Raw genomic sequence first — 102,980 nt, 5'->3', positions numbered from 1 at the left:
CACCCCACACAAAGGGTGAAGAAGCCCTGGACCATATGGTCTCTGAGGTCCCTTCTAGCTTGGGTTCTAAGATTCAATAATCTGTAATCCGATGATGAAGCTGAGAAAAGGATTCATCAATCAGCAGAGCACCTCTCATGGGCCCATCCATGTGGGCGGAGAAGGGGAAGACTCAGGACTGCTGTGGAGGCACTAATAGCCCCTTAGCCTTAAGAGCGTGGACTACATCATCATCTTGGCTCTAGCCCAGCTGCAACGGCACCACTCACACACAGGAAGCAATTAGCAAAGAGAACAAGGCAGGGAAGGATTAAGGACTATGCTGTGGGTTGTGCCCTAGTAAGAGCACTAGGAGCTCAGGGAAGGAAGAAATCACTGTGGGAAGTCACAGCCATCAAATCCCGGAGGCTTCCTGGAAGAGGTGGGTCTGGGGTTGGACCTTGAAGGATGGGTAGGATGATGTCAAGTGGAGATGAAGGAGAGAGAACACACCAGTGGTATGGAACAGCATGGGTACAGAAGATGGCAAGTGCCTGACTTGTTGTCTAGGAGACAGCACCTGGCTGGAAAGAAAAGGGCATCAAATTTTCGATGGCCTTGAATGCCAGACGATGATTTGTGTTTATCCCCTGGGTAATGAAGGTTGGGGTGGGGTTTTTTGGGGGGTGGAGTTCCATGTAGGGGAGTACGATGGTCAGAGCCTTCTGTAGAAATATAATATGTGACAGAATTGAGAAGGAGCTCATAAAGCACTCTTCCTGCTCGAAGCTATAACAAGGGTGGCACAACAGATCTGTGACCTAGGGCAGTAGAAACATACAAAGAGCAACTTAGAAAACCACATGTTAAGATTATCTATGCTCTACTGTATTTTTCATTTTACTAAATACTTCCCAATTATATTTTAGTCTTGCTCAGGTCAGTATTGTGGGCTTCTGTGTGGCCCCTGGACCATGTTTGACACCTGTGATCTAGGACACCAAAATTAGGAGGGGAGCTATCAGGTGGCTCTATTTCCTCCTAAAAAAGCCATGATCCAGGTGCCCTTCTCCTCCATCCTGTCCCATACCGTTCCCTCCCTTTGTAGCAGCTTACCTGGCTTGGCTTCTTGAGATACCTCTCCCAGGTAAGGATACAACTCATACACCCTCCCCCTCAGTCTCCTACACCCAGCCCCGAGTGCTGTGAATTGGCAGATCAGGGTTGGGTGGAGGCTTTGTGTGTGTCACTGGGGGTCTGAGGCTTCCTCAGCTACCTCATGGGCACTGATATCTGGGAGGAGACCTCTGTGGGAGGCAGAGGGGACAAGGTTCAGGTTTCCAGACTTTTAGTTGCCTGGAGTCAGATCTAGCTTTTCTGCCTCTCTCCTGGCTTCTTTCATTAAGCCCTTTACCCTTCTTCTGGATACATTCTCCCTATTCAACAAAAGTGGTCCACCTCAATCGGGCTGGCCTTCACCCACTCAAAGCAGCCCCTAGTCATTCGGTGTAGTGTCTCTGGGACTTAGCATTTTCACCTATAAAATGAGGAGGTTGGGCTAGCTCTATAATCCCCGTAGGGTTTTTGTTGTTGTTGTTGTTCTGAGACTCTCCCTTATGAATTCTCTCCCAGAGATCACCCCCCCACCAATGTGTCTGTACTATCACTTACCATGGGCATGAGAATTTGTAGTTACAGCTCTGGTCCTACCCACCTCTTCCCATTAATTGGGCTTCCCTACAGTGATGAGCATCATTCTCCTAGCCTTGCCCCTTGCATGGATTCCCCATTCCCATTCCCACCCTACCACCTCCCAAGCTGTAGAATTCACAACTTGGCCATGTAGGCCACAGGAAGCCTCTCTGTTAGGTGCTTGTTGAGGGTGGTGACCTCAAGTAATGGCCCTCACAGGGTAGAGACAAGGAAGAGCAGACAGATGGTAAGAGAAAAGGGACTAGGGTCAGCTTGGAAGAGCCAAAGATGAGGGTAGGGGGAGACCAAATCTCTACTGAAACTTCCTCAGACCTGCTGGCCACTGGCTGTTATTGGGCTACAGAAAGATAGGGCCCACTTTTCCCTGGAGTTGGCCTAGCTAAGGTAAGAGCAAAGGTAAGGAAAGTGAGAGCAACTCTGTGAGCCCAGACATTGGCAGAGTCTGGACTAGGACAGACAGTCTATGCTCTGTCGTGAAAGTCACCTCTGCAGGGCAGCAAGTTGTTGCAGTGGATAGAGCACCAGCCCTGGAGTCAGGAGGATCTGAGTTCAAATCCAGCCTCAGACACTTAACACTTACTAGCTGTGTGACCCTGGGCAAGTCACTTTTCCCCCATTGCCCTGCAAAAAAAAAAAAAGAAGAAGAAGAAAGAAAAAAGAAAGAAAGTCACTTTTGCCCAGGATACAAGTTGCCCATGGAAGCTGGATGATCTGGGAGTAGAAAGACCCACACCAGACTCAAAAACCTGAGTTTACCTCTGAATTTTAACAGTTAATAACTATGTGAACATTCTAAGGAGGGAAATAATGCTTGCCTTATCAACCTCAACAGCAAGGCACCTCTTGTGTCCCAGAGAAACCTCTGAAGTCAGAAGTTTCAGATGAGTGGCCAAGCCACATTGATGAAGGGAACTTCCTCACTGCGAGTCCCCTAAACTAGTGAAATCATAGATTAAACTCCCCTCACCCACAAGAAAAAATATAACTCACAGAGCATTGTGAGAAAGGTGCTTTGTGAACTTTAAAATATAATATAAATGTGAGTTATTATGAAGGATAGTGCAAAGGTGAATGAACGTGCTAGATTAGGAGAATGACCTTGGGCTGGCCTTCACAAGGTCAGAAACATGAGAGAGCTGACTCATAATGCAGGAGAGAAAACCATTGGGTGGAACTGTGAACTGATCCAACAATTCTAGAAATTGAGGGGGAAAGACCCAAACTGGGAAGTCTTCAGACCAGGCTCCGAGTTCCAGCTATGTCATGAACTCACTGCTTGACTTTGGACAATTCCCCTTGCCTTTCTGGACCTCACCTTCCCTGTCTATAAAATGGGGGGTTGGATCAGATGATCTTAGAGTCTATTAAAGGATTTCTGGTGATGTCTGCGATTCCTTAGGATGTGACTACACTCAGTGCACAGAATGCAGTCACCAAATCCCATGGAAAAGGAAACAAATTTTAGACAGGCAGATGATGAAGATCTACAAGACAATGTTGACAGAAGAAGGGAGCTGGGGATCGGAAGAAGCTCAGAGAGGAGCAGTAACAGGGTTAGTTGGAAGCTGAGAATCTTCATGTCAACCTCCTCACCAAATGTGGGGCCATGAAGATGTCTGTTGGATTCTTCCTTCCTGATTCCCCAGGTACTCTCTGGACCCCAGAAAACTGGAGATTTACATAATAGATCCCTACTAACTGTAACTTCCATGAGGACAGGGACTGGGTATTGGCCAAACACAATCTCCCTTAGTCCCCAGGATAGGGCACTTCACCCAGTAGGTGTACTTAGTATTTTTTTTTGTTTTTTGTTTTTCTAGTGAGGCAATTGGGGTTAAGTGACTTTCCCAGGGTCACACAGCTAGTAAGTGTCAAGTGTCTGAGGCAGGATTTGAACTCAGGTCCTCCTGAATCCAGGGAGGGTGCTCTATCCACTGTGCCACCTAGCTGCTCCTAGTAAGTATTTTTTAATGGATGAATGATTGAATGAATGAATGAATATTGATCTAGATGTTGTTCCAGTAGGATGGAGCCTGCCCCAAGCCAACACTGGCCAAGTTTTGATCTTCTTTAGAGAGTAAATCCTAGCTCACTAATAGCCATGTCTCTAACACCAGGGCAAACAGAAATTCCTCTTATTGTGGGCAGTCTCCTAAGAGCTTCTGAAATCTTTATGGAGTTTGGATTCATAAAATCCTCTAGTTTTAAAAACTTCCCAGTTATTGTATTTCAAGAAGGACATGGATAGAGTTCATCCAGAGGACAGCAGATGAGGGGACTGGGGGAATATGCCATAAAGGAGTCAGCTGAAGCAACCTGGGATGCTTCAACAAGACAAGGTTGTCACCCAGAATGATCAGACTTGGGAACACTGTACACCAACCCCACCAGATTACAAATCTTTTGAGGGAATTTCTTTTCATCTTTGAATTTCTCTCAATGCCTAGCATAATGCCTCACACAGAGAGGCACTTAATAAACGTTTGCTCAATTTATTAATTTTGGATGAGAGAATGAAGACCAATGATGAGCAAGTACAAAGGATGCAAATTTCAGCTCAACATAGGGCAGAACTCATGATCTAACTATTAATTAACTTAATAATTTCATACATTTATCCCTAAAAATATTAACTAATTACCCACTGTGTATAGTAGAGCTCTGGGTTAGGCACTGGAAGAAATAAATAGTTTTGATAAGGCATGGGCCTGGACCTCATGGGATCAGACCCAAATATTCCAATTCACTAATATAATGGTGCATCTGTATTCTGAGGACACTCCCTTCATCGAGGAAGTTTACAGGTCATCCCTGTAAACTTTACAGGTCCAACCTGAGTAACTTTTTTTTTCTGGTGGGACAATGAGGGTTAAGTGACTTGCCCAGGGTCACACAGCTAGTAAGTGTCAAGTGTCTGAGGCTGGATTTGAACTCAGGTCTTCCTGAATCCAGAGCCAGTGCTTTATCCATTGTGCCACCTAGCTGCCCCTCGAGTGAATCTTGACTATATCTTCTGATAAATTCATACCTGGGTGTGTGAGGAACAAATGTCCTAGGATCTTCCTCTACTTCTCTTGACATTTTGAGGATACCAATGGAACACATCAGCTGTCTGTTGACCCATCCTTTACTTTTCTTTCTTTCTTTCTTTCTTTCTTTCTTTCTTTCTTTCTTTCTTTCTTTCTTTCTTTCTTTCTTTCTTTCTTCCTTCCTTCCTTCCTTTCTTTCTTTTTCTTTCTTTCTTCCTTCCTTCCTTCCTTCCTTCCTTCCTTTCTTTCTTTCTTTAGAATTTTTCCCCACCTTACATGTAAAAACAAATTATAACATCAATTTTTAAAAATTTGCATTCCAAAGTCTCTTCCTTCCTCCCTATCCCCCCTTAAGAACTCAAACAGTTCAATATAAGTTATACACATGCAGTCATGCAAAACATAATAGACAAAAAACCTTTAGAAAAAGGAACTAACAACAACAACAAAATATACTTCCATCTGTATTCAGAAACCATCAGTTCTTTCTCTGTAAATGGATTGCATTTTTCATAAGTCCTTCAGAGTTGTCTTGGATCACTGCATTGCTGAAAATAACTAAGTAATTCACAGCAGATTATCTTACAATATTGCTATTATTTTTATACAGTACATTTCACTTTGCATCAGCTCCTGTAAGTCTTTCCAGGTTTTTCTGATAGCATCCTGCTCATCTTTTTTTTTAATAGTAAACTACATTTATATAGTACTTTAAAGGGAAACTTCCTTAGAGAACACCCGTGAGGTTGATTATTGCAACAACAATAATAGCTAACATTTACATAGTACCTTATACCTAACAAAGAATCTTCTTCACAGTAGCCCAGAAAAGTAAATACCACCACCACCACCATCATCATCTTACATTGTTCTTGCCACTGCTTCAAATTTTTTCCCAATTACTATTACTGTGTTTCCCTCCACTCTATTTGCTCCCCGTGATATTTACTCTATTTTCTATCTTCTTTTACCCTTTCTCTCCTCAAAAGTGTTTTTCTTCTGATTGCCCCTTCCCCCAATCTGCCCTCCCTTCACCCCCCCCTTTTCCCTTTCCCCTCCCACTTCCCCTCAGGGCAAGATATATTATTATACCCATTTGAGTGTGTATGCTATTCCCTCTGAGCCAATTCTGATGAGAGTAAGGCTCATTTACTCCCCTGTCCGCCCCCATCTTCCCCTCCACTCCACAAGCTTTTTCTTGCTTCTTTTATGTGAGATACTTTACTCCATTCCATCTCTCCCTTTCCCTTTCTCCCAATGCAATCCTCTTACCCCTTAATTTTTTTCGGGACAATGAGGATTAAGTGACTTGCCCAGGGTCACACAGCTAGTAAGTGTCAAGTGTCTGAGGTCGGATTTGAACTGAGGTCCTCCTGAATCCAGGGCTGGTGCTTTATCCACTGTGCCACCTAGATGCCCCAACCCTTAATTTTATTTTAAAGATGTCATCATGGGGCAGCTAGATGACACTGGACAAAGCACTCTCCTCAGACCCAGGAGGACCTGAGCCCAAATCCAGTCCCAGACACAAGATACTCACCAGCTGCTCAACCCCGGCCATGCCACCCCACCCTGATTGCCCCACAACAAATGAAAACAAAAACAACAAAAAAAGATAAACAAGAAATAAATGCTTTAAAGATATCATCCCTTCATAATCAATTCCCATTTGTGCCCTCTGTCTAAATTTATTTCTATCATCTGCCCTAATACTGAAAAAGTTCTTATGAGTTAGAAGTATCATCTTCCCATATAGGAATGTAAACAGTTTAACCTTTTAACATCTCTCTTAATTTCTTTTTCCTGTTTACCTCTTTATGCTTCTCTAGGGTCTTGTATTTGAAAGTCAAATTTTCTATTCAGTTCAGGTCTTTTCATCACAAATAGCTGAAAGTCCTCTTTTTCACTGAAGTCCCATTTTTGCCCTGAAAGATTACACTCAGTTTTGCTGGATAGGTGATTTTTGGTTGTAATCCCAGTTCCTTTGCCCCCTGGAATATCATGTTACATGCCCTCCTATCCTTTAATGTAGAAGCTGCCAGATCTTGTGTTATTCTGACTGTGACTCCAGAATTTAATTCTCCAGAATTGTTTCTTTCTGGCTGATTCCAATATTTTCTCCCTGACCTGGGAGCTCTGAAATTTGGTTATAATATTCTGGGAGTTTTCATTTTGGGATCTCTTTCAGGAGGTGATTGGGGGATTCTTTCAATTTCTATTTTACCTTTTGTTTCTAGAATATCAGGGCAATTTTCCCTTACACTCTCTTAGAAGATGATGTCTAAGCTCTTTTTTTAACATGGTTTTCAGGAAGTCTAATAATTTTCAAGTTCTCTCTCCTGGATATATTTTCCAGGTCAGCTGTTTTTCCAAGGAGATATTTTACATTGTCCTCTTTTTTTTTTATTCATTTGGATTTGCTTTATTGTGCCTTGATTTTTCATAAAGTCACTAGCTTCCATTTGTTCAATCCTAATTCTTTTTTTTTTTTAAGTGAGGCAATTGGGGTTAAGCGACTTGTCCAGGGTCACACAGCTAGTAAGTGTTTAAGTGTCTGAGGTTGGATTTGAACTCAGATATTCCTGACTCCAGGGCCGGTGCTCTATGTACTGCACCACCTAGCTGCCCCTCAATCCTAATTCTTAAGCAATTATTTTCTTCAGAGTTTTTCCATTTGGCTTTTCACACTGTTGACCTTTGTTTCATGACTTTTCTGCATCACTCTCATTTCCTCTTTCCATTTTTTCCTCCATCTCTCTTGCTTTTCCCTCTGCCTCTCTTACTTTATCTTCAAAGTCCTTTTTGAGCACTTCTATGACCTGAAACCAATTCATATTTTTCTTGGAAACTTTTAATGCAGGAGTTTTGACTTTGTTATCTACTTCTGACGGTGTATTTTGATCTTCCTTGTCACCAAAGAAACATTCTATGGTCTGCATCTTTTTCTGTCTGTTCATTTTGCTAGTCTATAGCTTGATTTTTAACTCCTTCTTAAAGTGGAGCACTGCTTCCAGGACATACTGTCTCAAGCTTCAGGGTGTCCAAGGTGGTACAATTTAAGGAGAGGCAGGTTCTGCCCTCTCCTGGCCTGTGCTCTGGTCTATAAATAAACCCAGGCCTACATGATCTTTAACCCAGAAATAAAAATCTGTTTCACTGTGGTTGCAAGCTTTGGGCAAGCCTGTGCCCCTCCCACACCCAGGCCCACCACTCAAGACTGCTTCTTGATTCCCAGCATGGGCAAAACAATCGAATTCCACCTCAGCACCAGCAGAGACCCCTGTAATCTCCCCAGGCCAGCCGTTAAGCCCTCCCACCAGACCATGAGCTTAGTTCCAGAAGAAGCCACTGCTGCAGCCAATTCAGAGACTCTGTGGGACTCTTTCTCTGATGTGGCCAGCCTAGGGCTGGATCTGCACACGTGGCAGGGGGGCTGTGCTTCACTCCTACCCTGGTACAACAGACCTTTCCTGCTGACATTCTAAGCTGTCTTTGACTGGGAAATTATCTCTTGTTGTCCTTTTGTGGGTTCTGCTGCTCTAGGAATTGTCTTATGGCATTATTTTGAGGTCTTTATCATGATAGTGTGGGGAGCTCTGAGAAGTTACTGCCTTTCCTTCACCATCTTAGCTCTGTCCCCCCATCCTTTACTTTTGCAACAATGCCAGCCCATCTTCTTTTTTGCCTTAAATTTTCTGTGATGATACCATCCACATCATTTCTTCAGAATTTCATGTTTGTAATGAATTGTAAGGGCAGCTAGTTGGCACAGTGGATAGAACACTTGGTCTGGAGTTAAGATGAGTCTTTCTGAGTTCAAATCTGGCCTTAGACACTTACTAGCTGTGTGACCCTGGGCAAGTCACTTCACCCTGTTTGCCTCAGTTCCCTCATCTATAAACTGAGCTGGAGAAGGAAATGGCAAACCACTCCAGTATCTTTGCCACAAAGCCCCCCAAATAGGGTCATGAAGAGTTGAACACAACTGAAAATTACTGAACAACGAATGAGTTGTAGCCATGCACTTCTCCATTACTGTTTTGTTGTTCTTCAACTGAGGTTCCTCAGAAACTGGTATGCACCATACCTCACATCTACACAACACCACCAGATGATTATTGGTATTAAAAAATAAAGATAAAACATAGTAATAGTTAATGGGGCTTGGGGAAGCTAGGTGGTGCAATGGATAGAGCACCGGCCCTGGAATCAGGAGTACCTGAGTTCCAATCCGGCCTCAGACACCTAACACTTACTAGCTGTGTGACCCTGGGCAAGTCACTTAACCCCAATTGCCTCACTAAAATATATATATATATATATATATATATATATTGTTAATGGGGGGAGTGTACATCAATCCACTGTTGATGGACCATTGTCCAACCATTCTAGAAATAAATTTGAAATTACACCAAGAAAGTCACTAAAATGTCCATACCCTTTGACCCAGAGCTCTTGCTGCTAGGCACATGCCCCAAGGTAGTCAAGAAAAAGAAGGGCCCCATAGACATTAAAATCTTTATAGCAGTACTTTTTGTAGTAGCAAAAACCCTAAAAACAAATGGATGCCCTCTCAATCAGGGAATGGTTAAAAGAATTGTGGTACATTAAAGTAATGTAATGTTTCCCTAACAAAAAAATGCATTGGATGAATACAGAGCAAACTTATATGAACTGATACACAGTAAAGTAAGTCAAACCAGGAAAACAGGATGCATGACTGACTACATAAATGTAAATGGAAAGAACAACAGCAAACCCAAATGAAATAAATTAATAAAAATTAAACAAGAGGTTCAGAGGGTAGTTATGAGAGGAATAGAATTAGCAATTGTCTTACAGAATTGTAGATAAGCAGAACTAGAAGTGACCTTTGAATATCAAATGTCAGAGGTAGAAGGCACCTTAGAATATAAAACAGAGAGTGTCAGAGCTAGGAATAATAGCTAACCTTTCTATAGAACTCTAAGGTTTGCAAAGAGCTTTACAAATATCATTTGATCCTCATAATCACCCTGGGAAGTAGGTGCTATTATTATTCCCATTTTAAAGATGAGGGAACTGAGGCAGACAGAGGCTAAGTGATTTGCCCAAGGATACCCAACAAGTGTTCAAAGGAGTATTCAATTTAAGGTCTTGACTCCCAAAACTGAGTTCAAATCCCACTTCTGATGCTTGTTAGCTGTGTGACCCTGGGCAAGCCACTAACATCTCTGAGCTTCTGTTTCCCCCTCCATAAAATGGGGTTAATACCACTTGCAGCACATACTTCATAGAGATGCTGTGAGGCTCCAGTGAAATAATTCACATGAAGTGCTTTGCAAATCTCAAAGTTCCATATAATAATCATAATCCCTCACATTTATGTAGTAGTAGTAGTAGTAGTAGTAGTAGTAGTACTACTACTACTACTACTACTACTACTACTACTACTACTACTACTACTAGGACAGTGACCTCAGAGGTAGCATCTTTTTGATGAAAATTTCTCTCACCACCCCAATTAAGCTTAATCTCCTCAAATTTCTCAATGCACACTCCCTGGACCAATTACTTATATTTATCATACTCTCCTTTGTATCATAGTTATTCTCACACTTGTCCTCCCAATTAGATTATAAGCTCCTTGAGAGCAAGTTCTGAGCTATATCTAGTCTTTCATCTACAGAGTTGAGCACAGGGCCTTGCAAATAGTAAGCACTTAATTCATTTCTGCTGGAAGAAGGAAGAAAGGGAAGAAGGAAGGAAGGAAGGAAGGAAGGAAGGAAGGAAGGAAGGAAGGAAGGAAGGAAGGAAGGAAGGAAGGAAGGAAGGAAGGAAGGAAGGAAGGAAGGAAGGAAGGAAGGAAGGAAGGAAGGAAGGAAGGAAGGAAGGAAGGGAAGGGAGGGAGGGAGGAAGGAAGGAAGGAAGGAAGGAAGGAAGGAAGGAAGGAAGGAAGGAAGGAAGGAAGGAAGGAAGGAAGGAAGGAAGGAAGGAAGGAAGGAAGGAAGGAAGGAAGGAAGGAATCGAGCAAGGAAGGGAGGGAGGAATGAAGGAAGGAAAGATTCAGCCTTTTTCCTGAACACTTAAGATGTCACTTAACTGAGTGGGAGAACGGTACTTCTTCATGTAGGACTGCCACGTGCCTTCAAAACCTTGTGTCACTGCTCCTTATGGAAGAATGGGCTATTCCCTCCCAAACCCCCATGCCCCCAACCCATTCCCAAAGCTATAAACAGGGTCTGACCTTTGAGATTTTCTCCAACCTCAAAGCTAACCTTGGGGACCATCTCTGAAAGCCCGGATTAGAACTGCTTTCTGGAATGGAAGGAGGGAGTTAGAGGGGAAAGAACTGGCTTTCTAATTAGATTGGAGAGTGGAATGGGGAGGAGGAAGGGGGAGGTAGAGAGCCAACAGGAGAAGCAAGTGGCCTCTGTGAATGAACATCTGTAGGGAATTAAGAATTAGGCCTGGTTTCATATGGGACCTATTAGGAGGGAGGGCTGGGTCCTTCTAGCCACAGCTGCCCCCTGGGAGTTTCACTTGGTCTGGGCCTCCTAGACAAGTGATTCAGCATGAGGTGAGGGGGTATCGAGGGGAAGAGTTATTCCAGTGAATAAGTTTAAGGACTAATGTATACATTGCCATTTGTCATCTCTTGCTGCTGCACCACATTTCAGGAGGGATCTCTGGGTTCTCTGGCCTTCCTGGCAGCCCCGAGGCTCTCCCCATCAGTATTTCAGAGCCTGCTGTTGACAGGGGGCTATATTTTACCCATCTCCTGTTTAATTTAGTAAGCCCAGGTATGATGATGAGAATTAATTAGAGGAGGGGTGGAAGTGCAGTGAGTAATACACTTTTGATATTCACTTTCAAGGTACATTTATATCTATTGATCTATAAATACTTGCGGTAGATTTATGCAAATGTGATATACTGGCAAGGTAAGGCATTACAGACAATTTGCAAGGGTGTTATGGTGTAAATCTCCATTTAAGGCATCCGGCAGCAGTGGCATGAGTGAGTTAGAGCTCAGTGCTCGAACCTCTGGGCAGAAAAGAAAAAGCAGTAGCTATGACAGAAGGAGCAGAAGGCAGGAGACCTGGGATCCCAGCATCTCAGGACCACTGCACTGCCCCTGATCGGCGGTCACATTCAGCCTCCTCTTGAAGCTTTCCAGTGACGGAGAGCTCACTACCTTCTCTGAGGTAGCCTGTGACACTTTAGGATGGCTTTGACTATTAGGAAACGTTTACTTATATCGAGCCAGAATCTGCCTCACGACAACTTTCACCTATTTCTCCTAGTTTTATCCTCTGGGACCAAGCAAAATGTTTCTAATCTCATCTTCCTCCTCCTGCTCCTCCTCCTGCTCCTCCTCCTGCTCTTCCTCCTGCTCTTCCTCCTCCTGTTCTCTCTGCCTCCACCCCACCTCCATCCTCTTAAAGGGCTGTACGTTGCTGTAGGTCTGGGAGCCAAAAGACTTGGCCTCTGCTGCTCGTTCTCTCCCTGACCTTGGGTGAATCACCTCTTTTGTCTAAGCCCCAATTTCACCATCTGCAGCTTCAGGGATGTCATCCTAGAGCTGTAAGTTACAAACAAAATGTAGTTAAAAGGGATTTTAATGATCATTGAGCACATGAGCACATACACTACTCTCATTTTTATAGATAAGGAAACTTGGGGGGGGGGTGATAAGAATTGTCCAGGATCATTTATGTGAGCACCTAGTGAGCCAGTAACTTGATAGACTTGGATTGGAGATGGATGCCTTGAACACCCAAATACTTTTATTTAAAATACTTGGAGATGTTAAAGTGAGATGGACTTGAGTTATCCAGAAAATTAATTCTATATGTGTGTAGACATAGGATAAAACCTTCTGCAGGGAGCAGAGCCAAGACAGCAGAATATCAAGAAGCCATGCAACAAAGAGCTCCTCCAAACTCCTCCAAACAGATCTAGAAAATGCATCAGACTGAAGCCCGATAGAATGGAAGGGACTCCAAATGATCCAGTCCAACACCTTCGTTTTCGAGACTGAGAAGCTGATGTCATTTGTCCTAGATCTACACATCTTCTCCTCCCCTTTCTCCTCTTTCTCCTTCTCCTCCTCTTCTTCCTCATCATCTAAGAGACTCGACTTGCTAACACTGAAGAGGCTCATTATGACTAGTCTTGGCCAACTTTACAGATAAGGAAACTGAGGCAGGTGGAGGTGAAGTGACTTGCCCTGGCTGCCCCTTTCTCCAACATGGATCATAGTGCCTCCCTCCTTACCTCAGTAGATACATCCTTAGTAGTCAGAGCAATGTTGGAATCTCCCAAATTGGAAATGTGGGGGAAAGAACCAGCTCTTGGTTGAAAAGGGAGGAAAAGGTGAACAGAAAATCACATGGAAAGGGACCATAGGATCAAGGATTTAGAGCAGGAAGGGGGCTTGGGGGTTGCTTAATCCAACTCACTCATTTTACAATCGAAGAAACCAAAGTCCAAAGAGGTGAAATAGCTTTCTCAAGGCCACAAAGTAAATAAATGGTAAAGCTAGTATTCCAACCCAGGTCCCCTGATTCTAAGTATAATGCCCTTTCCATGGTGCCCATGGCTCCAGAGGTGCCTCCTAATTCCACCCACCTTGGACCTCAGCTCTGAACCTCTTGTTTTGCTGTGTTTATTTATTTGATGTGACTTCACCACCTCAAGGATCTCTGATATTATCTGATTTACTCCTGAAGAGGGTGACCCTTCAAAGATGGTTCTTTATTAATTTCTGTGGCCAAAAATAAATCTATTTCCCAGTGGCCAAGACTAATGATGGATGATGAGCCTCTCCAACATTAATAAGGCTGGTCTTCCAAATGAGGATGTGGATGAAGATGATAATGGTGATGGTGGTAACTCATGTTTCTATAGCACTTTAATATTTGCAAATGGCTTTCCTGGAGACAAGCCCATGAGGGTAGACAGTCCAAGCATCATTCTTCCAATTTTACAGATGAGTAAAGTGAGACTCTAAGAATTAAAGTGTCATGCCCATGATAACACAGACAATGAGCCCACAGTTCCTCACCTGTCCTGTACTCAAAGCTACTCCAGCTTGGTAGGACCTGCCATAGCTTGCACTCCTTTAGCAGAAGCTTTGAGAATTCAGGGCCACCTCCATGTCATCCTGAGACCCTGAGAGAAATCATCATTGATGGTTTATGGAGAAAAACAAAAGAGAACAAGCATTTATTAAACACCTACTATGTGTCAGACACTGTGCAAAGCACCTTACAAATATTGTTTCATTTGATCTTAGGTGCTTATCCTACTCTAATTTGTATCTTCTTTATTGCTAGAGAATAGCCTGCCTTTCTATGAATTATACATTCTCCAAGTATTTCATACTTTAGTCTGCTATGTGGCACAATGGATAGATTATTAGGTCAAGAAAACCTGAGCTCATCTTCTTCCACCAACACTTATTAGTTGTGTGACCTTGGGTAAGTCATTTAAACTCTTTCCGTTTCTGTTTTATCTGTTTTGTGAGGATCAAATGAGATAATAAATGGAAAACATTTTTCAAGCCTTAAAGCACTATATAAATGCCAGCTATTTTCATTATACCTATTATCTCATTTTATTCTCACATCAGCCCTGTGAGATAGGAAGTGTTATTGACATTTGATAAATGAAAAAGCTTTTTGGATAAAATCTTACACTACCCAATATAAACTCCAGAGAACACTGATGGGGGCTCATTTACCATATAATTCTTATTCAAGAATCTTCAATGCTTCCCTTTTGCCTCTACAAACCCCTTAGTTTGACATTTAAAGCCCTTCCCAACTTGACTTCAGTCAACCTTTCCAAACTCATTTTGCATTACTCTACCAAAGTCCTTGACACTGGCAAACAGTTCTACATCAAAATCTGACAGGATTTTATCAGTAGAAATGTTATAAAAGAGCAAGCATTGCCATCTGCTCTGCTGCTGCACCCTAAGGACCATAGCAACTTTCCATGTGACTTCCCCCTGAAACCTTCTACATGTCTTGTCTCCCCCATTAGAATGTGAGTGCCTTAAGAGTAAAGATTGTTTTACTTTTCTATTTGTATCCTACCACTAAGCTTGGTGTTTTGTGCATAGTAGGTGCTTAATATATTCTTTATTCATTCATTCAATAATTGATTTTGTTATTGATTTCGGCCAAATTGGCCTATTTGCCTGTACTTTAAACCACACATTTCATCTCCTGTCATCTTACCTTGCCTTTGCATAAGATGGTCCTATGCCTAGAATATGTTTGATCTTAAACTCTGTCTCTTAAAACCTTTAGTTTCCTGTTAATGTTTATTTAGATACTTAGATGTTTATTTAAGCTAGGAGATTATAGGGGCTGATACAAAGGTTTGTGAAACCTCACGAAAATGGAGGTTCCTGAGATTTATTTAATAAATATTATTTAATAAGCTAGTATAGGGGCTCAGAGCTAATTTAAAGTTGATTTGATTTTAATCACTTGTGAGGAAATGCCAGAACATACCCTTTGGTTACGTTAGAACTAAGGAAGAGAAAAAAATATATATCAAAGAATCAAGTAACAGGCTGATAGGTGTGAGTTTAGTTTGGTTGTTGGCCAGTGGGTGTTGTTATTTGTCTTTTGTTCTCGAAGAGGATCATAACATCTGGAGGTGATGGTCATGACTTGCGGCGAATTGGATTTAAGTGAGGGAGGGCTGAGTGCATGTACTAAACTGTTACATAAGTATATGTGGGTTGATAGCCCCTAACCCTTATTATATAAAAAATAAAAGCTCCGGGGATTTTTAGAGAAAAAAGCATCTTTAGCTTCCTTCAAGACTCGGTTCTGCTGTTACCTCCTACAGACAACTTTTCCTGATCCCTCAGGATGTTGTTACTCTTCTTTCCCTCCTCAAATTATCTTGTGCTCATTTAGTTGTATGTATGCGCTGTTCCCATAAGAGAATATGTTTCTTCAGGTCAAAGACTATTTTTCATTTTGTCTTTGTTTAGATTTATGATCTAATATCCAATTTTATTCTCACATTTCCCAATTACCTTGCACATTGTGTTGCACATAGTAGGTATTTGAGAAATGTTTGTTGAATTGAATCGAGCTGAATTATCTTGGTATGTCCCTTTTAAAATCTCTGGGAACTGACAATGAATGAATGAATGAATGTTCCTGAAAAGGCCTGCCTTGCTATGTCCCCAAGCCTCACACCCTGGATCAGCTTCCTAAACAGATGAAGCGAAAGGAGGGGCCAGGTGAACATTTTGCCTTTGACTGCTGGCAATGTCCAGGTCTTCCTCCCAATGCCTTTCTCTCTAACTATCATCCAGACATGCACCAAGGGGCAGCCAACATGATCCCTGGAAAGAGCCCTCCAGTTAAGGCCAATTGCAACACCTAAAATTGATTTCTTTTCTTTTCCTATGTGGAGATTCAAGCCCTCTATTGTACCTCCCACCTGTGGCCTATTGGCAAAGCTGGGGGGACTGACACTGCTTTAGTCTCATTATAGCAGCTGTTGGGGACAGGTTCCTTTCCTCTAGTTATCACCCCCAGGGAAAGGGAATACCTTGGTAACAGCAGTGCTTCTGGGAAGCAGCTGAGCCTGTCGGGCAATTCTTTTATCTCTGGTATTTTCTCTGGTAATGGGACTGCCCCTGCCTCTGCTCTGCCACACCCACAACCCCAAACAGATCCAGTTAGTGAAACTCCCAGAGTCCTCTCTCCCAAAGGAACACAGAGATAGGATAATAATGGTGATGATGGCTGACATTTTTAGAGGTCTTTGAGGTTTGCAAAGTGCTTTACATATAAGGATATACTCTATTGGTGTCTGACCAAGCCCCAGGGAGAAAAGAAACTCATAGAGGAGGGTAGAACATAGGCTTCCCTGATATATCCATGAGCCAAATGAGCATACCGAGTCTGAGACGGCTTCCAGCTCCAGTTCTCACATAAGCTGCTATGCCCCCATCCTCTCAGTCTCAGCAGATTTACAGTGGATCGGACCACAATCAGTCATCTTCTATACTTGGACTTCATGTTGGAATGGAATTTCCCAAAAGTTTCCCTCACCTTTGCATCGTAATCTTCCATGGCATTTCATACCTATACTTAGTGGGTAGACTCTGGATCCTTGAAGGTATCTAATCAAATCCCATTTTACAGTTCTTACAATCTCACAAGTACCTTTCATAGATACAAATAATATACAATTTTCAATAAGACAAAAAAAATGGTCATTTCATCCCCTGCAACCTCAGAGAGTCACAGAGCTCAGGGACACCAGTGGGAAGGTCTTCAGAGTTGATCCCAATGAAGGGCAACAAGGTGAGCCAAGGTATTTTGAGAGAGTGGGATAAGGCTGAGATCCTTTGTCTGGGAGCATTTCTGGAATTGGGGAAGAAAGGAAATGATAGACTGTGTTGCCTGAGCCCTTACCATGTGAATCCTTAAACAGGAACTTTACCATTCTCATGTGTAGGGTTGGAGAAGATTTTCCCAATATCCTGTTAGGATAAGGAGTGCCCTCAAGGGATTACTTTAAATTGCACAAATGAGCCCTTCACCTGAATGTCATGTGAAATGGGGGGGGGGGGGAGCAATCTCCTGAGAAGCGTTTGTCCCAATCATATAAGAAAGATAAGATAAGAGGAGGGGCTCAGGTTTCAGAGTAAAGGGTGCCCCTTCAGGCTAAACAAGTCACCTGCCCTTTCTGTTGGAGAAAGACCAGGACAATCACAGTCTGAGAAAAGGCCTAGGAGTATATAGAAGAGAAAGTCCAACCAGAGACAGACAAAAAGATATTCCCCCATTTCCTTCCCTACTAATCTAGGGAGCCATATGATGATATCTGTGAGGCTCCTTAGATGAGAAAGAGAAAGATGAAGAAAGGAAGGAGGAGAGAGAGAGAGAGAGAGAGAGAGAGAGAGAGAGAGAGAGGAGAGACAGAGACACAGAAAGACAGAGAGACAGAGAAGAGAAGAAGGAGGGGGAGGAGAAGTATTAGGAATAGGAAAGTTTGGGGGTACAGTGAGAAGGAAGAAGACAAGGATGTGAGAAAGAAATGAGGGAGAGAATAGGTGAGAGGACAAAGAGAAGAGAGAAAGGGACAGAGATAGGGAGGGGAAAGCCAATGACAGGCATATTCTGGGCAAGACACTTCCCCTGAGTATCCTCATTTATAAAATAGGAAATCATGGTAGAATATAATCTACTTGGGAGTAAGGATTGTTACATTCTTTGCATTTGTGCCCCCAGTGTCTATTGGGGTATCCAGCACATAGTAGGTACTTAATAAATGTTTGTTGCTTGATTGAGTGATTCATCATCCCTGCATCAACTCCTCCACAACTTTGTTGGGAGGAAAGTGTTTTGCAAACAGAAATCTGAGTTATTAGTGGTGTTTGTTTTTCAAAGGATACTGCTTGGGACAGCTAGGTAATGCAGTAGATAGAGCACTGGCTCTGGAGTCAGGAGGACCTGAGTTCAAATCCAGTCTCAGACACTTGACACTTACTATCTGTGTGACCCTGGGCAAGTCACTTAACCCCAATTGCCTCACGGAAAAAAAAGAAAGTCTTCAGACTTGGAGGTTCTAGCAGATGTGTAACTCACATACAAGCCCTACTAGGCAGCCTTACTGGACCTCAGAGTCCAGGCATTAGATTTTATTTTAGCCAAATAAAGTTTACTCAAACCCTCACTCTGAGCCCATTGATTCTTCCTTTGCACATGATTCTAACAAGCTGGGTTATCTGGGATTTTAGCTCACAGGAGATTAGAAGAGTTGAGAGACAGGATCACCAATAGCAAAGAGATATGAAAACTAACAACAGCCTAACAGCACCTGGGAGAAAACAGAAAGACTACAAAAAGCATACACAAGAACATGAAAAGTATGGCATCTTGGAGTCATTTATTGAATAAGAAGGTGGCTCTATACACCTCAGTAATGCTCCAACCCATCACTGTATCACAACCCAGTATAAAAAGCTTTTCTATTTGTATTTCCAGTACCCAGAACAGTGCCTGGGACTTAATGGGTGCTTTTATCAAGCACTTACTATGTGCCAGGCACTACTGGGAATACAATAAAGCAGGAAGAAAGAGAGGCCTTGCCATCAGGAAGCTTATATTCAAAGGAAAAGACAACACATAAAAGTGAGCTGATGGGAAGGTGGGGTGGGAGAGAGAACAAAGGTGTCCAGTTCAGTCTTGAGAAGAATGAGACCCTGCTGGCCTGGGTACCCTCCTTAAGTAGAGCTTCTGGGAGGAAACTGGAAGGTACTTCCAATGTATGAATTCCAGGCCTGGAAGGAGGCTTCAGGATGAAGAGCTGGTGACATATTAGAGAAAGTCCAGAGCGCAACCTAGAGAAGAATGAAACATGACTAGCCCAGACACCTTAATAAATGCTTGGTGATTGACTGGTTGATTTATTGACAGGCATAGATGAACAAATGTTCATAAAAGTTGGCCCTGGACTATCAAGAGGTTAAACTGTGGTCAGTCTGCCCTGTTGACAGAGGAAGTCTGATACTATCCACAAAGAATGCTTTTAATAATAATTTGGTGCTTGAGGAGGATGTAGGGGAGAAGAGATAATCTTCAGTTATCAGGAAAACTCATTTCACCTAGTGTTCTGAATAGTGGAAATTTCCTCAAAATTTCAATCATTTTTAGATTATTTAGGTCAAGTGTGTATAAGAATCTAGAGATAGATGAAGGATATGGAAAAGCTTGCTAGCAGATAGAGCTGTCCCAACATAAAATGAGCTGCTTAAATCCATGTTAGAGGTTGGATGACTTCTTTAGGGAGATGTTGCAGAGTGGGCCTCCTGTTCAATTCTGGATAAGACCAGAAGGCTTATGGGTTCCCTTCTGGCCCAGATTCTGCAATCTTATTGGCTTTAGAGAATATCTTTCCAACTCCATCCTCCAGAGGAGGAAACAGGCCCAGAGTTGGAAGAAGCAATACCAGAGCTGCATTTCAAACCCAGATTTCATGATTTCACTGCACTTGTTTCTAGTGATCTTTCCCACACACTATCTTGCCCCTCCCCAGGTAAGTTCTATGAGCCAGACACTGAGTCTTTGTTTTTAGAATGGTTCATTCTTTGCTGCTTTCTAGGTTCTGTGCCTGTCAAGGACTTTTTGAAGATTGATTTAAATGCAACAAATTCTTCCAACATACCTTCCATTTCTCCTCCCATTTCCCCTCATCTACCTTACAGAAGTATCATTTCGTGATGTCACAGTGGAAAGAGTATTGAATGTAATGTGAGTTCAAATCCTGGGTCTATAAGACAATTCCTACCTCAATACCTTGGACAGGTCACAACCTTTTGGGGTCTGTCTCATTTGATCTAGATGACATCTAAAGGCTGTAGATCTATGATCTTCTAAACAAATGTTCAACCCCATAAACCTTCCCCAGAAGACAAGTAATTTGTCTTATTATCTCTATATTCACTCTCCTGCCTCCTACCAGGCCAAATTCATAGTCATCTTGCTCTTAGAAGAGCACTTGTCACTGGTATGAACAAGTAAAGTAGCTTTGCTTTGTCGAATCAGGCTCGAGCTCCAAGATGTTTGACTTAGGGGAGGGCAGAGTGATGGGGGGAGGGGGAAATGGCCTGGTCTGATAATCTGGTACAACCAATTAGGCACTGGGTAGTTCCAGGAAAAAGAAGAAACAAAATGTCTGCCCTCCAAAAGTTTATGATCTTGGAAGTCTAATGAACAAGAAATTCCACTGGAGATCTGGGTTCTTGCTCCAGCCCTCCCACTAAACTTCCTGTGTGACTCCCAAGCTTCAGGTTTCCTCCTCTAAATGGGGGGGGGGGCATATTAAACCAGGGTTTCTTAACCCTTTTGTGGCACGGACCCTTATGGCAGTCTGGGGAAGCCTATAGACCCCTCTCAGAATAATAGTCTTTAAAATAATTGAAGGAATCACCAAATCTCAGTTCAATATTCATGAAGATAAAGATGTCATTTTCCCCCATCTTAGTTCATGGACCCCCTGAAATCTAACCTTAGTCACCAGGTCAAGAACCTCTGGGTTAAATGATCTCTAAAGTCTCCTTCAGCTATAACATTCTCTAAGGGAGGATAGAGTTGCCAAACAGCCTCAGCTGCTGAGACACCTTAGCACCTGAACACAACATAAATCCAGCAAATAAGTAACCCCAAGTTGTCACCAATGACAACTTCTGTTTGGACTCTTCACGTTTTCCCCTATATTCATTTTCTCCTGTTCCTTGTCATGCAGTAGAAAACATTTCTTTTCTTTCTTTCATATTTGTAAGAGGGGGGTTGGGGACAGAGAAGGGGTAACTGGTGGGCCCCTCTCCCCCTCCCAATTAAATAAAGCCTTATGAACAGAGCTAATATTAGTTTCCTGATTTATAAAAGCCAAATGGATTAATGGATCAGCTCATTCATTGCCTGGGGGAACAAAAAGAAAATCTTCAATACCTCCGTGCACATTGAGAACAGGAACAATGGGGGTCTTTAGAAAGCAGAAACCTAATTTGGGGGAATCAATTACTCCCTCAGTCTCTGTGTCTCTGCCTCTCCGTCTCTGGCTTCTCAAGCTCGCCTCCCTCTGCTTCTAGCTCTCCCTCTGGCTGCGATTCAGGCCGTTTTAAAGAAGATTTTCTGGGAACCAACATTTAGAAAAGTCCTTCAGCTCATCCTAGTTCGTCCCACAGACTCCAAGGCAGTATTTGTATATGGTGTTGATAGGAGAGGAGGGATTGGAGGGAGTGTAGTGGATAGGTACCCTTGGATTTGGGAGCGGGGGTTGGTGCAGGGGGTTGGGTTGTTAATGGAGATATGGACTATATATTATGTTATGGGGAGAAAGGGGGGAAAGGGAGACTTGTTTCCCCTTCTCAGTCATTTGATCAGGACATTGAAAACAAGAAGCTTGTGTGTATTTGGGGGGTATGGGGTGAGGGTGGGGAGTGGGTTACAAGGCTAAACTAGTGGGACAGGCTAAAGGGAAGGGTTCTTGCTCATTCAGAGTCCAAACCAGTGAAGAGCAGCCCCAAAGGCGCAGTCCCCCCATATCTCAGGAGGTCTCGAGAGCCCCTCTGACTGGAGAGGCCCGGCTCCCTCCTTGCCCTATCTAATGAATTGTTCCAAGTAGTTCCCCGCCCCCTGGTCGCTTCCCCACGACGGCTGGGCGCTGCCCTCTGCTCTGGCCCGCCACTGGGTTATTGGGGAGGGGGGTGCCGAGAGAGTGGCAGTGGCTTATTTCCTCAGAAGCACGTGTGTGTGTCAGGCGCTCCTCTCCTCCCCGCCCGCGCAGGCGGCTCTGCGCGCACGAACACACACACACACACACACACACACACACAATCACTCTCTCTCTCACACACACACACACTCTCACACACTCCGGCTCCGCTTTTGTGTTTTGTCAGAATTAATGAGAAAAGTTCCCTTGCCCTAGGGGTAATTAGTGTCCTTGGAGTTAAATAAGCTAATACTTAGGCACCTCTGGCACAGGCAATTATGTTTGTGTATTGAATAATTGATTCAAAGAGGGGGGGAAGGGCCGCTAATCAGATCTGAGCATAATGAATTGATTTAATTAACAGGGGAATCTGAGGGTCCCTGGGAAATGCGGGCGTTTATTCAGCAGCCGGAGAGGGCAGAGGCACATAAATTGCGAACGGGGCGGCGGCGGCGGCGGCTCCAGCTCGGGCTCCGGCTCCTCCTCGCTCTCTCGATCGCTCGCTGTCCCTGGCTGCAGGCTCGCCCACCCGCCCGCCCGCCCGCCCGCCGCGGAGCAACTGCTCCTGCCCCGGGGCGAGCCAGGCTCCGGGCTCCGGCTCCGGGTTCCGAGCAGGCTCGCGCTCCCCTCGGTTCCCTACGCGGCTCCCCGGCGCCCCGGCGCCCAGGCGCACGGCCCGCCCAGAGCTCTCGCCAGGCTGCCCTTTCACAAATTCATTATTAATCTAACCCCCTGCGCGCCTGCCTCCCGCTGCACAGCAGGGGCCCGGGCTGGGGAGCCGGAGCCCGAGCCGAGGCAGGGGCCGGGATCCACATCGGGAGAAGCAGCGCCGGCCGGGTGCAGCCCGAGCCGGGCAGAGGGCGCGCTCGGAGCGGGCCGGCCCAGGGCCGGTGGCCGCCGCCTCCCCAGCCCCGTGCCCCAGTCCCCGTCCACGCTGAGGCGCCCGAGCGGCTGGGAAGCGGCGGCGTCTTGCCCACGCTCTCCCGGGCGGGCGGACGGCGGCAGCGGCCGCTGGTGAAGAGCCGCGGCGGCGGCGGCGACGGCAGCAGCGGCGCGGGCGCAGCGCCCAGGCAGCCAGGACAATGGTGCTGGATAAGGAGGACGGTAGGTGCCCCCGCTCGGCGGCCCGGCCCGTGCGCCCGGGGCCTGGGAGGAGGAGGGGGCCCGGGGCCCGGAGAGGGGGAGGGGGCAGGTTGCGCGCGCCACCTTCCAACTCCGTGCCCTGCAGCCCCGAAAGGTAGAAAGTGGATTTGTTGTGGCTTGTAATGGGGCCGGGATGGGGGCCGGGGGCGGGGGGGGGGGGTCGCAGTACGTATGAACGCCGGGCGGGCCTCCGGGACCGCGCTTAGCCACCGACCCGCAGCGGTGGAAAGGCCAGACTTTTTGAAGCTAGGACCGCCCCCCCCCCCAACTCTGTCCTGGAGCCTGAGGGGGAGGGGAAGGGAGGGGAGGTGTGGTGTGGTGTGGTGTGCGGCGGGGCGGGACACGCTGGCTTCTCCCCTGGGATCCCGCCCCCTGACCGCTTTGCCCAAATTGACAAAGGGCAGGGAGCGGAGATTTACTTTTTAGAGTAGGGGGAGGCCAGAGTTGACCCCAACACCCCTGCTCCTGATTCGGGGACTCCTGAGCTAGACTCTAGAGGTCCCTTTTGAGGAAGCCCGTGGGGGAGGGGAGGGTCAGAGCAGTGATCCTGAGCGGACCGGGACCTGTCACCAGGCTCTGTCCGGGAGAGATCCCGGTGGCCGCCCCCTTAAAGAGGCCTGTCCTGCTGCCGAGGGAGTTCTGGGGCTGGGGGAGATACTTCCCTTCCCCACTTCTCCCTCTGCCCTCCTCCCCACTACCGCCTTCCAGGACGCGGTGTGACTGCTCACCCACAGCTTAGGCAGTCCCAAGCGGCTCCTCTCGTATCTCTCTCACTCCCTGCCTCTCCACACCCCTTTCCCAAATATAGGGCCTTCAAGTGACCTTTCCACGTAGGCAAGCAGGATCCTTCCTAGAAAAGAGGCACAGAACTCCAGGTGACACTTTCTAAAAGGCCCTTTGGGCATCGAGAGGATGAGAAGGAGCCCCGAGAAGAGGGAGGGAGAAGTCCTCAGACTCGATTCTTGTCTCTGGCCCATAGTGGTGCAGTGAGGTTCCTGCTTCCTCATCCTCCAGCCCATTAAATTGCCTTTGTTTTCCCAGACTTCCCTTGGCTAGAGCTCTTAACACGGGTGGATACTCTTCCCTCTTCTATCCCTGCAGACGCCGCCCCCCCTCCCGGAATAAGTAGAGTCTAGGGTCCAGGGACCTCTACTAGGCACGCCAGCCTTAGGTGGTGAACTTCTAAAAGAAAAGTACCCAAATACCCGCCTACCCCTCCCCAGCTGGGCCAAGCTTCCTAGTATTAAGTAGCACGGCTAATCTCATAGAGGGATGCATGGCCCGGATGCATGCACGGTCCAAGAACTCGGTGGAAATGGGGAGGTCACTGGGCCAGAAAACAGAAGGGGGCCCCTCTGCCTTTTCACTCCTCTCAGTCCTGGGGAGTCTTTAGTGCATCCTTCACTGGGACTTTTTTGGTGACCAGAGCTACAAAATGTTCAGGGGGAGGGAAGATGGGGAATGTTCAGGAATGCTTAGAGACCCGGGTAGTAGATAGTTGAGTTGGAAGGCAATCACTTGAACCCCAGAGTCCCGGGTCCACGTGGGTACCTTCCAGGAAAGACTGCAGAACATTGGGCTTTTAGGACTTTGCCCCCCTGGCTAGGGCCTGCTGGCCCTACCAACATAGGACTTCCTCTTTTGGTTATAAGCAAGAAGATGGACTGTTTTTCTTACTTCCCGTTAGCAGGGATGCAGGCAGGCACAGTTAAGTGGTACAAAAATTAAGAACTATTCCATTCTATGTTCCTGTTCAGGTCTGCTGACCTGTGTCTGGAAGACTAGGTGTGGGTCAACATTGGGAGGGGAATAGGCAAATAGCCAGAGGAAAGCTGCTTAGTGGCTCTCTGGGTAATGCAGATGTGGTCATCAAATACCCAGCCTTGCAACTGGTGTGATGGAAAGGAGGCAATCCCTGGCACCTCCTTCTCCTCCCCAACACTTAGCCCAGTAGTCTTCCTCAGCCTCTAGTAGCGAAATCACCTGAAGGAAGTGGAGCAGTGCGCAGTTCCCATGGTGCTTCCTTGGGGTCATCTCCCCCTTACAATGGGTCAGCCAGTTTTGAGGGGGGTTTTTTCGGGGTTTTTTTTTTCAGGATCACACAGCTAGTTAAGTGTCAAGTGTCTAAGGCTGGACTTGAACTCAGGTCCTCCTGAATCCAAGAACGGTGCTTTATCCACTGTGCCACCTAGTTGCCCCCAGCCAGTTTTTTTTTAAAAGCCTTGTTTTCATGTCCTAGTCTCCTTTCCACACAGGGCTCAGAAAACCTGAGAATACAGTGTGCTTTGACTATGAGCTAGCTTTTAAAATCCAGGTCCATGGGAGGCCTCTGACTCTGGGTACTCTCTGTGGAATTCTTAGCCCTCCTGGCCGTGAGCCCCTAGAGTTTAGTCTAGGCCCAATGTTCCCAGACTCGGGGATGAGGGGTGAGGACTGTGAGGGGGTGCTGGCCTCGGGCCATACCAACTTCCATGACAACATTTGAACATTTGATGATAGGATCTTAAAGCTAGGACAGAGGAAGGGGCATTCAAAGAAACTGAGGCCCAGAGAAAAATGACTTGCCCAAGGTTATGAGGCAGCAAGAATTTCAACCTAAGTTGTCTTATTCTATTTCCTATGTCCTTTCCATTATACCTTACTGTCTATTTGTTTCTGGGTCATAGACTCCTGACATCTAAGTTATTCTACTCCTGCCTCTGCCTCGGTACAGAAATTTCTCCCACAGCATCTCTGACAGGTGTTCATTGAGCCAATGCTTGAACACCTCCATTGACAGGGAGCTCACTACCTTATAAGGCATACTGGCCCATTCCCTTTCTTGCTTTCTTTAGGCCCTAGGAACTAGTCCACCTACATCCTACTGCTACCACCAAATATGGGGGCAGTCTCCTGTTGGTGTGTATCCCCTTTTGAGTACATACCTACCCAAAAGTCAGTTCTCCTATAAGACAGCAACCAAAGCATTTCACCACATGTGAGTACTGGCTTACTATCATTGAGGGGGTCACCTCAGGATGAGGTGCCTTTCCTGACCCAACCCGATATAGCTTTTCTGCCTTAATAGAGATTCTGAGACTGATGAGACCCCTACATGGTAGGCTGCAGAGCCACCCAAGGAATCTTCAGGACATGTGACTTTTTTCTTGGGAAATCACATCAGGCTATATTGGCAATGAAGGACCATTTTGTGTGTCTTTGGGGACACTCAAGGGCACTCCCTCTGTTGAAACCTAATGTTGATAACCAAAACACAATTCCAGATCACCAACACCAAAGCCCCCTCCTCCTTCCCCCCCCCACCCCGACCCCCGATACATTCACTGAGGAAAGAAAGAATGGGAGCTTGTATTCCCAGCCACAGGTCTCCACAGGACCTGAGAAGGAAGAGATTATTGGCTTTAAAGCCAGATGAGGTTATCTAGCTTAATCCTCTCCTCTTACAAGGAGGAAACTGAGGCCCATAGGAGTCACACAAAAAGTAAATGGTAGAATCAAGGTTTTAACCTAGGTCATAAAATAGAAGATTCATTGTTCTTTCCACAGCATCAGTTCGTATCTGTCCCACCCGGCAGACCTTCCAAATGAAGGAGGTTGTCAGTCCAGGTCCAGGCCCTGTGTCCTGCAGCCCCAGGGGCTGAGCTGAGCTGGGCTGGGCTGATTTGGGCTGGGAACTGATGCTGCCAGCATCTACCCCTCTCCTCCCCTCCTTTCCCCAAATCCCAGAAAGTGGAATTTCAGCTCACACGGCTCCTACCCTGGCAGCATTTAGATGTTTTGTCCAGTTCCCCCGGATTAATTATTGGAATTCTAACCGTTCGACTGCTAATTAGGTGCCTTGGAGATTAAGGGGGAATATGATGTTGAAAATGAACTTCTTAGGGTGTCGAGTGTATGTGGGAAGTCGTGAAATAAAAGAAAATAAGGAAGGCGAACAAATGAACGAGAAAACAAAAAATCCCAGCCCAATTCTGTGGTAAGAGGAAAATTCCTTCTTCACATCGTATGCACAAGGAGAATGATCTTACTGGAATGAGATGTTTTGGAGTGAATGTCTAAAGATGGGAAGAGTGTGGAACTTGAGGCTGAACATCTGAAAGAAATAACATTTCACTCCTGATTGATCACTCAGAGTATCAAAAACTCTGGCCTCGGAAATGATGGCTGATTGTTGATATAAGCCAGGACTGTGCTTTGGGGTGGTGGGAGGGGGCTCAATACGGAATATTTTTGTGCTAAGATATACCTGAATATGAAACGCCAGCCTCTGGGTGATTGTAATACCATGGGTTTTGTTTGTTTTCAGGAGAGACATATAAGTACTCAATGGAAAGTTTTCTTAATATGTGGCTTTAATGTGTGAGAATCAAATACTTTTTGAGGGCAGCCCTCTGTCTTTGGGTACATCAGGCACCTTGTTCATTTCTTCAAACTGTCACGAAGGAAAAGGAAAGAGAGTCTTGGATGAAAGCTATTCTGTGCAAAATGAGCTACTTAGCTTCAAATATATCGGAGGACTCTTTGGATTAAGCATTCAAAACGGAGGGGAAGAGGGGAAAGCTTCTGAGCTGTGGATAAGGAAGCTAATTAAAAGCAGGTTGTAGGGATGTATTGCCTGAGCTTCCTACCCTTGCTTTTGAGAAGTCTCACTTCCCTGCTTGGTCAAAGGAGGGCAGGGCCCCTGAAATGGGATCAGGTGTGGCCTTGGGGGAAGCAGCATGGTCTAGTGAAAAGTCTACTGATCTTGGAGTCCCAATATCTGAGTTCGAATACTGTCATCAACACTAGTTACGTGACCCTGGGCAGCTCTTCACAGAGTCTCAGATTCCTTTTCTGTCATATTGGGGATAATCACCATTACATTGCCTACATCACAGGTTTATCATGAGGAAAGGACTCTGTTAGCTATTATTATTTTGTTTGTTTCGGTGGGGCTATGGGGGTTAAGTGACTTGCCCAGGGTCACACAGCTAGTAAGTGTCAAGTGTCTGAGGCCAGATTTGAACTCAGGTCCTCCTGAATCCAGGGCTAGTGCTTTATCCACTGAGCCACCTAGCTGCCCCCTGTTAGCTATTATTATTAAAAGGGATACATACAGCTCACAGTTTCATTTGTCACTAAAAAGCATCTCTTTAATTAATTTGAATGGTGTTTGGTGGCTTACAAAGTGTTTTCACATACTGTATGTGATCATTCATATGGTCCTCACAGCAACCTTATGGTGAAGGCAGTTTGGATATTATCCTTGTTTTGCAGATGAAGAAGTGAGGGCCAGTGGAATCAAAGTATTCAAGGTTTCCTTACTCCTATACCTGGAGGTATCTTTCCAGTCATTAAGCCAAACTACTTCTTCCAAAATGTCTAATAGCCATCTCTCTGTCAGTATATGCTCCCCTAAAATGCCAAAGCAGTCATGGTGTGTTGGGGCCTGTTGTGCTCTAATCCGTCACTCAGAGCTGGATTGAACCCAATTTGGGGGCAAAGATGTGTTCTCCCCAAATGTAAGAAGGTAGAGGAGATTTAAAACTACTCAACTCCACATAGCCTAAGAAACCACTTGAGAAATCAAACTAAGATTCTAATCCAAGCCCTAGCACCATAGAATGGACCAGGAAGTCTGGGACTTGCCAGGACAGAAAGGTGACCTTCAGACACCTGGGTAATGGCTGTCCAGCAACTAAGCTTCTTTCGGTCTTGGAGGTAGGAAGAGGAGAAAAGGAGAGTTACATGCACTGCTCCAATCTCCGATTCTGACCTTCTAGGTTAAAATTCAGACACCAGATCCCAAGACTTGGCCCTGGTCCAGAAGTTAGGAGACCTAGGTTTGAATCTCATTTCACACAACCTGACTTTGTGACCTTGGCCAAGTCATTCCCCTCTCTAGGTGGATTCCCTTCCCCTTTGACATGAGAGTTGGACATTCCTAACGGAATGCTTGGAGCTCTTTGACTAGAGAGGTTACAGGCTCTTGAGTCTGGAAAAGATGACTCCCTGGCGATACACATGCACCCACAGAGTGGAGTGGGGCAGGAAGTGTCTGGAGGCTGTGCCCCACTTATAGCTGAGGGTCACAGTGTACCTCTGCTCCTGAAACATCTGCAAGAATGATCTCTGGGGGAGAGAAAGGGGAGAGAGAGAGAGAGAGAGAGAGAGAGACCGAGACCAAGACCTGTAGGTGGTGCTGGAGAACCAGGCAGCCTCCACTCCCCATTAAACTCTTGGGGAGGGGGGGCAGTGTGGGAGGACGGGGGCTGTCTCTGGGAAATGTGCGCATTTATTCAGTAGCAAGAGTGCAGACCTCATAAATTGAAAGAGAAAGGCAGCGGTAGCCAGCCTCCGATATTCCCCCCCATCTCTTTGAATATAATTTTAGATTTAGATTCAGATTAAATCTAAGGGGAAAGCACTTTATAAGACAGAGCTGTGTAGTTGCGAGAGCCAGGGTTATGAGCTATCAAATGCAGTTACATTAAGACAGATTATACTGGCCAAATTGAGCCATTTAGAAGGTGAGAATCAAAGAAAAACTCTGATCCTCTCTCCCTCCTTCTCTCTCTCTCTCTCTCTCAATTGCAGCCCCTAGTCTCTTGCAATTCTGAGGCACAAAAAAGTAGGTGAGACTGCTTTTGTATCTGCAAAGTGCTTCACTTCTGAATGTAATTCTAGCTGAGTGCAATCTAGGTTAAGAGCTGGACAAGCGGGTAATTAGAGCTCACTGTGTGCCAAAGGGCTGTCCGCTGTGCTCTAGCTCATCCCCGTTCCTGGAGCCGAGACCTCTCCTCCTCCCCGGAGCGGAGGCTGCAGCGGCTGGAGACGCAACGCCTGCCCTCGGACACTTCTTCCGGCCGGAGATGATGGTGTTGGACAAGGAGGACGGTAGGTAGGCTGAGGAGGCCACCCTACCCCCCTCCCCCGGCCCGGGCTCCCTCTTCTCGTGCCTCCCCTATCCCAGCCCGGCAGACTAACTGCCCCTGCCTCAGCTCGGCGGCTCTCCTGGCGTGACCGGACAGGGGCCAGCAGGCAAGCGAGTGTACCTCGGTGCCAAGGGCCGACCCGCCGTGCTCGCCCTTCTCCCTGGCATTAATGAAAAGTAATCTAGCCCAGAAGGCGTCACTCCACGCTCTGTTTGTTGAAGGATGTACAGTAGGAACCATTTCTGCCCGTTTGAATCATCCAGGCTGAGAGCCCAGTGACTCATATTGGTCCCGGCTTTCGAGGGCTTCTTTATATAGTTAGGGTGGGCGAGAGGGTGTGGTGTGTGGTGTGTGGTGTGTGGTGTGGTGTGTGTGCATGTGGTGTGGTGTGGTGTGTGTGCATGTATGTGGATTGGGTGTGCATTCCTCTTTTGGAGTCAAAGTGCAGGCACTGAGGACCCCTTCGCTGCCCGATTGTCATGATCATCATTTTTCCTAATCAGTATTTTGTCTTCTCGGCTTCCCTACCCACCACAGCCATAAAGCCAGCAGCCTTAACCTAATCTTCTCCCTAAGCAGTGGGAGCAAATTGTCAGCTTCCCAGGGCTTTTTTGGGGGGGGGACAGGGAGAAGGGACGAGGAGTGAGCAAAAGGTGCACAGAGGGGAGCAGCAGCCCTGAAGTGTCATGGGACTGACCCAAGGCTACTCCCAGGCTTACCTCTGAACTTTAGCAGCAGCAGCAAGGGCAGGCACATAGAGGCACAGGATGCCATCCCAGAACAGGGTTAGGATGCAAGCTTTCCAAACCCAACAAGTATGGAAGAAAACTGCCCTGGGAAGGGTCTAAGAGGTGGATTCTCCCCAGGATGCCCCATTTGCCAGCCTCTGATTGTTAGACTGCTTGGGCATTTGTTCCTGGGCTTTGCCGTGCCTATTTCTCTTCGCTCTCTAGGAAGGACAAGTGAAGTTGAGACTGAGAGTTTTATAAAGACATATAATCATTGCTATGGTCCCCAAGAGGGTCTTGACCAGCTGAACTGCAAATCCCTCCTTCCCTGACCTTGGCCAAATGGGAATCCTCCAGAGGGTTGGTAGACTTTGGAGCAAAGAGCTGGCCGGGCTTATTCAACAGAATAGAAGCTTGGCGGGCCAGAGGCAAAAATGAAATAGGATCATTGGAGATGTGTTCCATAGAGCCCTCTCCACGGGGTGAAGAAATTGCTCGTGTCTGACTTCATAGGGAAGCAGCTGTCAGAGACATGTATCCCAGCATCTCCCTGACTAGGTGTGTTTGTGGGAGAGAGAACTGTAGGTGCAACAAGAGGGAGGTGGGTGGAGAAAATAGGAGCAATGTCCTGAGGAGTCAGAGCTGGGACTCGAAGTCAAGTCCCACCAAGACCCCTGAGTACCCAGGGGTGCTAGGTGCAGTGGGACAAACACGAGCGTTGAGCTGACAGTTCAACCCTTGGCAAAACAACCAGCTGGGTATTTCCCCCCAGAGGCCTTCCCAGTTAACAAAAACTGATTAATAAGGCCCTGGGGTGGAGCTGAGACAGGATGCCTGCCCGAAGCAGTGACTGCTTACCTTCTATGGCTGGAAACCCTTCTTCTTACCCCCTCTCCACCTGCTAGCAGACAAGAGAACTCAACTAGGCATCCTTTGTGGGCCCAGTCACAAAACAAGGCTATTTTCATAGAGAGCCCTAAATGTAGAGTCAGAAGACCTGGACATAGGTTCTGCTATTTAATACTCGTGTGACCTTGGACAAGTTCTTTGCTGTTTCTAAGCCTTTGTTACTTCATCTGTAAAATACAAGGCTGGACTAGGTTGAGTTCCAAGACTCCTGCCAGCTCTAAATCCTGTAGATTGGGAAGACTGAGCCACCTCAGTCATAACCAACCCTATGGCCAAGGTAGTCAGGCGCAGGATAGCCACATCCCTGTATGTTTGAACACCTACATTAGCAGCGTGAGTGATTCCTTTGATGTCATTTTATAGATGAGGAAACTGAGGCTGATGGAAGTTAAATGACTTGTTCATGGTCACACAGCTAGTAAGTATCTGAGACATCATTTGAACTCAGGTCTTCTTGATTCCACATCTAACATTCTATGCACTGTACCACCTCAAAAATCAGGGTATCCAGGTGGACTTCCCCTGACAAAGTCATAGGTTTCTTCTCACCTTTAGGTGAGGTCCCGAGCCTTTGGTTGGGCTTGATGGGGTTCTTAGGCTACGTGGCCCTGGGCTTGCCAGCTGAGCTTACCCTCTCTAGGCCACCCAAGCTGATGAGTTCTATGACTTTCTAGAAATTGTGCTGGCTTCCACACTGAGCTTGAGCTCTGCCTTTCTTGTCCAAACCCACAGCCACACTCATGATCATCACAGGAGCAGTTATAACTCAGCAAGTATGCTTCATCTCCTGCCTTGAGTATCAACCAAAGGCCATTCTGTGAGCCTAGGACCCTGGGTGGTACTCCAAGATTTGTGTTCTTTGAGGCCACTGGTGACAGTCACAATGAGTGAACATGGAATTTAAGGGACTGGCCCCGTGGCACATAGCAAGCCAGGGATGGAATTGGGAACTGGGCTATCTCCTGGCTGGAAGGAAAATGGGTTTGTTTCTTCATTTCCGTATGGTGTCCTGATATCCCTCTCCTTGCATGCTCTTATCAGTCCAATTTAAAATAGGATAATAGATCCATGATTCCATTGGCATAAGGAGCCATACCTACCAATGCAGAGCCACACTGTCTCTAGAAATTGAAGTCTTAGAGAAGTGCCTAGAACAGTGGTGTCATTCAAATAGAAATGGATCCCTGTGAGGCCACGTATTGACTTAAACTACCACAAATTAACATCACTTATGGTATATTGCATTTTTATTTATTTTATTAAAAATTTCCCAATTACATTTTCATCTAGTTCAGGCTGAGAGCAGCAGAAATTTGACACCTCTAACGTAGAGCACGGAAAATGTAAATGACTCACCCAAGGTCACACAGCCAGCATGCCTGAGAGAGGCAAGACTCGGAACCTAGGTCTCTATTCACTACTGAACATTATCTCTCAGTTTTAAAGTGATTGTTATATTTCTTATAAGATGGGGCTGGGGTGTGAGATCACCACAGCAGACACAGAACCCTCAAAAGGTGTGTGTGTGTGCACCTGCATGTGCAAAAGACACCAGATGTATGGGGCAGGTGAGAGAATTCATAGAAGGAAATGTTCAATACATTTGTGTTTGGTTGTCTATAGAATAGCTCTTTCATGCAATTTGTGCCATTCACTAATCCCACTGTCTGAACCTCAAGTTCGTATTGAAGAGCTGGTCGGATTCTGTCTGATGCTAAGTCTGTAAGCAGCAGAGAGATGCAACTCAATCTGATGGCTCTATCCAGCCAGCCCTGTCCTAGTAGCAAAGAGCAGAGAGTTGAGGCAGCTGCCAAGGTGCTAGAAAGATGTATCATAGGGGTCATTGAGTACAACCTTCCCTTTGAACAGGTAGGGAAACTAAAGCTAAGTGAAATGGTTTGCCCAAGGTGAAACAGGTAATAAATAGCAGGTTTGGTATTCGAACCCAGGACCTCTGGCTCCAAATGCAACACTCTTTCCACTGACCTATGATGTCAGGAGAATGGGAGGGCTGCTAGCCCTAAACTTATTAACGAAGGATTATATAGCAAAGTCAGCAGGGGTAAGTGCCAGAGGTGGAAATAACAAGACAACCAGGTTATTACCTTCTGCAGCAGTGAAATGACCAGATAAGATATTGCCCCTAATTCAAGGGTTCTTGAAATGCCCAAAGCCCAGGGCCCCTGGCTCTGACCCTGATGAAAGAACCGCTCTGAATGAAGCAAAAAAGAAGATTAGGCTGGCAGGAAGACCCTATGCCATTCCACCTAGTTTTGCTCAAGGCTGTTTATCCTAGAGTCTCCCTGATCCCATCCCTACCCCCTCCTGAAGGGTATAGGCAGCAAATACTGAAATCTGGGTTTGGATATAGGAGGAATTGATGGTCCTGCTCAGTAGCTCCTTCCGAGAAACACAAGCCCTCACATTCCTTCAAGTGCCCATGTGCTGGTTTTTCTTGAGGTTCAGGGCAGGTTAGGGTTAAACCTGGAGCCAAGAATCCCCCAGTGTCAATTCAAGGTTATTCCTCTTCTGTCCATCCTCTTCCTTTGGAAAGGAAGACCCCTATCTCACAGCCCCCATTTTCCCCTTACTGCTGTGAACAGGCAACAGGTAGTCAACAAAGTTTTATTAAGCACTTAACCATGTGACAGGCACTGTGCTAAGCACTGGGATACAAAAAAAAGAAAAAAACATTCCCTGCCCTCTAGAAGCTTACATTCTGATGGGGGAAGAAAACATAAAAGGGAGCTGAATGAGGAGGGGGAGACAGAAGGATCCTTCCACTGGGGCATGGTGGCAAAGTCCAGGAGAACCAGAAGCACAGCCAAGGGAGGAATGAAGCATGGTTTGTCTGGGCCCATCCCCAATTGGAGGCCCCCAGAAGGAATTCACCACTGGAAAAGGGGGCTGAGGTCGAATTTTACAGCTGAGCTATGATTGTGAAGTCTAGGAGGGTCAGGAGCACAGCCACAAATCAAATGAACAGATCTCCCAACCACAATATGGGTTTCCAACCTTGTCTATATCACATCCATCATGGCAGGCCTTTAACTTATCCTAGTGATCTCATTAGAACCCTCTGAGGGAGAAGGTTCCAAACTAGGAACCCTTCTCTTGATTTCACAGGGAGAGGTCTGTTGAGACAGAAGAGATAACTTTCTTTTTAAAAGAATCTTTTAAAATTTTTTTCTTTTAAAATCTACTTTCACCTTACTAAAATCTTCTTCCATTGCCTGATCATGACAAGGTAATCCCAGGTTCCTGAAGCCTTCTTCATAGTTCATAGTTCTAGAACTAGAAGCATCCTGTCCCCCAGTCTTCATCTGGATCAACACCCTCACTTCCCAGATGAAGGGACTTGCCCACCGTCCCACAGGCTAGTGACAGACACAGAATTTGAACCCAGTTCTTGTGACTCCACAGTCCAGCTTTCTTTTTTTCTCTCTTTTTTTTAATTTTTTTTTTATTGAGGCAATTGGGGTTAAGTGACTTGCCCAGGGTCACACAGCCAGTAAGTGTTAAGTGTCTGAGGCCAGATTTGAACTCAGGTACTCCTGACTCCACGGCCGGTGCTCTATCCACTGCACCACCTAGCTGCCCCTTTTTTTCTCTTTTAAATGAATTTTTTATATAAAGCAAATCTATCTTCTCTCCTTTCCATTCTATCCCCCATTTAAAAAAGAGAGAACAAGTTTGAATAATATTTATAGTCAAGCAAAACAAATTCCAGCATTATCTATATCCCCCCAAAAAACTATGTCTACATTTAAATCCTGAGTTTATCAACTCTCTGTCAGGAAATGGAAAACATATTCCATTGTATGTCCTTGGGAATTTGTGGTCAGACAGCACATCCATCAGAGTTTCTTTTCTGTCTTTCAGACTTGTTTGTCTTTACAGAGTTATTAAATAAATCACTCTCCTAGTTCTGCTCCCTTCACTTGCATCATCAGTTCATACAAGTTTTCCCAGATTTCTCTGAAACCCTCCCTTCCTTTTTTATTTCTTATAACACAATAGTATTCCATCACATTCCTATTCCATAATGTGCTCAGTCATTTTCCAATGCTTTGCCACCACTTTGTAATAATAATAGCAGCTAATATTTATAGTAGCACTTCCTATGTGCCAGACATTGTGCTAAGTGCTTTACAATGATCTCATTTAAACCTTCCAACAGTGTTGAAAAGTAGGTGCTATTATCATCCCCATTTTATAAAGGAGGAAACTGAGGCAAACAGAGGTTAAATGATTTGCCCAAGGCCACACAACTAGTAAGTGTCTGAGGCTGAATTTGAACTCTGAGCTCAGTGCTCAATCAGCTACACCACCTAGATGCCTTCGCTCCAGCATTCTTTCTGCCATACCACTGTGACTCCTCTGATGTCATTACCCATGACTTCTGGCAGACCCTGTGAAGCTGGAAAAGCTTCATCAGAGAGTGTTCACCCCTGGCAGGCCAGCCTGGCTCAGGGTGGCAGGACTTCTCACAAAGAACTCAGCCACCAGGGGATGCACCTCTTACTCATAAACCTTGACAAATCTTACAAGGTTGCAATGATCTGCATTGATGGAGAGTTTATCTACACAGAGAAAACAGCCAATCCTTAACCTTGACCTCACCCAGGTGGTCAGGTTTTGCCAATGTCTTTGGCCTCTGCTCTAGCCCTAGTTATAAAGAACAGGGTTATTCCTGACCTTTGGGACTAAAGATGTGGCTGGGCCCCTCATATCTCTCTCCTCACTGCCTCTTGCTCCAAAGTCGTTCTAGTCTTCCTTCGTAAAGAGAAAGTGGGCACAGTCAGCCCTCCCAGATCTCCCATCTTTCCAAGTGATGACTTGGGGGAAGGACAACAGTGATAGATACTCTCTGCCTCCCCCTTCCCTCATTGTGCTATAGAACCTGTTTTGTTTTGATGCTGCAAAGGAATTAGGAAAGCTGTGGAGTAGCACACAAGTGTGTGGCTTTAAACCCTCCCTTTCTCCCCCCTCCCCAAAGCTTGAAAGTCTCCCCACCCCCCACCCCCAATCTGAGTAACAGGCTCTTGGAAGAAGCTTTTGCTCCAGTTTGCTCTGGAGTGGGTCTGGAAGAGACTCGGGACTGCGAAAGACCAAAGCAGTGGCGGTGGTGCTTGGCTTTCATGTTTCACTTCTGAGAGATAATAAAATATCAATCGGGTTTTGCCGTAGCAACGGTTTTTAAGAGACTTTCTGAAGTATTGAATTGTCAGATTTTTTTTTTTGCTTTTAAAGCACAGTGCATTATTAATAAAGTAATCCATTAGGTCGAACGGTGAGGGTCACCACAGAGATGGGCAGTGAGTTCAGCTTCTCAAATGGTTAAACCCAGGGTTTCCAGATTAATTGCTTTTATTTGGGAAGTGGTTCTTGGTCTTCTAGGTCTAGGTTTACAGGAAGCCGGAGCACAGAGCTGGCCATTGCAAGGCTGAGTTCAGTGCAGCCAATGCCATGCAGGTGAGACCCCACCTCAGCTCTAATGTAAAAACCTTAGGTGGGGAGGTTAGAGGTCAGAGTCCCAGCTCTGCCCCCCCCCCCGCCAGCAAACTGTGTGACCTTCAGCAAGTCTCCTCATCCCAAGATGCATCAGCCAGCCAGATGAGGAAAGGAGATGTGGGCAGGCAGCAGCAGCTCTAGGTAGTTTGGGGATGACTGGTGAGGGAGGAAGGAAAAGGGATCAAAAGAATGTTGGGTTCTCAGGGGGCCTGGAGTTCTGCAAGGGAAGTCTCGACACGGGCAGCTAGGCTATGTGCTTCCCCCTACCCTCAACCAAGTTGTGTCTCTTCATGTCCTAAAAAGTGAGGGCAAAAGCATGACCCCCTATGAAAAAATCAAGAGGATAGTAATATAGTACAGTATTGGGGGATCCCCACTGGATTTGGAATCTGAGGGCCTAGCTTCGAATCAAAGCCCATCTAACTACCATGTGGGTAACTCGGGGCAGGCCCCTTCCCCTCCCACAATCTTGGTTTTCTCATTTGTAAATGAATTCATCAATAGATGTTTCCCACTGGGGATGCTTTGTTTCTGCCTTTCAAACAATAAACTTAACAAAGGGAGCAGCCCCCATTTTCACAGCATTTGAAGGTTGACAAAGTGCCTTTCTCCCAACAACCCTGTGAGGTAGGTGGTGGAAGTGCTGCTATCCTCATTTTTTAAGATAAAGAAATGGAGGCCTAAAGGATGGGAAATGATGTGCCCAAGGTCACACAGCTAATAAGGGAGAGAATCGGGCTTTGGGCCTAGCTCTCCCACCCCTGAACCCAGTGTTGCCATCTCTGGGCTAGCCCCTGCGTTCTGACTGCTCTCTAAATCCTTACCAGTAACAGCATGGGCTGGTCAGCCTTCTTTCATTATGGACTAGAGGTATAAAAATCTATTCCAGGGCATTTTTAATTTTAAAAAAAAGTGCTTAATGAAAATGAAACTGGGAAAAAATAAAATTGAATGTGGCTAAGCTAGGATTTTTTCAATTAAATTTCATTTTTTTCAATTAACAAAAATCTATTTTCTCTTCCTCCCACTTTCTGTCCCGCCCTACCCGCAATTGGGAAAAAACAAAACCTTGTAACAAATATTAAGCTAAAAATCGTTAATGCCATCAGCTCTAGCCCTATCGGTTGTTTTAAGTTGAGTTTGGGACCCTTTGGCCACGCGTGCCATTCTGGCCTGGTCCTGTGGCATCCCGGGGTAGGCCTGAGGTATTGTAAGTACTCCTTGATCAGGAAATGTAGAGATGGGTTAGAGGCAAAAGAGAGAGAGGCTGACCTTATCAAGGGCTGGGCAGCATAGCCTGTGACCTCTGGGACTAGACTTCAATAAGAAAAAAGCATTTAAAAAGCAACCAGACAGAGCCTTGCAATAGCTCACCACTGAAGGAGACATAATACTTAAGATATGGTCCCTGTCCTCAGGGGACTTAGAATCTTGTAGGGAGAGCAGATACATACAAAGATCACTATAATATGCCCTACTGTGTGATTAATGGATTAGAGAGATAGAAAAGAATGTTTGGTGAGGTCATGGGGTCAGATAATAAGGTTGCAGGTAACTAAGTAGTTTGGGAAAGACTTCACAGAAGGGGTCGAATTAGGGGGCAGCTAGGTGTCACAGTGTATAAAGCACTGGCCTTGGATTCAGGAGGACCTGAGTTCAAATCCAGCCTTAGACATTTGACATTAGCTGTGTGGCCCTGGGCAAGTCACTTAACCCTCATTGCCCTAATAAATAAATAAATAAAGGGGTCGCATTGAAGTTTGGCTTAAAAGAGTGACTAGGAATTCAAAAGTTAAAACTAAAGAGAGGGTATTCCAGGCCCAGCAAAGGCCCAGCAGTGGGAGGTGGAAAGGGAGTGCATCCCAGGCCCAGATGGGGAAGCAGCCTATGCTAAGACACAGAGATGACAGCCGGAAAGCAAATGGGCTGATAGAGCTAGGATGCAGAGTGCAGGACCAGGAATAATTATGTGAAATGTAGGCCAGAGACAGGCCACTGGGCAGGCTTTTCTGTCCCAACCTGAAGAGTTTGCTTTATCTTAGAGACAGGAGGGAGCTACTGAAGCTCCCACTGTTTGGAAGATAGATGGAGGATTGTCACCATGTCATGGGCTCTGTCTTGGGCCCAAGTCAGTAAAATCCCTGGTATTTGTGCCTCCTGGACCAGACTGACCCCATGTATGGTGTCAGCCCCACGGCCTTATCCCTGAGTGGGCAGGGGATGAGATCGAGAGCGAGCGTGCTCGCGCACGCACGCGCGCGCGCACACACACACACACACACATGTACGAACGCACACGAACGTGCACACAGCACTTGGCTCCTTATCTCCAACGCCCCAGATGTGTAAAACATCTGGTGTGCTAACTCTCCAGATAGATAATGGATCAGCTCAGAATCTGATGGGTGAGAGTCCTCTTTGGCGAAGGCTCCAGCTGCTCTTGAGATGCAGAATCTCTTGAGGTTCTAAGACCCTGGGGGCAACAGATGACAACCTTGGGTGATCACATTCCCAGGGGCCAGAGTAAATGCCTGATTTTTGGTGGATGGAGAAGCCTTTTTTACTTCAGGGCCTCAAGCACCAACTGACTCCCCGAGGAGTGCTCTGACCAAGGGACAGTCAGGGAATGAGTGTGACCAGAACCCCACCCCCCCAAACCCTCACCACCAGCAGACAGATCCCCATGTTCCATATGGGCACTACCCCTCCTACCCCCAGCCTCATAGCTCAGTGGACATGAGGTCCTGTTTGGAGCATTGCCCATCCCCAACCTTTAGATAAGAGGCCGAGTCCTGTGGTGACTGGAGGAGGGACTTGGCCAGGCGGCCCTGGAGGACTAGCTGCATTTAATGTTCCAAACGCCAGGCACCTGGACCCCCGCAGAGCTGTCAGATTGCTGGGTTATAATAAATACCCAGCAGTAATTACATACCTTTCCCTTCCTCCTTCCCCGTCTCCCCACCCCCCAGCCCTCGCCCACGGAGATCCAGCGATGCACGAACTCACTCTGAGGTCAGCCTGATGCGTATTCGGGCCTCCAGCCCACCAAGCCCTGGTGCCAGATGGGAATTGGCTTTGGGGAAGGAGAGGGCCCCTGCTTTTTTCCTTTGTGATCTCCCAGTCATTTGCCTACGCATGGCAATAAAGGGTAAAACGCAAGTAACATAAATTGGTCTGTCTTCCTGAATCCATGTCTCGCTAATGTACCCAGATTAACTCAACTGTAAATTGTCTCCTTTGGATGCTGGTGTCTTGCTAAAAGTTTCCTCTATGATTCATGATTTGGATTGCTTTTAACAGCTATTGGCTAAGCAATATGGTAAGGGTACAAGGTGATGCAATTGGCATTAGTGGGAGGGTGCACAGGAGCATATAATGCAGTCAATACTACATTAACTACTGCTGCCCAATTACAGAAACGGGGAGAGTGGCTTTTAGGAGCATTAGGACTCCGTGGAAGCGCTGAGATCACCTGCTGCTGCATCCCTAAAAGCTTCACCCTTTGTGTGCTGGACTGGGGCCACACTCCCCCAGTAAGTGGGCCTGGCTTAGAGGGGAAAAAAGCCTCCCTTCCCTCCCCCTCCTTGCTCCCCCCACCCTTCTAGAGCCAATCACCCCGAAGATGCTTTTAACACAAGGAAATGGAAATCTTCCTATACTGGGAGCTGGCCTCTCTTCTCCTAGTCTTCTGGAGCAGGGCAGGCTCTGGGTTAAGACACTCCACCACTTTTGGGTGGCCAGGGAGCCCCTTTAGAGTGATGATGTCTCGGGTGTCTTATCTGTGGCCCCTGCAGAATAGAATTCTATTCTGGTCCTTTCCCCTTTATCTAATCAGCATATGATTGTTTAGGAGAGGAAGCCGATCAGCTCTGAGAGGTACCCAGAGGACAGGATATTTGAGAGGCTGGCCCCTCCACAGCCAGGGCGTGCTCCAATTCTACACCTGCGGGACCCACTGCCATTGCTGGAGCCCATAAAAGCCAAAAGCGATCCTTGGGGTGTGGAGAGATGCTTGTACTCCCACGGGCCAAGGGAGGACCTTTCTCTGAACAAAGTGTGTCTTGGTGGGCTCTGTCTGATTAAACAGACTGGATCTGTCCTGGTCTGACCCCAACCTACCTTTCAAGCTTTATGTCACACTCACTCCTTCCCTCCATGTCATCTGCACTCCTGCCAGACAGGATTATTCCCCATTCCCTATCTGTGTCTTGCTTGCCCCCTCCTCTTTCCAGGCCTTTGCTCATGGCAACTTGAATGAACTTCCCTCCCCTTGCCTCTCCCACCAATCTCTCCCTGTTCAAATCTTTTTCCCATTCCAGGAAACCATCCTGAAACTTGACCCTTTCTCCTAGGCCCCTCTCCTAGCAAAAGTGTCCTCTACCTCCTCACATTTCTTTTTTTTAACTCAAATGTTCCCTTTTATTATAAATCTAACAAACAGTGAAACATGAACATTTGACAGGAAAAAAGATTCTATGTGAGACTGTACACTTCTATTATGGATTTAAGTGTATATTAAATGTGATAAGATAGTAACAAAGCTGCCCCATTGTAGGCACTTCATAGCCTCAGCCTTACTCTCCCTGGCATCGCAGCTATTTATGGGCTTGTTATATCTATACCCTCCCCATCGAGATCGTAGATCTAATAATAGCAAGCATCTATATAGGGCTTCAAGGTCTACAAAGTGCTTTACATAGGTTATCTCAACTGGTTCTCCTAACAACTTTAGGAAGTACGTGCTATTATCATCCCCATTTTACAAATGAGGAAGTGAGGTGATGTGATTTGCCCAGTGTCACCCAGCTAGGAAGTGTCGGAGGCAGGATTTGAATTCAGGTCTTCACAGCACACGAATCAGTAATGCATCACCTGACTGCCTCAAGACCTGGAAGGGACCTCAGAGACCGTCAGTCCACCATCCTTATTTTGCAGATGCATAAACTGGGAGCCAGCCGAAAGTTACAGGGGTAGCAAGCAACAGGGTCAAATTCGAACTCATGTCCCCTGACTCCAGAGCCAGTGTTCTTAGTACTGTACCATGCATTAGACTATGAGCTCTTTGAGAACATATGTGTTGAGCACAAGGCCTTCAAAAGGTTCATGTTTAATGTGCACTTACTTTAACTAGCCAAACAAAGCCTTTTCAGAGGTAAGGGGCTCTTCACCTGGAGCTCTCCTTGGTGCTGGGACCAGCCCTGGGTTAGGCTGCCTGGCCTGGCTGAGCCGGCTTCTCTCCACTGACTCTGGTACATACAGATTTTGTGTAGGAACACTTCCAGCCTGCCTAACCCAGGATCTGGCTGAGTCCTGTGCTGCTACGGTGGCCTATGTACTCTCCTAGAGACAATCAGGCTAGCCCGGGAGATAGCGAGTCCTTCATCCATTTAGATGTTCAAGTAAAGACTGAATGCCCAGCTGTCGGGGATTATTGAAATAGATGCCTGCTAAGGTCTCTTCCACCTCTGTGATTCTGGGAAGTCTTCCCACTCCTGCCATGGTTTAGAAGGCCGCAGAGCAGAAGCTGCACTGATTTTTCCTTGACCATTTTGACCAGTGTGTTTCCCTTGCCTGGAAAGCTTTCTCCCTAACCCCCCTAGTCCCCATCACTTCTCCAGATCCTACCCACATTCAAGAGACAACTCAAACACCTCTTCTTCCAGGGAGCCTTCCCCACCAGCTCTGAGCTATGCTGCCCACCCTCACTCTGGAATCCTACTTCTTACCCTTAGACCCAGCCCCCGCTGCTTAGTGCAGGAGATCCCAACATTGTTCAGACTCCATACTCCTTGGTTTGTGGTAAACAAGCATTCCAGTACTCCCTATTCGGTATGAAAAGCAGAAAAATCCAGAATTAACTATGCACATATACCCAAGAAATACAACAAACTAAGACAAGGTCCGAGATTCCTGATTCACAGAGATAAGTTGTTGTAAGTGGAATTAACTTCTCTTGGAATGGTTCAGTGTGATAATATAGTCATTTGACAAATAACTCTCATGCCTTATTGGTAAGCTTCTTATACCACCTAGAGGTAGAAATACCCCAGGTGACAAAGCCCTGGTCTAGTGTTTAATTGTTCCCTGCCAGCTTATTAAGACCAGAATATAAAATGGCAGAGCTGAGTGATATATTAGAACAGAGCATAGACCATCAGAGCTGTGAGGAAGAGTGGAATACACAATATTAGAGTTTAGGAGGGGCCTCAGAGATCATCTAGAACAGAAGTTTTAAATATTGTCGGTGTCATGGACTCCTCTGGCAGCCTATGTTGTCCCTTTCAGAATAATGTTTCTAAATGGATAGAGTTACAAAGGAAATCAATCCTATTAAAATGCATTTATCAAAATATCTGTTAAACAAGTTCATGGAACCCCTGATCTGGTCCAACCTTTGCAATCTGAGGCTGAGGTCAAGGAGGGGAAGGGATGTTTCCAAGGTCACTTAGAATGTTTGTAACAGAGACACAACTAGAACCCAAGTCTTCTGATTCAGTCCAAGCATCATATCAGACCACCATGCTGCCATCTTAAAAAAAAAAAACTCAAAAAAAGAAAAGAAAGGGGCAGCTAGATGGCGCAGTGGATAGAGCACCGGCCCTGGACTCAGGAGGACCTGAGTTCAAATCCGTCCTCAGACACTTAACACTTACTAGCTGTGTGACCCTGGGCAAGTCACTTAACCCCAATTGCCTCACTAAAAAAAGAAAAGAAAAGAAAAAGAAAAAAACATTTCAGGTAGCTAGAGCTATTTGACAAGGAAATGTATCGATCTTATCTATCAGCTAGAATGAAAACTGTAGTGAGGGGCCTTGCCTGCCCACTGGACCAATGAGAGAATTGGGTGCAGAAGAGAATACGCTGGCCAGGTTGGTTAAGCCTGATGGCATTGAATGCCAGAATGCAGGGGAAGAAAGAAATAAAAGTCTGCCCCAGGGGCAGAAGGTGGACATATCAGAGCTGGGGAGCTAGGCAGTCTCAAAAGTTGGGGCCATGGCAGGGGATAGAGCCCACCCCCTCCCTATAGTCCATGAATTCAGCTTCATCTACTCAATTGCCTCCCTCCTCCCATCCCTATCTTGGAGGCCACCAAGATGCCATTGACAGCCTGCTCAGGGGTAACTACTTGATGAGAAGGATTATATGACCCCAGTACTCTAGTGGAACTCCAGTTCCTGGGAAGCCCTGGGGGATTCTTAGAGAGCTGGGAGCCTATCTCCCTCTTTTCTCAAAGGTTGGTTGTCAGCAGGATAGTAGCTTCCCCAGCTGGACTCAGGTAAAGCCACATCAGACCTCATACTGCACCGTTATTTGCAACTTTTTCTCCTCTTCCCCAAACTCCCAGAATCACCAAATGTCAGAGCTCGAGAGGACCTTAGGGATAACAATAATCATAATAATAATAACTGCCGTTTATGTAGCACTTTACAGTTACTAAGCACTTCACATACATTTATCTCATTTGACAATGTATGAGGCCCTAGACTGTGAATTAGAAGGGAACAGAAGCCATAAAGCCCAACTCTTTCATTTTACAGAGAAGGAAACTGAGGCTCAGAGGTACTAAGTGCATTGCCCAAGGTCACCCAGACATTCATCACCAGAATGGAAAGCAGAATCCAAGTCCCCTGATTCCCACACACACACACACCCTTACCCCATTCCTCTGGCACAGCGCCCCCCTCACAAGAAATAAATCCTAATTTAGAGAAAGTGAAACGGCTGCATTACCAAGACTGACTCAAAACACATGAAAATATGTAGATGGTTCTGTGTAATCAATTCACTGGTTAGCCTTTCCTGGTTTAAATGCACACCCTTTAAGTGGGCTGCTTCGGGAAATTTGTACATTCATAGAATAGCTGATTGAAAAGCAATATTTCAGATAAATACACGCCAGCGATCTATCAGTGGCTGTAATAAAACCTAGGCTTCAGGCTGTGATTTTATTTTGAAATAATAAGAATTGGTTTATTCTTTTTACTTGAGTTACCATGGTAATTCTGTCGTGGAGCAGTGTTATATTGATTTAGAAAGTGGACAGTAATATTTCTTTTGTGTTATTCTGTTTCTCGAGGTTGATTTCTAATTTCCACTTGGAGATTACTTTTATAAATTTCTTAAGTCCTTCTACTTTTTTTTTTCCTCGCGTGGTGTAATTTTCCTCCCTCACACTGCCATTTTCTGAGCTTATTGGTTTGCTCTTATTTTAAATTAAACTTGCTGGTTTCAAATATTGAAATGACATCTTTGTCTGTGTCTGTACCTCGGTTTAGCAAAATATTACAGTCTGATGTCTTATGCTTAATAATTTAAGGGAGACGCTGTGTCTGTCATCATGGGTGCTGGTAACTTATGACTGAACCAACATGGGGCTTAAATTCCTGACATTTTAATATTGTGTGGCTGGAGCTTCCTCCCCCACCCTGCTCTGCTCCTTACAGGAGAAAAATCTACTTGGTCACTCAGAATATGAGTTTTAATAATTAAACTTGCACGGTGGGCACTGGCTTCTCTTAGAGAAGAAGAGGGGGTGGTGAGTTCATGTGTCTAGGAGACCCCTGGAGGGGCCTGATGTTGGCACCTCCCTCACTCTTTTGAATGTAGGTGTGTCCCCCCCCCCCATCGATATCTGGTTTTTTTTTTCAATCCTTCCCCTTCCTCTTCTTCCATTCCACATTCCTCCCCACTTATATCTTCAGAAACTTTCTAGAAGGGCTCTCAGAAGGCATCTAGCCTGATTTGTACCTCAGCAGGAATCCCTTTCTACAATATCAATATCCTTGACAAAGGGCCATCCAGACTCTGCTTAAAGACCTCCACTGACAAAGAACTCACTATCACACAAGGTAGCTCATCCCACTTTTGAGTAACTTGAATAGTAGGGAGTTTTTTCTTTTCTTTTCTTTTCTCGGGTCAATGAGGGTTAAGTGACTTGCCTAGGGTCACACAGCTAGTAAGTGTCAAGTGTCTGAGACTAGATTTGAACTCAGGTTCTCCTGAATCCAGGGCCAGTGCGTTATCCACTGTGCCACCTAGCTGCCCTGGAGTTTTTTCTTATATCAAGTTGAAATTTACCTCCTGTCTCCTCAACTTTGCATGGGCCGTCCCCCATATTTGGAATGATCTCCCTTCTCCCTTCTACTTCTTGGAATCCCTGGCTTCCTTCAAGGCTCAAGCTTAAGAAGCTGGGGGCCCGTGGGGCAGCTAGGTGGCACAGTGGATAGAGCACCGGCCCTGGATTCAGGAGGACCTGAGTTCAAATCCGGCCTCAGGCACTTGACACTTACTAGCTGTGTGACCCTGGGCAAGTCACTTAACCCCAACTGCCTCACCAAAAAACAAAAAAAGAAGCAGGGGGCCCTTCCTGATCCCCACTATCCCCCACCCCAGGTGTCAGTTCCTCCTCCTTCCCAAAATCACTTTGTGTCTGCTTGGTATGTGCCTAGTATATACCTATATGTAGATGTTGTACCGTTTCAGTCTTCATATCCTCCATGCCTAGTATAGTGCTTGGCACATAGTAGGGGCTTAGTGGATTTTTGTTGGTTGATTTATTTCCCCTGATTGATCCTAGTCTTGTTTTCCAGAATCAAGTCTAATCCTTTTTTCCACAAAATAGTCCTTCAGATACTGGAGGATAGCTGTCATTTGCCATGCCCTCCTACACACACACATGCACACTTGCATGCCAAGCTAAATATCTCTAGTTGATTTATTGTTGTTTTTTTTGGGGGGGGGTTGTTGTTGTTTTTTGTTTTGTTTTGTTTTTTGCAGGGCAATGAGGGTTAAGTGACTTGCCCGGGGTTACACAGCCAGCAAGTGTCAAGTGTCTGAGGCCAGATTTGAACTCGGGTCCTCCTGAATCCAGGGCCGGTGCTCTATCCACTGTGCCACCTAGCTGCCCCTAGTTGATTTATTTAAAGACAAAACTACTGGTAATTGAGAGCTACTGACATGGGATATATGTGATGGAATGGATTTAAGAGGTCTGGATTTTAGACCCAGCTTCACGACTTGCCGTGTTGGTCTTGGGCGAGTGAACCAACGTTCCAGGCCTCAGTTTCCTCATTTGTGAAATCAGAGATTTGGACTGATTGATCACAAAGGTCCTTTCCTTCACTGACATTATCGCTCACAATTTGAAAGTAGATGGTCTTCATCCTGATTTCATAACTAACTTGTTGCATGACGCTGGACAGGTCACTTCAAGTCTCTGAAACTCATTCCCCTTGTACGTAGGTTGGGACAGTTAAGCTTTCTTACATCCTAGGAATGCTATGAGGTTCAAACAAGAAAATAGACACTGAACTGTGCTCACGTGATTATGAATGAGTGACTTCACATTTCTGAGCCTTAGTTTTCTTCTCCATAAAATGGACTTGCTCTGCTTGCCTCAACTGGATTTTTATAAGGAAAATTCTTACTCATCTTTGAAGGCCCATTGCAATGTGAGTTGTTAATGTAAGATGCCTTGAAGATCATCAAGAATCATAGAAATAGGGAGCAGCTAGGTGGTGCAGTGGATAAAGCACCAGCCCTGGATTCAGGAAGACCTGAGTTCAAATTCAGCCTCAGATACTTGACACTTACTAGCTGTGTGACCCTGGGCAAGTCACTTAATCCTCATTGCCCCACCAGAAAAAAAAATCATAGAAATATCAGTGAAGATTATCTCATGCCACATATAAAAGGGAAGCAGTTGTTAAGTAGTAACAATGACGGCTAACAATTGTATGGCTTTTTACACACCTTCCTTCCCGGTGGGTACTCCCCTATTTTACAGATGTGGAATGGAGACTCAGAGATTTAGCCACTCAGGACTGCAGGATCCTAGTGCTTGAGCTAAAAGAGACCACCAAAGCCATCTAGTCCAACTCCTTCGTATGGGAAAACTGAGAGCCATAGAGGTGAAGTGACTTGCCCAGGGTCACATGGCTAGTAAGTGGCAAAACTGAGAATCGAAGCCGAATCTTTTCCCATCAAATCTAGCACTTCCTTCCACAGAAGCACTGGTTAGGCATGGATAACTTTCCCTTCTGATGGAAAACAGATAAAGAGGGCTGTGTGTGTGCTTCCCCTGGGGCAAGAATTCTGCCCTTGAAGGCCAGGAGAATCAGTGCTGTCTGGGAGCCATCCTCCATTTAAACGAATATCTATTGCAGGGCCTTACTCAGTAAGGACCTAATTAATGTTATGTTGAACTGAGAAGAAACTAGTTTGTCTCCTCCTGAAGCAAGAATCCCCCAAATGTGTCCCAGCCCCTAGTGGAAGACCTCCACTGACAGGAACCTCACTCCCTTTCAAAAGAGCCCCTCGTTCCCTTATTGGCCAACTATGCTATTTAAGACATTTTCCCTTATACTTTGCTATAATGTGCCCCTCTCTGCTGCTTTCCCCCATTGCTTTCAGTTCTGTTTTCTGGGGCCAAGTCCTACTTACACATGACGACCCTTCAGAAAGGTATTATGTGTGGTCCCTCACCCACTTCCCGAGTTTCCTCTAGGTCAAATTCCCTGAGTCCCTTCATCCCATGACACTCTAGTCCTCCTATCACCTTGATTGCCCATCCTTGGACCCTCTCCAGCTCATCTATGTCCTTCCTCAATGGGATGCCCAGAACTGAACACAATAATCCAGTCGTGGTCCCAGCCCCCACTGCCCCCACCTCCGATGATCTCATCCAGACAGAGGACCGAAAGACTCTCCATTAAAAAAAAAAAACTAATTGTAATTATACTGCTCTTTCAACACTACAGGGCAGCAAACATTTAAATGTTTATTAAGTACCAAGACTGCTTTAAAAAAAATTTTTCGCTCCTCTACAGATCTCCTTTTATCTTCATAAGAGTCTTGTAATAGAGGCCCAGCAATAGGGTTCTTATTATCCCCTTCTTGCAGGCCCAGAGAGGGGAGGTGACTTCTATCAAGGTTGCAAAGCAAATTCGCAGTAGAATCAGAGTGGAGCTGAGGGGGTCTTCCGACTCCCCACTCCAACAGGCTTTCCATTAGACCAGACGTGCTGATTTATAAGCAGGGAAGCTGGTCTGTTGTTTTTTGTTTTTTGTTTTTTTCCTTAAAAGGAGGGAAACGCATTGTGAATAGTGGGCTTTCCGGGAGAATCCCGTCCCTTTTTGCTGGAAAAAGGTCAATAGGTTAACAGAGCTTTGTGAAAAGAATTCGATTAAAAGCTCATTCAAATGTAACCCAATTGTCCAGGCATTGATTGGCTGCCCTTCTGGCTAGAATGGGGGCTCTCGGGCCTCGGTCTGGAGGGCATTTGGCTCAGAGACAGCGCAGGACAGCGGAAGGAGCCCTGGTCTACACACAGGAGACAGTCTTTACCCTGACCGCTCTGCCATGAACTCGTCAGAACCAGGGGTAAGTTAGTCCCCTCTCCTCTCTGGGACTCAGCGTTGGGTTGAGATCACGAAATGAACAAGAAATAAAAGGAACCTCAGAGACTTTTAATCCAGCCCCCAACTTACAGATGGGGAAACTGAGGCTCAGGGAGTTTAAGTGACCCGCCCAGAGTCATAAAGGTAATCATCAGAAGCAGCAGTTGAACCAAGGCACTTTGCCACGGTCGGTTGGCTTTCCTGGTATCAATCCTAATGCTCGGGTAGTTAAGGAACAAGCCAGTGAGTTGGAACCCAGCAGAGTGCAGTTGGCTCTTTATTTGTATGTTCCAGAATGTGATTTGAAGCCCATGCCCCCTCTCAATCTGGGCCCCTCTAAGAGACTGCCTTTCTGTGGGCTGAGAAGGGTAAGACCTAGAACTGATTTTTGTGTGTGTGTCTGAGAGGCAATTGGGGTTAAGTGACTTGCCCAGGGTCACATAGCTAGTAAGTGTTGAGTGTCTGAGGCCGGATTTGAACTCAGGTCCTCCTGAATCCAGGGCCGGTGCTCTATCCACTGCACCACCTAGCTGCCCCTAGAACTGATTTTTAACAGTCCCTGACAGGGTGTGGAGAAGGGCCAAACTCTGCAGGGACGCTTAGCCTTTGCCCTTGAGGCCCTCCTTTGCCCAGAAGTGCCTTGAGCTCCTGTGGGTTTTGAGCTATCAAGGAGTGAATGGATATGAATGCTTCCTCTCCTCTTGATTCCTCTCACTTCCAGAGAATCTGAGAAACTGAATATTCGATCCCTTTGAGAAAGTGGAAAGATCTCAGGGCTGGGGAGTTGGGAAGCTTGCTTTTGCTACCAACTCGATCGCTTGGCAACCTCAACCACGGTCCCCTCCCTGGGCCTCAGTTTCCTCTCCCGTACAATGAGCGCTGCCGGGCTGGCCACCACCTAAGGCTCTTTCAGCTCAGATTTTGTAAGCTCCCCATGCTTGTGTGCCCTCCCCCTTCTGTGTGGTCCACAGATCCCGCCCACCTCCAGGCATTTTATTGTTACTGTTTAAAGAGTCAGGATAGAAGAAGGGGGGGGGGGGGGAAGGAGGAAGCAGCGTCTTAGAGCAGATGGTGTCAGCCAGGAGAATACGTAAGAAATGGATTCGACTCCCTCTGCCAGAGCGTTGCGTCCGTGGCACTGAATTGCTCAAGGGGACAACTTCTTCTTGTGTCGTCTGCAGAAGGGGTCAGGGCCCGGAGAGATCTATCTGTGGCCATAGGACAGCAGGACCATCAGCTAATAAGACTGGTAACCCAGCATTGGCAGCATGGTGGGTCCAGGGCCCAAAACAAACCAGGCCTTGGGGACTAATGGAAATGAGGTTTTACATCTCCAATAAATCAAGCTTGGACTCAGTATGGGGGAGTGTTTGAGAGGTGTCTGCGCCTGGTGTGTGGGTCGGGGGAGCAAAAGGGTGAAAACTTAAAGGCTCCCTATTACTTACTGATTGAAGGGTCCGACCCGACAGAGGCCTCTCCCCTCTCATTTGGGAATCATAGACTGTTAGAACTGCTAAGAGCCTTGGTGGTCATCTGGTCCCAGCTTCATTTTACATATGAGAAAACTGAGGCCCACATAGGTGAGGTCACTGGTGTGCTGTGACTAGACGTGAGGGTAACGGTCAGGACTCTATCCATTCCTCTCTTGCTTTCCTACTCTCCAACTTTGCTCAGATGATCACCTACTCTTGGAATGTCCTCTCTTCCCAGCCATACAAGTCTTATCTATCCCTTAAGGCTCAGCTCACCTCCTCCATGGGGCAGCTGGTGGTGTAATGGGTAGTGAGAGCACCGGCCCTGAAATTGGGAGGATCCTAGTTCATATCTCACCTCAGATACTTACTAGCTGTGTGACCCTGGGAAAGTCACCTAACATCCAGGGCCATCTCCAGTCATCCTGATATATATCTTGCCACTGGACCCAGATGGCTCTGGAGGAGAGAGTGAGGTTAGTGTCCTTGCACAGCCCTCCCTCTCTTAAATCCAATTCTGTACAAGTCATGACACCACCCCAATCTCATGGTCCTCTTCGGGAATGAAGGACAAACAACACTTTCTTCCATGAAGCCTTCCCTGACTCACCCAGGCAGAAATGGTCTCTTCTCTCTTCCAGCATTTCATGCCTCTGCTGGTTGATTGATCTTATCCATGGTCTTCTCCCACTCTCTGCTGTCAGGGACAGTTTCACATCTCTGGGTCCCACATGAGGTGTATCTTGCTGCAGCCTAGAATGTCTGCAGCCTCACAGTTTGGAGAGCCATCGAGGACTTGTGCTTCTGTTTTGTGTCACCCGTTAGTACAGAACCTCGTGAGCGCAGAAATGTTCGCTTTTGTCTTTGGATCCCCTGTGCCGGTGCCTCGGAGCCCAGTGACTGGCACAGAGTAGACCCTTAGTAAATGCCTGTCGATCAATGCTCCCATGTCCCACATGGGGCCTATTTTGCTTCAGAATGGAATTTGGGCAACCACATAGTTTGGGAAGAGCATGTGGGAGCCAATGTTCTCTACATGGTAGACCCATTGAGCCAATGGTCCCTTAGAATTTATATTTAGCTCACTTTCAACCAAAGACCCCCCCCTAAAGGTGGCTGGAATTCTCAGGAGCTCTTGGGAGGCAATAAAAGAATGAGTACCTTATTTGAAGTTAGTAGGACCAGGCTCAAGATAACAGGGCTGCCACTCGCTGTTAAATTGCTTTGCTTCCCTGGGCCTCAGTTTCTTTTTCTGGACAATGGGGGTAATAATCTTTGCCCCCTCCCTCCTTCCCAGGGCTGTTATGTGGAGAGACAGAAGACCCGAATTTGAGTCTTAATCCAAACGCTTACTAGACGTGTGGCCATAAGCGAATTGTTTCACATTCCTCACCTCAGTTTACTCAATACAGTGCATATATTGGGTAAGCGCCCATCTGGGGTATACAAGGTACACTAAGCAGCCTGGTGTAGTAGATACAGAGGCAATCTCTGGGTTAGTTTAAAGTACCCTCCCTCTTATATGTAATGACTGAGTGACCTTGGACCACTCACTTAACCTCGCTGATGATCAATTTTCTCATCTGTAAAATGAGGAGTGCTGGACTAGGCAGCCTTTAAGGTCCCTTCTAGCTCTACACCCCTGATTGCAAGGAGATGCAGGGCAGATGGCAGATCTGTATTGGTTGTGACACTTTCCCTGATGGATCTTCCCTGCACCAATGGACTCAAAGGGATGAACCAGCAAACAAAATTTTAAAAGCTTTGGGATGAGTCGTGGAGATACAGAGACATAAACAAAACAGCCCCTACTCTTGGAGACCTTATGCTAGCTGTGGGAATGCAACATGTACTGATGGTGCAAATGCAAGATAATTTGAGCAGACTAAAAAGCTAAGAGGATCAAGGAAGACTTCCTGTAGGAGGTAGCAGCTGAGCTGAGTAGTGAAGAGAGAGATGGGGGGGAGGGGAGTTCATTCCAGGCGTGGGAGATAGCCATGGTGGTCAAGTTCAAAGAACACTTAGTCACCCAGTTTGGCTGAAATATTGGGGACCTAAAGAGAAGTAATATAAAATTTGTCTGGAGAGGTTGAGGGTAAATGTATCTATCCTAGGAGCACTAGGCAGCCACATAGGCTGCTGCTGCTTCTTCTTCTTCTTCTTCTTCTTCTTCTTCTTCTTCTTCTTCTTCTTCTTCTTCTTCTTCTTCTTCTTCTTCTTCTTCTTCTTCTTCTTCTTCTTCTTCTTCTTCGCAAGGAGGGTTAAGTGACTGGCCCAGGGTCACACAACTAGTAAATGTCAAGTGTCTGAGGCCAGATTTGGATTCAGGTCCTCCTGAATCCAGGGCTGATGCTCTATCCACTGCACCACCTAGCTGCCCCCCACATATGCTTCTTGAGGAAGAGAGTGACAGCATCAAACCCACATTTTAGGAAGAATATTCTGCTGACTATATGATAGAGGGATTGAAAAGGGGAGAGACCAGAAGCCAAGTAACCATTTGGAAGCTATGACCATACTCCAGGTTAAAGGTGATGGGGGCCTGCCTGAAATGAATTGGTGCCTGATAGTGGAGAGAAGGGGATGGATGGGAAAGACATGGTGAAAGAAGAATTGACAAGACTTGGCAACTGATTGGATATGGGAGGAAAGCTAAGGCCAATGATCAGAGATTTAGAGCTGAAAGGAACACAGGATCACAGATCTTGATCTGGAGGGAACCTCAGAGGCCATCTCTTCCAACCCCCTCACTTGACAGTTGAGGAAATTGAGGCTCAGGGGAATGAAATGACTCCCCCAAGGTCTCACAGGTAATAGGCAAGATTTGAACCCAAGTCTTGAGATTCCAAAGCTAGTGTTATTTCCATTCTACCATTCTGCTTCTGGGGCTGTAAATCTGTGCTGTGGAAAGACAGTAGGACCTCAACAGAAATCCGAAAGTTGGGGGGATGTAGTTGTAAGGGAAGCTTTCGAGCTATTGAGGGGCCATAGTGCTACTCCCTGAAGTTGTGAGGTGCCCCCCCCACCCCAATGTGCTTTATAAAGTGGAAGGCAAGTGTTGGACGGCCGTGGAGGGCACCAGGCTCTGGGAGAACAGCCTGGATTGGGTGTGGGGAGGCAGGGTGGGTTCCGGTGCCTCTGGCAATGCAAACAGCTGGAGATATTAACTGCTGGCAGCTTCCACTGGAGAAGCCAAGACAACCCCTTAAGAGCAGTGGGTTTCTGATGCCTTCCCATCCCCGGGGCGCCGGCCAGCAGCCCTCAGACTCCTAGGCTCTGTCTCCCTGGACCCCACACGCTGCTGCTTTTCGGAAGCCACAGGGCCCTCCCTGGCCGGGAGATGGTCACTCCCACCCGCCTGATGGTCTAACTGCCCATTCTCTTCCCCTCCCCCAGCTCCCTGGGATGATGGAGTCATACATCATTAGAACTGGACACAGGCTCGCCCAACCTCCCCTTAAGCCAGGGCTCCCACACAGCTATGGGCTCCTGAGGGCGTTAGAGGTTACCAAGCCACGTGAGGCAAGGAGTGCAGTGGTCAGAGCACTCCCATTTCAAGAAGGGAAACTGAGGCTCAGGTGGGCGCCATCTGGTTCAAGCTCCTCATTTTTTAGATGAGAAAGAGGAAGCTGATTAACTTGTTGAAGTTCCCTCAGTAAATGGTAGAGTTGGATTTGAACTCAGGTCCTTTGATTCCAAATCCAACCTTCCTTGAATAATATTTGTAAAGTCTTTAGGACAGTACCGGTACATAGTAAGTGCTATATAAATGCTATCATCACCACCACCATCATCAGCTGTTGCTGCTTCCCTAAGGCTTAAATGGATTAATGTTTTGCAGACTTTAAAGTGCTAAATAAATATCTATTACTATCCCTATTATCACCATCTCCACATTGCCCCCCTTCTATTGCTTTCCATTCAATTTTAAAAATCAAATATGCATTTATTAGATACTTACTATATACAAAAGCACTGTGCTTGGACCTGGGGATACAAAGACAGAAACATCCCAACACATTCAAAGAGTCAGCCTCATGTAGAGGAAATAGCCCAGGAATTGAAGTTGGCTCAGTGGATAGAGCACTGGACCTGGAGTCAGGAAGACCTGAGTTCAAATCCAGCCTCAGACACTTACTAGCTGTGTGACCATGGGCAAGACACATAACCCTATTTGCCTCAGTTTCCTCATCTGAAAATTAGCTGGAGAAGGAAACAAAGCCACTCTAGTACAGTATCTTTGCCAAGAAAACTCCAGATGGGGTCACGAAAAGTTGGACACATCTGAAAATGACTAAACAACAAAAGAAATTAGGAGTTGAAGTCTTGGCCGTGGCATTTATTTGCTGTGTGATATTGGTTATTTTACTCCCCTGGGCCTCCATTCCCTCATCTCTCCAAAGGAGGGGAGTGATGATAACATTTGCACTGCTACTTTCACAAAGGATGTTGAGAGAATCAAATGAGGTGGTATGTGTGGAGTCCTTTATTAAAGACCGTGTAGCTCCAGAGATCAAGCTTTGATAAAAGAGCTGCTTCTAGGAATATGGCATTTTTTGTGGTGATGGGATGAGTTTTACCCTTCTCTTCAGTCTAGAGCCAAGATACTCATGAGAGGATAAGATTTAATAGAGGATTCTCAGGCTTCCCCTGACTTAGGCTCTTAGGGAGATCCTGCTGAGTCAATGCAATGAAGCAAGAATTTTCCTTGGTGCCTGCCTCCATGTGCCTGATCTGGGGTAGATGCTGATGGAGAGACACCACAAGAAGAGAAGATGGGGCACCCAGCCTTGAGGAACTCAGAGTCTCACTGATGAGTTGGGCTGCTTCCTCCTCCTCCCCACCCCTTGGAGAAGAAGGAAGAAGGAGGAAGAGGACAGATGTTTCCAGATGTTCACATCAATGGCATTTGACAAGATAAGAGCTTTGGGTCCTCTTCCCAGAAGACACCCAGGGTTACCTGGAGCCTGGGTTACTCTGACACCAAGAGCCCAGTGCACTGGGCAACAGGCCCTCTGAGCAGCTGAGCAAAGAACTAGGGTACCACTGAAAAAGAGGTCACCTCATCCCTGCCCCAGAGCCTCCCTATGGGGGACATCCTACAACAAATGCCCTCTGCAGCAAGTCAACACAGGGCCCCATGAGATTTCTGTGCTTTCTACCCACAGCTTACTACAACCCCCAAAGAGCATTAGAATTAGAGCAGAGGATCTGGGTTCAAATCCAGTTTCCAACCTAGGGCAAGTACCTTCCACAAGGGGGCAGCATAGTCTTCTGGAGTCAGACGATCTTTATGCAAATCACACTAGCCGTGGGGCAGCTAGGTGTCAGAGTGGATAGAGCACCGGCCCTGAATTCAGGAGGACCTGAGTTCAAATCCGGCCTCAGACACTTGACACCCCAATTGCCTCACCCAAAACAAAACAAAATAAAACAAAACAAATCACACTAGTCACTACCTCAGTGACAAGTCACTTTATTTCTCTGGGCCGCAATTTCCTTCTCTGTAAAATGAAAGGATTAGACTTTTTAATTTCTGTGATCAGGAAGTCAGGTTTGTGTCCCAAGGTCTCCTTGGCCCTCCTTAGAGCAAGGCTAATTAATTGCCTAGTTTTCTCCTAAGAAGGGAGAGGAAACATGGCTGCAGCATAGGAGGGAGTCAAAGAAACATCCCTGCCTCAGACGTTTATCTGTGTTATCTTGGGACCTCTCTCTTGTTTTTTCATATGTTAAATGAGAGGAGTTGGACTCTGCCCTCTAAGAACCTTTCTCATTCCAGATTTGTAATCCTCTGAAGGGTCTCCCTGAGTTACAGGGATCTCCTAGAGAGCTCAAAGCCACCCAAAGAGGGGGCTTATGCCCTCCCCCTAACCCCAGACACACGCCAAGGGGAGAGTCTGACCTGAGCAGGGACCTCATCTCTTAGCATCGCTATTTCCCATCTTCCCATTGGAGAAAACCCTTTCTGAGTGGGCCAAAGGAATGTATACCTTCAGTCTTGGCTCTCCCCACACCACCCCCAGTCTCCAAACACCGATCATCAGACAGCAAGGCGGCCCAGCTTGGCAAAAAGCTTGCGGTCTTTAGATCTCTGGCCGGCTCTCTGACCAGATATAGAAACAACCCTTCCCCATCAGCCCCCCGCACCCCACCCCCACTCCCGGCCCCAAGCACCCAGTGCTTCGGCCTCCAGCTATTTCCAATCCTGCATCTGGTTCAGCCTAATGGGTGTTTGCATGAACGCTTTAGTTAGCCAGTAGTAATAAAACACTTTAAATTTATTGTGACATTTGGATTTAATTAAAAAGTACACACTTAGGGAAGTAAAACATAATGGGAAGAGAGGCAAGGGGTGGCTGTTCTCCTTTTTTCTTCCCCAAACTAATTAGAGTTGTATTTTAAATTGTTTATGTGCCGCTAATCATGGTAATAAATCATTTATACTGGAAAAGACACACTCGAATGTGCCCGTGTAACTGTTCCCGCTTTCTAGTTTCTATCATGGACAAATTGATCTGGAAGTGAATTTATTAACCACGAGGGAAGAAATCATTAGTGCTTTCTCCAAATATTCCCCAGGTGTGTTTTCATTGTGGCGGCTTCCTGTCTTAACTAAAAGTAGCTTCACGCAGCCTCACTGGTAATTATGATACAAATTGACTTTCCATCACTTCAAAGAGGAGGCTGCCTTCTCACCCTGCTCACATGGCTCTCCTCCTACCCCAGCTGGCGGATCCAGGGTATCACTGCCCTGATTGTTCGGCCCCGGAAGCTCCGGGAGGCCCAAGGAGAGGGTTCTCTCGGTGAAAATGCAGCCGCGTCCCTGCTCACAACCAGCTAATCACCTCGAGGATGACCGGTCCCCACTTCTCCGGGCCTTCCCAGCTGGCAATGCATTTTCCCACAATAGCTCTGCCAGGAAAAAAAAAAAAAAGAATACCGGTGTTACTGTTGCCATTTTACAGAAGAGGAAACTGAGGCACAAAGAGAGGAAGTAGCTTGCTCTGCAATCACACAGCCAGTGAATGGTGGAGGAAAAACTGAAACCTGGAGCTTCGAACTCTGGGGTTCTTTCTGGGGCACACTTTCTCACCACCTTCTGGATGAAAATTTATGAATTCTGTCATCCAATGTACAGGAAGAAGGAACCGTGCCAGACCCTGGGATCAGTCCAAAGCAAGGGCTTCTGGGAAGCCTTCATTTCTTTCGTTGTCTTTGAGCAGGAGTAGAACTATCCAGGCTGACTGGCCAGCTGTGCTTTCCCTGGCCAGGGGCAAGGAGGAAAGGAAAATATGGACTGAGGGATACTCAACTTCTTTTGTTTACTGCCTATATGGGGGAGTATAACAGACTGGGCTGGATGGATGTGTGTATGTATTATATATATATATATATATATATACACACACACACACACATAATATATAGTTATGTAAGACTTCCTCTTATTCTCTAACTCCTCCTCTCTCAACCCTCCCCCAGACCAGTGCCAGGACCACCACAAGGGGAGTGATCCCTCCCAAGAGCTCAGCCACAGGGAGCACTTACTAGCCATATGGCTGGGGATAAATCAATCCCCTACTTTGAACCTCGAATTCTTCCTCTACAAAATGAGGTGGCAGTGTGTGTGTGTGTGTGTGTGTGTGTGTGTGTGTGTGTGTAGATGTTACTAGAGAATTTCTATGGTCGTTTCCATCTCTAAAATCTGTGATTTTATGAAATCTTTGGTTTTTTCTATGATCAAACTCATTTCCTACTCTGGAGAACAAGCCATGCCCCTTCTGACCCTCCCTGTGTAGCCTGTAGAAAAATATGGAAGAGTCCGGATGACTTCTAAAGGCCCTTCTAGCCTGAAATCTGTGATCTATACAATAAGCCACTATGAGAGGAAGTGTGTTATGGTAAATCGAGGGCCCACCTAAGAGTTTGGATTGGCTGAAGACAGAAAAATGCAGTAAAAGTATGTAGAGTTAACCTTGCTTTTAGCAAAGTGTTTGAAAGTCAGGAGGAAGACCTGAGGTCAAATCCAGCCTCAGACGCTGACTAGCTGTGTGACCCTGGGCAAATCACTTCACCTCTGTTTGCCTCAGTTTCCTCATCTGTAAAATTAGGATAATAATAGCTCCTACCTCCCAAGGTGGTTGTGAGGATCACAAAAAAGTGCTCAGTAGATTTCCTGGTACATAGTAAGCACCATATAAATGTTAGCTATTCTTTCTATTACAATTATTTTTAAAGTCTTCCTACTCTTCTTGTGGGGAAAAAAATGGAGAAATGTGAGCTAGATGATAGTCCAATTTGATAGATTTGGAGCAGTTCGAATAGCGATACCCAAAGAAGAGTCTTCAGTGGACTGCCACGAGGATCTATTCTTGGTCTTATGCTGTTTAACATTTTGATTAGGGTCAGATAAAGATAAAGGGCTTAGATTAGGGTTCGATTATTTTAGTGTTAGATGAATGTTTTAGATAAAGACATAGATGGTATCCTTGCCAGATTCATCTATGACATAAAGCTGGGAAGCTGACACATTGGATGACAAAGTCAGGATTCATAAAGATCACTTGACAGGCTAAAGCATTGGGCCAGACCTAATCCTGCAAATTTCAATAAATCAATTTCACCAAGTGCCTGATGGAGGAAGACAAGTTAGGAAGCAGTTTGGGTTTGGGTTTTGGCTTTCTGAAAAAGATCTAGGGGTTATCATGGTCTTGAAGCTCAGTATGAATCAACAATGGGATCCGGCAGGCGGAACAACTCGTGATCTTGAAGGTAGTGGTGTCGAGTCTTGAATGGATGTAGTTGGGTAACGACTGCCCAGATATGTAGTGGAGGCCATTTTTTCTGGTAGAAGTGAATAAACTTTGGACAGCCACTGAAGTCCCTTCCAAGTCTGAAATGACGTGCTAATAATTCTAGAGTACCATGTGGGAATTCTAAAGAGTGACTTCCCATGACCTATGACCTATCATGCCCATTTGAGAGGCTTGTGACTATCAAATGTAACTAGAAGAGTCACCAAGGTGCCCAACACTGAGCAGTCTAGCTAGATCATCAAAACACCTTTTACATCTGCTCATTTATAGGGAGAAGGCTGCCCCTGGGCCCCTATGCTGGGTATTGACTCCCCAAGCCAAGGGACCATCAGCACTTTGGGCTTGCTCAGGCCAGATCCTGGCTGGGAGCAGCAGTGAAGGGAATCTCGCAAAGGGGTTGTGTAAGAACTTGATGCTTCCAGCTAATTTCCCCCGATTCTGCAGATGGCATCCTCCCAATCACCCAGGGGTCAGGTGTGACTCTTCTCTCTCCCTCACCAGCCCCCAAACAAGTTGCCAAATCATATTGATTCTTCCTTTACATCTCCTCACACATCCAGACGGCCCCCATTCCTGCCTACTCCCCAAACCTCCAACATAGTTTAGGGTATCTTCCTTGGAGGATGACAACTACTACCACCAAGGGCTGACATTAAGGTTGGCAGAGTGATTGACATACATGATCTCCTTTGGTGCTCACATTCTCTCTGAGAGGTGGGTGCAGTGATTATCCTCCATGAAGATAAACAGCTTACCTGGGATCACACAGGTTGGTGTCTGAGGTGGGATTCAAACCCACATCTTCTTGACTCTGGGTCTAGAACTATGCCTGACTTCGATGTGCCATGGTGACTCTACAATTGTTAGAGAGACTATTCTGGTAGGCCCCCAGGTGGTCACTGCCTCCAGCTGCTTCCTTCTCTAGCCCGTCCTCCATATACCAAAGGTATCTCCTTATTACAAAAGTTGAATCAGGTCACTCCTCTACTCAAAAACATTCAATTACTCCCATTTGCCTATAGGAAAAAAGAAACTCTGATGTGGAATGCAAGCCCTCTCTGATCTGGTTCTACCCTACCTATCTCTGTTTATTTTGTTCTTCCTCCTTTTGTGCATTCTCCGACATTCTGGCCAAACTATACCACTTACTGTTCTTTGATCATTTCCCATCATCTCTTCCCCCCTTAAATTTGCGGGTCATCCTTCATCTTCTTCAAGAGCCTTCCTTTCCTTCAAGACCTGCCTCCTCTATGAAGAAGTCTCCTTGATTCCCTTCTCTGTCTCCTCAATATTTCAGAGCCCTTTTTCAGGATCTCCTTTTTACCCAGGCCCCCACTGACCTCATATTATACTTATCCATGTACATGTTGACCTGATTAAGAAATTGTGAGCTCCTGGAGGGCAGGGTCTGTATTTTTTTTTCACCTTTGAATGTTGTATGGTCTCATTGGCCATATCCTAAGGTGTCTAATTCTTTCTATACCCTGAGTCCGTCACCTCTCTATCTGGAGATAGAGGTATCATGTTTCATCTGCAATTGTGGCTTTGTCATTATATAAACGAGAGTTCCAGAAGTCTTTCAGAATTGCTTTTCTCTATAATGTTTTTTTTTATTGTATACATTGTTTCCCGGCTTCTGCAGAGTTGACACTGAATCTGTTCATAGCTATATAATCCCAGGGGTTTTTTTAAGCCATGCCCTACTCAGAGGTGTCAGATTCACTGCCTGTGGGGCACATGAAGCAAAAGTGTAGCCTGAATTCGATTAAAATTTAATTGGGAAATCTTAAACAAAATAAATAAAAATACAATGTAACATAGATAATGCTCATTTGTGGTTTTCTGAGTCAATAGAAGGCCTGCAGAAATTCCTTTTTTTAGTTTGACATCATTTTTTTATAGTATTGGATTGTATTCATTATTCATCTTTTGTTTAGTCCTTCCCCAACAAGTGGGTACTCCCTGAGTTGAAGGTCAGCTTTATTTAATCAGTAATATCTTCAAGGGATATGTGTCTTTCCATTAAGATCCTCCTCCTGAACCTTACAGGTCATTTAACCCAAATCCCTTATTTTACAGTGGAGAAACTGAGGCCCAGAGAAGAAGAAAAGACTTACCCAAGGTCACACAGGCAGTAAGGGGCACAGCCAGATTCAAGCCCAGTGCTCTGGCTCTAAAGGCAGCACTTCCTACCTCTCCCTGGCTGCCTCTAGTTCCCTTATGGACCTACATTCTTAAGATTCTCTAGGTATCCAATAAGTCTCCTCTATTTGTGGACATTCCTATTCTAGACACTGTGAGGGTTACAGCCAGAACTCGAACCCAAGTCTTCTGTCTCAAAGCTTTGTTTCTTTGTTTCTCACCATTCACTGCAGGCATCTCTCAGTTCACACACCTTGGGTTGGCCTAACATTCGTCAGTCAAGTGGTTCTTCTACTAGCTGCTCTAGAGGTCCAGTCCAATCCCCTTCCAGAGGCCAGTTTGAGACTTCGAGCCAGTCAGGGATGGCCCGTGGGTGGGCAGGAGGGGCTGAGGAAAGGATCTAGGCCTGGGACTCAGGAGACCCGCACCCAACGTCTGCTCACCATAGAACGCTCCAGTACTGAGCAGCTGGGTGAGCCCTTTCTAGATGTCCGTTTCCTTCCTCGGTAGGTGGGGGCGGCGGCGGGAGGAGAGGAGCCCGACCGCTGTCCAAGCGTCCCCGCAGTCGGCTTCGGCCCCTACGCTCTTCCCCTCCTGTGAAGAGGGCGGCCGCGGGCGGGGAAGCAGCCGCGGGCCCCTCGGGCTTTCCCCAGAGTGGAGGCTCTGCCTGTGTTTGGGAGAGAGCGTTTAGAAGTTGGAATTCAAAATTGATTTTCAAGGACTCAAATCTAAAATCCCCCTGACGCCGGCCGCCAGCGCGTCTCTGACTCCTGCTAGACTCGTTTTCCGGCTCACTGCTTTGGCACACAGTTCCCTGATGCTGTGAAATTGAGCCTCGTCTGGAGAGGCGAACTTTTTTTTTAAAGAGCTTGCAGGACACTTAAGAACCTGATTTCATTAGACCAGCCACGGGAGTCCTTCTGGGTGTCCCAGGAGCTGGCAGTGAGATGCCCTGGGAGAGAGCTTGCAGATGCTCCTCCGCTGCTCCACAGATTCGGGGATGGCAGAGGCTGGGAGGGCACTTAGAATATGGAGCAGAGAATGTCCCGGCGCCGAGGGACCTCAGAACATAGACTGTCACCGCTGGGAGGGACCTAGAACGTAGAACAGAGAATGTGAAAGCTGGCAGGGACATTAGAACACATAATGTCAGTGCTGGGGGGGGGGAACCTTAGAACAGAGTATCACAGCTGGGAGGAACCTTAAAACACAGACTGTCACAAATAGGAGGGACCTTAGAACAGAGAATGTCAGAGCTGGGAGGGAGTTGGGAATATAGAATACAAATATGGAAACTAGGAAGGGCTTTAGAATACAGAACACAACATATCAGAATCAGTAGGCACCTTAGAACACAATGTTCCAGCTGGAAAGTATAATTAGTACATAAACCATGGAGCAGATAGGTGAGAGAGTTCTCAGAATAAGAACATATATGTTACAGCAGGGAGGGTCCTTCAGACAATGAATGTCAGAGCTTGGAAATTTACCCAAGGGGGTAGTTAGCTGAGCTCTAAAAGCCCTTTCCACATTTTGCAAAATGAAGAAATTGAGGCCCAGGTTAAGTGACTTTCCCAAGGCCCAAGAGTGTTTGAGGGGTTTTTTTTTTTTGCATCTCTCCTGGTTTTCAGATGGTTCCCAAATCCATGAGACTACTATATAAGTAAATTGGATGAATTTGGCCTTTCTCTCCCTGCTTTGACTTCTTCCCAGACCGGCCCTGCCCTCCCCATCCTGAAGGCTCTGCACCTGGTGCCTCTGGGGTCAGGTATCCAAGACTGGCCCTTTTAATTCTATTCCCAAATGGGAATGTGATAACCCTGGAAACATGGTGGCCAGTTCTATAGGTAAGAAAGATTACTCAGCAGCAATCTGAGGGATAAATTAGAAGAGAATGGAAATAGGCAGCCCTGTCAGGAGAACCTTGTCTAGTGAAGGGAAGGGGAAAGAAGGCCTCTTCCGGGGTGATGACAGGAACAATGGAGGATGGGATGGGCGCCAAAGAGGTTCTCAGCACTGATGACCTCACTGGGCTCATGTGCCACTGCTGCAGCAGAGAGCTCTTTGTGAAGAATGGGAAAAGTAGGGCACAAGTAAACCTCTGAGAGCTGCATGGCAATACACAGCAGTGTGAGGTCTGAGGGACCTCATTCCTCCTTTGGTCATTGGATACATGAGCCACAACTGCCCATCCCCTAAAATTCCTTAGGAGAGGTATCCTGGAGCATAGAGGATCTGCCCCCTCCAGGTTTCTTCTTCTGTCTGTGTTATTGGGTTGATCAAGTATGCTTCTGATCTTATCATGGTAGAAGCTAGGTTCTGGTCACCTAGGTCCCAGGCTTGGGTTAGATCAGCTGGACTGACTGTAGCATCTATGACCACTTTCCCATCCTTCATAGACATGTCCTGCAAGGGGAGCACTGGGATATAACATACAGGGGAGGGGACGGTAGCCACCCAAGCCTTGGAATTAACTTGTCCTGGAAGAAGAATATTGATGTTTAGATGGCACTTTGATACACATACCTTAGCCCTCTGGAGGTGTATTATGTGGAAACTGAGATTTAGAGAGGAACAGTTATCTGCTTAAAAGTCACACAAAGAGTGATGTGGAAGAGCTGGAAAATGAACTCAGGTCTCTGAATCCAAATTTGGTGCCTTTTTGCTTACATCACAGCTACTTTGTTCTAATCAGAATATTAAATTTAGAAAGTACCTTCAAGGTTTTCTAGCCCAACTGCCCACACTAATGTAAGAATATTCCCTACAGTATCCTTGGTTACCAGGCTTCCACTTGGATACTTCTAGTGATGGGGAGCTCACTACTTCCCAAGGAGGTTTATTCTAGTTCCATTTATTTATTTAAATCTAGTTTAATTTCAGTTGATCTAGTTTTAGATGGTTCTAATCTCCTTTTTTGGGTATCATAATAGTCTCTCTCTAGATTGCGGGAAGGAAGAAAGATTATCTGGCTGAACATTGGCATCCTGGAGGTGAGCCCCAAGTTGCTTATTATAAACCCAGCACCATCACTACTGGCTAAGGGACCAAGTCCTCAGAAGGTTCTCTTTTTACAGATGAGAAAACTGAGGCAGACAGAGAGAGGTTCAGTGACTTACCTTAGGGCCTGCTATTCAATCGTTTCAGTTGTGTCCAACTCTTCATGACCCATTTGGGGTTTCCTTGTCAAAGATGCTGGAGTGGTTTTCAATATTTCCTTCTCCAGCTCATTTTACAGATGAGGAAACTGAGACAGGGTTAAGTGGCTTGCCAAGGTCACACACAGCTAGTAAGTGCCTGAGGCTAGATTTGAACTCATGAAGAAGAGTCTTCCTGATTCCAAACCCAATGCTCTATCCACTGAGCCACTTAGCTACCCCTGCCTAGGATCACAAAGCTAGAAAGTGTCTGAGGCCGAATTTGAACTCAGTCTTCTTGACTCCAGGTCTATCACTCCATCCCCTGGGCCTCCTACCTTCCTCTGCAAAGCCCCAGGATTCAGAGTGATTCTGAATCATGGATTCCAGAAAAAGGCTGGAAAGGCTCTCCAAATGACTTCCTTCACCTTCCTTGGGTCTAATCTGCAGCCTGGGATTCAGGTTAGGCATTAGGAAGGACTTCCTGAAAGTGAGAATTAGGTAAACCTATAGGCAGACCACTGAGAAAATGGTGGAAAGATGACCTTGATTTTGACTTGCCTGGATAGAAGAGGGTGAACAAAAGGATACAGCCCCGGAACTCATCAGGAAGACCTGAGTTCAAATCTGACCCCAGACACTTCCTAACTATGTGATCCTGGGCTCATCACTGAACACCTTCCTCTCATTGATCAATAACAGCAATGTTTGTTTGTTTGAAGAGCATCACTCAGGCATTTTTTTAAACCAGTAAACTTCGGAAATAGAAAATAGCATGTACTATTTGTCAAAAATCATGCTTTTGGAGGAGAATCTCATCAGGGAGGGAACGATTTGTGTATCTAGGGAGGTGTCTGTTGTTTCCAAAAGAAAATGCATAAATAATTAGAGAAAGAAAAAAAGAAAATGAAGAGGCTTACTAACCTATCTTAAACACCTCTTCAGTCTCTAAATGCTCTGATTTATCACCCAGAAAAATGATCATTCAATTGAGTACCCAGTTCTCCCCAAAAGTTCACAAAAATACACTCCTTTCTTTGGCATATGCTGGGCATTGGAGCAGGGATTCATTTCACTGCCCATGGGGTGTGTGTGTGTGTGTGTGTGTGTGTGTGTGTGTCTGTCTGTCTGTCTGTCTGTCTGTCTGTCTGTCTGTCTGTCTGTCTGTGTGTCTCTCTCTGTGTGTGAGTGGGTGTGTGGGTGTGCTTTTTCCTGGGCAGGTGGTAATTACTGGGTAAAGGTTGCAAATGTTTCCTGAAGGAGCAAAGCTGTTCTCTGAAGTCAGTTAAAAGGTTTGCAGGGCAGGTTTGATTTTGAGATAACCCTAAAGTGAATCCCAAATGGACCTGGGAGAAGGCTCACTATCTCTGTAATGGAGGGAGCCAGCAGGGCTGACAGCCCAGCTGGCCTGGGGAGAATCCTGCGTCTAGACAGGTCTGTGGCTTGGTGACCCCACCCCCACCCTGGGCCTGAGAAGATGGGGGAGTCTGAGGGAACAGAGGAACTGGGAATGACTTCCCTTCTGTCCTTCCAAGCATGGCCCTGCTTTCTCTCCCCCCTGCTCAGATCTAGGCTAGTACCCAGCTAAGAACAGAGATGATGTGGTATATGGGATAGAGTACTTCACCTAGAACCACGCGACCCTAAATGAGTGTCTTAGCCTTCCTCAGCCTCAGTTTCCTCATCTGTAAAATGGGAATGATAATAATAGCACCTCCCTCAGAAGTCTGTTGTGAGAATCAAAGGAAGGAATTAACATCTTTGGAGTGCTTTGCAACCTTTCAACTAGTCAATCAATCAACAAGCATTTATCACGGGCCTGTTGTACTGCATGCCTGGTAATGTGCTAGAGGCTGCTTAAATCCTTCTCAATGTGAGACTTTCTTTATTACTGGGAAGGCCACACGGTGTATAAGAAAGGGGGAGGGGCTTAGAGTCAGGCTTCCCAAAGCTCAGCTGAACCACTCACTCACTGAAAAAAGGAAGGAAAGAAAAAGCATTGATTAAGTCATTACTATGTGTCAAGCATTATGCTGTATATAAATTTGGGCAGCTCACTTCCCAAGAGTCTCCACCTCTTCCATCAGGGGGTTGGACTAGAGAAGGGCTTCTTAAACTTTGTCCACCCTCAACCCCTTTTTGCCCCAGAAATTTCTACATGGCCTTGGGTATATAGGTATATACAATAGGTATACAAATCAAACATTTACAGCCAAATGTTTGTAACCCCACATTCAGTGGAGTGTCAACCCACAGTTTAAGAAGCTTTGGATTAGATGATTCTCCCCCACATGGGTTCCTTCCAGCCCTAACAATCTCTGAGTCCTAGATCCATCACTTACTCTTCGATGACTTTGATAAAGTCACTTTCCCTCTCTAAGACTCAATTTCCCTATCTGTAAAGTGATGACATAAGACCAGATGCCTTTAGGGTCCCTTCTAGTTCTAACAACTACTATTTATCCTTCCATAACCTTGGGCAGATCATTTCCCATTTCTGAGACTCAGTTTCCCCATCTCTAGATTGAGAGATTAGATTAGATGACATCAAACTTTAACTATTACCACTATGACCTTGGGCATCTCTCTAACTCTCTTCCTTTCTCCCTTCCCTCCCCTCCCTTCCTTCTTCCCTCCTTCCCTCCCTCCTTCTTTCTCTCTCCCTCTCTCTCTCTTCCTCTCTGTCTCTCTATCTCTATCTCTGTCTCTGTCTCTCTGTCTCTCTCTTGTCTGTCTGTCTGTCTCTGCCTATCTGTCTCTGTCTCTCTGTGTCTGTCTCTGTTTCTCTGTGTCTGTCTCTGTCTGTCTCTGTGTCTCTGTGTCTCTGTGTCTCTGTGTCTCTGTCTCTGTGTCTCTCTCTCTCTGTGTGTCTCTCTCTCTGTCTCTCTCTCTGTCTCTCTCTGTCTCTCTCTGTCTCTGTCTCTCTCTCTCTCTCTCTCTCTCTCTCTCTCTCTCTCTCTCTCTCTCTCTCTCTCAGCCTCAGGCTCCCAACCTGTAAAATGAGGCTATGATTCCAGACCCTGCTCCTCTGTCACAGGGGTGCTCTGAGGTGCAAAGGAAAGAAAGAAGATAAAGTGTTTTATTGAGCACAAAGTGTGGTTATAAATAGAGACCGTCGGAGCCAAGAGGGACATCAGAGCTGAGGTAGCTGCTGGTCCAGCCCCCTCATTTAAAAGGCAAGGAAAAGGAGGGCCAGAGAAGGCAGCGACCTATCCAGAGTCACCCAGAAAGCTAGCAGTGGAGGGCATCATGAGGGCCCAGGTCTCCCGATACTCAGCCTGGGTTTCTTGCTACCTTCAGAATCCCTGAGACCTGTCACAGAATCCCAGGGTTGGAAGGGACCTCAGAGGGTGGCTTGCCCAAGCCTTTTCTGAGCCAGAATCCCCTCTAAACCCAGACTTCCTGGCCCTAACCGTAACTCCTCCTCCACCACTCTGTCCTTCTCACTTAGTCCTGCTCCTGAGGGCTAAGGGCGCCTCCCATGCGCAGACTGTCAGATACTGAACAACAGCCACCCCCTCCAGCTGATTCAGCCAGCCCCACGATGGCCCCTGCACCCTCCAGTCTTTGGGGTAGCCAGATAGTCTTTCTTAAATGTGGGGCCCAGAATAAACACAGCACTCCAGATGGAGTCTGAAGAAAGGGGGTCCCCACCTCCTCGTCCTATTGCTGTAACCTCTCATTACGTAGCCTGAAGAACACTGACATTTTTTTTCACTGTCAGATCCCTCTGTTGACTCCCCTCGAGTGTATGGTCCACTAAGTCTCCTGGATCCTTTTTTTCCCCAGAAAAATGCCCATCTTGCCACATCTCCTCCATTTTGCCTGTAGAAAGTGAAATTTCTTCTTCTACTTCTCCTCCTCCTCCTCCTCTTCCTCCTTCTTCTTCTCCTTCTCTTTCTCCTCCTCCTCCTCCTCCTCCTCCTCCTCCTTCTCTTCCTCCTTCTTCTTCTCCTTCTCTTTCTCCTTCTCCTCCTTCTCCTTCTCCTTGTCCTTGTCCTTGTCCTTCTCCTTGTCCTTCTCCTTGTCCTTCTCTTTCTCCTTCTCCTCCTTGTCCTTGTCCTTGTCCTTCTCCTTCTTCTCCTCCTTCTTCTTCTTCTTCCTCTTCTTTTCACAGGGCAATGAGGATTAAGTGACCTGCCCAGGGTCACACAGCTAGTTAAGTGTCAAGTGTCTGGATCTGGATTTGAACTCAGGTCCTCCTAAATTCAGGGCCGATGCTTTATCCACTGCGCCACCTAGCTGCCCCTGAAAGTGAAATTTCTGGACCCAACTGCAAGACTCTAGATTGCACTTCATTACATTTGACCCAATATTAAGGTCTTCTTGGATCCTGATTCCACTGCCTGATACCAATCAGCAAAGATTTATTGAGCACCTACAAAGTACATCTTACTGTGCTAAGTATTAGGGGGTACAAATTAAGGCAAATGATGGTCCCTGCCCTCAGGGACCTCACAGACTAATGGGGGAGACAACATAAAAACACCCCGTGTTACGATTCCCTTCTAGTCATCTCAAAGTGTATGAATATGACTTTATCGAAACCATTAATGTGAATATTCAATGGAACAGATCCCTAGGATGCTCCACTGGAGACTTCCTTCCAAGGGCAATCCCATACCTCTCCTATCATCAAGTCCTTATCTCTCCATCTTGCCCTGAACCAATAGCACAAGGGATTTTGTCAAGGGCGTTCCCAAAAGCTAAGTAAAATTATATCTACATTCTCTCACCTACCAATTTAAGTTAATTCTTCAGTGATCTATATTTGTCAGTGTGGAGTCAGTGAGGAAAAGGGTCACTGCCATTGTGGTATTTTCATCTGAACGGCCTGAAGCACCCAGATACAGAAACACAATGCCTTTATCACCATGGGGATAGGGAAGCATCTGATATGGACAAGCATTCATCCAGGGTCTACTCTGCCCCAGCACCTCAGGGCTCTGACCTCAGGCTGGTCTCCAAGACCTTTGCAGGAGCCCCCTTGGTGAGGGGACACTGTAGAGGGCACTGGATTTTGAGTCAAAAGACCTAAATTCAAATCCTAGCACTGATCTTCAGTAAACGTACCACCTTGATCAAGTCACTTCGAGTTGCCACCATTTTTTCTATTGCTTCATCCTGTAATTCATAAACTCAAAGGTTTATTGCTGGAATAGACATAAAGCCCAAGCCTTCCATTTGACAGATGAGGAAACTGGACACACCCAAGGTCACACAGGTAATAAGTAGCAGAGGCAAGACTGAAACCAAATTCACTGGATCCAAATCTGGCATGCTTTTCCTCTGAACCTTGTAAAATGAGGAAGAAATTTCTGCTGCCATAGAACCCTCAGCTAGGTTGTGGAGGCAAAGGTATACTAGGCCTGGAGTCAGTTCAAATCAAGCCTCAGACACTTACTAGCTATGTGACCTTGGGCAAGTCACTTAACCTTTGCCTGACTCAGTTTCCTTGACTGTTAAATGGGGATGATAATAACAGCACCTACCACCAAGGTTGTTGTGAGGATCAAATGAGATAATATTTGTAAAGTGTGTGGCACATAGTAGGCACTTAACTAATGCTTTCCCCCTTTCACCCCACCCACACTCCACATGTGGGAGGATCCGATGCTAGGCTCTTGGTCTTGGTCTGCCCTATAGAGAAGTGGACTGTCTCCAACTCCCAGTCTAGCTAGAGAAACAAAATATCCCCACAGGAAGCATTTAATGAACAAGAGGCAGTGGAGGGTGGTGGAAAGAACATTGAAGTCAGAAGACCCAAGTTCAGGGTCTGACTTTGGCTGGTTTTGTGACCTTGGGTAAAGCAGGTGGTTTCTGGTTGTGTTTCCCTGTCCATAGCAAGGGGACACTCACACCATCTAGCAAGGGGCTTTGGAAACCTTAAATGTCACCATAGAAATATGAGTTGTTGGTAATATAAAGTATCTTAGCTATGTGCTCCCCCCCCCACCCTAGCCATGGTGCAAATAAGGAACTCAGGGAAGACTGGGGGGAGGGACACACTGCCAGGCCAGGGATTATCCATCATTTGGGCTGTTTCATCAGTCGACTGATCAACAAATAGTCCTGATCAGAACTAAGGTGTGACTGGGGAAAGGGCGCTACACTTGGGGTCTGATATCCTGGTTTTGAATCCCACTGGGCTGTTGCCTCCTGTGTGACCTTGGCCAAGTCACATCCCTCGCTTAGTAAAATGGGGATGATGAAAAGCTCACATTTGTGCAACCCCACAAGCTTGATGCTTTCTTTTCTCAAATCAATTTTAATTGTGAACTTAATCATCAATAAATACAAATACTTCCAGGAACAAAGAAAAAGAGAGAAGAGGATGGTATGAAACTCTGAACTGTTTGTTTGGTAGGACATTTTTCAAGAAATAGGTCTATGTTGCTTTCAACAAGGTAGTAACAAAATTACTCTGTGGCTCTGCATTTTTCTGGACATTTAAAATGTTTTATTGTTTTTTTTTAAAAAATGTCTGTTGATACCCACTAAACTGTGTCTCCTAACCTACAGCATTTGCTCTTCACATCAGTCCTCTGAGATACAAGTACCATCCCCATTTAACTGACAAGGAAACTGAGGCCCAGAGAAGTGGTCAAGCCAGATTTTGAACCCAAGACTCTAAACCTCTTTCTGCTGTACCAGGTTGCATAAAGCCAGGCAGAGTACAGCAGGCACTACCCCCACCCAAGAGCCCTATGGGGCAGGGGCAGGTCCAGGAGATTCCCTGGGAAAGCCATCCCAGTGAGTTTGGGGATGGCACCAAGGAGCTGATAAAGAGTTAAAGGTGGCTGCCTTCAAGTGTAGAAATGCCCACAGTGTGGAGAAAATAAGCCAATTACCCGGGCTTCACATGAGGCTGGGGACTGACCTTTGTGTATAATTAGTCCTTTTATTTAAAGCAAAGATTTTTTTTAGAAGAATAACTAATTAGCTGTCATAGATAGCAAATGGGAAATTTGGGCCTGCTTGGTCCAATAGGGAAGGATGGGAGGCTTCCCCTTCTTCCATCTTCTCCTCTCAGCTCCCGGTGGCGTCGGCGGCAGCAGCCACAGCCGCCCCCAAGGCTGGCACACTCTTCCCTCATTAGGGCCTGTCTCCAGGCCTTTGGCTGGGGTAATGAGGAGAGAGAAAGAGAGAGAGAGAGAGAGAGAGAGAGAGAGAGAGAGAGAGAGAGAGAGCAGTTGCCACACTTAACAGATCCCCTTATAACAAGGTGTGAAATGCAAGAGGCACCAACCCATCTTCAGCACCAGCTCCCCTCCCCTCCAATGTAGCTCTCACATGAGCCAGAGTGGCTGGGGAAGGGGCGGCCAGCAAGTGGTTGGGCATCTCTGCTGAGCGCTGTGCCCTCAGCTGGCTTGTATAAAGCAGAAGGAGTCGGGGGAGCCTGGAGGCAAATATCATTAGCCAGCATTACTCTTTCAGACCAATTAACCTTTAGAGCTGCATTAAAGAAATTAGGTAGTGAGCATCCCTGCTTTCAGATGGGCCCTAGGGGTGGGGGGACGGGGAATGGAGGAGGGAAGAGGAGAGGAGAGGACAAGGGAGGAAAGGAGGGGAAAGCAGAAGAGAGGGGAGGGAAGGGGAGGGGAGAGGAGAAGGACTGTCACGGTGGGCCCTGTGCTTTAGGAAGATCTCAGTTAATTGTTGAGAGACTGGCTTCAAAGGAGGAGACCAGTCAGTAAGCAATTGTGCAAGTGAAAGACAAGGACCCTGACCAGACTTGGGGGATAGGAGTGAGCAGAGAGGCTAGATGGGAGAGACAATACAGAAGTAGAGTGGTAAGAACTTGGGGACCAAGTGGCCAGAGAGCATGTGCAAGAACAGAAGGTTGATTGCAAGGTGCCAGGTCTCCATGACAGGGAGGATGCTGGTGCTACCAAGAGTCCAATAGTAGAGCAGAGTGAGCATGTTCATAGGAGAAGACGATGAACTTCATTTGGGATGTTGTTGAGCTTAAGGAGCCAGGGGAGCGGGGGCTGGTGATTTCGGGTGGGCCTCGAGCACCCAGCGCATCCTCCCTTCCCATCCTCACACACACAGAGACACTGCCAGACATGTCTGATCCTTGGAGTGTCCCAGCTTCCAGCCCCTCTGCCCAAATGGGAAGGCTCCAAGCTGGCCCCTTACTTGGGGACAGATCACTCCAGTCAGAAGAGGGATTCTGGGCTTCCACCTCACCCTAAATCTCCCAGCAAGATCAATTCCTGGCTTAGCTGGACCTAACAAGTGAAGTCATTCATGTTAGGGGTGATGCCAAGGAGTGACTGCCACCCTCTCTTTCTCTCTAACAGTTTCTCCTCCCCAAAATGTGCAGTCTCTCTCCTCTCTGTCTCTCTGTCTCTCTGTCTCTCTCTCTGTCTTTCTTTACTTATAAATCAAACCACAAGCATTTATCAAGCACCTCCTCTGTACTGGGCTGTGCTAGACTCTGAGAATATAAATGTCATAGCAATGCAGTTCCTTCCCTCAAGGAGCTTACATTTTCCTGGGGGAAATACAACATGTTCACAGCTAAATAATACTAAGTGTATAAGAAATAAATACATGGCAATGGCAGCAGGAAAATGGGGAAACTACCAGCTGGGGAGGCAGGAATCAAGACAGACCTCTTGAAAAAGGAGCAGCACATGAGCTGAGCCTTGAGAAGGGAGCCGAGTGTCAAGGGGTAAAAGACAGGAGGGAGGGCATTCCAGGCATGAGGGACAGCCAAGGCAAAGGTGCAGACTCCAGAGATGAAGTGGCATGTGCTTGGACAAGCAAGTAGGCTAGAGTGATGTAGAGTAATCAGCCTTTCCTCCTCTCTCAGCTTGTCTGTCTCGGTCCTCTCTTGCCATGTCTCTATCTCTCTTTAACTCTCTGTTTATACATCTGTATTGTTCCTGCTCTGCCTCTGCTCTCTCCTCTAGGGGCACATATTCCTGGCTCTGTTCTTTTCCCATTTCTGCCCCTTTGTCTCTACTTCCCTCTTTCCTCCTTTCTCATACCCATATGTGTCTGCCTCTATATTTCCCAGAGCCTTAGTTGTCCCTCATCTGCAAAATAAAGGGGCTGGTTCTAGATGGCCTCTGAGGACCATCCCAGCTCTAGCTCTTTGATTTCTCCTTCTTTTCTCTGATTTCGATCCTCTGACCATTCCCTACTACTGCTGTTCCTCCAACCTTTCTGGAGGCAGAGATAGCTGTAGGGCTGTGGGATGAAAGGGCAAGATCTGATCAATGGCAGAGGTGAGGTTTGGGGAGGTTTCCATGATTCAGGGAAAGCCCTGGGCATGCTGAGGGGCAAACCAGGGACTGCAGACCACGGGTTTGCGGGGAGGGGGTGTGTGAAGAAGCCAGTCTCATTAAGGAATTTATTTGTGTCCCTTTCTCTGCTTGGCCCTTGCCCTGCCCCAACAGTATGAGCTAGAGGATAGATCCAAAATAATAAGGGATGAGGGGAGGGGATAAATGGTATAGCCTTAGCAGAACAAAGCCTCGGGGCCCTCCGTGTGGTCCCAGCCCCTTCCTCCCACTCAGGGGAGTGATTATGGCAAAAACAGTATGGAGTCCAAGAGTGCCAACTGCTTCCCCACCCCTGCAGGGAGGAAGTAAAGGCCTAACCTGGGCACCGGAGACCACGACAACTGAGAGCCAGAGGCCAGCAACTGGGAGGCTGAGGAAGCTCGTTCTGCTTGGCCCCAGAGGGCAGAACCAGCACGAATGAATGGAAGTGGCATCAAGGCCAACTGGGGCTCCATGTAAAGAAAAGCTTCCTAACAATCTGCTGTCCTCAATATGGAATCGACTGCCTCTGAAGGTAGTGGGCTCTTCCTCTGGAGATCTTCCTGGAAACAGCACATGACCACTTTTGTTTACTTTGGCTTTATTGTACCATTCTGGTTTGTTTTTTTTAATGAATAAGCATGCATTTTTCTTTCAAGCGGGATATTCCTAAAGCACTTAGTACTGTGCCCAGCACATAGTAGGCCCCTAAAATGATTATCCATTCTATAATGCTAAATGCCCAGCACATAGTAGGCACCTAAAAATGATTATCCATTCAATTCCATATACCTTCTACTTAAAAGGAAAAGAAAAATCAAAACCCTTGAAATAAATAAGTATAGCCACGCAGAACAAACAGCCGATTTGTCCACATCCAAAAATGTGAATCCCATTCTGCACCCCCAGTCCATCACCTCTCACTCAGGAGAACCATATGATAGAGAATGTTCTGGGCCCTCCCAGAAAAATAAATTCCTGTTCAGCTGGACCTAACAATGTTGTAGAGGGGAGTGTGATACACATTGGACCACATGTTCCCCAAAGTCCCTTCCAGCTCTAAAATTCCTCAGGTCTGTAAGGTCCCTCACTTGAGGGAAGTGAGACTGTCTGATCTAAAGAAAAGGAGACTTGGGGTGGACCTGACTGCTATCTTCCAGAAATTAAAAGGCTGCCATCGAGCTGTGCCATAGCAGAATGGACTACCTCAGAAGGTAGTGAGCTCCCCATCATGAAAAGTCTTCTAGCAGAGGCTGGAGGACCCCTTTATTGAGAAGTAGGGAAGAGAGTGCCAGACTTGGAATGAGGAAGACAAGGTCAAATCTAGGCTCAGATACTAGCTGAGTGACCCTGGGCAAGTCACTTAAACCTTCGTTTGCCTCAGTTTCCCCATCTGTAAAATGGGGATGATAATACAATACCTACCTCACAGGGTTGTTGTGAGGATCTAATGACATAAGCACTTTGCAAACTTCAAAACAATAGGTGATAGTAACAGTCGTAGTGGTGGTGGTGGTGGTTGTAGTTAGTAATGGTAGTAATTCATGTTAGGGTTGGATTAGATCCCTCTGAGGTCTCTTCCATATCTAGGATTCTATAACTAAAATTCAGAATGTGGCAAAAGTCAGAGAACCTGACACCCAAAACAGTGTGACTTCAGGAAGGGCAGGGAAATAAACATTTAGACAGCACCTCCTATGTGCCAGGGACTATGCTAAGCAATTTACAAATATTATCTCAGTTGACCCCCCAACAACCCTGTGAGGTAGGTGCTATTATGATCTTCATATTATAGTTAAGGAAACTGAGGCAGACGGAGGTTAAGTGACTTGCCCAGGGTCATGAAACTTGCAAGTGTCTGAAACTGGATTTGAACCTGGATCTTCCTGTCCCCACACCCAGCAGATTCCTATCCATTCTGCCACCAAAACCCTCAATTTTCTCATCTGCACATTGAAGATAATAGTACCTACCTGCCTATTTTTCACCTTTATTATGAGGAAAGTGGTTTGCAAACCTTGATGTAACCCAGAAATTCAAGCAATGGTACAGGGTCCAGCTGAGCCTAGCTTGGGAAATGACTCTGTACTGTAGATTTGTTCCCCACCACCCCAACCAAGTCAAGTCAGCCCTTGGTCCGAGTTTCCCCTGAAGACTCTGCCATAAGGCTTTCGCATTTACCAAGTCCAATGTGAGTTCTGGGCTGTGACTCCCCACCTCAGTGGCGCAGCAGCTACCAGCAAATTCATTTAGTTTCAAAACCTCCACTACCCAAGAACAGATTGGGGGAGTCTAGTTTACACAACAGAACCTTAGGCTTGTAATGAACCTCAATAGATGGGCCATGTGAACGAGGTCTGGAGATGTTAGTGGGCTGAGCTGGCTGCATGACGTGGCAGCCAAAGGGGAGCGGGGAACCCACCTGCTGGATTTTAGGTTGTACTGCTATGATAATATGCAGAATGAGGGGGATTATGGGACTGCTTCTCCCTGCCCCCACCTGATCAGACCACATTCAGGTCATTGTGCTCACTTCTGGGCATCATTTTTTAGGAAAAACATTAACAAATTACAGTGTATCCCGAGGTGAGCAGCCAGAGTGATAGAATGGTGATGATGATGTTAATAGCATTTATGTGATGCTTTAAGATTTGCAAAACACTTTCTCTTTTTATCCATATATGTATATATTATATTATATATAATATGTATATGCAATATATCATATTATATTTAATGTATATATGATATGTGTTATATAGTGTGTACATAATGCATGTATATATATATGACATTTTGATTTGATTCTCACAACAAATCAATGAGGTAGGTGCTATTATTATCCCCATTTTACAGATGAAGAAATTAAGGCTGAAAAAGGTTAAGTGACTTGTCCAAGGTCTTCTTGACTTCAAGTCTATTTACTGTTGTTTCTAGAACTGGAGATCAGGTTGTACAAGGATCAGCTGAAGGAAATGGGGAAGCTTAGCCCTAAGAACAGAAATTGGGGGAGAGGGGCAGAGGGGCAGAGCAGCATCATAATTGTCTTTTAAGAATCTGAAAGGTTGTCCCATGGAAGAGAGATCAGTCGTGTTCTTCACAGCACCAAAGGGCAAAAGTAAAAGAAATGGGTGTGAGGTACAGATTTCAACTACTATAAGAAACTTCCTGCTGATTAGAAGTGCACAAGGGGCAGTGCAGCATCATGGGAAAACCATAGGATTTGGAAGTTAGAGACCTAAACTATGACTTCTCTGCTGCTCACTCACTCCTTGTTTAATCTTGGACAATCACTGAACCTTTCTGGGCCTCGGTGTCCTTACTCTAAAATGAGGACAATGCTCCTCCTCTCCATAAAAAAGGAGACAGGATGTCCCATGGTTCACAGAAGGGACCCCTGTACACACAAGGGAAGTCAGACCAGAAATGTCCCTTCCTGTCCTGCTCTGAGAGTCACGCATTCCATGACCCTCCCACAGACATACCCCACTGGGACCTATGTGGGACTTTCCGGAGGAACCTTAACCAAAACAGACATTTTGATCTAGGCCAGGAGATGGGAGAAGAGCACCTGGCCAGACTCCATTCCCCGTTTGGGGGCCGGGGAATGGGAGGTGGTGAGTGCGAATGAGCAGGACGCCCCGGGCCGCCACGATCAGCATCCTATATGCACATGGGTCTATGCCTCCCTCTGTCCACAGGTGTGCCCATGCTGTCTGTCCACCCCAAGGGAAAACAGAAAGGCTGTGCTGGCTGTAATCGGAAGATCAAGGACCGATATCTCCTGAAGGCCCTAGACAAATACTGGCATGAGGATTGTCTGAAGTGCGCCTGCTGTGATTGCAGGCTGGGAGAGGTGGGCTCCACGCTCTACACCAAGGCCAACCTCATTCTTTGTCGCCGGGACTACCTGAGGTAGGGAGGGAAGCAGGGCAGGAGGGTCACCTGAGGAGGGGAGGGGAGGGTGCCTGCTTTCTCTCTGACTGTCCCTGCTAGCCATAGAGGCAAGGCCAGCTGCCAGAGAGGGAGGCACAGAACTCACCCACCCACTCGGTATAGGTGTAGCTAGTTATCCAGAGACTCTTGTCAGTTATAGAGTCAGTGAGATTTATTAAGCATCGGCTATGTGCCAGACATTGTGTTAAGCCCCAGAAATACAAAAAGAGGCAAAAAACAATCCTTACTCTCAAGCTCACTTTCTAATGGAGGAGACAGCAGGCAAACAACTATAAATTGGGGGTAGTTCCAGAGGTCCCACAATAGCGGTGAGGAGGGGAGGCAAGGGATGGGGGTGGGGCAGGATCTGGAAAGGCCTCTTGAAGAAGGTGAAATTTGAGGTGAGTCTTAAAGCCAGGAGACAGACGTGAAGAGGGAGAGCATTCTAGGCATGAGAGACAACCATCGGAAAGCCGTGGAGCTGGGAAAAGGAGCGTCCTGTATGGGGAGACAAATATGAATGAATGATCGGCACCCCCCACTACAACACCATGACCAATAATAATAATAACAGCTAACATTTATATAGCACTTACTATGTGCCAGGCACCGTGCTAAGGGCTTGACAATTATCCAATCTGATCTGTAGGTTTGTGCTATTACTATCCTCATATTACGGATAAGAAAACTGAGGTAGAGATCAAGTGACTTGCCCAGGATCACAGAGCTAGTAAGTGTCTGAGGCTGAATTTGAATTCAGGAAAATGAGTCTTCCTGACTCCAGGCTGGGCACTCTATCTACTGTGCTACCTAGCTGCCCTTGTGACCAATATGGCTTAGAGAGCCTAAAATCATTCCTACTTTTCCAGCTGCCCTACAGGTCCTATTTAGCTTGCCTTCCACTAAAACAGCTGTGTCCGTGTCACACCAACTTTTGCCTAACCATGCCTCTTCTCTTCTTGCACAGATGATTTCTTGTACCACAGTGTAGGACTTTACATTTACCCTATATTATTACATTGTATCTTATACTCTTGCATTACATTGTATCTTGTAATCAACCCATCATTCTCGTCTAATGGAAATCTTTGGGGAGTTTCCTTGTTGTCCAACCAGTCAGCCATCTTCCTCCCCAGGTCCTGGTCTCTCATACCCCCAGACCCAGACCAAGGCTGAGTAGAGGCCCTTCTTGACTAAGTGGGCTGATTGCTTCTCCCCTTCCCAGCATCCCCCGCTGCCCCATGCCTAACCTCAGCCCTTGGAACTGAAGCCACATTCAAGGCTGCTCTCCCTCCTCAGCTTTAATTTGGGCCACTCCTGACATCACCAGCCCGGTGGAGCCAGACCAGCTGAATTTTAGTGTGTCTATAAACCAAGGAAAATTGTCCTTGGCTCAGCTCCTGCATTTAGATTGGCTGCCGACAATGGGGATGGTGAAATTCAGGGGAAGAACCATTAACCGTAATTACCACCACAGGCTAAGGGTTTAATTGTGCTCCATTTTCAATCTTGGGGCCGCTGCCGCCACCTTATTTACAAGCTGCTTCTCTCCAGGAGCTCCATAAGGAGAGAAGATTTACACGGGCACTCTGGGCTTTTAAGTTCCTGTCCCTTTGGGGGAGGGGGATGTCGAGGGGGAGAAGGATGGGGGAAGGTTTAAGTGAGCGGAAAAAAATAGCCAGTGACTCACTCTGCCTGGCCCCAAAGGGTCACCAAGGGTGGAAGGGGCTGGAACAATCTGGCATCTCTTGTGGAGGCTGAGGCTTCTCCCTACTTGCTAAGCACAAATATTTATTTTTCATAGAATGTAAGAGCTGGGGAGGACCTTAGAACCTGGAATGTTAGAGTTGGAAGGGATATTAGAACACAGAATGTCAGAGCTGGAAAGTACCTTAGAATACAGAATGTCAGAGCTGGGAAGTACCTTAGAACACAGAATGTCAGAGCTGGGAGGGATCCTAGAACACAGAATTTCAGAGGTGGAAAGTACCTTAGAACATAGTATCTCAAAGGTGGAAAGGATCTTAGAACATAGAATGTCAGAGTTGGGAGGGACCTTAGAATTTATGATCCAAAAGGTACCTTAAAAAACAACATAGATTCTTAGAGCCGAGAGGTATGAACATATCAGAGCTGGGAGGGGCCTCAGAAAATGTCAGAATTGAAAGGACCTTAGAACACAGAATGCAGAATGTCAGAGTTGGAAGACATCAAATCCCAGGGTTCTTAAGCTGAGGCCCATGGAATTGGTTTTTTTTTAATATTTTGATAAATTTCATTTCAATATAATTGGTTTCCTTTGGTAAGTTTTATTCTATGTATTTTTTATTTTGTTTTTGTTTTTGTTTATTTAGAATTTTTATTTTTCCAAATTACATGTAAAAACACATTTCGACATCAATTTTTTAAAACTTTGTGTTCCAAATTCTCTTCCTCCCTCCCTCCCCACCCCACCCCCAAGAACTCAAGCAATTAAATATAAACTATACATGAGCAGTCATGCAAAACATTTCCACATTAGCCAGGTTGTGAAATAAAACAGACACAAACAAAACTTCAGATAAAGGAACTAACAAAAAATTATACTTCAATCTGTATTCATATTCTATGTATTTTAAAACCTTATTCTAGAAGGGGTCCATAAACTTTACCAATCTGCCATAACATGAAAGAGATTAAGAACTCCTGATCCAATCTAAACCCTTCATTTTACAGATGAGGAAACTGAGACTCAGGGAAAGAAGGTCACTGGCCCAAGGTCACACAGGGAGGTTCCCCCAGAGCTAGGACATGAGCCCAGAACCCTTGACTCCCAGGCCAGGGCACTTGTGACTCTCTGTCAGCTCTCCTCCACAAAGATGTCAGACTGAGGGGGACCCAGAGGCCTGGTGAGCTTGATGTCTCTGGGGATCCCCTGTGTGGATCTGGCCTTAAGCCTAAGCTAGGAATCTTATGCAAACACCCCAATCGTTTGCCACAGAGTTTTCCCTCAGACCGTGACAAGGGGACAGGTGACCAGCGGGTTGAATGGAGCGGGGGAGGTGGGGCCGCCTGCCCTGCTGCCTAAGCTGACTGTTTAGTTAAGTGAACATCTGTCTCAGCTTCCCCAGCTCTCAGTTGAAGACTCCCCGCATTTGGAAAAGCGAAGAAAGGGCCTGTTTGGACACGCAGATGCTGTTGGGGCCCTTTGTCCTAGCTAATCTGGAGTGTAGGCCCCAGCACCAGGCCCTGATGAATAATGGATCCAAACAGGCAAGGGCCTGGTATTGAAGGGGACAAATCCGGGATTAAGCAGCCGCAGTAAGTCCATCCCCAGCCTTGACAAGCAGGCTTCACTGGCTCAGCTGAGATTTGGAGAAAGGGAGCCAAGATAAATCTCTGCCCCTTTCACCAAAAGCAATGGTGGGGAGGAGCTCAGAAGGAGTTCTGGGAAACTGGTGGACCAGCAGGACCCTCAGCTCAGCCCAGCACTCATGGAAAGTGAAGGGAAGGAGAGAGGTGGACCATCTCTAACAGGGGAGGCAATTTGGCTCCCCAGGGCCACTGGGTAAGTCCAGAGTCCTCACAGGCCCCCTAAGCTGGAGGTGATTTGATTCTGTCCTAATATAACAAAGGCAGGATTCAAAGAGTACTGGGTCTAGAGTCAGGAGCAAATTGGGCTCAAATATTTCTTCCAAGACTTACTAGCTATGTGACCATAGGCAAATCACTTAACCTCTCTGATCCTCAGTTTCCTCTTCTGTCTAATGGGGATAATAATACTTGTGGTACCTACGTATCTGAGGCAGTTAGGTGGCTCAGTAGATGGAGAGCCAGGCCTGGACTCGGGAAGACCTGAGTTCAAATCTAGCCTCAGAAACTAACTGTGTGACACTGAGCAAATCACTTAATCCTGTCTGTCTCTGTTTCATTTGTAAAATGATCTGGAGAAGGAAATGAATGGCAAAGCAGTCCACTATCTTTGCCAAGAAAATCCCCACTGGGGTCACAGACAGTCACAAAGAACTACACAATAACATGATGCCCCCTATGTTTCTAAATCACTTTATGCACACACGCACACACATACACACGGACAACTCCATGAGGTTTGGCAGTATCAGTGTCGCTATCCCCATTTTAGAGATAGGGAAAGTGACATGCTAGCCAGAGGCAGAGACAGGATTTGAACCCGACTCCAAGTCTAGCCTTCTCATTATACCATGCTTTCTGTCCTGTTTTTAGCTGGATCTTCCTTGGAGCTTGGGTCCCCACTGGACTGAAAAGACTGATATCACCAAGTGGGGGAATAAGGGAGTGAGAAGGGGTGGAGAAGAGAGCCTCTCCCCTCCACTCCCCAAGCTGACCCACTGACAACCTTGGGCCCGTGGTCCAAGCACATGCTTCCCCAGGACAGCCTTGGGTGGGTGACATCTCCCCCCTCACAGCCCCAGGCCAACTCAGAGACCCTGCCCAGACCCAGATGGCCCAAAGGAGGGAATCAGCATGGCAGAGGCCAAACTATACTAGAAACCTGAAGACCTAGGCTCTTGTCCCTATTTAATATATACCCTACGACAAATCATTTCTCTTTTGTAGGCCTCAGTTTCCCAGGTAAAATGGAATGGGAGAATTGGTCTAGAATTTCTAGACCTGGGGTTTTATCTCATTTTTTGTAACCGTATTGCAATAAAATTGGTTTCCATTGTAATCCCATTTTATTTTGTGTGTTTAGAAATATTGTTCTGAAAAGGGTCCATGACTTCGCCCGGGCTGCCAAAGGGGTCCGAGATCTTTAGGGGTCCTCCCAGCTCTGGTATCTTCTGCTTAGCCAGGACCTTTGCAGGCCTGGTGGGGGTGGCTCTTTCAGGCTGGCAGGAGCATTGGGAGGATGCCGCAAAGAAGATGGCGCCTGTCCATCCTCGGGCTCTCCTGGGACCTCCCCATCCCACCACCCTGCAGCGGTCAGCAAGATGTAGGCTGGGCTGCCTCAGCCTGGTGAAGTGCTGGAGTTGATACTGCTAATTATACTTAATTAGCCCTTCCTCCATTTAATTAAAATGGCTCCTAATGAATGTGCTTTCTTGGCAGGCTCTTTGGCACCACGGGGAATTGTGCTGCCTGCAGCAAGCTGATCCCGGCCTTTGAGATGGTGATGCGGGCCCGGGACAATGTCTACCATTTGGACTGCTTCGCCTGTCAGCTCTGCAACCAGAGGTGAGGCTGGGCCCCACGTCCCCATGCCCTGGGTGGGGAGCCCACCCCAGGCGAGCCATGTGTGCACCAGTGTGCCTTAGAATCATGGCACCTGCCAACCCCACCACTTTATAGGAAGGGAATATGAAGCTTCAGAGAAGCAAATTTGCTTGCCTGAGTTACCACAGGTAACTGGGCCAGATTTAGAATCCTGACTCCAACTGGGCTCCTTCCACTACATCAATCAGTCAACCTATCACTGGGAATGTAAATTAGACTGGTAGTAACATGGGCCAAGCACTGTGCTAAGATCTGGAGATAGGCAGACAGACATAGAGAAAGCATTTATTAAGCACCAGCTGTGTGCCAAGCAGTGGAAATAGGCAGATAGACCTGGGGAAAGCATTTATTAAGCACCAGCTGTGTGCCAAGCAGTAGAGATAAGCAGACAGACCTGGAGAAAGCATTTATTAAGCACCTGTTGTGTGCCAAGCAGTGGAGATGAGCAGACAGACCTGGAAAAAGCATTTATTAATCACCAGCTCTGTGCCAGGCACTGTGCCAAGCAGTGGAGATTCAAAGACAGGCAAAAAGGAAAGCAAAAAGGCCCTGTCCTCAAGTGTCTTCCATTCTGATTGACAGATGACACAAAAATGGGGTGTTGAAAAATAGTGAGAGGGAGGATCCCCGCCAAAGGTCCATGGTGAGGAGACTGGGAAGTGATGTGCAAGTGATGTGACTCCCAGCAAGATGAGGCAAAGGGCTCCCTTGTCAGGTCCAGGGGGAGCCTGAGGTGGAGCCCAGGTTTTCAGTAGGTGGAGTGTCAACGTGCCATAACCAGGAGACTGCAGGAAAGGAGAGCTCTCTGATACAAAGAAGTGTCACAGACATGGAATCCCAGAACCTCAGGCTTGAAAGAGACCTCAGAAGTCATGTGGTCCAGCTCCTACCCAAACAGGAATCCCCACAGCGACATCTTTGTCAAGCCTCTGCTTGAAGACTTCCAGTGACAGGGAGCTCACTACCTTCTGAGACACCACATCCCACATTGGACTAACTCCATTAGATTTTCCTTTTGTCAAGCCTAAATTTGCTTTGGGAAGCTTTCCATCTGTCTCTCTTTTAAAGGGCAGCCCTTCATAAATGTGAAGATAGCTCTTTCCTCCACATCCCACCCCAAGCCTTCTCTTTCATGGCATAGTTTTCATTGGCTTCATTATTCTGGTCTAACATCCTTGTCTGTCCATTTTCCTTTCTCCAATATGGCACCAAGAACTGGACTCAAGATACCAGGGGGGTCTAAGCAGAGGGACAGACACCTCCTCTGCTCTTGAGAATGCTTCTATGAATGCAGCTTTTCTATATTTCTGATAACAGGAGTGAGAAGAGAGTGAGGGAGAGACAGAGATGGAAAAATAAAGTGCCCAAACTGGAGCAAGAGCAGTGAGGCTAGCAGACAGCCAACTCTTCCTACTTTCTTCTTCTTTTTTTTTTTTATGGGGCAATGAGGGTTTAGTGACTTGCCCAGGATCACACCACTAGTAAGTGTCAAGTGTCTGAGGCCAGATTTGAACTCAGGTCCTCCTGAATCCAGGGCCAGTGGATAAACACTGTCACCTAGCTGCCCTTCCCCACTTTCTTCTTAACCCTTTGGTTTCCCCATCTGTAAAATGAGAATAGCCTCCCAGGGCTAGGATTTATGAGGATCAAACTGGAAGGAAAGCTGTCTCAGAGCAGGGAAGAGGGCATAAGGGGAATCCAGGCAGGCTTCCTAGCAGAGGGGCCATCTGAACTAAAGCTTGAAGGATGAGGAGGATCTGGGCACAAGGAGCGGGACAGGGAATTCTAGACTGGAGGGTGTATGCTGTAGATGAGGAGCCTCTTTCCTGCCTCGGTTTCACTGTAGATCAGAGGGAGGGGCAGGATCCATTAGAGGAATATGAGGATCATCAATTCAGAGATGAAAAGGACTCTGGAAGTCCATCTCTGTCATTCTACAGAAGAGGAAATTGAGTCCCAGAGAGGTTTACCAAAGGTCACTCAGGTAATAAGTGGCAGATTTGGGATTTGAATTCAGGTCCTCTCACTCCAAATCCATGGTTTGAGGGACTTCCAGTGATTGTAATTTAACCCCTTCCCAGCCTTTTCTCTCCCACTCTGTCTTGGGCAGTTCAATATTTGTTATAGTCGAGAGGGTGCTTAGAGATCATGTGATCCAAAGCCTTTCCTTCCCCATGCCCATTCTCACCCTTATTTCTTAACAGATGAGCAGATTGAAGTCCAGAGAGGGAAAAGGACTTTCCTGGGGTCACACAGCAAGTCAAGGACAGAGGGGGCCCTGGACCTCAGACCTCCTACTTCCCAGGTCTGAGCTTTGGGGGTGGGGGTGGGAGAGTGAGGGAGAAGATGGAGACACCCCCCCAGCATCCAGAGAGACAGAAGAACCACTGGCTGTTTTCACAAAGTGAGGAGTGGGGGGTCCTCTCGAGTGTAAACAGCCTTAGGGAAGGTGGGTCCCTGGCCAGCTCATTGCCCTGCTGGCCCTGATCGCTCGGATGAGGCTGTCGCGCCATCTAGCGGCCAGCCAGGGAGCAGGCCTGGATTGTTCCCAGTAAGAATGAGAGGAGGCCCAGAATGTCAATCCCAGGACAGCCAGTATGTTCTTCCAGGAAGATGTCCCAGGGAGATTGGGCCAGGCTCTGTATCGATCCCTGGGGGCCAGACAGAGGGGGTCTGGGATAGGGGCTGGAGGACGGAGGGGGCACATCTCGAAATGACTTGGGGACGTCATCAGAGCCTTCAGTACCACCTAGAAGAGGGAGTAAATTCATCCTGTGTGGCTTTATAGGGTGGAACCTTGGGGCAGAGGGATGGAGAGAGATGCCCATAGAAATAGGAAGATCCATAAACTTAGAGTGAGGAGAACTGGGCACTAGTATAGTAACTCTTCTACTTACTGGCCACCTGCAATATGTGGAAGAAAGATTGCTCATTCTAGTCAGAGGACCTGGGCTCAAATCCTGGCTTGGATGCTTACTTTCTGTAGGGCTTGGTTCAAGTCGCTCAACCTCCCAAGGCCTCAGTTTCCCCATATGTAAAATGAGGGGAATCCGGCCATCTAGTTTCTGTGATCCAGGCATAGCTGCCTATTCTCCATGTTCTCAGATCTCTCCCAGCTCTGAACTGGAACAGAGAGGATAAACAGAAGCGTAAAGCTGTCATACCGGACCACAAGTGTCTTCATTTCTATGGATGAGCTGGCTTCCTGGGCAGCTGGGTTCCAGTCCCTACTCACCATGCTATGACCAGCCTTCCACTCACCAGACCACCTGGAGAAGGGACATGGAGAGGACCGGGGCCAGGCCTGTGCTCTCTCACCCCAGATACTTGGCCTTTCTTCTGGAACAACTGGGTAGGAAGTGTCCACCACCAAGCCGAGCAGGCCAGCTCAGGGGGCTCCCAGGTCTCTTCTCACTCCCATACTTCCATCAGCCAATCAACATTTCTTAAGCACTTACCCAGCACCAGGCACACCTATGCAAACATGCCTGGAAGCCAAGGGGTCCTGCCCTCCTCCTCCAATCCCTTTCCTCTACCTTAAGTTCCCAAGTTACAGAAATCACTTGTGTGGAAATGTGTGGTGAGGAAGGGAAAGGGACAGGAATAGGGGAAGGAGGAAGAGGAAGGCAGTAGAGCTAGGCAGAGGCAGCTTGCTCAAAATCAAATCCCACTCTGTGAAGGCCCCTAGTGTACAGAAGCAGGTGAGAGTCATTCTCCACCCCTACGGAGGCTGGGGATAGGGATGGGGGGGGGGGGACGAGAGAGGTGATCCTGAGCAGGACAAAGGGAGGGCTGAGGAACCAAGGCCATGCAGCTACAGAGGTGTCCCCACAAGAGAGATCCTGGAACTTAGAACATCAGAGCTGGGAGAAACCTTAAGAGATAGGAAGGGTGAGTTAGAAGAGAGTCTAGAACCCTATAACATCACAGGTGAGAATGACTGTAAAACATAGAATTTTACAGCTGGAAGGGAACAGTGGGGTACAGACTATGGAGGAACCTTAGAACATAGAATGTAAAATTCCTCTTCTGCTTCCTAGCCTAGTCACTACTCTTTCCTCTCTCTCTCTCTCTCTCTCTCTCTCTCTCTCTCTCTCTCTCTCTCTCTCTCTCTCTCTCTCTTTCTCTCTCTTTCTGATGCTTGTGAGTACCCAAGGTTTATTCTAATGGAAATGTAAGACCTGGATCCCTAGGGAGAATTTCCCTGTTTGGACTTATTAGACCATATGGAAAAGAGAAACCAAGACTTTTGGAGGGAGCTGGGAGGAAAAGACCTTAGCCAGCACCTGAGTCTGGACAGGTGTCTCTGGGAAGAAATGGTCTTTTCCTTGCCACTAGAGGGGTTTGTTCCCAACCCAAGAGGAAAAAAGCATTTGTGACCTTTCAGACAATTAGCCTCAGAGCCAGACGATATCCCTAAGGGTCTCCTGAGAAATTCAGACTAGTGGGTGAAAGGGTTAAGTTTTGTTCCTAAGGCTAATGCCCAAAGAACTCCAAGTCTGTAGTGAGCACTTCCAGGAGGGGCAAAGATGGCAGCCCAAACCAGGGGCATGCACTTACAGAACTAGCCAAGAAGCCACGGGTGAGTCCTAATATCACTCTCAGCCTCTCTTTGCTCATCTGTGAAATGGACATAATACTTGAACTACCCTCCTCATGGAGCTGTCGTGAAGCTAGAGCTTTGTGAACCTTAAAGCACTATAGGAGTGACTTATTGCTATTTCTTTTCATCATCCTGGGGTCTACAGTCAGAGAATGTCTGTTGGCTTTCTTGTGGCTGTCTCTCTTTCCACACTGACAAGCTAAAGTAAGCCCAGAAGAAGGTGGCCAAAATGAAGAGATCATCGAAGACCATGATGAGAAAGAACTGGTTGAAAGACTGAAGAATGTGCAACCTGAAGAAGAAGAAAAGACTTGGGGGGAGAAGGGCAGATGATAGCTATATCCGGGACACAGGAGGCAAGAAAGTTCTGGTCTCTGAAGGAGCACAACTGGATGCAATGAGTGGAAGTTACAGGGATATAGATTTTGCTCATGACATGGAAGGACATCCTCCCCCATGAGAACTGCCCCCAAAGAAATGGGCTGCCCCAGAAGACAGCTGGCTCCCTACCACTGGAGGTCTCTCAGCAGATGCCGGATAGCCACTTACTGAGGTGCCTGGAGAAGGGAACACTGTCTATCTAGGTAGCTCTCACTGGATGATCTCTGGAGTCCCTTTCTGAGAGTCTGTGCCAGAGAAGGAGAGTCTCTCCAGAAGGGGGCATTCCTGGGCTTGGAAGACAATGACATCAATCGTTGGCTAATGTCTGGTTCAGGGGAGACAACACAATCAATATTCGTGTTAACCACTTTTACCTAAATTGTGCTTTTTTTCCAGTCTTTCTGATTTGATCTTCACAACAGCCCTGAAAGCCACACAGGGCAAGGGATATTTCCTTCTATTGGACAGGAGAAAAATGACACCTAGAGAGAGGAAGTGAATTAACCAAAGTCACAGAATGAATTAGTTGCAGAGCCAGATTTGAACTCAAGGCTCTGGGGGCAATTAGAGCAAAGAGGGATGAAATTCTGGATATAAACCTCAATCCTTGGCTTGGAAATAAACTCTTAATAAAAGAACATCTGGCTGCCTTTAATAGTTCAGGCCACCAGGTCTAGGTGAACGTATCTTCCATAGCACCAAGAGAACTGGCAGGTGTGAATGTTGAGTCCATAGTCCTTTAAAGATTATGGAGGATGGGAGAGGTCCTATGGGACTGGAAGAGAGCACAGACCCCGATCTTTGTAAAAGAATGGACAGGAGTCTGCCAAGAATAGGCTGGTGGGAGCTTAACTAGATTCCTAGTAAAAATCTGAGAGATATTAAAGGGATGCTTTGTGGCTATCTGGAAAAGGAAACAGTGATCATGAAGAAACTATACGGCTTCATCAACAGGCCATTCATTCCTCTTTTGCCTTTCTAGAAGATCAAGGGAACGCCCTAGATACTGTTTATCTAGACTTTAGAAAAACACATGACCGTTTCTCACATTAGTCTTGAGGGCAAACCAGAGGCATGGAGACTAGACAATGGTTAGCCCTAGTGAGTGGTCATTTGATTGCTCGATGTCAATCTTGGAAGCAGGTCTTGAGTAGAATAACCCAAGGACGATAGCCAGGATATTAAATTATTTCAAAAGGCTAGAACTTTGGACAAAATTTAATAATATGGAATTGAACAGAGATAAATGTAATCTATTACACTTGGGCTCAAACATTTCACAAGTCCAAGATGGTGGAGGTGTGATTCTACAGCACTTCCTGTGAAAAAGATCTGGGGTGCCCAGTGGACTACAAACTCAATTTGAGTCAGTATCATGATATGTATCATGACCAGAAATAGTGATAGTCATCCTCACCTGTATTAGATCATATGGTGTTCAGTTCTGGGCACCCAAAATTTGGGAAGAACAATGAGAAACTAGAGAGCCTTCAGAGGAAGGTGATAGTTATGAAAAAGGGGATTAGAGGTCATTCCTTATAAAGACTGGTTGAAGGAACTGAGCATGTTTATCTTGACAAAGAGAAGATTGGCAAGGAGAGGAAGGGGGAAATTCATGATATATCTTCAAGTGTTTGTAGAAGGGGGATTAGCTTTATTCATCATGGCCTCAGAGGGATGAATGAAGAGCAATGGGTGAAGTTGAACAGACAAATTTAAGCCTGACATAAGGAAAAACACCCTGACATCAGAGCTATCCAAAAGGGAAGGGTACTGACTCAGAAGATCATAAATTCCCCAGGACTAGAGAGCTCCAAGCAAAGCTTAGATAACCACTTTTCAAGGATGTTGTTGGCCTCTGAGAGCCTTTCCTAACTCTAAGATTCAGTCATTTTGTGAGACGGAGGGTATAAACCATCCAGCCCTGGGCTTTGGGTCTTGTGAACCATGAAGAGCATTCAAGGGTGTTCTGGTATTCTCCCAGCCCTGCCACTCCCATATTTCAGACCTTCACTTCCTGGGCTCACACCATTTGGGCAGATGTCAGTCACAGGGTTCTGAAACATTATGTGTAAATCTGATTGGAAATGTAATATACAAGGTGCCCTGGCTATTGAAACAACTGGCCTAGCCTAAACACATACCCCCATTTTGCAAATGGGTAAACTAAGGTCCAAAAAGGGAAAGTAGGGGCAGCTAGGTGGTGCAGTAGATAGAGCACCAGCCCTGGAGTCAGGAGGACCTGAGTTCAAATCTGGCCTCAGACACTTGACACTTACTAGCTGTGTGACTCTGGGAAAGTCACTTACCCCTCATTGCCCAACCAAAAAAATAAGAAGAAAAAGGGAAAGTGACACCCAAGGTCACACAAGGAGTCGGGGCAGGGCTAGGACTAGGACCCAGAGCAACTTCCTCCCAGCACAGTATTCAGTCAATCCCAGATTTCTTTCTTCATCTCACGTTCTCTCTGGTTTGTTTTTTTCCCTCTTTCCCCGTCTCTCTTTCTTTTGGCTCTTCCAGATTTTGTGTGGGAGACAAATTTTTCCTGAAAAACAACATGATCTTGTGTCAGATGGACTATGAGGAGGGACAGCTGAATGGAAGCTTTGAATCACAGGTTCAGTAACCCCACCCCTTCACCGGTCTGGGGGCCCTGGGCTTCTCCCCACTGGGCAGCTCACCAGCCCGATCCAACTGCAGCAAGGGGGCCGGTCATTGGCCCGGCTCAGCCTGCCCGCCATCTTTTAAAAATTCTCCATCCACAGTGGGACTCCCCCCTCCATGGTCCCATGCCGTCCCCGGCCGGCACCAAGCAGTTACAGGTGTAGATGTGCGGATGTGCACGTGCTCCTGAGCACTGCCTCACCTCTCTCCACCTTGCCTACCTAGTCTGTGTGTGAGTCTCTGGGGGCTAGGCAGGGCCTGTACTGCCTGTCTTCTGTATATAAACTGGAACATTTATTTTATGAGAAATGTAATGCAATTTTATTACTGGTGTGAATTAAAAAAGTATGAATGTTTCCTGGGGAGCCTTCATGTGGTTTATTTGGGGGGTGGAGAGGAAGACCAGCTCCAACCAAGAGTACTCTGCTAAATACCCGATGAGGATGATAAGAATAACTCACACCTACACATTACATTTCTGTAATATTTCCCATCTGCTCCAGCCTTCTAGAGGGTCAGAGCTAGAAAGACCCTTATAGTTCACCGGTCTGATCCCTTACTCCCATTTTACAGATGAGGAAACTGAAGTGTAGAAAGCTGATGTGACTAGAAATAGCTAGCGTCTGTGTAGCATTTTACAAAGATTAACTCATCTGATCCTCATGACAAGCCTGGGGGGGTAGATGCTATTATTGCCCCCATTTTATAGATGATATAACTGAGGCAGACAGAGATGAAGTGACCAGGGTTACAAAACTAGGAAATGTCTGAGGTAGGATTTGAACTCAGGTCTTCCTAATCCATACATCCACTGATAAATCTATGGTAGACAGTATTAGCCCATTAAGGAAAAGGGCACAATCATTTGAAAGCAAGCAGGGTGGGCTTCCCACAAGAGGTGGCACTAGGGTTGAGTTTAAGGGATGGGTCCCCATGACAAAAAGTGGGAGGAAGGTAGCAGCAAAATTGGGAATGGGGTTGGGTTCTTCTTCTCCTCTCCCCATCTCCTAAAAAAACCCATAAAAATGGACACATAAATAAATACCAAGATAGACCTAGATACATACCAGCACTGTAAGACAATTGGTAAAGATTAATGTGAGTTAGTAGAAGCAGCAGTGGCAATGTTTAAAAGCCTAAATCTTCCTTATTTAGACTCTCAGAATGGGGAGGGACCTCAGAGAGCAATGACCACAGTCTCTTTCTGAATCATGAGTGCCCATTAAGACATTCCTAAGAGGTGCTCATCTAGCCTCCATGAGGATACCTGCCGTGATGAAGAACTCACTACCTTTTGTAATAGCCCCCCCCCCCCCCCCCCCCCCGCTTTTTTACTCTAAGATTATAGAGTGAGACAAGGCAGCTAGATGGCAGGCACAATGGATAGAGCACTGGCTCTGGAGTTAGAAGAACCTGAGGGGGGCAGCTAGGTGGCACAGTGGATAAAGCACTGGCCTTGGATTCAGGAGGACCTAAATTCAAATCCAGCCTCAGACACTTGACACTTACTAGCTGTGTGCCCCTGGGCAAGTCACTTAACTCTCATTGCCCTACCAAAAAAAAAAAGACCCTGAGTTCAAATCCAGCCTCAGAAACTTGACACTTACTAGCTGTGTGCCCCTGGGCAAGTCACTTAATCCTGATTGCCTCAAACATCCAGTCATCTTCAGTCATCCTGATGCATATCTTGCCACTGGACACAGATAACTCTGGAGCAGAGAGTGAGGCTGGTGACTTTGCACGGCCCTCCTTCACTTACATCCAATTCACTGCAAGTCATGCCATGACCTCCCGATGTCATGGTCCTCTTCTAGAAAGGACAAACAACAATAGAGTGAGATAGAGTGAGACAAGGGAGAAGATGGCAGTTCCAAGTTAGGGACCCTGAACTTAGGGGCTGGGATTGGGGTTACAGAGAGTGAGAAACTCTGAGGGCTAGAGTTCACAGTGCTTGGCCAAGGCTCACACAGTGACCCCTCAGTGGCAGAGCCTGACCAGGCACCCGAGTCACCTGGCTCTTAAGGCAGAGAATTGTTCACCACGCCAGGCAGTGAGGACGGAATGACTCCCTCAAAGGCTCCCAGGCCAGGTATGGATTCTCAGGGTTATCACAAGGCCTGAGGATCTAGGAGACTGTCATGTAAACTAGTCTTGGCAGCAAGTGCTGAGCCTCCTACCTCTGCCTAGTCCTTAGGTCCCAGGCCCTAGAGGGGGTCACTGGGAACCTACAGCTCTGCCATCCCTGCCTGAGACTCATCCACATGAGGCTCTCCTGAGCTCCCCCAGCATGTCTAACCCTGTCCCAGCTATACCCTGAAGGGAATGGACACTGTACTTTAAAAGGCAGCCTGGTGTGGGTGACTGAGCCTACCCTGAGGGGCAGGGGCCTTGAACTCTGCTATTAACTCAGTGAGTAATCTTGGACAAGTCCTTTTCTCCTCTCTGAACCTCCATTTTTCATCTGTGAAATGGAGAGGAAAAACTCCTCCCCTGCCTCCCTCAGAGACAAGAACTAATGGGGTAATGGGTGGGAAGGTGGTTTGTAAAATAGAAAGTATGTTTGTCCCTGGGGGGATATTACTGGCTAGACAGGTACCCCGGGAAGCAGGGGAAGCCAACAAGGACATTCCTACCCAGCCCAGCTCCCTCCCCAAAGCTCCAGGCCAACTGGGGTTGGGGGGAGGGAGACCCTGTACCCTCCCCTTCTTATGCCTCTTACCCCAGCCCCTGGAGGGCCCTTGCAAAGGGTCCCTAGCCCAGAAAGGCAAGAGTAGGGCCTGAATACAGACACATGGAGATGTTAACAGAGACAGGACAACACAGAAACCCAGCTACACAGGCAGACAAGAATACCCAAACACAAAGGCACATGCATAGACACACAAATACCCACAAACTACAGAGTTTCAAATATAAGGGACTGTTATTGATCATTTAGTCCAAGCCCCACTTTAGAGCCCATAGATAAATAGACATAAACTCAAGATCATTATATGCATATTTGTTTTGTTTTTCTTATTTTTTCCCAACAGAGGGGAAGAGCAGAAGGGAAAGAAATTAGATTTTTGTTCAAGAAAATGTAATTTAATTTTTAAAATAAAGTCAATAATTGTGAGAAAATAAAATCTTCTTTAAAATAAAATAAAGTCAAAATCATGCACATATTTGCATAGCTGGACTCCCTTAAAACACCTTCCTTTCTTGAAAGAGGAGTGAGGGATACTCCAGGTTGGGAACCTTCCTACTCTGTGAAGGCGGGCTTCCTTCAACATATTAGGTCCACTCCAGGCCTTACATACAGACAGCCTCACACATATTACACAGACTCACAGGCTGGGGAGGAGGTGCTCAGCTCAATTAGCTGGCAAGAGAGGGACTTGGGAAGGACCAGGGAATGGGGCTAGTCATTTAAGCCATGGGACAAAAGCTGCCCCTAAATAAAGATTCCATTGGGTTTCACTACCACCACTCATGCCAGTGTAGAGGGTGCCTGGAGTTTAGCATGGCCCCATGTGTGGTGAGTCCTGTCCTTCTGTAGCTCTCTTTTCTTCCCCACCCTTCTCTGAGGAAAACTTTCCTGTGAGCCAAGAGAGAAAGTAGGAAGCTGGGGCTGGAGGCCACCAGGCAGCCTGCCCTGCTCAGAGAGAAGAGGTACTAGGCTAGAATGATATAGATACATATATATGATATACACTCCCTTACAGACTGTTGGTCTAGGGCATATGACCAGGTTCAGTCTAACTTCTGGTTGCTGTTTCTTATTATTGGGGGAAGGGAAACCCCAAGCTCTATATCCAAGGCTTGACCCCTTTCCCACAAAATACCAGTTCTGCAATGAACACAAATAGTAAATAGCAAAGAAACCTATTTATCCAAATCATGACAAAACAGAGGTCTGTAGGAGACAATAGAGTTAAGAAACTCTCTCAGTAGAACCAAGATAATTCAGTTCAACCAAGAGAGAGGGTCCCATATCTCAGAGGAACGCCCCAAAGGTTGGGCTGGGGATGGGGACATGTTGGGTCCTCTTGTGTCTTCCCAGAGTCTTTTCCTTCAGCAACCTGAAACAGAATCAGCTTCTTCCATCATCTCTCTCTTAAGCCGGAAGCCAGAAGCACCTGAGACAACATGACCCTAGAAGAGTCCCAAAGAGGACAGAGGAAAACCAAGCGCTGTCACTGCTGCCAATTCCACCCTGTCCCTCCCTCAGGCAGGGAAGGGCATTCCACCAAGGAGGAGTGTGTCTCTTACCAATGGGCTTTGGGACAAAGGTTACTCCAGGAAGGGAGAGGATGTCCTTCTCGTGCCTTAGCCCACCCCCACAGGTTGGAAAGAGATCTAAGGACCTCCCACAGGCCGGCTGGCTGCCTGTAGATGCTTCCACTTCTCCCCTGGCCAGCCAGGCAAATGGCTTCACTTGACAGGGAGGTCTCACCCTCCTATTCAGACCCTTTCCAGTCTTGCCCTAGGTGCCTCCTCCATACACATCCCTCCCAGCGATACTCCCCCAGAGTCCCCAGCTCCAATCCAATAGGAAGGCCAGAGTTCAGACAAGACAAGTGAGTGTATAAAGAAAGAAAGGAGATGGGGCAGCTAGGTGGCACAGTGGATAGAGCACCGGCCCTGGATTCAGGAGGACCTGAGTTCAAATCCAACCTCAGACCCTTGACACTTTCTAGCTGTGTGACCCTGGGCAAGTCACTTAACCCCAATTGCCTCACCCAAAAAGAAAGAAAGAAAGAATGAAAGAAGGGAGACATGGTCTGGTCTAATGGGTCCTTTAGGACATGCCAGGTCCCTTCAGCCATACCCCCTATACAGGGCTCTCTTTTTACTCGTTCTCTCTGGATTAAGGAAGGGCTTCTGAGGAGTGGAGAAGGGGCAGGGCAATCATCATAGCTTCTCCAGACACTATCCCTGGGACTGAAAGTGATAGAAGGGGAGGATCTAAGGAGCTCTGGTTGTGTAATTGTTCTGCATGTCTTCTTTTAATCTGTTAGGCAGAGCCCAGATGGGGCCCCAGTGCCTAAGGGAAGGGAGCTGGGCTGGAGATATCTGTCCAGGGCTGACGGGCTGGGCTCACATTCACACAGCTTCCCTCACTCCCTTTTTAAGTCCGGGGTGGAACAAGCCAGGTGGAAAGGGCAGGGTGGGGTGGGGGAATCCTGTGGTCTATAGAACTAAGAGAGACCTCTGTGTGGGGGTCTTTGTGGGTGGTGGGGACTGGGGTGCATTAAGAAGGACACGGCTTGGAGCAGAGTGCTCAGATTCTGAATCTAACCTTGATTGTTTGAGTAACTGAGCAATTCACTGGCCCTCTGAATATCTGTCTCGTCAGCTGCAGAATATGGATAATAATATTGTAGACCTATGACCACTAGAGGTGGAGTCAGGAAGACTCCAGATCCAATCTTGTTTCAGACTTGCCCTAGCCGTGTGACCCTAAGGAAGTCACTACACCTCTGAGGAGAGGTGGAATCCTCAGCTAGATGGAGATAATAATAGCAGTTACCTCATGGAGGTGTTGGAAGGGTCAAGTGAGATAATGTTTGTATACAAAGTGCTTGGGGGTAGCTGGGCGGTGCAATGGATAGAGCACCAGCCCTGGGTGCAGGAGGACCTGAGTTCAAATCCAGTCTCAGACACTTGACACTTACTAGCTGTGTGACCCTGGGCAAGTCACTTGACCCTCATTGCCCCACAAAAACAAAAACAAAAGTGCTTTACAAGCCTTAAAGTGACATGTTATTATATTAATAGTGGAATGTTACTATTTTATTACATTTTGTGTTCCTGTGCACATATCTGTATCTATATAGATTACTCAATCAGAGATTGTCAGAGCTATAAAGGACCTTAGAAACCATCATATATAACCCTCTCGTGTTACAGGTAATAAGATTACATCTGTTTGTCTGTGTATCAGTTATGTCAGTGCCTGCCTTCAAGGAACTCTCAGTCTAGCCAAGAGATGACACACATAAATACTACTTAGTGACCTTAGTCAAGTTTCTTCACCTCCCTGGCCTGAGTTCCCTCATCTACAGAATGAGAAAGTTTGGCTAGGTAGCCTCTAAGATCCTAGGAAAGTGTTGAAGATCCTTCAATGCTTTGAGGATTCATGGCTTCCTCTGTGGGGGTACTCCTCACATAGACACCCATGCGTGGTTTAGTAGATGGGATGACAATCTATCCATACATGAGTAGCTGGTTTAGTAGGTGGAATGCCAACCATCCAATCATGAGTAGATGGTTGAGTAGATGGGATGTCCACCCATCCATGCATGAGGTAGATAACTTTATGAGGAATTGTCCCCATCCCTCCAAAAACAAACAACCCAAGCCATCATCTGGAGTTGCCAGTTGTCTGGTGATTAGCTTCTTCTGGACCAGCTAGTATTGCTTTTGAAGACACAAAGTGATCACTGTGCTACAAGGCTCTAGAGGGAAACAATGGTGAAGGCTCTAACAATGCCAAATATGTAGGGAAAATATCAAATATCATATGACAAGCAGGGAGATTTGTCATCATCAGGTTTGCAAAGTACTTCACATTACATTGGCTCATTTGACCTCCTCAATAGCCCTATGAGGTCATGCTATTTTTTTCCTATATTGGATAAGCATTTTCTGGTAGGGAAATTTATTCTAACAATGCAGAACAGCAACTATTCCACAAATTATACTTTTAAGGAATTCCCTGGGGCACTAAGATGTTAAGTGACTTGCCCTTAGTCATCAAACCAGTATATGTCAAATGCAGGGCTTGAACCCAGGTTATTCTCTGAAAACCAGAGGTCATACTGCAGGTATTATTCTCCCCATTTTATGGATGAGGAAACTGAGGTGTAGAGAGATGAAGAAGGGTTTAGAGAGACTCACTCATCTAATCAATGTCAAAAGTCCTGACTTCAAATCCAATGCTTTTTTCACCACCATGTTCTGAATCTTGCCTTTAAAAGAAAACCTTTTTTTCCCCAGTATACTTAGTATATGCCTGTACCAACCCCTCTCTTGGCCCCTGAGAACAGTCTTTTTTGTGTCTTTGGGATCCCCTTCCCTCTCTTCTCCCCCCCCCCCAAACTTGGGGGCTTGTGGCAGATAAAGTCGTCACCCACGTTAATTACATGGTTATCAAGAGATAGCAGGGCCCCAGAATATGCCATTTCTGGGCAATTACGATTGTTTCCAACAGAGTTACCATATTGTAGTCCATGAAATAACATGTCATTTTGCAGTAATTATGTAATTAACTTGTCTCACCACTCTAGGATGCACAACAATTAATTCCCTCACAACGAGAGACTAAGAGTCAGCCTCCCAGACTCAGAAACCCTGGAAAAAGCAGAGCAAGGCCCTCATAAAGGGAAAAGAACAGCCGTGGCCACCAAGAACCCCAGTCCTGGCCAAGAGCTGGGTACAGTCTTCCATCTTGCCCTCTACCTTTTGGAGGGCCACCTATGGCCACTGGGCTCTGGTTTATGCACTCTGACAAGAGCCCTGAAGTCCCTAAGGAAGAGGCTCATTAATCTGGAGACCCTACCACCCACCCTGCAATACTACAGGGAGAAGAAAGAGTATCTTGTGGATGGTGATCGAGTGAGCCAGCTATCTGATGGAGGGCCTGATCTCTACCTGGCACTGCCTTTTACTCATTCAAAACCTCTTTTTTTAATCAGCAACTCCATATGCCTACCCTATGACCAGTTCTGGAGAAACACTAAAGATAAACGAGACATGTCCCTGGACCCCATGGAAATCACCCTCTAGAAGGAGGAATATCATGTCTACGTTTAACACTTTACATTTATCTCTATTGCATTTCATCCTACTAGATTGAACCCAGTGTCCTAGCCTGTCACAGAGTCAGCACTGACTAGATCATTCAGCACGTTAACTAGAGCACACCACCTATGCCTTTGTCCAAATCATTGACAAAAAAAAGATAGGAAAAGCCGATCCCTGGGGCACCGGACTAGAGACGACCCTCAAAGCTGACGTCAATCTATTGGAGCTGTCCATTCAAAGAATTTAAATCTACCTAATTTATCATTGTTCGACCCACAGCTCTCCATCTCATCCATCAATCAACACATATTTATTAAGCACCTACTATGTGTCAGCCACTGTGCTAGGTGGTGAAGACACAAATATAATGAATGAAACATTACCTCCCTGCCTATAGGGAGCTTACATTTTAGTGGTGGGGACAAAGTGTGTGTGTGTGTGTGTGTGTGTGTGTGTGTGTGTGTGTGTGTGTACAGAATAGACGGATGTGCAAAATATAGATATAATATATAGATACACTAAATTTATACATATACACATATGCATATATGGTTACACATATCTAAATACTAGATATGCAGAATAAATATAAAGATAATAAATATACACCTATATATGTGTATATGTATACATGTATACATATATAGCTACTCTATAGCTCCATGTCCAGTAATGCAGCAGTACCATAAATCATACACACACACATATGCATGTATATATATACACACACACAATAAATACAAAATAGCTTTTAAAAAAGCAGGTAGTTTGGGAGGGAAGGCACTGGACATTGAGGAAGAATCAACAAAGACTTCATGTAGAAGGAATTGCAGGAGCTGCATCTTGAGGAAAGAGAGTGAATCTGTAAGGTGAAAATGAGGGAATGCATTGGAGGCAAAGGGAATAGCCAGTGCAAAGAGCCCCTGTGACTGAACATGGAGGGCTTTGTGAGAACAGAGAAGCCAGTTTGGCTGGATCACATAGTGCAGAAGAAGGGAGTCATTTCCAGTAGAGCTGGAAAGGTATGTTGAGGGCTAGTTATAAAGGGCTTTAAAATCTCAACAGAGTTTATATTTGATCCAGCTAGATGACATAGTGGAGAAAGCACAGGACCTGAAGTCATTAAGATCTGAGTTCAAATCCTGTCTCAGATGCTGTCTGAATGTGGGACTCTGAGCAAGTCACTTAGCTGCTATCTGTCTCAGTTTCTTAATCTGTAAAATGGGGGTAATAGTAGCACCCACCTCCCAGAGTTATTGTGAGGATAAAATGAGATTTGTAAAGTGCTTTGCAAACCACAAAGCACTATATAAATGGAAGCTATTGTCATTATTAATTATTGTCATCCTAGAGGCAACAGAAAGCCATTTGAGTTTATTAAGTAGGTGAGTAGTATGGTCAGTTCTGCTTTTAAGGAAAATCACTTTGGCAACAGCGTGGAGAATGGACTGTTGTGGAAAGAAAATTGAGGCAGGAAGACCAGTTAGGAGACTGTTCCAATCATCTAGCTTTGAGGAGACAAAAGCTTGACCTAAAATAGCATGAGTAAAGAGAAGAGGACAGATGTGAGAGATGGTGTGGAGGAAGAAGATTGGGAAAGTGATTATGTATACAGGATGAATGAAAGTGAATCACAGAGGATAACATCAAGATTACAAGTCTGGGAAACAGGAAGAATAGTGATACCTTTGACCAAAATAGGCAAGCTAGAAAGAGGGGTGGGTTTGTGGGAAAAGATAATGAGTTCTGTTTTGGACATGTTGCATTTCAGGCTTGTCTTTGAGATATCTACTTTGAAATATCCAGTAGACATTTGGGCAATGACTCAAGACTGATATTCAGAGGAGAGACTGGGGTTGGATATATAGATCAGTGAATCATTTTCATAGGGATGAAAATTAAAACCATGGGAGTTGAGGATGTCATTAAGAGAGAAAAATAATAGGGAGTCTCAGACAGCTCTTGAGGAAATCATAAAGTTAAAAGTCTTGATATGGATGATGAAATAGCAAAGGAGCCTGAGAAGGAGCAGTTAGACAGGTAGGAAAAGAACAAGGAGAACAGGGAGGAGAGAAGACAAGGTTTGGAAAAGCTAGTGTAAGAAGTTGGATAAGGAATCACTATGTGAGGAATAAAAAGATTGCCTTGCAGCAGTGAGGGCCCAATTGAAGTTGGATAGCATGAATGTATAATGTACCCAGTCAGTATGGTATTGTGCCTTTCTCTAGCTTTGGTAAGCAGCATAGGAAAGTAAGAGCAAAGGACAGTGGGAATAATATAAGGCTGAGGTTTGACAAGAGATTAGCATCAATAGGACAAGAGGGACAGTGGTTCAGGAGTAGAGGATGGTAAATAGCTGAACTGACTGAAGGAACAAGGTGGGAGAGTGAGGAAGTGGAAATCAGAGCTAGATAACAGTCTGAGAAAAATCCTGTGAGAATAAGGGATTGGAGGTGATGGTGAGAATAGTAATGGATTGAAAAGAGGTCATGGTCACATATAAGGAAGTGGAATAGATGGGAAATGGCAATATCCCATGTGTGACTGTCCCTATGTGTGGCTGAGATGGAATAAAGCAGGTCATGGGACTGAAAGAGACTGAGGAATTGGGAGGGTAGGGAGCAACAACATGGATTTTGAAGTCCTCCAGCATATGGACAGGAGCTAGGCAGGAGAGGAAGCCAGTGGGCCAAGTGCCAAACTCTTTGAGAAAAGAGGGAGAGTGACCTGGGGGCTGGTATACAATAGCCACTACAGTCTAAATTGGGTAGAACATTTTAATTAAGTGAACATCAAAGGAGGGGAAGTTGTTAAGTGATGGTGGCAAGTCTGGAAGTGGCTTTGTGAAATATATTTTTTAAATCTAGGTAAGCCAATCTAACTAATAACTCTGCCAAAAAGGAAATGAGATTAGGCTGACATGACCTGTTCTTGATTAAGTCATGCTGTCTCTTTGTGATCACTGCTCTCCTCTTCTCAATACCCACTACCCATTTCCTTAACAATATGTTCTAGAATTTTGCCACGAATCAAAGTAAAGATCAGTGACCTCTAGTTGGAAGACACCTCTTTCTTATTTTGAAAATGCAAGCAACATTTGCCTTCCCTGCATAGTGTGGCAGCAACGCCATTCTACACAATCTTTCAGAAATTTCTGATGGCAGCTCTGGAATCATGTCTTCCAATCCTTTCTGTACCTTGGGGTGTAGTTTGTCTAGGCCAAATGCCTTAAAATCAGCAAAGACCCCTAGGTTCTCTCTTGCTTTGTCTCTGCTTGTCTTCAATACCCACTCCCTATTAAGTCATTTTAAATCCTCTCCTTTCCAAGTCAAAGAATGTTCTACTTTTATAGTAGCCTAAGAAGTTCTTCTGGTTTTCTGGGTCCATTCGGTTTTGCACCAAGCTTCCTCTCCTCTAGACACACCCATTTCTCTTACCTGGCATGGCATCCCTTTTCTATAATCCTCTATGCCTAGAAACTTCCAGCGTGTAGACAATTAAACAGTACAATCCTCCCTCCACCCAAGCCCCTGCTACTGTTGAACATCCCAGGCTGCCTCAATGTATGGAATGATAGTGGACCCAGGAATCTTACACAATAAATCAGAGAGATACAACATGAAATGGGTGTGACAACATGTCAAATGCAAGATGAGGAGCACTCACATAGGACTATCATGTAATCCCTCTTTCATCCATAGCCTGAGGATCTAGTGACATAATCTCTTGCTTGGTAGGTGCTGGATGCTGCCTTATCTGAAGGGTAAGTGCTATTCCAGCACATTTTCTTTATTCCTACCCAGGATGTCTCACTCTAAGGCGCATAGCCTTCTCTGATGTAACTTAAAATATGCCAAATAAAGGTCTACTGTTTCACATCACTGGCTATTCTAATTCTAATGCAAAGTCCCCTTTAGGACCCAGGAAAATTACAATGTATTAGGACACCTTAGC

General features: G+C 46.3%; 1 protein-coding gene across 4 annotated transcripts; it reads left to right on the top strand.

Moving 5' to 3' along the window:
- The first annotated feature begins 22,941 nt into the window (after window positions 1-22,941).
- Window positions 22,942-92,456, top strand: LMO1 (LIM domain only 1). 4 transcript variants are annotated; one of them, XM_043971222.1, is made up of 5 exons: window positions 22,942-23,075; window positions 29,691-29,990; window positions 78,121-78,334; window positions 83,426-83,551; window positions 91,095-92,456. In XM_043971222.1, exons 2-5 carry the CDS (start codon window positions 29,966-29,968, stop codon window positions 91,198-91,200), a joined length of 471 nt encoding a protein of 156 aa, XP_043827157.1. In that variant the 5' UTR covers window positions 22,942-23,075; window positions 29,691-29,965; the 3' UTR covers window positions 91,201-92,456. The 4 variants fall into 4 exon arrangements, with proteins under 4 accessions (XP_043827157.1, XP_043827159.1, XP_043827156.1 ...); XM_043971224.1 differs by lacking the exon at window positions 29,691-29,990 and adding an exon at window positions 74,739-74,954 and having other exon boundaries at window positions 22,984-23,075; window positions 91,095-92,453; XM_043971223.1 differs by lacking the exon at window positions 22,942-23,075 and adding an exon at window positions 74,739-74,954 and having other exon boundaries at window positions 29,380-29,990; window positions 91,095-92,453.
- Window positions 92,457-102,980: the final 10,524 nt, after the last annotated feature.

Source organism: Dromiciops gliroides, chromosome 6, assembly GCF_019393635.1.
Source record: "Dromiciops gliroides isolate mDroGli1 chromosome 6, mDroGli1.pri, whole genome shotgun sequence".
Lineage (NCBI taxonomy): Eukaryota > Metazoa > Chordata > Mammalia > Microbiotheria > Microbiotheriidae > Dromiciops > Dromiciops gliroides.
Note: the sequence above shows the minus strand (reverse complement) of the source record. Positions and strands in the feature narration are given on the sequence as shown.

Bases quoted from the DNA above. Each gene is read 5' to 3' on its own strand.
- LMO1 (XM_043971222.1), top strand. From the start codon at position 29,966: ATGATGGTGTTGGACAAGGAGGACG. The intron at 29,991-78,120 runs GTAGGTAGGCTG...CTCTGTCCACAG, and splicing joins GGTGTTGGACAAGGAGGACG to GTGTGCCCATGCTGTCTGTC. The intron at 78,335-83,425 runs GTAGGGAGGGAA...CTTTCTTGGCAG, and splicing joins TGTCGCCGGGACTACCTGAG to GCTCTTTGGCACCACGGGGA.